General features: G+C 41.8%; 5 protein-coding genes across 7 annotated transcripts in view; 2 read left to right on the plus strand and 3 right to left on the minus strand.

The window, feature by feature from the left end:
* The window catches only part of IPPK (inositol-pentakisphosphate 2-kinase), a 28,334-nt gene extending 27,032 nt beyond the window's left edge, over positions 1-1,302 (minus strand). The window contains exon 1 of the mRNA XM_048488027.1: positions 983-1,302. Coding sequence (XP_048343984.1) covers positions 983-1,063 — 81 coding nt within the window. The 5' untranslated portion in view covers positions 1,064-1,302. The remainder of the gene's footprint in view (positions 1-982) is intronic.
* A 34,928-nt stretch (positions 1,303-36,230) lies between these two features.
* Positions 36,231-37,816, minus strand: LOC125429734 (protein BTG1-like). The gene is made up of 2 exons (XM_048491111.1): positions 37,421-37,816; positions 36,231-36,879 (listed from the first exon to the last, which is right to left on the minus strand). Exons 1-2 carry the CDS (start codon positions 37,536-37,538, stop codon positions 36,524-36,526), a joined length of 474 nt encoding a protein of 157 aa, XP_048347068.1. The 5' UTR covers positions 37,539-37,816; the 3' UTR covers positions 36,231-36,523.
* Positions 37,817-44,792: 6,976 nt separating this feature from the next.
* LOC125428954 (ATR interacting protein) lies at positions 44,793-68,376 on the plus strand. 2 transcript variants are annotated; one of them, XM_048489635.1, is made up of 14 exons: positions 44,793-45,066; positions 46,015-46,573; positions 48,570-48,655; positions 52,297-52,467; positions 52,982-53,097; positions 55,130-55,287; positions 56,397-56,468; positions 59,468-59,597; positions 60,531-61,232; positions 62,158-62,306; positions 63,770-63,861; positions 64,482-64,559; positions 64,871-65,123; positions 66,164-68,376. In XM_048489635.1, the coding sequence occupies exons 2-14, from the start codon at positions 46,159-46,161 to the stop codon at positions 66,229-66,231; spliced, it is 2,490 nt and encodes an 829-aa protein (XP_048345592.1). In that variant the 5' UTR covers positions 44,793-45,066; positions 46,015-46,158; the 3' UTR covers positions 66,232-68,376. The 2 variants fall into 2 exon arrangements, with proteins under 2 accessions (XP_048345592.1, XP_048345593.1); XM_048489636.1 differs by having other exon boundaries at positions 48,573-48,655.
* A 3,304-nt stretch (positions 68,377-71,680) lies between these two features.
* Positions 71,681-81,458, plus strand: LOC125428955 (three-prime repair exonuclease 1-like). Of its 2 annotated transcripts, none has more exons than XM_048489638.1 (2): positions 71,681-72,031; positions 77,493-81,458. In XM_048489638.1, exon 2 carries the CDS (start codon positions 77,502-77,504, stop codon positions 78,492-78,494), a length of 993 nt encoding a protein of 330 aa, XP_048345595.1. In that variant the 5' UTR covers positions 71,681-72,031; positions 77,493-77,501; the 3' UTR covers positions 78,495-81,458. The 2 variants fall into 2 exon arrangements, with proteins under 2 accessions (XP_048345595.1, XP_048345596.1); XM_048489639.1 differs by lacking the exon at positions 71,681-72,031 and adding an exon at positions 72,086-72,468.
* A 3,998-nt stretch (positions 81,459-85,456) lies between these two features.
* SHISA5 (shisa family member 5) lies at positions 85,457-119,835 on the minus strand. The gene is made up of 6 exons (XM_048490197.1): positions 119,681-119,835; positions 110,235-110,403; positions 107,171-107,251; positions 93,471-93,589; positions 91,736-91,954; positions 85,457-88,814 (listed from the first exon to the last, which is right to left on the minus strand). The coding sequence occupies exons 1-6, from the start codon at positions 119,754-119,756 to the stop codon at positions 88,738-88,740; spliced, it is 741 nt and encodes a 246-aa protein (XP_048346154.1). The 5' UTR covers positions 119,757-119,835; the 3' UTR covers positions 85,457-88,737.
* Between the last annotated feature and the right edge of the window lie 7,425 nt (positions 119,836-127,260).

The raw sequence follows: 127,260 nt of genomic DNA on the forward strand, positions 1-127,260 counted from the left end.
TCTTAGCGCAAAAGCTCGACCTACCTGATGTCATGGGGCAAGTGAAATAATCATGGTGTAACATAGGAGGGGGCAGAAAGCATTCAAGCACAATTAAAGGAAAAAAACAGTATGCATATTCATCAGAATTCACATGCCCAAATAAACCTGTAATCTGATTATAAACTACTTCCCTGAGGAATAATTTGTGCTCAAAACACTGAATCACCTGCCTTGAAAACCCTATGAGGTCACCATGAATTGGTTGCAACCTGGGGGTGGGTGGTGGAAAATCACTCTTTTTACAACAGGCTCAAGTGTGACCAAGGATGCAAAAGGGTGTATTTAGGATTTCCATAAAGCGACAACAGTCACTATGAGTTCAGGGAGAAGTACCCGTGCCTGCAGAGGCTATGTATCTAATAACCCATCAGGTCACCATGCACACGTGCCAAATGGGCTCTCCAGACCTCGAAAGCCGTTCACTTTTTGTGAAGCTTCACCAGTCTCCGGTTTGTTTTCTACACATCCGGTGAATACTTTTTTCGAAACCTGAAGTCCAAAAGTTTGACATTCGCGGGAAGGCGAGAAGGGGGAGAGACTTGGCCCCCACGTTGCCCCATCGCCCGACAGACGAGAGCAAAGATGCTCCGCCAGTTTCCTCCGCCAGTTTCCATCCCGCTGCTACACGCCAGCCTCCTCACGGAGAAGGGAAGGAGGCAGCAGGGAATTTCAACTTCCCAGTCCGGATTTCTGAAGAAAAAGAGGGGGAAGCGAGAGAGGATTTCCTCTGATCCCTCCCCGCACCTTCGGCCAAACCGCCCGATCGGAACGATCAGGATATCCTCCCCCCCCCCGCACCCCCCCCCCATGGCGTGGTAGAGAGCGCAGGTGGGGGGGGGGGGATGGAGGCAGCCGTTGGTGCCCAACACGGGACCGGTGCAAGAGCATCAGCGGACTAGCGCGCAACACCCGCTCGCTCGCTCGTGCCGCCCGCCTTTACCTTCCTGTGTGAGACGACGAGGCTCTTGTTGCCTTCGCCGTGGTAGCGCCATTCATTCTCGTCCATCTTCTCCGCTTCCATCCCTGCCGACCGGCCGGTTGGCCCACAGCAAGTCCCTCTGGCGTCTCTCGCTTTCCGGCTGGGCTGTTCCTGCTCCTCTCTTTGGCTTCTCCGCCTCCGCTCTACGGCAGCCACTGGCCGACGTGCGTCCCCCCGCCCACAAGAGCCGTCAGCTCACGACGAGTCAACCATCTGATAGTTTCCCGGCACACACCGTCCCTATGCGCCCGGGTCGGAGCAGGAAGTGCCACCTTCCGCCATGAGGCAACCCGGAGAAAGGACTGCTATATGGCAGAGGAAATGGGGAGGGACTTCCTCAACTACCCATCTTTAGTGTGGGCACTATCTTGGGAGGAGATAATCAGACCGCCATCTTTACTCCTGGCATAAAGGGACGCTCGCTATAATAGGGACGACGACTGTCTTTTTCGGACATGCGTGCGAAAATCGAAAGCCCAGAGTGTTTAGATGGAATATAAAGAAGGGCGACTGTTTACCGAGTTTGTTAACGTGGATCGCTTAGGTTGGAATAGGTTATGCTTGGTTTCCTCAATTGCAAATAAGAGTTACATGATATTATTCTTATGTTAGGTCTGTGCTAATTTATTTCTGAATAAGATCAGAGGCAGAATCAACCCCTCTTGTAGCTAACGCGTTACCATTAGTGTGTTTTTGTATTGGCTATTAATTATTGGAAGACGTCTTTGGGATCACGGTTTTCGGGTTGAAAATACAGTTCATAAATATTGCAATCTACGATTTAGTCCATTCATAAAAGTTTAGGGCAAGTAGTTAGGGATGCCAGGCGGGAATTTGGTATCCCCAACAGCTTTTGGGGTGGAATAAGGAACATAACGTTCCTTGGGCTGCCTCAGGGTTGTCATGAGGTTGCTAGGGTGGAGATCTCCCATACTCAACGAGTCTTGTATTTTATGAATGAACATCACTCTTTTCTATGCCTTGCCAGGCACTATGGTAAAGCTGTAGAGTTTTCAACAATTCCTGGGGAGCATTGACATCACTTCTGGGGGAAGTTTTACAGTAGATTTTTCAGAGATTCCTATAGTGGTGTGATGCCATTGCTTGTGATGCCATTCAGTTTCCTGGTTGCTTGACAGGCTTTAGCAACAGTTGGCTCCCTACCAGTCTCGCGTTCAGACAAAAACCTGAACATGACCAGCACATTAAATGATGCTCTAAAGACTCTGTGGGGATTCCATATGGCAATATGGAATTCTCTGATATCACATCCAGGTTTTTGTCTGAGTATGATGTTCCACCCCACACTGTTTCTCCCTCCTCACCCAGGATGCTGCCTGCTGAAAATTGGTACATGTCATGCTTAGTAATAACGAATTCAAAATGAAACTAATTGGAAGTCAGGTGAGCCAATTGAAGTCCTCCAAATGCTGAAATTCTAACCCTTTTTAGGAAAACCTTTTTGGGACCCCATTCATATATGATCTTACAGGGCACAACTGTCCTTTACATCAGATTTATCTAGCCCAGGGTTCCCATCAGGACCAATGGAGCCTACCAAGACTTCCCTTAATCCTGCCAAACTATTCAGAAACCATTGTAAGGAAGGGTTTGTTAGTTATTCAAGGAAGGATTTTCTATAGTAGCAAAAACAGTTGCAAAAGCAGCAACTGGGGCATTAGGAGGACTGGTAAATACTCAAGTTTGTGGTTCCTTTCCCCTTTTCTCCCTCCCACCCAGGCTTTTCTTTGTTTCTTTTGACCTTCCCCACCCTTATGCAATTGCTTTGCAAAATGAGGAGAGAGTTATTGTGCGTTAGAGAATCAGGCTTCTGGTGACAGCATGTTTGGGGGAAAATATACTTTTTAGCTATATTTTGAAAAGGTACAATCTGAATTATTGGTTCTTCCTGATAATGCACAATGTTAATTATTATCTGTTGCAGTGAGTTCAGAAAACAAAAGTCCCTGGATCTAGGCTTTCTATGCAAAGAGTATGCAGTCCTGATACAGGTTTTCTGTAATCAACAGTTAGACTCATATCTTCTTCTTTCAAAGCCTCAGTTAAAATTTAGACAAAATGTTTCATTGGCCTTCAGATCAGGTTGTTAATGTGATTTTTCAACCATTTGCTTCAGCAGCGAATTTTATCTGAGTAGCTGCGCACCAAACTGGATGAAGCAAGAATCTTGGGCTAAAATATAAGTTACTATTTTATAGAGCACAGATCAATTGCTCCACTGAAGTATGACATTACACAACTATTGCCCTCATTCTCCTTTCTCACTCACTGCTATGACTCATTTCCTGAAGTGGACAAAAACTATAATAAAGCAGTTCAGAAACAGAATAAGGCTTTATTATACTGTCAGATTTTAAATTACTCTTGGTTACATAATGGTTTAGTAAATTATTTACGAGTACAAGTACACATATGATGAGAACATATACACTGAGGATTTGTCATATGAGACTTTTATTTAAATAATACTTCGTTTAAAAGAATAGGAAGGAGAAATGTGGTACTTCTACATCTTCAAAAATGTGCCCTTTGTAGTCAGCTGAAACACAGCTCTCACATGCAACCTTTGTCCCATTTACTCTCAATGAGCCATGAGCGGTAGTAACCCTGAATGGATTGTCTCTTAGAAGATCATTTACAGAAGTTAAAAAACCCAAACTTCAATAAATAGACTGTTACTTTTTGTAATACTCTGGTCTGTATTTGTTAGGTATTCTGGTGCAGATGTCTCCATCTCATTGCTACATATAATAGCTGCCACAGTCACCTACGTACTTGCTAATAACACAATTCTTATTTGACTTAAGAATTAGCAATATTGTTTGATGCTTTACACAGTTTTACAAAGGCAGGCACACTGAGAGAGAGAGAGATCCAAAACAGAATCCTAGCTAGGTCTATTCATTGGGGTTTGCTTACTCCCCAAAATGTTTTCTTAGGATTACATTGCAATCCTTGCGATTCTATTCTAGTACAATCCTAAACAAAATTTCACTCCTTTAAACTAGGGTTGCCAAAAACAGGTTGGTGAATTCTTGGGAGTGGAGCCTGAGAAGGGTGGGTTTGGGGGAGAGGAAGGGTTTCAGTGGGGTATAATGGCAGGAGATCCATCCTCCAAAGCAGCCATTTTCTCTAGAAGATCTGATATTCATTAGTCTGGAGATCAGTTGTAATTCCTGGCACCCTATCCTAAGCCCATTTTATTTCAGTTGACTTAGAAGAGTACAAATCTGCTTAGAGCTGCACTGCTTCTGGGTGCCTTGACTAGCTTTCAAAATGCCTTGATAAAGCAACTGTTTAGAAAAAGTTACCACCAGAATCTCATAATTTAAATATCCTGGTAAGTTCTAATGTCGTAAGGTAAAAAATCAAAGGAGGCTGTTACATTACTTGTCGCACACATGGGAGAAACCAAAAATAAGGGGGGAAAAGCATATGGAATTAATTTTTGGAATGGAGATGCAATCGAAAAAAAACCTTAAGTATTTAACTGAAGTTAGTGAGCAGAATTTTCATAGCGGACCAGAGGAAAAGTAAGTGTTATCGATTACATAATAGTATCAGGGAACCGTTCCCAATTTATTCAATTATTTGAGATCGCAATATAAACTGATAGTATCCATCTTCCACTTATATTTAAGATTTGAGTTTTCAGCCCTATCCCCCCACCCTGAAAGGATACATCATTATATCCTCAAAGGAGAGGGGAATATATGCTGAGTTAAATGGACCGAGCACTTAGATGTTTGTGGAATACCAGAAGTCTGGCCACCTTGATAAATCCTTCCAGGCATTATTGACAGCAGAGTCAATTGATCTATGTTTAGTGGAGTATGATAAGATGTTAGTGGATCTACAAAGGTTTATTATTAACTATCATCATAGACATAACATAATTTGCATTCTAAGCCTTGGTTTGATAGGCAGAGTTGGAAGGCTAAAAGTATACTAAAGTTTAATTAATCTAAAGTATAGATCCTAATTGGGTGGTGGTGGGTTTTCTGGGCTGTGTGGCCGTGGTCTGGTGGATCTTGTTCCTAACATTTCGCCTGCATCTGTGGCTGGCATCTTCAGAGGTGTATCGCAGGGAAGTCTGTTACACGCTATGTCCAGTGAGAAGGGAATGTTTTAGTGGGGTATAAATTGTCATGTCCCCAGGTGGGGAACCAATCAGTAAGTGTTTGGGTGGAACTTGCTATTCAAGGTGTGGTTGATAGTATAGTATTGCAGGTGGGGTTTTTCAGTCCAGGGAGTGATTCACATTTGCATTCCCTGCAGAACATGATTCACATTTGCATTCAGTCCAGGGAGTGATTCACATTTGCATTCAGAGGAGAAAGGTTGCCACAATCTTGTTCTTTTTTAACATTGAAAGGGACAGCAGAGGTGTAGCTCCAAGGGGGCAGGGCATGCGACGCATCGGACACACACGCCTGTGGGGGTGGGCCAGGGCATTCTGGGGGCATGTCAGGGGCATTCCAGGGTGGGACAGGGGCAGAGGATGCACCGGTGCACCAGGCGCTTTTCCCCCTTGCTAGCCTCTGAGGAACAGCGACTTTGAAATATGAACACAGCAAAACCAGTCTTTTATCATTAGCTCATGTATTTGAGGAAGAGCGGCTGTCTTTTATATGTTTTTTGGAAAAAATCATATTGTAATTCTTTTGTACAAAAAAGTAGTACTTGTATTCTATAAGAAATATTGAATGCTTAATTTATAAGCGGGCTGAGGCTTTTTTTTCTCCTCCCTCCCCCTTTTTTTAACGAAAGGGGATCATCTCTTCCATTGTGGGATTTGGGAACCTTTTGACAGATTACTTTGTGAACCAATATTTTGGGATAAGCAATGGCAAATAGGGGTAATGCGGGACTTCCTCACTACACCAGCAGAAGCTGCTTCTGAAAGTCAAGTAGCATTTTGCTAATTTACGTCATTCTATTAAACGTCCATTGGTTTGGCCCCAGTAATCTCAAGCACTTAAAAGTCTTTTATCAGAACAATTTCTATACAAAAGTGGTTCCCAAACTTTTTGAGCCTGTGGACACCTTTGAAATTCTGGCACAGCATGGTGGGTGCAAGCATAGAATAGTTGTCACAAAATGGCTGATGCAGAAAGTTTAAGCAGCCAAAAAATGGCTGTTCCAATTTACCGCCAATCACTCAGTGAAGATCCTTGTGCTGTGTTGGCAACGTTTTTTAAAAATCTGCACAGCCAATCAAAAGCTTACCTGGCCACACCCACTTTCTAAATACACTAGGCAAGATGTTGGCAGGCATCATGGTGACCATAGGCACTGTATTGCAGACCCCTGCTATAGGGTCTCAAAGCTGCTTTTGTGTCATGGAAACTCCCAAAGCATACATTGATGCTACTCTGATTCTTCCAGACAACTGTATCTTAAGTTACATCAAAGAAAGCAAACAAAACATAATAACCTTCCTAGGGTCAGTATGGCAACCCAAGGTCCTTTTTTAGCCACAGAGACCATTAAGACATAATTGAGGTAATTGTAGTTAAATAAGCCTATGATAAACTGGGATTTTCAGTTCAGATAATCAGCAACTGAATAAGAAGGGCAACAATAAACATTGAGGTGACAACCGCAGTGAAGGGCAACAATAAACTAACTCAGTTTCGAAGTTTAAAATGGCTGGTCCAACTTATCTTCAGAGCAAAAGATCACAAAACACAGATACCTTTGGAATCTGAGTAAAGGCTCATAACTAATCAAGTTTATAACTAAAATGTCCTTGTAGTAAGACACAATAAAATTCTTATCAGCTGTGATAGTACAATTTTACAGATAGTACAGTCTCTTATATTCAGTGGTGGGATCCAAAAATTTTAATAACAGGTTCTGATGGTGGTGGGGTTCAAACAGTGGCATAGTGCCAGTGGGGCTGGGCAGGGCACAACGGGGGCGTGGCCAGGCATTCCGGGGGTGGGGCATTCCTGGGCGGGGCTGTGGCAAGGATGCAGGGCACGTGCGCCCAGGTGCAGTTCCCTTTTACTTGGCTATTACTGTAGCAATTTTTGTTAAGGGCAAAAGCTATCTGCTGCAGAAAAGAGACAACTTAGGGATTGTCTGCCAATTCCCACCTCTCTCTGAAATGAAGGTAAGTGTGTGGGGGTGAGGGTTGGCGCCGTGGGGTGGGGGGTGCCATGGCGGAAGGGGGGCCGCAGGGAACTATGGGGGGGGTGATTTTGCATTTCCCACTTAACGAGATTTGTTGTACCCAGGGACAGAGATTACCCCCTTGTCCCTAGTGGAGTTAATCATTAACAACCGGTTCTCCGAACTGAGATAATTTTAATAAGTGGTTCTACCGAATAGGTGCAAATAGGCTGCATCCCACCTCTGCTTATATTCCTGATGTGGAAAGCAGTAAAAAAATTATCTTTAAATAAGGGCCTTGCTTCTTTACTCCATTCTTTCATAGCAAGAATGAAACATGGTGTTTTCAGTGCATCTCTCAGACTGACATTTTCAACATGCATACTCAAGTTGATAGGTCTACCCTGGCTACCCATCTATTTCCAGGCACAATTAAAATACTGGTTCTTACCTGTAAGGCCCTAGGCTTGGGGCCAAGATACTTATCCATATCAGAGTCTAGGTACAATTTACTTCTAAAGCCCTGCTTTTTGTTGCCGGTTGCAGAGGTAAGGTGATGAGGCTTTTAAAAAGGATTCTGTGCTTCCCAAGTGAGATGTGATTCAGCTCACACTTGCTGGTTCAGTTAAGAGCCTAGGGATCATACTGTATCCAGCATTACTGCTGGAGAAGCAAGTTAAAGCAGCTCAAAATTGCCCAAAGGGTGATCTGGCCTGCTGGATCCACGCTCCTATTAAATCTATTTCTGCTTCATTGACTCCCTAGTTTAGATCTATCTATCACATTTTTTTCATACCTTTACTCACTTTGGGGCACAATCCATAATTATTTCTCCCTTCTCAACTTCTTTGTCACAACAACTTTATGAATTACATTAGGCTGAGAAAGACAGATTGCTTGGTCGCAGGGGCGTAACGAGGCAGCCCTGGGCAAACTGTAGCCCTGGGCAAAACCTGAGTTGGATGCCCCGCCCCCCATGGGCGGCCCTCCACCACAACCAAATTTTTTTTTGCACCAGGACATTGGTGCCTGCAGGGGGTGAAGTTTTTAGACATATCAGCACCAAAATTTCAACATATCATCAAGAGACTGTCCTTATGCTACTCCCCAGGTTTGGTGAGGTTTGGTTCAAGGAGTCCAAATTTATGGACTCCCAAAGGGGGTGCCCCATCCCCCATAGTTTCCAATGGGAGCTAATAGGAGATGGGGGCTACACCAAACTGCACCAAACCTGCGGGGTATCATCAGGGCAGTCTCCTGATGAGACCCTGAAAGTTTTGAGACTGTGCCTTCAGAAATGTCCCTCCCCCCAGCCTGCAACCCCCATGGACAGCAATACAGAAAACTCAATGCAAAACAAACATTCTTGGGCAAATTTCTGGGATGTTCCTGCAGGGGGCGCATTTTTGGATGTTTCGGCACCAAAATTTCAGGGTATCATTTGGAAACTGTCCTTACGGTACCCCCAAAGTTTGGTGCAGTTTGGTTCAGGGGGGCCAAAGTTATGGACCCTCAAAACTGTAGCCCCCATCTCCTATTAGCTCCCATTGGAAACAATGGGGGATAGGGGCACCCCCTTTGGGAGTCCATAACTTTGGACTCCCTGGACCAAACCTCACCAAACTTGGGAAGTAGCATAAGGAAAGTCTCCTGATGATATGCTGAAATTTTGGGGCTGCTAGCCTAAAAACTGCGCCCCCTGCAGGCCAAAAATGGAAAACCACAAAAAATACCCAAAAACGCACCCAGCATTTTGATGCCCCCCACAAGGTGATGCCCTGGGCAGCTGCCCACCTTGCCCAATGGACATTACGCCAGTGCTTGGTCAAAAGCCACCAGCATGCTTGGCATAGTGGGGATTTTGGAATGCTGGGGGTTTCCAGATGAGACCTGGGGATCCTCTGGAATTACAGCTCATTTTCAGATTACAGAGATTAATAGTTCCCCTGAAGAAAATGGCTGCTTTGGAGGGGGGCTCTGTGGCATTGTACCCCACTTCAGATTCCCTGTCCTCCCCAGTCTTCACCACCAGATCTTCAGAAATTTTCCAACCTGGATCTGGACACCCTACCCCATTCCCAGCTGGAAGCCAGGGGAAACCTGGCAACCCTCTGGGAATGTTAAGCTTGTTCTCCTGGATTGTGATCCTCTAACTACTACACTACTTTGCCTCCTAACAATAAGTCTTTGAAGTACATGCTGAGAAATAAACAACTAGCCTAGTAGGCCCCAGGGAGCATCATGACAGATTCAGTATTTGTGTCAAACTCAGACTATAACCACTCCCATATACTAACTACTTTTAATGTTGCAGACCCACTACCAAACATCCCTGTTCATATATAATGTGGGGAGTTAAGATTCAGTTTAAAGTAGCAGTTTTGAACCTATATCCTAGTTGTCTTCCATTGCAATCCCATGTGTCCTTCTCTTCCAACTAGACACACCTGGTATGAAAACCAAGTTGGGGCAGAGAAGGACATATGGATCAAGATTGCAGAGGGAAGACAGCTGGTGTGGAGGTTAGAAGCAATCATTTGGAAGTGGATTTTGCCATTCCACACAGGAAAATGCAGTTGCAAAGTGAATTGAAAATGGACATTATTCTGTGTGCATGAATGTGCCCAGGTATAGAATCTATGCAATCAGTCCAATCTACCCACATTGAAATTACAGAGTAGACTGGAGTAACTTTATATAGGATTGCACTGTGGAATATTCACTGTGAATTTAAACACCATTATTGTGGTAAGTGTTTGGTAATGGGCAGATGTTGACATATACAATGAAAAATGGTAAATTTCAATGTTCAACAGAAATCAAATGGCACCTTTAAGACTAACCAGAGTCAGAATTTGCTGCTTCCAGTACATGATATTTTCAGTTCATACTATTCCTCTGAAGGAGTGAACTCTGACTCCCAAATGTTTAAACTGGAGTAAACTTAGTTTCTGTTTTACATAGAAAACAGCAAAGATGGAAGTGTTCAAACCAGTCTGTGTGCCACATAGAGTTGCCAGGAATTGGGGCAGGCAGGGGGGACTAGGGGGCATTCATTGAAAATGCTGGGGGGAAGAATTAGGACTAATAAAAGGAAACACTTCTTCACGCAACGTGTGATTGGTGTTTGGAATATGCTGCCACAGGAGGTGGTGATGGCCACTAACATGGATAGCTTTAAAAGGGGCTTGGACAGATTTATGGAGGAGAAGTCGATTTATGGCTACCAATCTTGATCCTCTTTGATCTGAGATTGCAAATGCCTTAACAGACCAGGTGCTTGGGAGCAACAGCCGCAGAAGGCCATTGCTTTCACATCCTGCATGTGAGCTCCCAAAGGCACCTGGTGGGCCACTGCGAGTAGCAGAGAGCTGGACTAGGTGGACTTTGGTCTGATCCAGCTGGCTTGTTCTTATGTTCTTATGTTCTTATGTTCTTAGTTAGTCATTAAGTTGCCATTTGATTTCTGTTTTACATAGAAAACAGCAAAGATGGAAGTGTTCAAACCAGTCCGTGTGCCACATAGAGTTGCCAGGAATTGGGGCAGGCAGGGAGGACTAGAGGCTTTACACTTCTGTCACTGGCGACATATCAAAGTCACTTCCAGTACGTACCAAAAATGATGCCATCATGTTGCTGGTAACAGGCCTAGAACTCAGTTTTTTACTGGTAAGTGTTGGGTATATTAGTTAAAATGGCAAAGTTTGCCCAGTCATGGAAGTGTGATATTGAGTGCAGTAAAAATCAGTCCTCTCAAGAAGTAAATTCCAAAAAGGTAAAACTTACATTCATTTACATTCTTGTTACTGTTGAAGGAAAGATAGAAATCCTAATCTAAAGAATATACTTCCCTAAACAAGTGGCCAGCTATTCCAGCATCATATGAGTGCTGAGCACGAGTATGGAATATTTGCTTCTGCAGGAGAGGACCTGTAGACGCGTCTGACTCCATGCAGGTCCATGAGACAAAGAACAGTGGATACTGACAGAGGAGGAGGGGTGAGAGGGCAGCTCCCAGGTATAGGCGAAGAGAGGAACATCCCACCAAGAGATAACATATATTTAGAGAGAGATAGCAACAGCCCCGCCCCCTGCCCATGTCCAGACTTGCTGAGTTTCTCTCATTCCAACAGTAAGTTCCCCTGCCAGGTGGCTCAACAGTGCCAGAGGGAGGGGCCCTGAAGCAGGTAATCCCCTGAGAGTCTGTCATCCCTAGTACCACACTTCCCTTTTTCATGCAGACATTTTTAAACTGAATCTTCCCTATCCTCCCACACTGATGTAGTTGATCGTCCATGATAGTTTATCCTTATCCCTAAAACATCTTTTGTGAGGGTAGAGAGCACATTCTTCAATTTCAGGTAGATGGCTGGTCAGCAAAGACTGTTGCTACACCCATGAAAGAGCTGCTATGAGGCAAAATGCACAGAGAGTCTAATGGTTTGACTCAATAGTGAATACATGTACACTTGCATGTATGAGCATAGATCTGTTTTCAAGAAAGACCTAGCACACATTCACTTTACAAATGAAACTGTGAGCCGGCATGTGGATAAAGGCTGACATTTAAGTCACATGTTTGAAGTTAAAATGACAAACTGAGGATGTTGTGCTTTGATCACATAAAGAAAGGTAGTAATGCTAGGAAAGGTTGAAGGCAGCAGGAAAAAAGGAAACCACAGCCCTCAGTTTGCAAGACCTGAGCTGTTAGTGATAGGACATTTGGAGGATATTAATTCATAGGGTTGTCAGGAATCAGAAGAGACTTAACAGGACTTAACACACACACAAATCACATGTTCAGCTGCACATGCAATGAATGTAATATGAGAATTACTAAAGATGTATCAAAAGAAAAATCAAGTTTGGTAATGTGAATTGGGACTTTATGTTTAAATCATTAGAGCTATAAAAATCAAATGTACGCTGCGCAGAGATTGTATGTGTACTTATCATAACCTGTGCACAGGGCTATAATAAGACTGTTTCCTCTCTGTGCTCTATCACTCATCTTCTCATGGGTGTCTTGATTGGGTTTTATATACCATTTTATACTTAGCGGCATCCTAAGCTGTGCCATTGTTTGGTAGCAGGGTGGAAGAGCACTTGATTTATGGCTTAACCAGGGGGAAATGGAACAGAAAATGCAGTAGGGAAAATTCAGCACAGAATAAATGAAGTGATAGTAGAGGAATACCTGGCTACTTTAAATGAATTCAAATATCCAGGGCCTGATGAACTACATCCTAAGGCATTAAAAGAACTGCCAGGGATAATCTCAAAACCACTTGCAATAATCTTTGAGAATTCCTGGAAGTCCCAGCAGACTGGAGGAGGGTTAATGTCCCCATCTTCAAAAAGGGAAAAAAGAGAACCCAAACAATTACTGCCCCATCAGCCTGACATCAATACCAGGAAAGATTCTAGAGCCGGTCATTAAACGTATGGTCTGTAAGCACTTAGAAGGTTAAGTCAACATAGGTTTTTCAAAAACAAGTCATGGCAGACTAATCTTATCTCTCTTCTTTTGATAGAGTGACAAACTTGGTAGACGAAGGGAATGCTGTGGACATAGCATACTTTGACTTCACGAAAGCCTTTGACAAGGTCTCCCATGATATTCTTGCATGTAAGCTAGTAAAATGTAGGGTAGACAATGCTGCTGTTAGATGGATTTGTAATTGGTTGACTGACCAAACCCAAAGAGTGCTCACCAATGGCTCATCTTTATCCTGGAGAGAAGTGACTAGTGGGGTCTCACAGGATTCTGTCCTGAGCCCAGTGCTATTCACATTTTTTAATCAATGACTTCGATGATAGAATAGACGGCATGCTAATCAAATTTGCAGATGACACCAAATTAAGAGGGGTAGCTAATACCCCAGAAAACAGGGTCAGAATTCAAAATGACCTGGACAGATTAGAGAGCTGGGCCAAAACTAACAAAATGAATTTCAACAGAGATAAATGTAAGATACCATACTTAGGCAGAAAAAATGAAATGCACAGGTATAGGGTGGATGACACCTGGCCTGACCACAGTACATGTGAAAGGGATCTGAGGGTCTTAGTAGACCACAAACTGAACATGAGTCAGCAGTGGAATGCATCAGTGAAAAAAGCCAATGCAATTCTGGGTTGCATCAATAGAAGTATAGTGTCCAGTTTGACAGCCATAACAGTACCATTCTCTTCTGCATTGGTCAGATCTCACCTCGAATACTGCATCCACTTCTGGGCATCACAATTCAAGAAGAATATTGACAGGTCCAGAGGAGGGCAAACAAAATGGTAAAAGGTCTGGATTCTGTACCCTATGAGGATTGGCTTAAGGATCTAGACATGGTTAGTCTGGAGAATAGAAGGTTAAAAGGTGACATGATAGCCATGTTTAGATGTTTGAAGGGATGTCATATTGAAGAGGGAGCAAGCTTGTTTTCTGCTGTTCCAGATACTAGGACAAGGAATAATCAGTTCAAAGTACAGTAAAATAGATTTCACCTAAACATGAGGAAGAACTTCATGACAGTTGGACAGTGGAATAAATTGCCTTGGAGTGTGCTGGAGTCTCCTCCTTCAGAGGTTTTTCAACAGATGCTGGATGTCCATCTGTCAGGAATGCTTTGATTGTGTCTTCCTGCATGGCATGGGGTTGGCCTTGATGGCCCTTGTGGTCTCTTCCAACTCTGATTCCACGATTCTATGAAAGACCAACTATCATTAAAATTTCTAAGTTATATTGACACAGGCTCTTTGGATACAGGACTTGAAATTATACTATAATTCAGTGGTTCCCAAAATTTTCAGTAGAGTAGCCCACAAGTCCAAATTTACTTGGTGTGGTGGACCCTCTAAACAGTATCTTCCATGTATTGTCGAAGGCTTTCACGGCCGGAATCACTTGGGTGCTGTGTGGTTTCCAGGCTGTATGGCCGTGTTCTAGCAGCATTCTCTCCTGATGTTTCACCTGCGTCTGTGGCTGGCATCTTCAGAAGAAGATCCTCTGAAGATGCCAGCCACAGACGCAGGCGAAACGTCAGGAGAGAATGCTGCTAGAACACGGCCATACAGCCCGGAAACCACACAGCACCCAAGTATCTTCCATGTCACACATTAGTTGGCTCAAGTTTTGTTTAGCACCTTATGCAAACTATGATCCATCTAGTTCAGTATTCCATTTCCTACAGTGGCTAACAAGATGCTCTTGAGAAACCAACAAATATCACACAAAGGGCTCAGCTGCCCCCACTATGAACCCCAAACAAGTGGCATCTGACATACACAGCTTTTGCATATGGAGGTTGCATTCCAGTCTTTGATCACACTCTGCTTTTCCATTAATCCCTCTAATCCTCCCTAAGATTCTAAGAAATTCACTCTAGTAACCATTAGGACATGTTTAGCTTGATGAACATGTATATGCAGTGAAGAAAAAATACCAGCTAATGTATAATATGGAAGATACTATGCAGAAGATCAAACAGCAATGGAAAGGGTGGAGTGACCATTAGGAAGGGTTGGCCTGTGAGTCACTTTCAGAGACTTTGCAACTCACTTTTGGGTTCTGACCCATAGGTTGGGAAACAGTTCTGTAAGTAATTCACATGGTGTAATATGACGTTATTGACATTCAAGTTTTACTACCTCAATTCTGTTTTACTGGCTCCAGCATTCAGACAGAGAAACTAACAATGTGATGATATCATGCCATAAATCTTGCGTGTTACCAAGACAGAAGGAGAGACACAGGCTCCTGCCTTTAGTCTGTATCTTCTTCCAGCCTAATTCTAAGATAAACAATGAATTAGGGCAAGTATGTTCTATATTAACAGAGGCCTTGAGACTTTGTGTAATTAGCTAAAACAGTTACACAAGGAAAGATAGAAGTTCTAGGGCAGGGGTAGGGAACCTGCGGCTCTCCAGATGTTCAGGAACTACAATTCCCATCAGCCCCTACCAGCATGGCCAATTGGCCATGCTGACAGAGGCTGATGGGAATTGTAGTTCCTGAACATCTGGAGAGCCGCAGGTTCCCTACCCCTGTTCTAGGGTAATTCATGTAGGATACTTAAAAGTTAATAGCTTAAATAGTGGCAAATGCTAATTTCCAAAAATACGGCATTTGCACTTAGGTTTCATTAAATCATCTGCAAATACCTAAGTTTAACTTGTCCCTAACGTAATATTACCTCATCTTCTTATTAATAGATTCCAATGGACTTTGCCAATGGATGCTGACAGGATTCATGGTGGGGATCGTAAGAACTACCACCTCCACTCTTGATCTGTGCCCATCCTGGCTAACGATGGATTAGTCAATTAGGCTTTGGTAGAAAAGTTGATTGAGTGTGTGGTGGCAGAGAAGCTCTAGGTTTCCTTACATGATACGTCTGCCCTTCCTTCATTTCAGAGTGGCTTCAGGCCTGGTTTTAGAACTGAGATGTTCTTAGTTGTGTTGGTAAATGATCATTTACTATTGGATGTAGATATATCAACAACCTTTGATGCAGCTGACCACCAGGTTCTTACTTATGAGCTGGTGTTAGAGGAGTTATTTGGTGATTTAATCTATTCTGATCGAATAATCTAACTCTGATAGGAGTTTCTATCACTAAGTTGGGATCAACTCTGTGAGGTGCTTCGGGATTGTATTCTGTCATGCATACTCTTCAATATTCATATGAGGTCACTGAATGAGATTTTCTCCCTCCCCCCCTCTCTCCCTCTCCCTCCCCCCCCCTCTCTGGAAGCACTGACTAGAAGAACAGATGACCAAACTTTCAGAAAGGAAAGAAGTAGTAATAATGGGTAATGTCAATTATCCAGATATTTGTTGGGAGTCAATCAGGTCCAACAAATTTCTCACTTGCCTTGCAGACAATTTCATCGTCCAGAAGGAGGAAGACGCAACAAGGGGACCACAAACTAAACATGAGTCAGCAGTGTGATGCAGCAGCCAAGAAAGGCAATGCGATTCTGGGCTGTCTCAGTTGGAGTATAGTGTCTAGAAGAAGAAGAAGAGTTTGGAGTTATATCCCCCTTTCTCTCCTGTAGGAGAATCAAAGGGGCTTACAATCTCCTTTCCCTTCCCCCCTTTCCACAACTAACACCCTGTGAGGTGGGTGGGGCTGAGAGAGCTCCCTAGAGCTGTGACCAGTCCAAGGTCACCCTGCTGGCATGTGTTGGAGTGCACAGGCTAATTTAGTTCCCCAGATAAGCCTCCACAGCTCAAGTGGCAGAGTAGGGAATCAAACCTGGTTCTCCAGATTAGAATGCACCTGCTCTTAACCACTACACCACTGCTGCTCTTAGATCAAGGGATGTAATTGTACCTCTCTATTCTGCATTGGTTAGAGCTCACCTGGAATATTGTGTACAGTTCTGGGCACGGCAATTCAAGAAGGATATTGACAAGCTGGGTCCAGAGGAGGGCAACCAAAATGGTAAAAGGTCTGGAATCCATGCCCTACAAGGAGAGTCTTAGGGAGCTGGGTATGTTTAGTTTGGTGAAGAGAAGGTTAAGATGTGACATGATAGCCATGTTTAGATATTTAAAGTAATGTCATATTGATGAAGGAGCAAGCTTGTTTTCTGTGGCTCCGGAGACTAGGACCAGGAGTAATAGGTTCAAGGTGAAGGAAAACAGATTCCCCCTAAACATTAGGGAAAACTTCCTGACAGTAAGGGCTGCCACACCAGGAATCTATGGTCAGTAGAGGCAGGGGAGGCAGAACCTCATTGTCATGCTCTAATGTAAATATCAATTTTACAAAAAGTAAAAAATAATATTTGGGGATGGTCTTGCCCACTGTCCTAGACTCTGCCGTGTCTGCTCTTCCATTCTTTCCCCCCACCCCCTGCACTAGCTGCACTCAACCAAAGACCTGGGACAGGGTCGCAAGAAAAAGACAAAACACAAGGTTGGACATCATCACAGTAGAGCAGAGGAGCAGGGAGGACTGGTGGAAAACAGATAGGCGTAGAGGCAGAACAGCTGGGAGGAGGGAGGAAGAGCCAGGTGGACCAAGCAGCAGTGGAGACACAACCACAGGAGACCCACACCTGCCCCTTCCTTCCTTGGCCTAAGAGGAGAGGCAGGCCCGTGGGCAAAGAGGCCAATTAGGGAGCCAGTAGAGCGTGACTGACAGCCCATGGGTCAATGACAGCCCGTGGGTCAATGGCAACCCATGAAGGGATTTTCTGGGGCGTTTGCAGAACTCAACTGCAAATACAAGGAGAGGTGAGAGGTGTGGCAGCCACAATCTCAGCTTTACCTTCAGTGAAGTATTGGTGCTGTGGCTGAAAAGCAGGGACATGTGACTTTTATATGTATATGTGTAGGTTTGTATATGTGTAAGTTTGGCTCTGATATTATCCAGTGCCTCCCCAGTCATTGACCTCCCCACACATCACTGTGCCACACCCCCAAGCCTCCAGGAGTGGCTGGGAAACCTCCAAACCTCCCAAAACCATTCTGTCACAAACCTGAGTCCCCAGGAATGGCTGGAAAATCCCACACTGTCTAAAGCCAACCCACCACACTTCGTGGCACCCCGGAGTGGCCAGACAGCCCCCACACCAACAGGAGCCACTTCCCTACAACCCAGGGGTCCTGGGGCAGATCTGTGCCAGCTTTCTCTGGTCCTTTGTCCCAGGGGACACTCACCAAAGAGGAGAAGTTGCCAGGCACTAGTTGCCAGGCAGGCAGGGTGGGCCCCATAAAAAGTCATATTTTGGGCATGGGGTCACTGAGGGTGTGAAGGAGAGGCAGTTGTGAATTTCCTGCATTGTTCAAGAGATTGGACTAGATGACCCTGAAGTTCCCTTCCATAGAAACCATATTTCTATGATTCTAGTATACCTAGTTTATTGACAAATAATATTCTTATCTTGAAATCAATTGAATCTTTCTGAAACTGTTCAGTACATTGCAAGAAAAAAATACTTCATGCAACCCAGAGTTATACATGTTAATTTACATGTTAATCAAATTAATTTCAGTGGGACATTTGAAAGTTAAGTCAAATTTATGGGCTAGAAATGACTTGGAAGTAGAGCAAATTTCAAATAAGGCACACATGAAATTAATCTTTTTATCTTTAAAGTATGTTCAGATCTCTGTATGGGGGAGAGTTTGGACTCTGGCATAAATTTGCTATAAAACAGTGTCATCTAGTGGTTGAAATAATACTGAGTAGCTTCATAATTTTTTTCCAGTTTCCTTTTTACAAACATTGCTATCTGAATAAATATGAAGTAGAATCAGAGGTCTTAAAATATAAAGATTATGATGACATTCTAGATTATTCTCTGAAATGAAATATCAATAGTAAGGAAACTACAATTTGGGAGTCGAAGGAAGCAGTCCTAAGCATATCTACTCAGAAGTGAGTCCAATGTAATTAAATGGGGCTTACTCCCAGGAAAGTTTCTTTAGGATTGCGCCCTAAATGTATAGATTCTGATATTTTCATTGAGGTTTTGTTTTTCCTTCAGTCAAATATAACAGTACTATGAGTATTTGTACTTACAACAAATCCATTTTATACAATGCTGTGAAAGCAATGTAATAGCTATACTGATTCTGTGCCTCCTGTTCAAATGATACATAATTTATCTAATAATTCCACAGTTTGGGATGAATTTGCTTTTTTTACACTTTGAAATGTAGTGCTTTCCCAGCTGGCTCATTTAATGTGCCCACTATAATCATATTAGAAAACTGAGCACAGCTTTCCAAGTGTCTCAGAAGTCAAAGTAGAATGAGAGTCAGCCCCATCCTTCACTAGACTTAGGGAATAGGTGAGAACTTTCCCTGATCTACATTCTTGCCTACTTGAACATATGTATTCACCAGTGGTAAGATGGCAAGTGCTCTTACCCAGATACAGAGGTGTAGTAGCTATAAGGGGACTGGGGGGTTCACCGTGCACTGGGCGTGTGCTGGTGTGTCACGTGGGGGGAGGAAAATCATCTCAGACCCCTCCCCCCTCACAGGCTGCCTGCTTGGAGGGCAGGGAAGTGCAATCAGGCAGCCAGTGTGCTCGCAGGGAAGAGAAAGGAACCCCCACTGCAGCTCTAAATATGGGCACCCTGCTTCCCTTCCCTGCGAGCAAACTGACTGACTGCTCACAGGGAAGGGAAAGGGGTCGTCACTGGAGCTCCAAGCATGGGTGCCCCACTTCCCTTCACTGAGAGAAGACTAGGTAGGCACTAGGACTGGGGGCATCGTGGGGGGTGGGGGTGCCACAGGGAGAGGGTGGAAAACACACAGTGTGCACCGGACACACTTTGGCCCAGCTATGCCTCTGTCCAGATAGCACAGACTAGCCTGATCTGGTTAGAAGCTAAGCAGGCTCAACCCTGGCAAATATTTGGATGAAAGACCTCCAAGGAATACCAGTGTTGTGACATGGAGATAGGCAATGGCCAACCCCCACTGAACATCCCTTGACTTAAAAAACCTGCGGGATCACCATAAATCTGCTGTGACTTGATGGGGGAAAAGTGGGTAAGCGCATCTGTGGACCCTTCATGATTGTGTGGCTGCCAGATAGTTATATTACCTCTTTATTCTAATGCTGTTGTATGGTTTTTGACTTTGCTATTGGGTAATCCCCAAATCCCAGCTGGATTATAGCAGTAGGACTGCAATATTAGTCATAGTGTGACTAAATGAGGGCAACTACATGTTTTGTGCTCAAAAGAAGCAATTTATTGGAACCACATTTTGTTGTAGTTGTTGCCATTGCTTGCCTCCACATTTTATGAAGTCTAATTTTTAATCAAATCAAAACATATAACAATAAAGCATTATTTTTCAAGACAAAAATATATGTGACAATGTTTACACATATATTATGTTGCTGGAAACTAATTTTCCAAGCACATACTGTCCCAATTTGGATTGGGATCACAGTGAAGAGGTAGAAGGCCCTCCCCTGGGTTAAAACTGCAGGAGGTGTAGACAGTTTTTCCAGCAGTTGTGTTACACACGAGTAGATCACCCAGGAGTATGCAAAGCAGGGACAGCACAAAGATACACAGTCAACTGTTCAGAAGTTCCTTTATTGCTGCAATACTGACTAACAAAGCGCTTCACCAGCCAACAGGTGTCTCAAGGCACACTCCTCTGCTTTCTCTTTGCTACATATATACAAAACATTTACCTATCAGGTGCAGGTGTCTAAGTTTGCCCACGGCACAAATAGCTGCATATGGCCCCAATATTGCACACGGCACATGTTCAAGGTTAGACATAACTGTCATATAGATTTTGCTCATCTATTCTGACAGCACCTGACACTATTTATTACTGATTGATTAATTGTTTGATTGATTTGATAGGCCACCTTTCCCCATACAGGCTCAGAGTGGTATACACAACAATAAATACAATGGGCCAATAAAACATTTTCTCTAGGTCCTGGCATTAACAGTTTACTATCCGCTCCACATTCATAAAATTATTTAAAAAACACAGAGGGGAAAAGGTTGGATGACAAGGAAAGGAAAGGAAGAGGCCAGTTAGAATGCTTACCATTGCTGTCCTCAAGTATAAACCTTGCAGGACAGCTCCATCTTATGGGTCCTGCAAAACTGTCCCAAGTCCTACAGGCTCCAGGTTTCCCTCAACAAACCAGTCCACCAGGCTGGAACCAGAGCCAAGGCTCTGCTTCTGGTTGGGAACAGCCAGACAGCTTTCAGGCCTGGGACAATCAGTAAGTTGTTTGGGGAATGAATTAGAAGAGGCAGTTCCTCAGACATCCAGCTATCCCAATCCAATGTAGCCCAGGGATGCTATTTGCCCTGTTTAGAGCACTGCATGTTTTCTAATGGGCTACACATACAGTTCGCGCAGCAGGGTTAATAGTGCTCCCAGGCAGAGGTGGGATCCAACCAGTTCTCACCACTTCTATAGAAGTGGTTACTAATTTTTTCTGAGTGCCGAGAAGGGGTTACTAAAGCAACCTCCCTGCCCAATAGGGACTGGAGGTGCGTGTGTGCGGCAGCGCCACTATTTGAATCCCACCACCATCGGAACCTGTTATTAAAATTTTTGGATCCCACCACTGCCCCCAGGGCCATGCTAAATCAGGAAAATATGCTAGGAAGAAAAGGGCTGAAGTCCATCTCCTCCTGAACCATGCCCCTGATCCAAATTGGGGCCTTTCAGGACTGGGAAATTAGCTGAACAATTCAGAATGGCCAACTCAATATTATTCTAGGAAAAACATTTTAAAAAATTAAGGATCAGCGTAATGTCAGGACCTATAGCGTTAATTTTCCTACAGATGTGATTAAAAAACATAAACACAAAATGAAAATACCTGTTTACATTAAGGGACTTTTCTAAGAGTAAAACAGGCTTATTAGCAGAATGCAGTTTATTTTATCACAGTGACACATCACAGATGAACAAGAGAATTGCTCTTCCTGGGAAGCTATTTCAACAGCCGTTATTGTCAACTTCTTAGAAATCGAAGCTTCAGCCCTTTCATTTGTTATACATGAGTGACAAGGACCAGCTTCTTAGCACCCAGCCTGGATGTGGGTTTCATTACTTTTTGATTTACCACTTTCCTTTAAAATGCTATTGACAAAAAAAGAGTCAGCAATCAAAAATAATGACACAAAACATGCCAGTAATTGCTTTACACCAAGACCCCTTACTGAGACATAATTCTCATTTGCTGTTTATTATTGCATTTTCTTTTCTCACTCATTAAAAATGCCTTCATTTTGTTGTGCTGTGTATACTGCAATCGTCCTTTGGAAACTTGCTGTTCACTGGGTAGAAATACAAATCCATAATGAGCCTGCTGTTCTTTTTCTTCAAGAAACCCATGTTAAATTTTGTATTTTTAGTATTCCATCTCTCATTATTTCTAAGTCTGGTTCTTATGTGGCATGCTACATGAGTCTAATGTTAACATACTGTATTTTGGTGGAAGATAAAGGAGTCAGGAAGAGCTGTTGTTCCCTGAAGAATAAATGAAAAATAAATATAAGAGAATGAACATTTTTCCCCAAGTTCCCCACCTAAGCCTGCAGTTCTATGCATACTTATTAGGAAGTAACAGTGCCAGCCATCCCATTTATGTCTGTTCAGATTCCGACTCAGTTAGACTCAATGGAGCCTGCCCCCAGGAAAACCTTATGTTTGCACTGTAGTCAGAGAGACTTACTCCTGAGTAAACATGCTGAGTATTGTACTGCATGTTATTGACATTCTTTGGCGTTCAAAGTTCTTGCCACACAATCCATTTTTGTCCATTGAATGTAAATTTGATATAAACTATATATGTGTATTCCCTTAAGGTAACACTTCTGTAGTCTGAATTTTCCAAGCACTCTTCCCCCAATAGCACCTGTGAAACATAGCCATACAAGTATCAGGGGAAACTACTGCATGTCACATGATAGTATTAAGAGCCATAACCTAACCCCCCTTCCGAATTTACCGTACTTGATTTCTCTTATCCTAAGCAAAATGCATGGCAGATCTGAAAAGCCTAATTTCAGTTTTACCAACATTTGGAAGTAATAGCTCAAGGATTAAACCAACCCATGCCATGAATATTAAAGAGGATATTGAATCAAAGGAAGCAAGACTTTCAGACTTAGAGAAAGTTGTAATGATTACTTCCTAATAAGCATGCATAGAACTGCAGACTTAGGTGGGAACTTGGGGGAAAATGTTCATTCTCTTATATTTGTTTTTCATTTATTCTTCAGGGAACAACAGCTCTTGCTGACTCCTTTATTTTCCACTAAAATACTGTTCTTGTTATTCAAGAAGTTCATTAACAACTGGATTTTGTTCACAAAACATAAGATTTATTTAAGGGAAGATAAAAAACAAAATAATGAAAATAAGTCAAAGGAATAATGAAAATAAGTCAAAATGAAAATAAGTCAAAGGAAATAAGAGACACTTGGCCAGTGAGATGCCTGTTTAGACTAACTGCATTGGGCCAATTGTGGTGCACTAAATGGAAGCAGTCCTGCTCAATAGCACAATCATTTGGCACAGCAGAATGGAAAAGGGACTTGGGTTCACTTCTGTTTTCGGTAATATTTCATCAGGCCTAGGAACAGATGCAGCTGAATTAAAGACAAACACATTATAGGATAAAAGCAGAAGGCCACAAACCACAAGAGACTCTGGGTTGCAATGATATGGTTGTTTTAGAAAAGATCCATGTGGTGTGGCTGCTGAAATTTACAAATAGCAGAGTTCAGGTCAAACATAGATGCTGCAACAACAGATTATCCAGCAAATTCAAAACAAATAGTGCTTTTGTCATACCTACTGCACATATTCATCCTTAAGGTTTCCATCTGCTGTTCCGTGTAGTTTAAAAGCTCATTCTGTATTCTTGTGAGGTCTATGTTCTCACAATATTTTATTTAATGTCATATTTTAAATATTGGAAAATTTAGTGCAAATAAAACACGGATATACAATGATATGCATAAGCAACAAAAGTTTCTGCATCTTAAATACCATGCATCAGATCTGCTGGTCCATGTCTTTTTGGCATCAAACCTGATGCCAATGAAGTTTGGAAACCTGAGGAGAGGTCATCACTGCATAAACTAAAAGGATGGTGATCATGGGCAGATCTTTCACTATTTGGCTGTGAAGCCTCCAGTTGGAAAATGTTTGGAACACTACATCCTTCCCTGAATTCTAGCAAGGGTGCCAAATATTTCTCTTTCAGAATAAATTTGAATGATTCTGGTTTTTATTGAGCTGTCTTGTCTGGATGTTGTTTTATTTGTATTGGGTAGAGGTGCTCTGGGCCTCATGGAAAAGCAAAATTAAAACACAGCTCCAGTGACTCCGAACAGAGGGAGTCTTGGTCTGGATGATCATAACATCATAGTCTCCTAGCAAGGACGTAGGTAAGGGGGGGGGTTTTCCCGGGTTTAACCCCCCCCATTACATGTCCATACTTCCTCCCCTTTTGTGTTTTTTTTTGGTATTTTTAACTGTTTTTTCAGTTTTTGGCCTGCAGGGGGTGCGGTTTTTAGGCTAGCAACACCAACATTTCAGGGATTTTTTGGGAGGCTCTCCTAATGATACCACCCAGGTTTGGTGAGGTTTGGTTCAGGGGTTCAAAGTTATGGACTCCCAAAGGGAGTGCCCCAACCCCTATTGCTTCCAATGGGAACTAATAGAAGATGGGGGCTACACATTTGAGGGTCCATAACTTTGGACCCCCTAAACCAAACTTCATCAAACTTGGGTGGTATCATCAGGAGACTCCTAAAGATACCCTGAAAGTTTGGTGCTGCTAGCTTAACAATTGCACCCCTGACGGCAGGCACCCTCCAAATTTCCCCAGATTCTCCTTTTAAATCCACCCCCTTCAGCATGGATTTAAAAGGAGAATCTGAGGTCCCCAGTTTAAACATTAAAAGTGATGCTGTTTCAGGGTTTAGAAGAATCCACCCCAAAACAGCATCACTTTCAATGTTGTTTTAACTGTGGACCCCAGATTCTCTGTTTAAGGTGGATTTAAAAGGAGAATCTGGGCTCCCTAGTCTAAACACCACTGAAAGTGATGCTGTTTGGGGGTGGATTCCAACATCACAGCAGTCACCATGGGGGCGCCCGCAAAACTCAGATTTTTCACCAGGCTCCATTTTCCGTAGCCATGCCTCTGCCCAGAGGGGAGGACAAAAGGGGGCTGGGATTGGGGAGGTGTGGCCATGCCCCCAGGGGTGGGTAGGGGTGTGGCCACGCCCCCGAACCCACCCCATAAAAAATCTATACCTATGTCACTGTCTCCTAGGCTTCTCCACAATGGGAGATTTCTTTACCCTCTCGGAGTCCTTTGAATGCTCCTTATGTTTGTCCTTATGCTTCTTAGATTGTTCACAGAGTACAATTTGCTGGAAGAGGCAGGTGCCTTTGGCTCCAATAGTGTGGCCCCTGGAACAGAGGAGGTCCTCGGTTGGTCAGAAGTTGGAACAGATTGCACTGAGGATAGTCCCATGGGGATTGGTGATCCCAGTGGAAGTAAGGAAGCCAACATAGCCTTCTAACAAAAAGCCGTCTTAAGCCTGAAAGTCCTTACAGAGTGAGCCTTTGGGGTAAACTTCTTTAAAATAGCACATTTTGCTACATTGTGCATCTCAGCAAAGCAAATAAAGCAGGACTTGTGATCCTCCGACACTGTCATCTTAGTGTGGCACCCAGAGCACTTCTTGAAAGGCATTTTGGTGGCCGTCACACCCTTGCACCTCATGGAGGTAAAGCGTATGAGACAGAAGGAAATCTGTAAAGTCCTCTAGATTAATCAAGCTGTCTCAGAGGCACGAACAAGCAAGAAAGGATTGTAGAGAGGAGAAAACTCATAGATCACAATGGAGAAATAACAAACCTACTGTTAAACATGTCTGCTCACTTTGGTGGCAAAAGAAAAATTGGAGAGGGGGGGGCACCACCCTCCAGAACATGTGATGCCTTATGTAGGAGGAAACCATTGCCAGTGTTTCTAGAGGAGGGGTACCTCTCCTGTTGCTGATTGGCTGGTCTGTGCAAGGGCCGCACTGGGACCAACAATGAACACTGTGCATGTGCATTATATTTATTTCAATAAAGATATATAGTGCTACTTGTTTTTTTCTCATTAATATGCATTCTCAAATGCAATATTGTTGTTGTTGTTGTTGCTGTTGTTGTTGTTAAATGCAATTCTGCATCACCTCATAAGAAAATTTACAAAAAGCAGATAGCGTTGTAATTTCTATGAAGCAGTGGTGCTCACTCCGTGGCCCAGGAACTACATGTGGCTCTTTGACATAGGGCTGCCAATTTCAGGTTTGGAAATACCTTGAGCTTTAGGGGTGGAGTTAGGGGAAGGCAGGGTGTAATGCCAAATGCCTCCAAAGCAGCCATTTTCTCGGGCACTTTGTCAATGTCAATCTGTTAGCTGCCTTGTTATGCCTTGTGCTGACAGAGCAAGAAGGCAAAGAAAGAATTCCTTCCCTTTACTCCAGATACACAAGGACTGGGTAGAATTTGGCTGTCTCAGGGAGAGAAAACTGTGCAATCTTGGAAATAATCTGGTAATTTTAAAAATTGTTGTTAGATACTTAGTAATTATATCTTATATTATTGCAAATGTGAGTTTGTTGGAGTGGCACATAGTGCATACAGTAGCCACATGGCTCTTCTAATTGATGGTAAATGCAGATTTGGCTCTCTGTGATCCACAAAGTGAATACACTGATGTTAAGAACACTAAACCCATAAAACAATGCATCTTCCTTAAATAGGAATAGGACCAACATTAGTACTGGTTAATACCTGAAATTTTATAATACTGTTAGCATTACACAGCCTCTCTGAGACTGAAAACAAACACATATCCAACTGAGAGAACCATCCCCCCCCTACATCAAAGCAAGATTTACTTTCAAGTAGACATGCAGGAATTGTGCTCGTGGCCAAATAGACTTAGATCTGGTTCCAAAGCATATTCCTGCTTCTGTCTATTTCAATCCCCAGAAATGTGTTTGTGCTAAAAAAAAATTGGGTCTGTCACAAAGTTCATTGGAAGCTTTGTGTGTTACAAACCTTTTAATCAAGCATCCCTATAGGCTACAGGGATTTCAACCCCTTTGGGGATTTTGCAGTACATGTGCGAGCATCTGTTTATAATCACATGACGGAAATCCTTGTAATGGCTGTTGCTTCCCTGCACCAGAAGTTGCTTCACACAGCTTCTTAGACTGAGCTGCCTTAATTTTTTTCAAGTATCAACCATGATACAGAAGTGGCCTATAAAGAAAGATATGATAGTTGGTGGCCAAAAAGTATAAAAGCAGAGACTGAATTTTCTGTTGTTTCAGTCAGTATTCAAACTAACCTGTATTTTCTCCTGGCAGAAAACTCTTTTCATTCAATATAAGGGACAAAAGTCCATCTATTAGATGAAATTTAAGAAGGTTCCCCTTTACACTAGAAAAATATAATAATAATAATAATAATAATAATAATAATAATAATAATAATAATAATAATAATAATAATAATAATAGCAGCAGTGTGTTAAATTCTATGATATAAAATTATTTGAGAATGTGGATGGTTTATGATCACATTTCCCATATCTTAAACTTTCTTAAACCCACAAAATGAGTTTGATCCCAGCGGAAGTTGGTTTCAAGTAGCTGGCTCAAGGCTGACTTAGCCTTAACTTTCCAAGGTCAGTAAAATGAGTGCTGAAGTTGTTGGGGTAAAGTATAGATGGCTGAGGAAGGCAATGGCAAACCACCCTGTAAACACTGTCTGCCTACATTGTGATGTGACATCACCCCATGGGTCAGTAACAGCTCAGTGCTTGAACAGTAGACTACCTTTACCTTTTTAAACTCCTCCAAACAGCAGCTGGGTGGATAGAGAACTTCAGTAAGTTAAATGGTGCTCGTTGAAGACAGATTTAACAACCTCTGTCATCTGATGAATTTTTCTCAGCGTACAATCCCCTTGTACTGTTCTTTAGTTAGAATGGAAAACAAGTGAACCACTTAAGTTGGAGAAAGACTCCTCAGGCTGGAGAAAGGCACCAGATTTTGCTTTGTGGAATGACAAATGTTTTTTCTTATGGGAGCAAATAGCACCAGCAGAGGGCCATTTTATAGAAGGGGAGGAGTTAATGTAACCTCTGCTTGAGGGTTCTGTGGGGCAGAACTTGGAAGGAGTTTGCAACTAAATTTTAAAAAGAATGATTTACTTTTCCTTAACATATGACACTTATCAAACATTAACATTTAAAATCACACTTCAAGGTCCTGTTCAAGTTTCATTCCAAGTTCTTCTAATTACAGTCTGATAATGCCAGTTCCATTTCTTCCTGCTGATGGTTGGCTCATGGAGACTCCAGAGGCTTGGTGAACTGGATTCGAGATGATGAAGGTCCCCAAAAGAACTCTCACCAATTACATACACAAAAAGCCCTTAAACAAGGTGTTAAGAGCTTATTAAAAAATCAATCAAGGTTCCAGCCTGGTGGCCTTGCTTCCTCCAACTTCATGAATTTTTTGCAGCCTCCTGCTGCTTTCAGTCTCCACCCCTTTCTGGGTCATCCCATTCTGAACATAGGGGTTACACTAACTCTAAAGTAGATCTCCATACTATTTAGATATGTTTAAAAGGACAGGAGATCCTACAACGGATCTCCAGTATTTTGTTATGCCATGACAACACATTTGAGAGGAAGCTAAATCTGCCCCTATGTTACAGATACTAACGTCAGTAGGGGCTTATTAGGCATGCCCAAAGCGCAGAGCTACGTGTTATAAGTAGTTATGTGCACCTTTATACTAACTTAATTTTTGTCTCTATATATCCACTTTTCTTCTGATCATCTCAGATTCCATCCCCCTCATGCTATTTTCCAGACAAAAATGCCCTCTACCACCATTTTGCTAAACTGGGGAAAATGTGAAAATGGAAGATATTAGTAGCTCCTCCCTCCCACTTCACTAGTCTTTAAACAGTCTTTTCATCTGAGAGTGGTCTTATTTGTAACCTCCTCACCATTCACACAAAGAGCTCTGCTTTGGAGGCACCATTGCAGTAAGAGTAAAACCCACCTTAAATAAGGGTTCTTCCTTGTGCACATATCGTGCCTGTCAAAATGACATTTCATTGTTGATGTATAATCAGCTGTAAATGCTCTGGTCATTCCCTGGAGATATTAAAGGTGTGAGAAAATGAATGAGTTCCTTTTAAATATGTTTTGAATTATTCATTCCATGAGGTACAAAACCAACAAAGAAATCAATAGTGCTTTGATGTCTAAACTTTTTAATAAAGTTCCATAAGATGACATATATTGCACAGCAGTGCTACTGCGAATCAGTTCAAAAAGACTGATGCGTGTATGTCAGGTACAATCCAGGCATCGACTTGATCTATATCTGCTTAAATTATATCATATTTTTGTTTTCAAAGTAATGAACATAAGATTTTTTTTCTTTCATTTTATTTTCATCACCATGGGGGGCAGGTTATGTGGAGAATGGTAATTGACTCATGCTCATCCAATGAGTCTTGAAGCTGCTGTGGCGGAAACTGCCGTGATGTCACAGTTGACATGGCAACTCTGTAGGGCTTTCAAGACAATAGACATGGGGTGGTGGTTCTCCATTGCCTTTCTCTTATGGGCTGAGTTCTGAGAGAACTGTGACTGGCCCAAGGTTACCTAGCAGGCTTCCTGTGGAGGAAGAGTCAAATCAAAGAAACAAATCCCGATGAAATTAATGTATTGTCAAAGGCTTTTACAGCTGGATTCAACTGGTTGTTGTGGACTTTCTGGGCTGTGTGGCCATGGTCTGGTAGATCTTGTTCCTAACGTTTCGCCCTCATCTGTGGCTCACATCTTCAGAGGGGTATCAAAGAGAGAAGTGTGTTACACACTGTGTCCTCGATTTGACTCTGAATGTACAACCCTGCTGTGAAGTATACATTCAGTTGGTTAACAGATATGAGTGGGTGTGGAAGGTGGAAGTTTTAAATGACAGGTCAAAAGACAAAGAAATGCAAGAGGCAGCATTTTGTGTACAAGGACAATACATCTGATAAGTTGAGGTGCCAAGACTCTGTTTTGGTTTTGCTGCAAACGATCTGATTGCCACCCTAGACTTAAATTAGTCAACATTCTATTGACTCACATTCACCTAATATGTTTCTAACACTATTCTAATATTATTATTCATCCTGTTCTCTGGAACATCCACACGATACCATAAAGAGAGAAGAAGATGCCAAAAATGGAGTCCTTACCAAATCAACAGTTGGCTTCCCTCTGTGTACATGAGCTGATGCTAGCTTCAGAATCATTTTTAAAAAGTAAATTTGGGATAAAGTGGCCAAAACATGGTCACTTTATCATAAATCAATATATTCACAAAGTGCTTCACTACCACACACACATTTAATTTCTGTTTGTTGGGTCTCTTGCCATATGTGTTGCAGCACTGCAGCTGTAGCTCTGTATAGAAGGACAAAAAATCAAAAACATGGCACTGATTCTCTGTTTTTTAAAAATATTTACAGACTGAAATTGACTAGGATAGTTGAAAATCCTGCAGGCTGTTTTTGCAGAAAAATTCTTTCATGGGCCATTAGGGATCAGGTAACACTTTCCAAAGTACACTGAAACTGTAGAACAATTATGGTGTCATGATATTTGAGTGTTCTGAGAGTGTATGATCCAAAGCATTGTAATAGGGACTTATGAGGCAGATGTCTTAAAGAAACATGAGACTGCAATTGTGGTCATATCCAAAGGTGGGATTCAGCCAGTTCACACTAGCTAGTGTTTCATTTAGTTCGCTAAACCACCACTGACTGGAAAACTTCTCCCCACACTTCTTGTCTGGCTGGGCCTGCCTGGGCCTGGCCAACAGATCCTGTGGGCAGGGAGAACCCTGCCTATTTAGGTGGTTTCACTGACAGCATTGCCAGAACTTTGTTACTATAAATAGAACTCAACTTGGTGTTTATGTCTCCACAATCAGCAAACCTTTAAAGTTATGGTGTGTCTCAATTTTATTCTACACAGTTTCCCAGCATCCCCAGGGCATCTATGTAAATCACTATTCATCCCTCTTTACCCCTCCCAAAATATATTCCCTCCAAACTGTCCCCCAGTTCCCATCACTGGAAGTTTGGAACCGGTTGTTAAATTATTTGAATCCCACCTCTGGTCATATCATGCCATTTTCTACACAGCCTCCAGAAAAACATGGATAATTCACTTTCTCTCTTCCCAAGAAGTTGCTCTTGAATATTTTGCTCTTCCTTGAAAGATCAATCTTGTGTGCCTTTATTTTATATTTTGTCCACTGCTTATACCTTAAACAAGGCTTGGATGTTAGAAACACTAGTGTTTTAGAAGGAAGGAAAGTGATTGGCATTTGCCAGGTAGACATATTTGCAGGGCAGAAAAAGCAAAGACGTTTCAGAAGGTAGGCATGTTGGTTTGCAGTAATGCAGTTAGATTCTCTAATCCTGTAGTAACATAGAGATCAACTACAATATCTGATTAAACAAGCTTTGACACTCAAAGTTTATATCCCGAACTTGGGTTAGTCCCTAAGGAGTTACTAAACTGACCCATTAGAAAACATCAGGTTGAATCCAGAGTAAAATTTTCACCCATGCAAGGCAATTTTGTCAGTGAAGCAGAATGTTCCTCCCTCTCCCTTACCTCTGCAGCTCAGTGGTCCCCCTAAATACTGCTCCTGGGGGACAAGGGACCCTCAGGAACAGCATACAGGGCAAATAGGGTGGGCAGCAGGGAAGGGGACTTGCTGGAAATTACCTTTCCCACTGTGTTAGTATTAAATTTAGTCTGGATCCAGCTCACCTACACAGTAAAGTAGAATACTTTTATTAGGATAATTTGATACAGTTTCACAAATGTTTTCCTGAAGCTGAACATTAAACAAAGAGTCAGTGGCCACTCTGCTTCAGAAAAGAATTCAGATCCGTTTCTAAACAAGGACTTGTATATTTTCATGGGGGCAACTGGCTGCTAGAACACTGTTGTAATGCTTGGGATCATGTGCATTTGACACAAATTTCAGCTCAAAACAGATGAGACGCTGTAAGACTCATGATCAGATCATCCCAATGTCTTTTGAAGCAGAATTAACCTTGAACTTAATGATTTGGCTTAGAGCAGTGCTGAGATGGAAGAAGAGGTTTAACCCTTTCACCCTGTTTAAGCCATTTGGTGCAAGCCCATTGGACATCTTCCTTGTTGCTCCCTCTGCCAACCCCTGACTTTGTCTTGCTGCCACTCCAACCCTTACCCAAGAATGCCTTTGGCCTCTTTGCTTCTCCAAGTCACTCTAAAACCAGTCACACCTGGCCTTCAGGCCTTCCTGCACTCTCAGGAGAGGAACCCCCTGAGAGTTTGTATATCTAAAGAGCACTTGGAGCACATCATTTCCTCAGAGTAGTGAAGTAACACTTGCGTTTGAGGGATCTTTAAGCATAAATGTTTAAAGCAGAAGAAATCCTTCACTCACTGGCAAAGAATCCATGACCAAATCAGAAAACCTGTAGCTAGACTGACCAATGTTATCTTGTTATTTGTTGATCATAAATTGTATAAGTGCAGGCAAATAGCAGCAATAACAAAGGCAATAATGTCTGAACACCCCAAGTCTCTCTCCCAGATTATACCAGGAGTATTTTCCTATCCAGGCATCTGGACAAGAGATCACAGCATTGTCATGTCAGGATAAGTTACAGTATATAATTGTAGGAAGAAGTCTTGTGGTCTGAAGTCCTGTCTACCAGTTATACTTACTGTTAACAGATCTAATGCACAATGGGAATGAGAAAAGCTGATACATTACTCATGATACTGCTACATGGGGAATAATGCACAAAATCACCCCATGACCTTTGAGTCACTGCAAGATATTCTTTTGCTTTTGATGCAGCTGTACATTCTTTGGCTTTTGTGGCACGCACTCTTGACGTTCAGCAATTAGTGGTACCTATAGATGACTTTTACAAATGACCTGCTCTTGTTGTGAAATTCATTATACTTTCCATTGAACGTTTGGCCCTCCAACTTTCCTGCTGTTTCCTTTTGAAAGCGTCAATTTTGAACATTATTTTTCCCTGAGTAATGCTTAGTTCTCTGAACTTGTTATGAAGTCCTAAGAGCTTCTCACCTCAAGAAACAAACATAGCATAACCATCCCATTATACTGTGAAATGGCCAAATCCTTTAATATATAAATGGAAGATATTGATCATTTAATGGATAATGCTGAGAATATTGGGATTTATTGTAGCATGTCATTTTTAACTGTTGTTACTCATCATTGTATGTAAAAGTCCTTAAGCTTTTCTGCCAGCTGCTTATCAGTAATGCTGTTTTTTGTTTGCTTCCAGAAAGAAACAATGTCTTTCCTTACACACTGTCATCTGCTTTTTACATTTGGATTTCATTTTCATCTTCCAGACTCTCTGCATAAAACATTTACCTATCATTATTTGTATTAATATTTTGGTTATTAAAGTTGATTATAAATAGACTGCTAGATTTCAATACTGTGGATAAAAATTGTACCTTATTGTACCTACTTTTTCCTGCTGAATTACCTGATTGACAATCTTACTTTTAAATAAAATGTTTTAATTTATGTTTTTTTGCCTCAATTTTTTTTAGCAGATCCAATACTTTTACAACATTGTACTTAAAATAGCATTACCAGAATGTTTTGCACAAGAAATGTCCAATAGAAGGAAATGCTTTACATAATATTTTAAAATCTTAATTATTTAATTCCAGAAAACTTTTAAATCTTTTGGTCAAAAACCATTATGTTGTAAAATATTATAATTTAAGCTCCATTTCTCCTTCCTCACTAAAGTATCTTATTTGTAAGCCTGTAGACAGCTCCCAATTATTTGATTTTTGTACAGTAATCATTTTATTTAAACTTGTCAAATAAGTCTTTAAAACGTCTGACATCCCATGGCACCTTGGACAGTGAGTATTTTATTTGATTTCACAGATTATATTTTAGATATTAAAGATTTTGGATGTTCTTATGAAATCAACAGGGTATGGACTAAAGTGAAACTTCTCTGGAGTTGCATTATTAGTGTAGATAATATACCTAAAAACATATTGGCATACTACAAAATTTCAAGAAATGTTCCTATCATGTTTTTTAATATAAGCAAATCCTTTTCTAAACAAAATTCTAAATGACAGCTTGCAATGCATATTTTTAAAAATTCAAATAGATTAGAACCACTTTGGATTTTTAGCAAAAATAATAGAGAATAATATTCTTTATAATAATAGCATAAAGGGCACAAAATAACTCAGGTTTGTTTGCACACACCTTATTCTATACAAGCAAAAGTACTTCTGTATTTTGTTTTTTAAAATCCTTGCTGCATGAGTCTCCAAGTAGCTAAGATCATTTTTACATTTGACATTCAAAACAGTTTATGCTTAGTCTTCAATGAAAACTCAATACCTTCACTGCAGGGATACATAAACCCTAAAACTGAGATTCAAATTAATCTCCATATTCTCTTATGCATTATCTCATGACATGCATTTTATTGCCATATGTAAAAAAAATGTATGTACAATTTTGGTGTGTAATAATTTTGTGTGTATAATTTCATGTGACCTTGATGTCACATATATGTGTTGATGTAGCTGAAAGGCCACCAGAAATTATTTTGCAAAAGAAATTTTAATGTGCGAGTGCTATCAGTATCAAAATTCCTTTTTGCTTACTCAAGTATTCTTAATTTTCCAGAGTACAATTTTTACTATGCCATACTTACCATCAAACCAATTATACAAAATATGATGGCCCAGGCTAGCCTAATCCTGTAAGGTCTCAAAGGCTAAGCAGCCAGCCCTGGCTAGGGAGATAACCAATGAAGTCTGGGGTCACTATGCAGTGGCTAGCAATGGTAAACCACGTCTGAATGCATCTTTCCTTGAAACTACCACCTGGTCACCATAAGTCAGTTGTGTTTTGATGGCAGAGATGTCTTCATTTTTTATTTTTCTCTCCAATGTTTAGCCTATTTATAGAAAACTTTGTGTGGTTATCTTTTTTACGGATTTAATGAGCCTTATTTATAAGCAGCTACACTTTTATGTCAAAATTAGTTCCACTAAAATACAATGGCTATAACACTGTTCAAAAACAGAGCACATCTATAAAGCTTTTAAAAATCATACATGTAAAAAAAATTATACTAGATTCAGTAGAAAGAAATCTGCTTGAAACATACCCATAAGATTCTAACTACATGAATTTTAAACTAAAAATATCTGATCGGATTTCCAGGAAGTTATTTGTTCAGAGTTTGAAGTATGGTTTGACAGTTGCCCAGACATGCCTCTTCAGAGTCTACTCCATGTTTAAGCGAAATTTTGCAAGATTTGTTGGTGACATGCTAACTTATTACCATGCTCTCTTTCACAAGCCACAAGATTAAAAAGATATTAACATAGGGCATGCCATAACAATTGTTATACTTTCTAGTTTTAACGTGATAGCAAAGTATCATTCTCATGAACTTCCAATAATTACGGGCTGAATTTTTTTAAAAAAAGCTAATTATTTACACCTGCTAAAAGGTGAAATGGATGCATCTTGGCAATCTCATCTCCAGCATCTTTTGAAATTAAGAAATTCATAAACAACTTGTAACAAGGCACAAGGTCTATTTGAAAGGGAAAAGTTAAAAACAATTCTACCAGGTATGCTTAAAATAGTTCTTTGGATTCTGGCCAAAACAATTCTTGCATTTGAGGCTCTGTTTAGAATGAATTGAGATGACTTTAAAGTTCAATCCCATTTTAAAATTAGTAAAAAAAACAACCCCTAACAACTCTGGTTTCTAATGCTGGATCAAGTGTGAATTAGCATATAGTTCTATCACACCCTAATCCTAAACAGATTTAATGGCTTGTGTTCTGTGTTTTTTTAATGTTACCTCATGCAAGACTTTGAAGAGGTAGCACAGAAATATTTGAAATAAATAGCATTACATGAAAATAATTCTTATGTTATTAATGGAACCTATGTCCAAAGTGAGATGTTTTAGATCAATCTATTTAAACCATCTGATTCCAGGAAAGTTTAAATAATTATGTTCTGAAGACACCCATTATCTCATGTAGATCTGATTTCAAGGGTATTTTTATCCAATATTCATCACGGCAAAGCCATATTAAAAGATATTTTACTGACCAAGAGGGCATGTATTTCTACAACATTACTACAGCTTGACAGATGTTTGGGAATAAAAAAATCCCATCCTGGATATTTACGTTAGACAAGTCATATTTGCATCCATGACTCTGAAAACGTTTGTGTAGCCAAGTCACTGCAAAGATTTAAATATTCCAGTTGAGCAGAATATCTAGTTTCCACCTGCCTTGCCTCCCTACCCTCACTCTTCAAATTGTTGTTCTGAAAGTACAGAGATGGTGGCCAGAAGGACATTACATTAACTAAAATTCAGTTTAAAAAAAAGTTAAATTAGTTTCATTTTTATTACAAAGAGCCATGGATTTTTTTCCAAAATATAAATCTGTAAAACAATCATCTTGACTGTACAATTTCATTTACAGTATACAATCCAGAAAAAGTACACAGTTAAAGAACTGGGTTTTTTATACATTAGCCCTTGGCCACAAAACAAAAGAAATTGGCAGTACTACTACAACTTTAATGACTATCGGGTGAAAATCAACATATCAGTTACAATCTAACTTCATTATCAAAGTGGGATACATACATACATCATTGTACAGGGAATGTTAATTTTTAACTGGAAACTGTCATCATGTTGTAGTTCTTGGAAGGGCTGGCTCTGCCAATTCTCCACTCCTCTTTACAGCTGCTGCTCCTACTCTCAAGCGCTTTGGCATTCTTCACTGATGGCGCAGGGCCTTCGTAGAGGACACAGATAGACCCATCTTCCCCTATACGATAGGACACCTCAAAGGGGTCTACCCACAGAGTTAGTTCGCTGGGCAGGAGCTGGAAGAGTCTCTCGTGGCTCAGTCCGATCATGCCCGCCGCCTTTCCGATCAAGGGGTCCATCTTGTGATTGATCCTAATGCAGCGGTACCCAGAACCTTTGGAGGGCATCAAGGGGAACCAGTGGTGTTTGTAATGATCTGTGAATGGGAACAAAGGGGGGGGGGGGAAGGAGAGGGAAAGAAGAGTTACAGCTTAGATAATGGGGATTCCTCAGGCAGCTGTCTGCTCCACCCCCCTGCTCCAGCTGCCCATCTGTACAGGGACTCCGAATGCAAACCGTGGGGGAGGACGGAGCTTAGTGGAAACCCACAGGAGGCAGAAAAATAAACCCGTACAGAAGCACCATGGGTGTCAGCTTCATCTGGGTTAGGGGGAAGAAAAAACAGGAGTGCTAAAGAGACGGCAACCTGGGGCTCCTCAACGTGATGTTTGCGTAGTTAATTTCCCTGCAGTTTGGGGGGGGGGGGGGGAAGGGTTAGGGTAGATGGGGAACTTAACAGGGTCCTGGAGGAGAAAGGAGCAGTGTGAGCGCGTGAAGACTGCTGTAACGAAGGGAGGGGAAGTTCCACTCCACACTTCCTCTTTGTGGCCCGGCCCGCAAGTAGCCTGTGGGGCTGCCCCACTCATCCCGGGGGAAGAGGGCCCACAATCTTCGCCCGCCCCCTCCCGCCGCCTTACCTCTCAGCGCCTCCTGCAAGGAGTCGCTGAAGCAGAGCAGCTCCTCGTCGTCGATGCCACCGGGGGTCCGGAGGAGGCGGGTGATGAAGCCCGCAGCTGTGGAGATCTCCGTCTTCATGGCCCTCCCCAACTTGCTCTCCCCCCGTCCTCTCCTTGCTCCCACTCTCGCTCTCTGCGGTCGGGAAGGGCGAAGGCTGGCGGCTGCAGCAGCTTCGGCTAAGGGGGGGGGCGAGGGGCGATTGTGACGTTGTGAGGGGTGGTGTTTGCGGGGGGGGTGAGTGGCGGGGTCCCGATCCGCGCCGCCGGCCCAGCTGCTGTCACCCACTCAGCGCCACCGCACCCGACGCTGGGACGGAGCGCGAGAAGTAAACAGATCGACAGGCAGAAGCTACCTCCCTCCACCAGCTACTCGCAGGGGCGGAGCCAGTCGTAACCAATGGCATTGCCCTTGAGCTACAGCATCACAGATGCCGGGCGTTCCCGCGGAGGACGCCGAACCGCCCTTCCCGATTGGACAACAGACGACGACCCTCGACTCGTGATTGGCCAGAAGTAGCAAAGGAGAAAGTGGTGGCAGGGAGACCGTGGAGATTCTTGTTCCTTAGGTCTGTGGATGGATGGATGGATCCGCTTCTCCCCTCCTTCTGTTGAGGATGGGGGCGGAGCTAGGCTTGGCTGCCCAGCAATAAGAGTGCTCCAATGGGACAAGGAAGAACAAGGTGGGGGGGAGGGAGATGGAGAGACAGACAAGGCGATAAAAACCCGCAGGGTTTGTTTACCCTTGCGGAGTCTGTGGGGGCAGCTGGGCTGGGTCTGATCGGGCAGTGGATAGTTTGCAGCCGCGATAGTGAAGTCATCCTTGAGAAAGGCGGGGATGGCGTAATAGAGAGACCGCCAGACCGCTCTGGATGTGCACAGTGTGGTGTTTATCAAAAGCATGGAGAAGGTGGGGCAAGGAGCGGGAGCAAAGGCTGCGTAGAGTTATTTTAGACCCGGGCAAGATTAAGGGAGAGGTGCCGCAGACAGCTGTAAATTTATCTTCGGTGGTTATCATTCATCGATTGCTAACGCATATACTTATTTTTATTAGTCGGAAAGAGGCTAGTAACAAATGTACTTGATTGTTTTGAATGTGTTCTTGTACCAAGGGGTATGCCGTTGTTCCCCTCCCTTTTAGCCTCCAAACAGCCCTGATAATAGGTTAGGCCGAGAGATTTTTGTGGGCCAGTCGACCTATATTAAGCCTGAGGCAGAAACATCACCGCTTTAGGCGGGCCAGTTTCAGCATTTTTTAGTAATTAAGTCTTGTAACACAGACGTCTCACATGTAACGATGGGTTTTTCCCCCTCTATAAATCTCCCTTTTACAGCTGCAGGGCGAAGGTTAATGCTTTGTGAAAGGACACCTTCTATAGCCTCTTTTCAGCAGAAATATATCCCCTTTCAAAATAGCAAGTTCAATGAACTTACATCTTTGGGGCAGTGAGAACTTTCTTCAGGGTCTGCATACAAAATAGCTCTGTAACTGCCGCTTGGGATTTCTCTTCACTCTTTGTGAATTATCGAGAGCCTCGCCCAGAATCTTTATGTGACCTGGCTTTACTTCGTTCCTGGGTTGCTTTCTCTGATGCTCCTTCTCTCTTGGCACCCACAGTGTAAACTGAAGCCCCTCCGCAAACTCCTATTGTACAACCGTTTGAAAAAGTGAAGCTCCTAAATAGCCAAAAGGAGCTTCCAACTGCAGATCAGACGTTCATACCATCCCCAGCAGAAGTTCCACAGTTTCAACCATTAGTATATCTAACAGTAAACTGCCTAGATTACCCATAAACAAAGGTAATCTACCTACTCAGGAACTTCCCAGTATACAGAAAAATGGGACTCCCATATGGTAACTGAAGCCGAAAGAGAGAGAAACACTGCCTGATGAGGATTAAATATGTTTAAGAAAGGATGGAATATTAAGAGCAGCTAAAAGTCAGCGGAAAAGGGTGCATCAGCCTGCAGAAATCTCACATAACTTGAGAGTTGTTGGAGAAGGATTCCAAATAGTCCTCGAGTGTCTCCATCTTTTTAGATTATTACTGTTGTTGTTTGAACAAGGGCAATAACTCTGTGAGTTACGGAAGCAAGCTACATATACAGATTTATCTTGTGTATAAACTTCATTTGTGTTGATTTAGGACTTGAGCTGTTCCTCCGGGTTTTCCAAAGGAAGCATGATTCATCAGAGCTGTTCCTCAGGGTTTTCGAAAGGAAGCCTGATTCATCAAAGCCTGATTCATAAACACAATGTACAGAATGTGATTCAAAAACACATCTTGTCCCACTGTAAGTTAACAGTTGTAAAGTGTCAGATTCAGTTGTATAGAACCCAGCAGAAGCATATAATCTTAAATCCATTAGAAGAGAAACCTGACATAAACCTGTGGTATTTCATGATAGACACACTGGAGACCCACAAAGAATTGCTGGAAACCTCCAACCTAAATTTCTTCAGGATCCTATAAACTCTTGTGCAGGTCAGTTCTTCCATTCTCCTTTATTTCACCCCTGAAAAATAATTAACCCCACCCCCCAATGCTTAACTGCATTTAACATTCCAGTACACTTGCAGGGCAAGAAGTATGTTCAATCTGGGTTTGTTTTTTTTGGAAGGATAGGGTTGGAGGGGTCTTTTCCTGTTTGAATTAATAAAGTATTATTTTTCTATTTACCTGGGGAATCTCCATTTATGGTTTGTGGGTGGTTCAGTTCTACTGCCTTCCTGCTAAGCAGTCAACCATCAAGGTTGCTATTAGAAGGCATGATGAACACTGACTTCACGAGCAACAAGGCTCCTTATACAAGCAACTAGCTTATACATTATTCGTAAATTAAGAACAGGAAAAATATGGCTAGGCTCAGCTTCCAATCAGTATAGCCAGTATAGATTGTGTAGTTTTCTTTAGAATTTTAAAGTGCTTATATAATTATAAAAGAGCAATACTCTCAGGTGGCAAACAGTCCTTTCCATCATGCACCATCTCCTTTTTTCACTTGAATCACTGGCACCCACTTTTTATCTTCTTTTACTCCATGGTTCATGTGGAGTGGACCACTTGTACTAACTAGGCCTTTATGTCCAGCCTAACTTCATATTTGGTGCCCTGGCTGAAGACTTCTGGTGGGCTTTTTCTGGCTTTAGGAAGAGTAAGTGCTATACAGTAGTTCTGAGCAGACATTTCCTACCAGCAATGAACAATGGTACCAGTAGTGTGTACTTTCTCACTGTCACAAACTTTAAATTGGGGAGCTTGATATTATATACATTTCTGAAAATTGTTAAATTTTATTTATATCAAATGTATTTCCTCTTTACATTCAAAGCAGCTGAGAGTGACTTTAAATGTACATGTTTTTTTATTTTATTCACTTTTTATAGGCTGCCTCTCACTGAAAATAAAGGCAAAGTGCATGAGATAAAACAGTGCAATTGGATGATGTGGGACAACTAATGAACACTGCAATATGAGTAGGATTAGAGAAGGTGCCCCCCTTGATTGTTCCATTCTACTGTCAGCATGGTGTAGTAGAGGTTAAGAGCAGGTGAACTCGGGCGTACTGCCCATGGGGACTGGGGGGGGGGGTGTTAAATGACCCTGGGCACACCAGTGGGGTGGTGGTGTAAAATCGCCCCCTCCCTCGCACTGACCTGAGGGTCATTTGACCCCCCCTGTCCCCATGGGTGGTACATGGTGCCTGTCCAAGCTGCCTCCTTCCCTCCCCAAGCCCTCGGGGGTGCGGAAGCTGCTCACATGGGCACTGTAGCAGCAAGCCACTTCCTGGGCATGGCACCCTGCCCCCATCCACCTCCCTGCAAGCCGGCTTCTGCAGGAAAGGGCCTGCAGGGAGGCGGGGGGAGTGGCGGATTGGACAGATGTCATGGCAGCAGAGGTGCTCGTCTGAGCTTCCACCGCTCCTGAGCCCTGAGCACGAAAGGGGGCAAAGGCCGAGGGGTGCCCGGAGCAGGGGTTGTCCCTGGGCACCATTTCCCCCTGGATACACCTCTGGGTGCACTCTAATCTGGTTCCCCAATCCGCCACGAGCTGTGGAGGCTTATCTGGTGAACTAGATTAGCTTGTGCACTCCAACACATGCCAGCTGGGTGACCTTGGGCTAGTCACAGTTCTTTGGTGCTCTCTCAGCCCCACCTACCTCACAGAGTGTTTGTTATGAGGGGGGAAGGGAAAGGAGTTTGTAAGCCCCTTTGAGTCTCCTTACAGGAGAGAAAGGGGGGGATATAAATCCAACTCTTCTTCCTGTCTACTGTGGCACTATATTAAAAACATGTGGCTATTTACAACCACTTTCTTTACTAAGCCATTCTCCATATTCGCAAGCAGATTTCCAGTCTTGAAATTGTGGATCTTTCTTTATCTGGTTGGTACCATGGCGTCTAAAAAAAGCAACTTCCCAACAGCTGCCATACTTCAGTGGCCCAATAAGTATAGGAAGCTAACAATTGCTGTGCCCAGCGCACACCCAACCTCTACCCCCACAGATAATAGCAGCATGTAATAGGCAATATAAACTCTGGATTATGTGCATGCAGGCCAGATTCAAATTTGTGCAACATAGAGCTATATAAATTGGCCCTGTGACATGGGACTTAGCATCATGGTAGCAGTTCACACATATTCAGGCAATGGTACACCAAGCATGAGCACAACTCATCATCAGGGCAGATAGTTGAGGGAAGCAGCTTCAACTCAGCAGACGCTAGGGGATTTTGTCTACAGAGTGACCCGCAAGAGTGCAGCCCAGTTCTATCTCACAGGTATGCCGACTTAGAGGTGCCAGGGAGCCGCAGCCCAGGGGACAAGGCATGGAGCAAGTTAAGTTCAATGATCCCTCTTCCTTTGATACATCCCCTTCCTTACCACTGCTTGCTCATCCAGGGGCCACAGCTGTACCTGGGCAGACACAGCAGTCAGTCCCGGGATGGATGGTAACACAGTGCTCAACTAGTAAAGTGCTGCTGCCAACCATAGCCCCTGAAGGACAGCGCCCTGAGATCTACCCACTGCCATGGCTGGTCCCAACAGAGCCTACCCAAATAACCCCTAATCATGTAAACAACCTTTACCCACTCAAAACAATCTTTGGGCTCTCCCTCCTCACAATGGAATGGCTCACTACCTGGCTGCCAACCTTTAGATGAGCTGCACCACCCTGGAACTAGATCCACTTTGTCTAGAAGGTAAAGACCATGTGCCACTTTGGTATGGCAGGTGACTTACCCACAGCCCCACCCCACCCCATAATGAGAGAGGTTATGTTGGGAAGGGGGGGAGGGGCTCAGGGGGGATATGCATGGGACACATTGCAGTGTCACTATACTGGATGGGGAAATGGCCCTAGCCATCTGGTCCTTGAGGCCCAGCACCATGGGCTGAGACCATGGGCCACAGATGCTGGGGCACCATGAAGGACTCCTGATGCCATCTGTCTAGACCCACTCCTGCTTAGTGATGCCACAAATGTTCTCAGCTGATGTTGCTGGCTCCAGCAGGTCATCTGCAGTCAGGGAGCCTCCCCCAGGTCACACCAGCACCTTCTCCAGGATTATGATGGCCTGTGGGGTGGGAGCCTGGCCTTGCAGTACTGAGCAGAGCTCCTTGCAGAAGGCTTGTTTGTCCACTGTGTCCAAGAATAACCTCTCCAGGCAGATGCTGTCAGAAAACTGCCAAGTGCCAAGGAGCTTATGATAAGTCATGGCAGCATTGCTGTGCCATTGAAACATACAATGCATGGAGAAGGATCAGCCAGATCTCTGGAGGGAGGGAAGGCTGTCCAATGACTGTTGCCAACTCTAAGGAAATTTGGCAGTGGAGCCTGAGAAGGGCAGAATTTGGGGTGGGGTTTGACTTCAGCAGGGATGTGATGAGATTGAACCTAAATTGCTATTTTCTTCAGGGGAGCTGATATTTGTAGTTTTGGGAGAATTGAAAGTCTTTCCTTATGATTGGTAACCCTGTACTCAAACCTTCCTGAACCTTCAGGTTGGATTCAGACTAAATTTTTCACTCACACAAAGTACATTAGTCAGTGCAGCAGAAATTTCCTGTCTCCTTTACCTCAGGGTTGCCAACCTCCAGGTGGTAGCTGGAGATCTCCAGGCAACACAGATCTCCTGGAGAAAATGGCCACTTTGGATGGTGGACTCTATTCCTCTACTCAAACCCTGCCCTCCTGTCTCCATCTCCAAAATCTATATGTATTTCACAATGTGAAACTAACAACTCTTCCCATCCCTCTCAGGTAGGGTTGCCAACTCTGGGTTGGGAAATATGTGGAGATTTTGGGGGTGGAGCCTGGGAAAGGTGAGATTTGGGGAAGGGAAGGAATTCTGCAGGGTATAATGCCATAGAGTCTACCCTCCAAAGCAGCCATGTTCTCCATGTGATCAACAGCAGATCTCCAGGTGCCACTTGGAAATTGGCAGCCCTACCCTATTAACGTCTCTGAAATGCTGTTCCTGAAACAATTTCAGGGAGGGCATGATGGGGTTTGAAGTAGGAAGAGGGAATTGGTATAAATTAACCCTTCCCCTTCCGTTATTAGAACACCTAAGTCTGGATCCAAACCTTATCCCAGGGATGCAGCTGAATATTATTGTTTAGTGGTGAAAAAAGGAAGGTACTCAGTACTTCGCTGTTTATTTCCAAGAACTTAACAGTATTATCGCTCTACAGGTTCAAGGGCTGTTTTCTGTCTTATTCAACCAGAGCAGGGGTAGGGAACCTGCGGCTCTCCAGATGTTCAGGAACTACAATTCCCATCAGCCCCTACCAGCATGGCCAATTGGCCATGCTGACAGAGGCTGATGGGAACTGTAGTTCCTGAACATCTGGAGAGCCACAGGTTCCCTACCCCTGAACCAGAGCCTCAGTACCCTCTGTCATCAGTCCACAATACTGGCATAATAGTTTTCTGCTTCACCAATTGCTATTTAGGGATCATAATACAGGGCACTATTTCTCCTCAACAGCGAACGAAACGTTTGCACAGCAACTCGAGGGAAGGATTTTAAGCAGTCGTGTGCACGTGAAGACCTGCGCGTGGGAGGCGGGCGAGACAAAATACGGCCAAGTCGGTGCAACAACAAAGAGGCAGGTTTCGTCGAGAGCTCTTAGTCCAGACGCCATGTTTGCCACTCTAACCAAACACAACCAGGATGCCCGGTCTGTAAACAAAAGAGCTGTTCTCTCGATCCACTCTCACCTCAGAGAGTGCCCCGCTAATAGGCCGGAAAAAGCTCTATTAACCAATTGCTGAGAGCCTTACATCGTGTGTCAACTTTCCCCGGTGTCTTCTACGTTCTTCCTCCATAGAGATACCCGGAGGTTGCGACCCATGCAGAGAGGAGACCATCGATTGGTTGATGCAGAGTGACAAACTGCTCACTATTCCGCGCGTGAGTTTGGGGGAGAAGCAGAGTGGTCGCGTTAGCGAGACGTTGTCTGTAACTTCCTTCGCCTATTTTTCTGGCAAGTCGCCATTGGCACTGTCACAGTGTGGCTTTGCATAATTGCAAATGAAGAGTCTGCGACGTGACTCTACTTGCTTCTTTTCGTCCGCTTCCCACCCTTTCACAAGTGCAGGTATAGTTATAATTTGTTCTTGGTAGAGTTAGATCTCCTGGTCCCTGAGGTCCCATTCATTCAGTGGACACATTTGTGCAGGGACAACTTGCAAAAGATTAGTGTACCAAGCAAAAGGGCATCTAACTTATTGTGGCTGGACAGTGGAAGAAGAGTGGAATGTAGAGGAGGAAGGGCATGTAAATAAATGGAAGGGTGCAGTGGGTAGGGAAAAGACAAATTTAAAGGTCTTATGCATAGTTAGTCCATCCCCTAAAGTTATGAGGTTGGCTAAACATTCGATTTCTGTCGGTTTAGACTGGACTAACTGCTAAGGAAAAAACTGAAAAAGTGATGGTTGGGAGGAGATACACTCTAAATATCTTGTGTTGTCATACATGGCAGCTGTTTAAATAGGTTGTTTCATGTTAAAGTTAATATCACAGTTCTTCGTAGTCTGACTGCAAACCTGTATACCCACAGCTGCCTTCGGTCTTTGAGATGAATTGCACTTCTATTTAATATGCACTTTTAGAAACAGGGCTGGTCTTTGAGGATGATCCTCAATAAGAAGAATAACAACAGTATTGGTTGTGGTGGGTTTTCCAGGCTGTGTGGCCGTGGTCTGGTGGATCTTGTTCCTAACGTTTTGCCTGCATCTGTGGCTGGCATCTTCAGGTGTGTATCACAGAGGGAAGTCTGTTACACACTGTGTCAGTCACAGCCCGGAAAACCCACCACAACCAGTTGAATCCAGCCGTGAAAACCTTCAACAATACAACAACAGTATTATTTTAAATCTTATATTTTTAAAAATGCATTTTGCAAATCTGAAATATCCTATAGTGAATCTGTTAAGCAATCATTACCTGTTGTTTTTGTTGTTGTTAATATATTGCCTTGCGATTCTCTTTAGATTTTTTTCTCTAATGCCCCAGAACAGTTACTTATAATTTCTGTCTGCTCTAGGAAAGAAGAGTCCATTAAACTGAGACAATGCCATGATGCCAGGGCTAGCCTGAGATTTTGAAGAGGAATGCAATGCCTCAAGACACCTCCAGCTTTAAACTATTTTGTATTGTCTGTATTTGCCAGGGTAATTGCTAATACAGAATGTCTGTGAACCACTTATTTGGGAATAAGAAAAGAAACAGCTCCATATTATATGGCATGGATCAGGCAAAAATTACTTCTTCATCCTCATCTTCCCAGGTAGCTACAAACCAAAGTAATATTGGAAACCATGCAGATGGCTTTCCGCCAAACAAGCGTTACAAAAGACTTGTTCCCAATGAGCAGAAAGAAATGGAAGATCCTTTTGGGGACAACAATGACTTTACAGCTGATGACTTGGAAGAAATAGATATTATTGCTTCCCAGGCGTTTACACAAAATTTTTCTTTGCCAACAAATGTGAAATCAGAATGGAATTCTGACGTATCTTCCCCACTGAATAACGACAGCAAACCTTCCAATCACATGAAACAATCAAATATCGCCCTCTCTACTGGCAGAAAATTCCAATTTGGTATGTGCAGTCTCCCTGCAGTTTTGCAATATGGACTGAGTATTTGTATTTGCGTCTGTATATAAATTCATAGTTGTTAGTCTGGAAGGATTGTAAGGGAAAAAAGTTTGCAATGCAACACCAAACATGGCTAAACAAGCAGGATTTTATCCATAAATGTTGGTATGTAAACTTACTGATTTTTATAGGCTATTAAAATGAGCACAGGCAACATAGGAAAATAAGCCTAGAAGTTAGAAGTTCCAGTACATGCCTGAATATATTAATTTAACATACATATACAATCACAAGTTTTCGGTATCTGAATATCAGTGTTGAACAGTTGTAGTTCTAAGAGGTTTAGGAGGAGTTGGATATACATGACCAGATTCCTTGTTCTGCACTTTGAGATTGCCAGCTAATTATGGGAAGTAGGTGCATGGAAAAGCATTGTGCATGAATGATGCAAATGGAATGTTCTGTCCTTTGCGGGGCTCATCTACCTATATAAATCATCCAGTAATGAGCTTGCATGTATGAGTCAACTCTTACCTTAAACTTATACTCTCACTGTCTGTGTGTCCTTATACACAAATGGCATATGAAATAGAAACAGGTTTTCCAAAATTTGGTCCAGCTTCCTTCACAAGTTAAACTTATTTCCTGGTAAGCAAATGTTTGCGTTTGGCCACTGAAAACAAACACACCACATTCACAGTTCCTAGTGGCAACAGTTAGAACACCTCACTATCAATGAGTAACAGAATAATTTTCAAACTGAAATGTAGAACAATTAAGAGATATATAGAAAGTTTGCTTTCTCATATTCTCGAGCAATGTTGAAAGCTGAAGTCTGAAAGACAAAATGCCATTCTGACAAGGTGATGTGTGAAATTTTCATAGTAATACCTCTTTGCAAACTGGAGGTTAAATCATCCTATTTTTTGTAGATAGCAGTTATGCACCCATTTGCACACATTTTGCATTTTTATGGAAAGGAGAGAGACTGAAGTGCATTCCACAGTGTGGAATATTGCAAATAGGCAGGAGTGGCTTGGATCCAGCAGAGCACTTACATGGGCAAAATGATTACTGCCCAGGGAGTAAAACTGTCTCACCTCTCTGCACGCACACACTGCTGCAGCTCAAAACAAAGACTGAAGTGCTGGGGGAGGACATTTTAGACTGTAGTGGGGTTGGGGTGAGAAGGTTGCATTAGTAGTAGAAAGTGCCAGCAAGTCACAGTTGACTTACAGCAATCCTATGAGGTTTTCAAGGCAAGAGAGGAACAGAAGTGGTTTGCCATTGTAGGCCTCTGCTTAGTAACGTGGGACTTCCTTGATCTCCAATCCAAAAACTAACCAGAGCCAAATATGCTTTCTAGATATGACGAGATCAAGCTAACCTGAGCTATCAGATGAGGAAACAGTTGCAGTCCACAGGTGGAAATCTCTTTTGTCCATAGAAACAGTGTTCTGAATCCAGTTCAGTATCTTTGAGCCAGACATCTAAGCCTGCATAAAGACAGCATTAAGAGATTGCTGTTTGAAGTTCATTTAAAAAAAATTATATTCTATGTAATCATGACTGTTATATTTTTCTAATTATTGAAGTATAAAATTCTGTTCTGTTTTTAAAAGTATCTTGTCCTTTTTAGATTCTGTAAAAGAATTGACATCCACTGAGGTGGATGGATTGGCATGAAGTTCAGTAGACCCTCCATGGTGTTCATAAATAGCGTCATATTAGGCTTTAACTCAGGAGGCCCAATGTGAAAGGGAGGGTTGGATGAAAATATGGGTGATGCTCATTAGTCTCACCTTCCTGATAATGACCTGGTTTGTTGGTAATATGCATGAATGCCAATGAAAGAAGAGAACTTTCTTGAGCCTTACGTTGATTCCTGTATGTGCTAATGTCTAAGCCTATGTATGCAAAGATTGTGAGTTTGTAGCCTCTGTTCACAAAAACACACATTTTTAATGTCTGGTACTGAGATCACAATAATTTCTTTCAGCAGGTTGTAGTACAGAGGAAACATCAACAAAAGATAAATTTAGACATGAAACTCTTCAAGCGCAATATGAGGAAGCTAAGAAAAAGGTTAGATTTTCTGTTTTACAAAGAAGACTTTGACGAAAGTAACTCATGTCCTGGGCTAACCTGGATAAATGCCTTCCTAAAGGCCAGTCTATCAGTACCTCAAAATAGTGTAAATTATGTGTACTGTTTGAAATCAGTATATGTGTGTATAGGCAGATTACAATTTTGTGGGGTAAAAAAATGTTCTGTTCACCCATATTAGATTACCAAAAAAATCTCTTAATTTGCTTGTAGCTTTGCTGAGTCAAGGAACTAGGTAGAACAAAACTGAAGTTAGTGGCAGTGGCCATAGCGAAGGACTTGAAATTCTTCTCAAGCTCTTGTTCTTAAAACAAGAAACAATTGACTATTAAATCCCATGTCCTAAAAACAATATAAAATACAAATGAATAAACTAAATGTTTTCAAAGGACCCTTTCCTAAGGCTGCAATTGCTAGCACTCTTTGAAAGTAAATTTCATTGCAATCTCTGGAGCTTTCTTGGAAATACATATGGTTAAAATGGAAGTTTATATCTTGGCATACATGGAGATGCATAAGTATAGTAAAGGTACATGCCCTGAAACTCATTAACTAAGATCAACACAAACGCCCTTGCTCCCTACGATTCTCCCCTACAATTCTCTTCCCATATTTTACCATTATTTTCTGTTGTCCTTCTTTGCCCTGAGAGAACTAAACTGCATGTTCAGCAACTAATGTTGGTCTAGGAAACCCAGCTGCTGTATCTTTCCTTCAAGATAGGGTAGTGTGATTTGTAAAGGAGAAGGTGGGGGGATGCCTATGTTTAATTTGTCTGTCTGCAGATTTTCTTGACACGTACTCAGACATCAGTCTGGTATGCCCAATTGGCTTGGTCAGTATAATTCATGGTGGTAGGGGAGAGTCTGGAAAAGATTGAGTGCAGTCTCTGCCCACAACTTCTTTCTTGCCAAAGAAGAAAAGAAGCAGCCAGAATTCTTATAATTGTGTTTTCCATTTTGTTTACTTATATTTCCATCTTCTTGTGTGTATGTTTTGCCCCCCCCCCCCCTTTGGCTATTGGGTTACTTCTGTTGTGTCTGCATTCTTTCTCCCTCCTGCTTTCTACTTCTGCAGTGTGGCTGACCACTCTGCCGTAGCATGCTTCTGTACTGGAGAGTGTGCACTATTTAACTGCAGTGATACTTCTTTAGAGAAAAGTGGGAAGGGGATAGAAAGACAAAGGTTGTGGCTGCATCCTTTAGCCCTGGAAGATACCAAGCAATACGGGGTGTGTGACTTGGATCTGTACTTTGAAGTCTCAAGCCCTTCAGTCTGTCACTTGCCTAGAAGCAGCAGCTATTTGCCTGAGTCAGCATGCGCAATCTGTGTGCAAATATGATTGGTTTATGAAGAAATGGTAGCTGGGATTGAGGGGATCAGGGCTTGTTCTGTGTTATATTATCTGATTCTTTTCTTGTGGCTGGAATAAATTTCTCTTCCTAATCTATTGCCTAATTTTATCCATGCTTACTTGGAAGTAAGTACCATTATTGTTAACAGGTGTTAGCCCCTTGCAAATGTGGATAGTACTGTAACTTTTTTTTTGCAGCTTCTTTTATTCGTATTTATTGGAAGTAAGTCCCACAAAGGTCATCTGGGCTTACTCCCAAGTAATGTTTCAGTCACAGGGCTGTAGCATCAGTCTGTGAAGGCAAGCTCCCCAGATCTAATAGGCTCTTCTGTGAATGAAGCATTAGCATAGGATTGCAGATCTGTTATGATTACAGAAGGAATGGAAAAAAATGGGGAAAAAGCTGAGTTTAAATTTGAGAGATCTGACCTGGCTGGATAGCCTCCGACGGGTTCCCGTCCAGTCCTAAATACCTTTCTGAGTCTGCCTGTAAAATGACAATGACCACTTTGTATGTTACCTTCAAGCAGGATAATAATCAGAGGTTACAATCTTCCCCTTTTTGTTTTTTAAAATCTGCTTCCACTGTAACGACGACAGTAAGAACATAAGAACATAAGAACAAGCCAGCTGGATCAGACCAGAGTCCATCTAGTCCAGCTCTCTGCTACTCGCAGTGGCCCACCAGGTGCCTTTGGGAGTTCACATGTAGGATGTGAAAGCAATGGCCTTCTGTGGCTGTTGCTCCCGAGCACCTGGACTGTTAAGGCATTTGCAATCTCAGATCAAAGAGGATCAAGATTGGTAGCCATAAATCGACTTCTCCTCCATAAATCTGTCCAAGCCCCTTTTAAAGCTATCCAGGTTAGTGGCCATCACCACCTCCTGTGGCAGCATATTCCAAACACCAATCACACGTTGCGTGAAGAAGTGTTTCCTTTTATTAGTTCTAATTCTTCCCCCCAGCATTTTCAATGAATGCCCCCTGGTTCTAGTATTGTGAGAAAGAGAGAAAAATTTCTCTCTGTCAACATTTTCTACCCCATGCATAATTTTATAGACTTCAATCATATCCCCTCAGGCGTCTCCTCTCCAAACTAAAGAGTCCCAAAGCTGCAGCCTTTCCTCATAAGGAAGGTGCTGCAGTCCTCAATCATCCCTCGTCGCCCTTCTCTGCACTTTTTTCTATCTCTTCAATATCCTTTTGAGATGTGGCGACCAGAGACTGAACACAATTATACTCAAGTCTTGGTCGCACCACAGCTATATAAGGGCATGACAATCTTTGCAGTTTTATTCTCAATTCCTTTCCTAATTATCCCCAGCATAGAGTTTGCCTTTTTCACAGCTGCCATACATTGAGTTGACATTCCCATGGAACTATCAACTAAGGCGCTTAAATCCTTTCCTGGTCTGTGACTGATAGCACTGACCCTGTATGTATGTGAAGTTTTGGATTTTTTGCCCTATGTGCATCACTTTGCATTTTGCTACATTGAACTGCATTTGCCATTTCTTAGCCCACTCACCTAATTTATCAAGGTCGGCTTGGGCTCCTCGCTTAATCCTTTGTGGTTCTCACCACCCTACATAATTTGGTATCATCTGCAAACTTGGCCACCACGCTACCCACCCCTACTTCCAGGTCATTTATGAATAGGTTAAAGAGCACTGGTCCCAATACGGATCCTTGGGGGACACCACTCCCTACATCTCTCCATTGTGAGAATTTCCCATTTACACCCACTCTTTGCTTCCTGTTTCTCAACCAGTTTTTAATCCATAGGAGGACTTCCCCTCTTATTCCTTCATTGCTGAGTTTTCTCAATAGTCTCTGGTGAGGAACTTTGTCAAAAGCCTTTTGGAAATCCAAGTAGACAATGTCCACTGGTTCCCCCTTATCCACATGCCTGTTTACATCCTCAAAGAACTCTAGTAAGTTTGTAAGACAGGATTTGCCTCTGCAAAAGCCATGCTGACTCTTTCTCAGCAGGTCTTGCTTTTCTACATGTTTTATAATTTTATCTTTAATGACAGATTCTACTACTAATGACAGTGGTGCATGATGTCCTTTTAAGCAGGAGGTGTGAACCCTTAAGTGTGGGGGGGAAGTGTGTGCGGGGGAGTTGTCTGGCTGACATTTGATGCTGCTTTCTCTCAATATTTCTCATATTTCTCAGTATATATATTGTTAATTACTGGTGAATGATAATACTTATAAGTAATTGTTAATTATGCGTGATATTTGGGTGGGTGAATTTTGCAGCTGCAAGAAATGCAGGATGAAATCCTTATTAAAAATGGGGAAATTAGAATTTTACGGGACTCCATGCAACAGATGGAATCTACGGTGGAGGAGCAGAGGAAAGCGCACATATTACTGGAAGAGGAGAAAGAGCAATATCTAAGAGAAAAAGAAAAGGAATTCTCTAAAAAGGTACCGCCTGCTTCTCATCAAAAATTAATGTGAAATATTCATATTAGAAACCTGTGCAGTTATTCCTGGTTGTGGTTTTTGGTACAATGGCTACTTAATAGTTTTGCTGATATTTCACTGGCAAAGCTGTTCGTATGCCCCAAGTACATATATTCTGGTAAAAGAGTAAATAAAGGCTTAAAACTGGAAGCACTAAATATTTTCAAGCTGGAATTATTTAAATTTCAGATGTTTTTAAAAATAAATCCCACCATAATATCCTTGCTATTCTTCCTATGTTTCTGAATGCCTGTTTTTTCCACAATTACTACACAAGATCTGTGCTGTGGGTACACAGTTTGTTAGCTTATTGATTTGGCTGTAAACTGGGATGACAGCCTGAACAAAAGTGTATGTGGTGTAATGGCAAAACAATGCTTTGGTGGTTGATTTCTAGTAACACTGGATATTCTTTAGTATTCTGCTTGTGTTGGTTTCACAGAGTTTCTAATATCAAGCAATTTATTCTTTTCAGTTACAGTCACTGCAGTCTGAGCTGCAGTTCAAAGATGCTGAAATGAATGAGCTGAGAACGAAGCTTTTGAACTGTGAAAGAATTAAGTCTGTTATACCTTCCATTTCATATACCAGGTATAAAATCTGCACATAGCGCTGCTGTTCTCGTTTACCAAAAGTAGTACACACATTCTTGCTAAACCCAAAACTAGCTAACTTCTGTAAAGAATGCAGGTTTGATTTTTAAAAACTGTATGTTATGGTCGAAATGTGTTATCATTCCCTTTTTGCTTTACTTTCATGTCTTACTGTAGCAGGATCAGCTACAGCAACAGTTGCTTTGCTCTTACCTGTTTGTACACAGAACTGTTTTGAAATGTAACTGAATGCATTCTTTTACTTCAGTTCTGATGCTTACCTGGAAATGGGAAGCTTTTGACATTTGTTAGGATGGCCAAAATGTCTTTTAAAACTCTGTATCAGAACTATGTAGGGATATGATCTTTCTTCCCTTGATCTGCATGAAGCTGTTCACTTTTATCTGTCCTACTGCTGAAAAGTAACTTCACAGTGGAGATCCTGCATTTATTCAAACACAGAATGTCCCTGACCATGTGAAATAAAACTTGAATCATATGTCATGTAAACACGCAATCCTGTAAATGTATTAATTCACTGCTACCTGTGACATGGGGAATAGATGAGAGAGCATAAGAATTGGTGTGTGTGTGTGTCTGATTTCATTGTAAGCTGAAACTTGGGGAGCAGAGCGGTGAGAGACGAACAAATGAGCTGATCTAAAGGAAGTCCGTGTGCTCTACTTCAGTGATATGCTATTGAAAATAACTTCTCCAGAAATGCTTTATTTAATTTATTTATTTATTGTTGTATTTATAAACCGCCCTCCCCCGGAGGGCTCAGGGCGGTGTACAGATAAATAGGTAGAGCACATTAAAATCAATAAAACCAAATTTAGATAAACATTAAATAATGGAAAAAGAAAGAAAGGGGAGACTGCACAATTTAATGTGCCTACTGGTAATTGGAAAGCCGGCAAGATGGAATTGGACAGACGAATGGTCTGAACCCAAACACCAGTGGAACATTTCTGTCTTGCAGGCGCTGTGGAACTGGTTAAGGTCCCACAGGGCCCTGGTGTCAGCTGACAGAGAGTTCCCAGGCTGGAGCCCCGGCCGAGAAAGCCCTGGCTCTGGTTGAGACCAACCTAACGTCCTTGTGGCCAGGGACCACCAGGAGATTACTTATAGAGGACCAAAGTGTCCTCCATGGGCAATATGGAGTGATGTGGTTCTGAAGATACAAGGGCCCCAGACTGCGTTGTGATATGTGTGCTGGTTACATCTAGGCTAGATGATGGCAGTGCTTCCTTCATGTAATTACCCTTGAAGGGTGTTTGGAAAATACCACTGGAACAGGATATTTTAGTGAGAACGCTGACTGGAGTGGGTGGTAGGATCTATTTCACTCCAGTCTGGCTCTATTTGCACTGTCTTCCAATTTGTTTCCAGGCTTAATTCAAGGTGCTGATATTGACATTGAAAGCTCTGTACAGCTTGGAGCGGGCATACATTAAGGACCTATATACCACATAAACTTTCTGACCATTACAATCGTTTTCAGGTGCTGTTTCAGGTGGCCCTGTCCTCTGAGGCTAGATGAGTGGCAACTTGAGAAAGAGCACTAAGATTTCCCTCCCCAAGAAGTTTCCTCTGTTCCCCCTCTGTCATTGTCTTCTGTCAGCAGATGAAGAGGGTTTTTTTCCGTCATGTGGCATTCCTAGATTGACTTTTCTTGTTTGTTTTAATTGTTGCTTTAACTTTTGTACAGTTTTAAAAGTTGATTTTGATGTCTTTTAAACTATTTACTGCCTCGATAGCTCTAGTTGGGTGGAAAGGAGAGGTCCAAATATTTTAAATAAATAAAACAAATCATGTATCATATGGTGTTTTCTTCTTATTGTGTTATTGTGTCAAGATTCTTCTTATTGTGTTATTGTGTTAAAATTCTCTAGGGATATGATTCAAGCACATTCATTTTGGAGTTATACTTCACTCAGAGCATTAACACTACATTTTGGGGTGGGGGAGTGGAAAGAAAACTACAATGTTTTTGTGTGGTTAATTCAAATATTTTGTTTAATTTTTAGTCCTAAGAAGAGCCCTTCTAGCATTGTAAAAATTGAAGGATGTGCTCAAAATGAAAAGCAAAGTTATCCTACAAAAGAGTCTTTTGGATCTGAGCTATCCCCCAAACCATCCTGCTCAAAAACCCTGGTATTTTCCCAACCTCTGTGCCTTAATAAAGGTAAGTAATATATTACGTTTGTGTTTTTGTGTATTTTTTTATGTTGGGCAAACATAAATATTGCTAGTATTCAAATTATTTCATGGGGTGCAGCAGAAATGGTTTATACTTGGAGTCCACTTAAAAATAAACTCTGATAAAGGTAATAGGATTTACATAAAAGAAGTTGTTTGCACTGAATGAAAACTTTGTTGCATTCCTTGTCTATTCAGTGTTTTCAGTGTGTTTTTTTCTCCTCTGTAAAGATTTTTATCACTGTTGCCTTACTTCCTTTCATACTCCACAACTTCCAGATAGCATAAATGATTTGTGGTTGACTACAGAAAGCCTTTGACCATTGATAGAGATCTAGAAAGGCTGTAGTAAATAGTTACAAGCTGTCTCAGAATGGTGTAGAAGGTCTTGCAGAAGACGTGTTTATATCCTGATATGGAGCTGAAATTGTGTCAGATGGCTGTCCCAGTAATTATAGTTCTTGGGATTGGTGATGGGAGAAGAAACAGCTCACCTTCCTGACACATATATTCCAGCCAAAGAATGAAATACATTAGGCATTAAATGTTTTGACAGTGCTTGCTCTTTGTTTATGGATTGCATGTGTGTGCTGCAGATCCATTAAGCGGTCTGCTCCAAACTGGAATTATAGCTCTCTGTTCTACAGTTTCACTAGGTCTTGACGAAACATGACCCTATCTGTTATCAGAGCTCAAGTTATATATTGTAATATATTGTTCACAGAATCATTTGAACCACTAGTGAGCATGCACTATGGTTTTATGCAGAATGTTAGCAAATATTGTTTCCTGGCCTTTTCATTTGGAACTGTGCGTTCAAATGTTTGCTGGTGGAGAAACTTTAAAATGAGTAGATGTATTCATGATTAATTGCACAAAATATAAACGTTCCTATTGGCTTACTAGTGCAGCAAGATGCGTTTAAATCCACTAAAATGTTAATGTATTTGTGGGGTGTTGTTAAGTCCTAAGCATGTTGAAGAGAGATATCAGCAGCAGTGTTTGTTGTTGTGGGATACAAGGCAATTTAGATAGAATTAAAAACCTGAAAGAGTTTTGCTATAAACTTAAATTACAATAATGGTTTCTTTCCAGACAGCAAAAAGCCCAGCCTTGACACTAAGCTTGTGAAGCAAGAAATGAGTTACATCTGTGCTCAGAGACAAGGTAATGCCTGTTCTCCAATTAAACAATCCTTTAGTTATTATTATTTATTAAATTTATATTCCAAAGTTCCCAACCACAGTCGGGCACAGGGTGACATATGTTGGAACATGTGCTTAGATGGGACATGATCTATTTGACAGTTGGACACTCCCTCCTGCTAGTGCCGTGTGTAAATCAGTGCAGTGTGCATAACCAAGTAACGTGTGCAAAGACTGATATGGCATGGGCATCGGATTGGCACCTGGTTTGTATATTAGTAGACACAGTCCACTCAGTGGAAGGAGCTTGGAAACAGCTGTGTCTGGCGGAGCACTTTGGTGGTGGTTAGCAAATAAACGGATCTGAACGGTGACTGTGTGTCTTGCAGTTCTTGTTTGCCTTGCACCCCTCAAGGTGTCCTACTCTCGTGTAAGCCGCTGCTTCGACAGGTTATGGGCCCAGATTCTGCCCTTACTCGAGAGTAACTGTTTTTGTTGCTGTGTGCGAAACAGTTCCGGCTGCACCATGGCTGCTTCTTTTGCCGGTTTGCCTTTCGAGCGGCTGACAGAGCACAACTATGTGACCTGGTGTTTGAAGATGAAAGCCTATCTTCTGCGTGAGGATTTGTGGACTTTTGTGTCAGCTCCCTTACCCGCGCAGCCCTCCGCGTTGGAGATAAGAGCTGAGGAGCGGGCAAGAGCATCCACCCTCTTCGCAGTAGAAAGCTCCCACCTGCTCTATATCAAAGAGCGCGCTTCTGCATCCGAGGAATGCTGGAACTTACTCAGAGGCGTCTACCAGCGTGAGTCTGTTGGAGTGAAAGTCTTACTAACAAGACAGTTGCATCACCTCAGGCTACGGAAGGGTGACTCCGTCTCTGAGCACCTACAGAAAATCGCGAAGCGTTATTTTCTGAGCTGGCTGATCGTGGTCTGCTTTATGAGGACTCACATAAAGCCTACCTGCTGATTTAAATTAAACGCTGGACGATTCGTGGGGAGTCGTTGGTCAGCAGCCTCCAGACAGTTCGCGGATGCCACCTTGACTCTGGACTACGTCACCTCGAAGTTGCTGGACTGCGCATGCGACAGAGGGAATTCCAGAAGAGCGTTGCCGAGCCTCAGAGGGAAACAACTCCTGAGAGTTCGTCCGTCGTGCCTGCTGTTTGTCGCGACCAGGCGTTGCTACCGGTGTGGAGCTCCTGGCCACTTGGCAAGAGCATGCGTGAAAGTGCTGGACCGACGGAAGCCCAAACAGAGACAGAAGAAGGGTCCTGGGAGAGGGACTCTGCCTCTTCTTCGTCTGCTTTTTTGGTTACGTTGTGCACTGACAAGGACAGAGATGGAACTTGGCTCATTGACTCTGCCTGTTCTATGCACATCGTGAACCGTGAGCATTTGCTTACAGAGGATCAACGTACCCCAGACATCAAACACGTGTGTTTGGCAAACGGGACTCCAGTCTCTGTGGAGAAGCAAGGAACAGCTTACGTGCCTGCTTTGCATGGACACATTAAAAATGTCCTTTATGCGCCCCTGTTTGATTTCTGTTTGCTCAGCGTCGCTAAAATGGCGACAGATGGGTATGTTGTTACTTTTGCTGATCAAACATGTACAATATCTAAAAATGAAGTTGTGTGTGCGCAAGGGAAATTGTTAAATGGCTTGTATTATTTAGAACACAGTGATAATGGTACTGTCTGTATGTCTGAGAAGGTAGCAAATGTGTCAACGTCTAATGTTCCTCCTCATGACCAATGCATTCATTATTACCATCGTGTGTTTGGACACATGAACTTCAGAGCACTAGCCAACCTAGTAAAGGTGTGCGGTCTGAAGGTAAAACCCTGCAAAAAGTTTTTGGAGTGCTCTGTGTGTGGCAGAACGAAAGTGAAGGCGTATCCTTCAACTGCCAGAAGCACCAGAGAGTCTGTCCGTCCACTCCAACTGGTCCATATGGATCTTGCAGGACCGTTCCAACTCAGTCAGGGAAAAGCGAAGTACCTAATGGTTCTGTGTGACGATTTTAGTAGGTACACGTACTCCTTTTTCCTAAATTCAGTCCACTCAGTGGAAGGAGCTTGGAAACAGCTGTGTCTGGCGGAGCACTTTGGTGGTGGTTAGCAAATAAACGGATCTGAACGGTGACTGTGTGTCTTGCAGTTCTTGTTTGCCTTGCACCCCTCAAGGTGTCCTACTCTCGTGTAAGCCGCTGCTTCGACAACATACACACATTTCAAACAATATACAACAATAAAATCATAACATTCATTAAAACGAACCTTGCCATCTTAATCTAAAAAGATCTGGGGGATGGCATAACAATCAAATAATATTACAAATGGCAAACCACATATCTAACACCCTATAAAACATCAACCCCAGCTCTGCACAGTCCCTTTACTGGGGACTGTCTGAGTATGGGGAGAAGATTAAGAGGAGGGAATAAAGTGAGATGTAATATGGGCTTTGATGGTAAGTGGCTGTGTTGTTTGATTGGGACTGGGATTGCATGACAGTACAATACTCCAGTTGATTTCAGTGAGCTTAGACTGAAGTTACCTCTACACGGGATTGCACTGGGAATCTACTCCAGGTAGCAGCATAACATGTTATTCTCTACGTTTGGTAGAAACCCAGAGTATTTGTAACTTCTCTGACTTGCAAGAGAAAGATGTCCAATTGCATGGTTGATTCATCCTACACTGGATCAAGAGACAGTTCGTATCTTTAGCTTCCTAACTTCTGCCTCTCCGATTTTTGTTTTTCTTCTAGTTTAGCTTCAGTTGTTTCATCATTCTGAGGACAAAGCTCAGACATATCCTTTGTGGGTGTGGAGATGTAGACATGTGTGTATTTAAGTGTTACTCTTCTCCTCCCTTACTGAATTTGTCTTTGCCCATGAAAACTGGGCCAACATTTTAATGTTTTCCACTCCACTCCTAAATGCAACTACTTCAAGAAAGTTCCTCACTTCTGTGGTAATAAATGATGTCTCTTGAATGTTGGTTCTGTCTGCAGGTTCTATCTTGGTAACAGCACTGATGAAGCAGCCGATTGTTGAGGGGTCATCTTTTGGACTCTGTCATCTTCTTAGCAGTAATATTGAAGCTCCACCTGGGCCTATCCTGCAGCCTAATTCACTTAGCACGTACGTCTAAACTAATCATGATCTTAATAACAACTGTACCAACATAACACAAACTGCAAACAATTCACAAGATCAGAGGAAAATATAGTTATACATTTACATAGCCTGGCTTCAGCCCAAAGATGTGAAATTAGGTAGCTAAACAGTTATTTTGTAGCCGATTTAACAATGCTAGCTTTCCTCTCTATTAGAAAATGGCATTTAGAGATGTGAAAATGTATGGATGGGGAAAAAAACAGTATACTTAACAGTGTATTCATAAATGGAGCTGGTACCCTTCTAAGCCCATTGACTTTGCATAGGAAGTCACTGTAGGTTTGAAGTAAGGCATTTTAACCTTCATTTGTTTCTGTGGGAAAGTTGAGAAGCTACTTAAAATAAGGACCTAGGCAAAGAAAGAAAGGAAGGAAGGAAGGAAGGAAGGAAGGAAGGAAGGAAGGAAGGAAGGAAGGAAGGAAGGAAGGAAGGAAGGAAGGAAGGAAGGAAGGAAGGAAGGAAGGAAGGAAGGAAGGAAGGAAGGAAGGAAGGAAGGAAGGAAGGAAGGAAGGAAGGAAGGAAGGAAGGAAGGAAAAAAAGAAACTCGGAGTAATTCTTAATTCAGGTCTATTTATGAAGAGGTTTCCAGGAGTAACTTGGAGGAAGGTTTTTTTGGTATTTTTAGTGTAGTTCTTTATTGACATGTCCCTTGACTGCTGTACAGTATTTTATGTATGTGTGTATTACAATGAGTTAAAGGATACACAAATAAGAATAACTCATAACTTGCACCTATGTTTAATACCGTTGCTCATTCTATATAAAACAGAAAAGTTGCAAAAGCAAATAATGTTCAATTAATCAAATCCTAGTAGAGTACAAATAAAAAGTGGTTTAGGTGAGAGGGTGACATATGTCATGTAGTGTTTAAATTTCTGGGGATTTTTTTCCACCTAGAGGATGTACAGGAATCTACAGTGATAGGAGTTCCTGCTCTGAAGAACAGGAAAGGCAAGAGGAGGAATCATTGAAACTTGCTAAAAAACTTGCTGTAACTGGGCTGAGTTTGATTGCTATGGATGACGGCTCATTGGACAAAAGCGCCGAGGAGAACAAGAGACGAATATCCCATCTTAAATGCTATAAAGTCCCCGGGGCAGTTCACCTGCTTCCTCTTCTGGAACATCACATTGGTGCATACTGTCAAGCCCTTCAGTTAACGTTGAAGACTGGAAGCACTTCTTCTGGAAACCAGTCGGCTTCTTCCAGAATTTCTTCAAATACAAGATCAAGTGTAGATGATTTTCAAGCTAACCTGGAAGAGTTTGCACTTGCATCTCTGGGCATTCTTTATTACTTGGTATTTTACAGTTGGGATGTTGTTTGTACACTGCTTTCCTGTAATAGGACACCAGACCGTGATTTGGGAGGTATGGAAATTGTGGAAAAGGACAGAACTGTTTCTTGTCTTCAAGAGCCCAACCCAGAACTAGATGATACTAACAATGACAGATACCAACATCCTTTGTTTAAAAGCCTGTTGTACCTCTTGACTTCATGTACTTCAGCAGTAGGATGTCAAAGGCATTGCATCCTAAATCAGTGCCTCAAAATTCTGTTGAAATTAGCTGAAAAGTCAACGGTGGACTTACTAATGAGGTAAAATCAGCTTCAAAGCAATGCCACTGTTTTTATTTCTAAACTGTTTCTTGTTGCCTGCCTAAGAAAGGATGAGATTCTTGTCACTATATTAGTGCCTCAGGATGATGCCAGTTTCTCTCTGTATCTTGAATGTTAAGAGTTCTCTGGTGGGGAAAAGTAAAACTACAGACCTGTGACTGTTATTTGATAGAATAGTAGGTTCCATTTTAGCTTAGTTGGAAGTAGCTCTAACAGCCCAATACAAAGGAGTGGGGCAAATGGAGTTTTGGCAGCAGTGCAGCCTTGTGCTGACATGTGTGCCCACCCTACTGATATAAGGGGCAAACAGGCCAGCAGAGAAGACAAACATGCAGGTGGGTGGGCGCTGCACAGCTCTGCGGTGCCCGAATCTGAAAGAGCCTGCTGCCCTGCAGCTCCGCTGATGTGCAAGGCCACACCAACACAGGAGGGTGTGGGCTTGGGCCATTCCCAGGGGTGGAGCTGACTTTAGTGGGCTTCCCCCAAGCTCTTAACCCATTGTTGCCCCCCACCCTGGCCGCAAACATATGTCATCAGAAAGTGTGGCGTAAGTCAATTTGTGAACACGAGAACAAGCTGTGTTTGCTGTCCTTCCAGTTGCGTATGTGAAGGCAGCCACTTCACCCACTTGTTGCTAGAGAATCTTATTCTGTACAGTAAATATATTTCAAGGCTGATGCATTAAACATGCAACATATCCTCCACCTGGATGTGTATTAAGTATATAGGGAGGATTTAGGCACATAAACAGTTCAGGTGCTGCTGCAGATACCATCTGTTCAGATTCCTAACAATACTGTGTCTTGCTATGGAAATGGTTTTGGATACCTTAGAAGAGATAATTTCTTGAAGCCATAAGCTTTATTATGGTTTCTAATTTATTTGGGCTTTTTTCCTTTCAAAGCTTCTCGCCTTTGCTGAATATTCAAGCACAGGCCCTTCTCCGGTGCATATCTTCTGAAGCTCCCGTGTTTGCTGTCCATTTGATAGTTAGGCTGTCAAGTTTGCTTGTTGAACACCAGGAGTTAGCTGCTCAACTCTGTACTGCTTCAGGTGAGAGAGAATCTTCACAGTGTTACTGCTTTTTTAGAAAACCGATCTTGGAAGTGTGCAGTGAATATGTAGGCTGTAGGTTATTGTACAAATTTTGTTTTTATATTTTCCACCCTAAGCAACATTAGCTGCTACAAGACTTCAGTAATATTGAACATTGTTTTAAATTTCTGCATCTAAAATTCCTCCAAAGAGATCAGAGTAGATATGATTCTCCATTTTATAATTCCAGCTTTCTACCTCTGGAGTAAGTTAGGCTCTGACAGATTCCCTCTGGGCTGCATGTCAGAATGGAACTGTGAATCCAGCTCTCCTTCATAGTCCACCACCATACACACAAACATGGGCTCCCTTAAATGTTATGCCATTTATCAGTATTCAGAGCCTCAATTTAAATAGCCATGCATATACATCCAAAAATAATCTCAGTCCAGAAGAAATGTTACTGGTCTGTACTGTGGTATCCATGTACCACAAAGTATTTTGACAAGTATTTCTGACAAGCCGTAATGTTGGAAGGAATTGTTACTTATCCAAGACAAGTAAATGAGTGGGCAAACGCCTGTTTGCACCAACACATTGTATGTGAACAATGTATTCTTTGTACTACCTTTATCATTTGTGGAGAGCAAGGATTTTGCAGGATGAGGTAGACATATGACTTTGGCAGCTGGCATAGCAGTACCTGGTCCTATCTATCAATGGTTGGAACACTCTGCTTTGTTATGCAGATGGAAACCCCAGTGGCATACTGTGTGACAGCTGCTTCTTTCTTCTTGCACCTGGGCAGAGAGATGGACTAAGGAAGAAAGAAGTGCCAAATCTCTTATTTGTCCGTCTGTCACCACTGTAAAAACTCCTCAGAGCCAGTGTAGTTTATGTTCTGAAGTGATGGATTAGGACCTGGGAGACCTGTGTTCAAATCCATGTATTGTCATGAAGCTTGTCAAATGATGTCTGTGACGGTAAATTGGGAGAAGAAGAGCCACATATACTGTTCTGAGCTGTTTGGAGGATAGGATAGAAGGTACCTGTCTGTCTGCACTAGGCACTGCCTTGGCACAGTGCTTGCTGCTCTCAGAGGCAGTGGCCCCGCCTGATTTCTTTTCCAATGGAAGTTTCATAAAGTGAGCAGGGAGTTTGGTTGGTGGGTGGACAAAGGCAGGGGCAGGAACTCCACTTGAAGTCCATTACCAAGATTGTTTTAGGGAATGGTCTTATCGATTCTTCCTGTTTGCGCCTTTCCCCCTTTCCCTCTTTTTTAATAAGGCACTTTTAAGGTAGATTCCGAGTGTGATTTATAGTATCTAATTTTTTATACTGAGTGCTCAAGTAGCCAGTGAAGGGCACTGTGCTAAAAGCAACTCAGTAGTAGTTTTAATGTTTAAGGTATTGCAATAACATTACTAATTAATAGTACTGAAATGCTTTACATCATTTTTACTATATATATATGTATACAGAAAACTGCCTCCTCTTGGCCCTGTACATGTACATCACTTCACGACCTGATAAATCGACATCTGAGATGCTTTGGCTTCAGTTGGAACAAGAGGTAAAGGATTTTTTAAAAGTAAGAGTCTGGATTGCTGCTTGTAATTCAACAGGAAATGCCAAAGGAGCTACTTCTTGGCAACAGTAAATTATCCAGCACTGATTCAAACTCAGGGAATAAAACTTTGGCACAAATCCAGATGCCACTCAAGTAACATTAGTATAGAACCTAATAGTATCAGTCATAAACCTCAGAGGTTCATTCACTTATTCCATTGTGGAATAAAGACCATTACTTGCCAAAAGCATTGTTCTGTCTATACAGGACAAATCGGTCAATCCACATGTAAAAGAATCTGGACACAAATGTAGCATAAAAATAAGTGTTCAGAAACCTGTTAGAAAGCATTTAATTTTCGTGGAAACCCTGTGGCTTACCAGAAAGTCACCAGGATCCAACAAAAGAACTCCAAAGAGATAACTTCAGGTTCAGATTAGAGAACAAGGTTGCATAATGAACAGGAATTTGAACCTGGGTCTTGCCAGGCTCAGTCCAGTTCTTTAATGACCATGTCACATGGACTGTATGTGTTCTTGTAAGAACAGATTAAAGCTTATGTTAATTTTGGTGTTTTGCTTTTGTGTTGTTTTGATTCAAGAGCTTGTTTTTTTTACTCTTAGACTGTTCGCTTCCTAACCAAATGTATGCAGTGCTGTAGTATTTCTCTAGTTGGAAGAGACTGTCAATGCAATCGTGAGGTAAGCTACTAACACGTTGACCCCAACATTCAGTAAAGGTTCTATGGACATGAAAGTTCATAAGAGTACATGTTATGACTTACAGGCAAATGCTGCTTATTTTAAAGCTGACAAGTTTAATCAATCCATAATGTACTAATGTTAGTCATGGAAGTTTTACCTCAGTAGCCCTTGTTTTTTTTCCTAATAAGCATGTTGCTTTTGTGTTGAAACACCATCACTTACAACTGTGAGTGGCCAAATTGGCAGCCGTGAAAATCTTACATCTAAAACATGTGAATGCGAGAACTGTGTTGTGTTTTCCCTTGCAGGTAGTGAAGGTCCTTATTGTAATGTTACATAGACAGTGGCTGACTGTCAGAAGGGTGGAAGGAAACTTGTGTGATGCACGTGGAAGGCAAGTTGTTCAGTTTTTACGGGACGCTGTTTTGCTCTTGCACAGTCTGTCTCAAAAGGATAAACTGTTCCATGATCATTGCCTGGAAGTCCTTCATCAGTATGATCATGTCATGCCTGGAGTCAGAACCATCCTTAAAAAAGTTCCCAATTTGAAAGCCTGTGAAGGTAAGCCTGCTCATGTTATAAGAATGTACAAAGGACAGTCAATTAAAGCAATTTAATGTGTTGTCGAAAGCTTTCACGGCCGGAATCACTGGGGTGTTGTGTGGTTTCTGGGCTGTTTGGCCGTGTTCTAGTAGCATTTTCTTCTGACGTTTCACCTGCATCTGTGGCTAGTATCTTCAGAGGATCTGATGGTTGTAAAGCAAGTGGAGTATCTATACCTGTGGAATGTCCAGGGTGGGAGAAAGAACCATTTGCCTTTACACTTGTTAACCATGCTTAATGAGAGGCTGGGTAAGCTCAGACTCTTTGTTGCTAACCTTTACAGTCCCTGCAGGAAATCTGCAGGAGTACAAAATAAAAGTTTAACTATTTTATTATAAAAGGTAAAAATAATAAACTTACAAAAGCACACAATCAAAGCAGCAGAGAATTCACACAGATAGATAGATAGTGTTGAGTGGACAGGTCTGGAATAGATTGGAATTTTGTGGGGGAAGACTATAAGTACCTTATCCTGAAGAGGGGGTCCAGAAAAGCAGAGTCCAGTGTCCAAGGGAAATCAGATGGGATGCAGCACAACTGAACCAAATGCTGGCTCAGAAGTACTGGGCACTGAGTGTCGGGTAGATGCCTGTTTTATAGGAAATATTGGGCCCTCTAGCCAAAACAGAGCTTAATCTTTCTGGACAAAGGAGGGCTTTTGTCTTCCTGGGGAAGACAAAGAGGAACATTACACTTAAGTATTTGGATAGTTAAATTAATGGATGTGGTCCTTGGCTTAATGGGCTAAGCTTGGAGTGCCTGAAGGTGGGGAAGGAACTGACATAATCACAGCTATAAGACATAAGAACATAAGACGGTGGCAATGCAAGTAAGGTGGTCTTTGGAGAGTAGTTAGTTGAAATTAGAAAAATGAGATTAGTTTCCTGGGAGGATGGCTGGCAGGAAGTTGTGTTAGTCCATGCCCAAAATAATTTTGAATATGTGAGGTCAACTTTTAAGGTCTTGCACTTATAAAATATATATGAACTCTCTTCCAGAGCTTGCACTGGATGAACTGTATCCGTTGGAAACAGAAACTGATGATCAAGAAATGGATTGCAGCTAATCTTATATCAGTAACTTCCCAGAAAAGTATAATTTTTGAAATTTAACTAGAATGCAACTTTTTTTCTTTTAGTAAGAACTGAAAAATAAATGAAAAGCCAGCCAATTTACTATAAACTGCCAATGTAAGCATTATGTTGAGGCTTTATTGGATGGATTTCCAGTCAAATTCAGAATAATGCAACACTGATAACTGAAAAATGTGTTATTAACATAATGAATCTGAAAAGCTTTGTATTTTTTTAAAGAGTAACTGTGTGTGGCATTTGGAATGCTGTTTTCTCTAGATCTCAAATGGCCCAATTCAGTTGGGGGGTGAGAGAGCTAAATCCACTTGACCAGGCAGTGTAGGCCTTTGCTGACACATTTGCCCCATCCACCAGCGCTAGGGACACCCATGCCAGCAGAGATGGCAAAGGCGCTCATGACCTCAGCTTCACAGCAGTGAAATCTGGAAGTCTGTGCTGCACTGTCGTCCTGATCAGATGTCAGCATGGGAGGGGCAGGCTGGGGTGTTTCCAGGCCTGGAGTTGATGCTGGTTGGCTTCCACCCCAGGTATGTGGCTAGCTGCACCATGGTCTGAGTCCTGGACTTATGCCAAACCTTTTGGTGGTATAAGTCCTTTAAATCCTATGGAGGGCTTTCCAGCGGTGTGTGTGTGCCTTTTTCTTTCTCCCTGTGCTGCCAGAAAGCCCTCTGGAGACGACAGGACGGTGCCACAGTGGCACTATCCCTGGCCACTGGGGGCTCTGGCTTGGACTGAAAGGCTGTAGTCCTGTGCACTTTTACCTAGGAGTAAGCCCAATTGAATAAAATTAGGCTTAAGTCAATGCACGTAGGATTGCTTTGCAAATATTTAGGAACTTTCTCTTCAATATAATGTATATTGTTTACAATGCATGTATGATTAAACAGAAAGCAGTTTTTAAAAACAAATCTTTTAAACACATATTTCACATACTTATTTTCAGAGTGCTCAGATTTTTAAAAAACGGGTTTTCCATCAAACAGTTTGATATATATAATTGTAATATGCACATTAAAGTGGTTTTCAAACTTTGGAACAACATGTACATAACATGGAAGATGCACCAGTCCTAACAATGTCATGCTAAAGCGCGATAGGCAGTCCCTGGCAGATGTGCCAACAGCAACACGCCAGACCCAGGGCCAGAGCTCTGCCCAAGTGACTGAGGCACTGACAGAACTGCTGAGGGCCCTCAGTGCCGAAGGAGACAAAACGCTTATGCTCATCATTATCTCCCAGACTTGCCCAGGCATTTTCAAATCCCAGGTGAATTCCTGAAATACTGTTGCCGCTATTAGAGCTCAGCTGCAGCTAGTGTCTCTGACAAGGTGCACCTCTAATTTTGCCCTCCTAATTTGGCTTGCTGGCACACCAGCATTATTACAGATTGACATTGCATTTTTCAGCACTTCAAGCCAAAAAAATTTCTTACCCCTATGCAAAAGGAAAATGGGAGGGAACACTATTTGTTGTTCCCTCTGTTGTTCAGGTGATGAGTTTCAAGCACATTCACTTGCCCTGTGTCATCGCTCCTTTCTCATCTTATTCATTTTTCTGGGTGTCAAATTTTCGGGGTTATCGTTTGCAAAATGACGTAATAGTTCCAGAAAGTTGAATGCTGAAAACTTTTTGATATAATCTTCTCTGTGATCTTTGAATGTGTAAAGAAATGAAACATAAAGAAAATATGAAGGGGCAGCATATCAGGACAGCATACAGTGACATAAAAGCAAACCATTGGCATTGGTAGAGGAATAATCCCAATGATGGGGAGATAGGAGGGTCTTCTCAGTAGTAACTGTTCAGCTAATTAACACAAACCTGGTAACCTGCTATCCCAAAACTCAGGTTCATTTTCTACCTCCTTCTGTATTTACTCCAGAATGTTGGAATCTCCCTTGTGTGTACTCCTTCATGGAGGTCCTTATGGGCCTGCAGAAGCATCTGTTTTCCTTCAGCCTCTGAAGAAGAACAAATTTGGAAAAACTTTTGTAAAAAAAATTCTATTTACTAAAATTAATGTATGTCATTTATCAGTGGTACTGCTGTATCTCTTTATGCAAGAATGCCGTAGCTGTATTTTTGAAGAAAAAATATATACAATGTCTTAGATGCTTGCTGTGCAGTTACTATGTTTTTTTTTGTCATTTCTGGTTTGAGCAGTAATCACTCTCAAACCTCAGGATAACACAGAAGTGTTTTCAACATGAGGACAAGTTTGGGTAGTTTGCTTACTGCTTATTACTGTTACTGAATTCAAAATCCAGCTGTTCTACTACAGACCAACAGAGCTCTTTACTGCCTGGAAATGTCCAGCCACAGACCTCTAGGCTTTCTGTTCTTCCCGACATTTCAAAGCAAACCAAGTTTCGGAAGGACTGGAGAAAACAAGCTGGGAAAAACTGGGGCAGTGCACGAATGCACTGTGACACTATAGGGAAGCAAGGGGGAAATGCCAGTCACAGATGCAGGTGAGGCGTCAGGAGAAAATGCTACTAGAACACGGCCATACAGCCCAGAAACCACAAAAAACCCTACTTCAGCACGATCTGGGGAAATTACATGTGGCAACAGCGAGAGCTACTGTCCAGATGCACTTAAGAACTTACCCTGTTGGTTTAACTTACAGATCTTTTTGCACATGTTTACCTCTACTAGTGATACCAGTGCAACAACAGTATTTAACTATGAGCCAACAAGGAAAAAGCTGCCTTTGAAAGGGGGAGGGTAGCCTATGGTCACTATTTAGAGGGGGCAGAGTTACAGAGTTCTCACAATGGAGAGATGTCGGGAGTGGTGTCCCCCAAGGATCCGTTTTGGGACCAGTGCTCTTTAACCTATTCATAAATGACCTGGAAGTAGGGGTGGGTAGCGTGGTGGCCAAGTTTGCAGATGATACCAAATTATGTAGGGTGGTGAGAACCACAAAGGATTGTGAAGAGCTCCAAGCGGACCTTGATAAATTAGGTGAGTGGGCTCAGAAATGGCAAATCCAGTTCAATGTAGCAAAATGTAAAGTGATGCACACAGGGGCAAAAAAAGTCAGAAACTTCACATACACGCTACAGGGGTCAGTGCTATCAGTCACAGACCAGGAAGAGGGATTTAAGCGTCTTAGATTGATAGTTCATGGGAATGTCAACTCAATGCATGGCAGCTGTAAAAAAGGCAAATTCCTATGCTGGGGATCATTAGGAAAGGAATTGAGAATAAAACTGCAAAGATTGTCATGCCCTTATATAAAGCCGTGGTGCGACCGCACTTGGAGTACTGTGTCCAGTTCTGGTCGCCGCATCTCAAAAAGGATATTGAAGAGATAGAAAAAGTGCAGAGAAGGGCAACAAAAAAGGATGATTGAAGGGACTGGAGCATCTTCCCTATGAGGGGAGGCTGCAGCGTTTGGGACTCTTTAGTTTGGAGAGGAAGTGACTGAGGGGGGATATGATTGAAATGCACAAAATTATGCATGGGGTAGAAAACGTTGACAGAAATTTTTCTCTCTTTCTCACAATACTAGAACCAGGGGGCATACATTGAAAATGCTGGGGGGAAGAATTAGGACTAATAAAAGGAAACACTTCTTCACGCAACGTGTGATTGGTGTTTGGAGATAATGCTGCCATGCAGGAGGTGGTGATGGCCACTAACCTGGATAGCGAAAGCTTTAAAAGGGGCAACTTGACAGATTTATGGAGGGAAAAAAGTCGATTTATGGCTACCAATCTTGATCCTCCTTGATCTGAGATTGCAAATGCCTCAACAGACCAGGTGATCGGGAGCAACAGCCGCAGAAGGCCATTGCATTCACATCCTACATGTGAGCTCCCCAAGGCACCTGGTGGGCCACTGCGAGTAGCAGAGAGCTGGACTAGATGGACTTTGGTCTGATCCAGCTGGCTTGTTCTTATGTTCTTACATTTTGTACCTTCCTTCTTTAGCCCTTCTATGGGTTTTATTTCACGCCTGAAATGTGTTGTAGGTTTAGGTTGTGGCTGAGCCTGGAAGAGCGTGCGTGTGCTGTGAAACAGGGGGCCTGATACACTTGTGCACTGATGTAACAAGGAAAGAAAGTGTAGACATACATCATTAGCAGTCTGTGTGTGTTTGTGTGTGGATGCTGTTTCTGCTTGCTTCCACAAGACTTACTGCTGTCTCCAAATCAGAGGAACCTTTTCTTGCGTCCATGTGGGAGCAGACTGTAACAGAAAGATGTGTCAGAAAAGGTGATAAACATTTAGTTCTGGTGGGTTTTCCAGTCTGTGTGGCCATGGTCTGGTGGATTTAGCAGACCACGGCCACACAGCCCGGAAAACCCACCAGAACCAGTTGAATCCGTCCGTGAAAGCCTTCAACAATACATTGATAAACATTTGTTTCACGGAGGTAAACAGGTAAAATTAATTTTAGCTAACCTTCAGTAAACTGGGCAGCTATTTCCCCCAGTTTTGTGTTAATCATGTGTCGTTGCCATATTCAAATAATAAAATAACTAGATTCAAGGTCAGCAGTACTTTACAGGATTTCTGGGGTGTAAGCTTTTGAGAACCAAAGCTTTCATCAGCTATCAGGGAACTTTGACTCTCAAAAACTTATACCTCCAAGGGCCTGTAAAATGGAGCTGTTCCGCCAGGCCTTTCCATCGAGCCAGCCAGGTGTTTCCTGATGATGATATCTCCCCTGAGCCTCCTGTGGGAAAAACCATATTTCTCACCCTTGGGGTTTTTTAGTTGGATTGTTTTGAATGGTTTTACGATTTGTTTTTATTGATTGTTATTTTTAGGTTTTTAATGAATTTTATGTATGATGTTAGGCCTTATGCCATTGTAAGCTGCCCTGAGCCCTTTGGGGGGTTGGGTGGGGTATAAAAATAATAAATAAATAAAATTTTAATCTCAGGTGATGCTGCTGCATTTGATTCTAGCTATTCTTCTGCACACTAACATGACTACCCTTGGAAACTATTAAAATAATAGTTAAAGTATGGTACAATTAAAATTGGTGTGAGTAGGTGGAGCCATCAATACCACAGCAGTTGAATTTAGTGCTCTTTTGGTCTTTCAAGTCCAATGTATGGATTTTATCAATGCATAGGCAAAGACTTTCACTGCTAGAATCAACAGGCTGCAGTGGGCTTTCTGAGCTTCGTGGCCGTGGTCTGGTAGTTTTTGCTTCTAATGTTTCACCTGAATTTATGGCTGGCACCTTCAGAGGCATGTCAAAGTAAAGAACACTGTGTGCAATGATTTTCCCGGGGGGGGGGGGGGGAATGCATATTACAATCCAACTATAAATGAACTTCACCCAGAGACATGCAAATGTGCCTCACCCCTCTGTAAAGTGGACAAAAGATATACCCCGCCACACATTTCCAGGGTGTGTAATGGAAGTGTAAAACAACACAGTTTAAACACACACACGGATCTTAAGAGTTGCATTTAACATTAGAAAATAATTGTCTCTACAGGATGACTCACCCTGAAATCCTAAAAGAATACCCATTTTAAAGTAAATACATTTTAAAGGTGCAAACAAGATTTATTTTCTACTGCAGTGAACTAAGGACAGTCTACCCCTATGCAAAGGCGAAAGTGCCACGCAATCCTGCTATTTCAGTCCCTGTGTCAAAAGTAGAATTGGGTTTAAGTTTCGTTTTTAACCGGAAGTGGGGCAAGTTCCAAGAGTCAAATCAAACAAGACCGAAAACGGTAGCAAAGCTTTCCCAATTCTCCCTTTTGCCTACGGCCACTGCCTCCAAGCTGCACTTTGCTCCAGGTTGGTATTTGCAAATGTCTGTCACAATTCAGTTACAAAAGGGTTAACTGTATGTAAATAAGTTGCTGAGGTCACTGTTTATGATCTGGTTTCTGGTCTATTGATTAGCTATTGGTCAGTAAATCGCCATTGCTTACATGTTAGTAAGCTCCTACATCAGAGGTTATAAAGTTAACTAGTTTTCTTTGTTTCAACAGTTCAGTTCACGAGGAGATCACCACGTGGTCAGAGAGAAGTAGGGAAGAGGTAGTCTTGAGTGTATAGTTAGTACTGTAACCATGTAACAGAGCAAGCAGTACAGCATTTATTTATTTTATTTCATGTAAACTTCATTTTATAAAAAGCAACTCAAAGTATCCCTGGCTCTCTTCTAACCGCTGGAAGCTGCTTTGCATCTCTGCTAATAAATCTCTTTTTTATCAAATACCTACACTCCGGTAAGTGGTTAAAAAAAACACCCAGAAGTGGAGGATTGGTTTTTTGTTTTTTTTTTTAAGGGGGGTGAGAAGAGATGCACCAATTTCCTGTTATTGAGGCAAGAACTGAGTTTGGGCAAAATGCAAGGGATCAATGCCAGCGCGTTAGACTCTGGGCTCGAGGAAGGGCGAATGGAAGAGCACAGTTTGAATGCCAGATTGGGAGCACTGTTCTCAGTAAAGGAGCTCGCCTTTTTCTCTCTTGGCGTTAGGAAAGTATGCATTACCCTTACTTTGCACGCGTTTCCTCCTCTTCCCTGGCTCACAGCCGACGCCTCACTCCCCCGTAACAATTTGAGCAAAAGAGGTGGACATGCCGGGGCATGTGCCTGAGCTCTGGAGTTGAGGAGGAGACTGTGGCGCCACGCAGCTTGGCGGGGCAGAGCTGTGAGCCAGTCTTGGATTGGCGCTCTAGCTGGCGGACGTTGATTTAAAAAACAAAACAAAAACTTCCCATGATTCCTTCGTGAGTTCAGATAGAAAGCGTAAGCAAAGTTTAGACAGAAGTGAGTCGCTTGTTTTGACGAGAGAGTGAGGAGCGGCTGTGGCTCAAAGAAGACTCATCTGATTTGTGTGCAGGGTTAACCCGGAGCATCTCCAGTAAGGATTTGCAGCAGGGCAGGGATGGGGGAAAGACCTCTTCCTTCCTAACATTCTGCAGAGACATTGCCAACCTGACTGGCCAGCACTTACTTTGATGAAACAGTGATCTCAGGCAGTATGAGGCAGCTTGGTATAAATGGTCGCTTAATAAGTGAGGCCCTTTCTTTTCCATTACCCTACATAGATAACAATTTATGGATTTTCAGTTACATTTTATCTTGCTCTTTCTCCAAGAACTTGAGAGTGGCATACATTGGAGTCATCTCTGTCCCATTGTGTCATCCAACAACCCTGAGAAGTAGGCCATTTTGAGGCCGTCCAGTCAACTTCCTGGCAGTGTGAATTTTAATTCAGTCTTCCTAACCCTTTGTGTGGCCACTGTTTCGTTAGACCGTGTATGTGTCTTAATAACAATGCAATGCAGTGAGAAATACAACAGAAGAATGTCAATAATAAAAGCAAGCCATAACAACTTTTCCTGGAGCATAAAAACAAAAAACTTCTGCATCCCCATGTTAAAACCCTCCTTTCCACAAGGGAGAAAGATAGAAGCACCCTTAAGACATTCAGGCAGGCATTTATGATAGTTTTTCCTCAAATTGCAGGTAGCTGGAGGCTGCCTTATGGGACCATCAAGCAGCTCTTTCCCACAAAGTTGGCATTAGCCTGTAGGGCATAGGTGTCAAACTCACGGCCCTCCAGATGATATGGACTACAGTTCCCATCACCCCCTGCCAGCATGATGGCAGGGGGTGATGGGAACTATAGTCCATAACATCTGGAGGGCCGCGAGTTTGACACCTGTGCTGTAGGGTTTTCCGCACATCCTTAAAGTGCAAGTTCTGTAGGAAGGACCCAGGCAATTTCATACCCACAAGACTGTTATTTAGAGTGTGTGATGTGTAATTATCTCACAGAAAAGTAGTTCCCACACGTCTGCAGATACCCTACTGTTTATCAGAGATAAATCCCTCTACATTGTTTGGGCCTCTGTAGTCACAAAAGTGCAGTTCCACTTCCCAATAGCTGCATACTATGTAGAAAGTTTGTCCTTGTGTCCTAGATATACAATCTGTGAGAGTTTAATGCGCTTTAATTCTGCTGCATCTTGCACTATGGGACATAGGTGATATTTTCTTCAAATGTGGAAGGGAATACAAGGGGTAGAATTTGCTTGTAATTTCTTATACAGAAAATATAAGGCAGTGGTGGCGAACCTATGGCACTGGTGCCAGAGGTGGCACTCAGAGCCCGCTCTGTGGGCATGTGCAAACATAGTCCCCCCCCCCCCCACATCTAGGCTAGCCTGGGCTGCTGGGCTCGATTATTAGCATTAAACCTGAGACCTAGTTTTGGGGAAGCAGTGTAGTTAAACCTATTAAGTGCTGTTAAACCGCACTGATTTTCATGGGAAGAACTAAAGCACGATCCTTTACCTGGGAGTAAGCTCGGTTGCTGGCATTGGGGCTTGCTTCTGAGTAAATCCTCCTAGGGTCGTGATTCACCCATTGGAAGAGCTGCACGGTTGCTTCAAAGCAAAGCCAGCGACTACCACCAAGCTTACTCCTGACCAACGCATGCCTCGGAGCCAACCGTTTTTTCTAAACTAAAACCTCAGTATTCCAGTTAAATTGCCATGTTGGCACTTTGCGATAAATAAGTGGGTTTTGGGTTGCAATTTGGGCACTCGGTCTTGAAAAGGTTCACCATCACTGATATAAAGGGTGGAATTTCTATGTAATTTCTTATACAGAAAATATAAACTTGTAGTACAAAATAGCTGGTACAAATATTTAACATGAAAAATGATTTGTAAATATACATGCTTGATTAGCAAAGACCAATTCTGACGTTACTTGTTCATTTAGTACTCCAGATTTTTCCTCTGAGAGAAGCTTTATATTTTTAACAGTGATAATATTTCCTATTATTGTGTCCTTGTGGTGGGAAAGAATACAGTTTTTGAATTTTTTTTGCCCTGCAACTGTAAAGAGCCTCTGTGAGGAAAAAATTGACAGTCCTAGTTTCAACATTTTACAAATTATCTGAAAAGTGCCAAAATATATGTTTTTAAAATCTGCATGTTGTGATTGACTCTGGCAAGCACTCTCAAAGCTAGTCCACAGCTGTGTTATCAGAGCTGGCTCATAGCTTGTCCAGAAGCTGGGAACAAAGCTCAAATGACTCGTCCTTCTTGATTCCCACCTTCTGTTAAACGGAAGAGTTTGAATTTATGCTTGTGTGTGAAATGGAATTCCCATGCTGTGAGCTCTCAGATGAGAGATGCAGAAGTTTGACCACAACCTCAACATTGTTCAGTTTTTGTATAAATGACATGTCTTCTAATTTTTCTGAGTATACCTGCCCCCCTAAATTAGGCACATTCAGTGTCTCTATTCTTCTCTATTCAAATGATGTGGTTCTTCTTTCTCAAAATAAAGTGGAACTCCTAGGATTGTTAAGATTTTGTTCAAAGGAGGGTTTGTATAGTAATTATAAGAAGACTAAAATTATGGTCTTTCCTAAGAAAAGGGAAATTCCATCTTTTAACTGGTCCATGAATGGTCTTGTGCTTGAACAAGTCAAGAAGTTTAGATATCTCTGTGTCTTGTTTACATCTAATTTATCCTGGAAGATTCACCATGAATTGGCATCCAATAAAGTCAGGTTAAGTGCAGCAGCATTTTAAAATTTATTTTATTCTAAAAGTGAAAAAATACTGGTGCCATTTTGGCCTTTAACCAAAAAGTTATTTCTCTTATTTTATTTGGTGCCTATTTGTTTTCCTGTTTCTGTAATTTGGAACTAACACACAAGTTACATTGAACTTTGTGTGATATGTTACAAGTGGTGTATTTAGTCAGTCTCTGAACATGTGGCTTCAAGAACATTAACAGCACAATCCTGAGAGAGGAGTTGAACGTGCTCAGGGTTCAGTCAACTGACCTTTACGACAGCATATCTCTTGAGATATGTTGCTGTAAGGGCTAGTTACGCTCAGGGACATCACATAGGTATAGTTTTTTTAGGGGTGGGTTTGAGGGCGGAGCCATGCCCCCACCCGCCCCTGGGGGTGTGGTTGTGCCTCCCCAAGCCCTGCCCCCAGCCTCAGTGTTTTTAAAAGCAGCTCTCCGAGGCCAGGGACGGCAGACTCCCCTGCCCTGGCAGTCCCTTCTGCCCTCCTCTCTGGGCAGAGACATAGCTAGGGAAAATGGAGCCCAGTGCAAAATCTGAGTTTTCCGCCCCCCTCCCCAATGGGTGGCCGATGTTTGCTGGAATCCACCCCCAAACAGCATCACTTTAAATGGTGTTTAAACTAAGGAGCCCAGATTCTCCTTTTAAATCTACCTTAAAGGGAGAATCTGGGGTCCCCAGGTAAAACAACATTGAAAGTGATGCTGTTTTTGGGGTGGATTATCACTTTCAATGAAATGATAGAGCCCCTAGAGGATGGGGCGGTATAAAAGTTTAATAAATAAATAAATAAATAAATAAATAAATAAATAAATAAATAAATAAATAAATAAATAAATATCCCCCCTGGGTTGGGGTCTAAAATGGCAGCAGCTAAACACCCCTAAAAATGTAAAATCAGTCACAAGCGAGTGTCAATTGAATGGCCCTCAGTAGCTGGGTTTTTGATGCAGCCCAAGCTTGCGCTGACAGGGATGCCCACCCCACTGGCATAAGGGGCACTCCTGTTACTGGTAAGGGCATCCACGCCTCCAGGGAGTGCTGCAGAGCTCTGGGGCACTTGCATCAGGAAGTGTAGGTGCCCTTGGTGCTCACATGGCACAGAATTGTGTGCTAACAGGAGGGGGCATTCCAGGGTGGGCCCAGGGGTGGAGCCAACTCCAGGCATTTTTCACTGGGCTTTCAGCTCCTAGATGCCACCATGGCTGGCCCCAAACTTTTCATGGCATAAGTTTCTGTCCCCTATGGGATTTCCTGGGGGCAGGAGGATTTCACTATTTTTCTCCTGCCCATTCCACCAGAGAACCCGATAGGAGGAAGAACCCGATATGGCCCTCACCCGCATCTGAATTAGGCTGTTAATTTTCCTTTTGCTGTTGTTTTCTTTAGTATGTGTTTCTATGGTTTTATTCTGTTGTGTTAGTTGAAAATAATTTCATATCTGCCTGTGTGGGCAGGCAGAAGCATTTAAAAAAAATATATTCTTGTATTTTAATACCTTTTGTAAGCATATTTAAAATGAACATGATAAAATTATATGCAGTTTATTTTAAAGTATTTTTGCCATTTTGAGAGTTGATTTGTCTATAAATGGAAAAAGAGAAGATACAAAGTATAATGAATAAAAATTACAGATTGACAATGAACAATCTTATATTTCCCTAATTTTTACTTGTTTCTTGTCCTAGGTATCCACCATGTGCACAACTTGGGACCCTCCTCCCAAACCTATTGAGACATTTGTTTTTATGGATCTAGAAGCAACAGGTTTGCCACCCTCACAACCTAAAATTGCAGAAATGTGCCTATTTGCTGTGAATAGGCATGCCTTTGAGAATCCTCAATACAGCAATTTTTCTCTTAGATCAGTTCCACTATTCCCTCGTTTAGTAGATAAACTCTGTATCTGTATTAATCCAGACAAGGCCTTTACTCCAGAAGCAAGATTAATTACAGGACTGAATAATGAAGCTTTTTCTGAGAACAAAAAGCAAAGCTTTAACATACACATTATTCACATGATTACTGCTTTTTTCAATCGGCAGCACTCGCCAGTCTGTTTGGTAGCGCACAGTGGCTGTTCTTACGATTTTCCTCTATTGAAAGCTGAATTATCGGCAATAGGTATCTCAGCTCTTGATGAAATCTATTGTGCAGATACCTTTAAAGCCTTGAAAGCTTTGGACAAAGAAAATAACCGACTTCACCAGTTTACATACCAAAAATTCGGCAGCAAGAAAAGTTACAAGCTTGATGATTTATACTTTAAGTTCTACAAAGAATACCCTTTGAATAGTCACAGTGCAGAAGGAGATGTCATTACACTAATAAGAGTCTTTCAACAACATGCCAGAGACCTTATGCACTGGATGGATTCAAACGCAAGGCAGTTCAATACTATTAGAACAATGTACAAGGGAAGTGAGCGGCGTGCTTCCATTTCCAGAGCACCTTGGAGTCTCCAGCATCCAAGTTTTTTACAGGTGGGGCCATGTCAGCCGAGGCTAGCCACAATGTATTCTTTTCCAGCGGGTGATGACAGAGCATCCTTAAAACAGAACACTGCTGAGCAAGGGTATGACCAATTCAGACCACTCAATAATACTGACATTCCTGATGAAATTAAGAATATGTTGCTGTTTCTTCTTGGATTAGCAATAATTACATGGATTGTACTCAATCCTGTGTAAACTCAAAATGAACTTTGGTTTTTCGATACAGTTAAGTCACAAAAGTTGCAAAATAATACTTTCTAGTTGCCATTATTATCACACTTCCTTTAAAATTCTAGGCTTTAATTTTTCTTTATAGTTATAATCAATGTAATTAGGCTTATAATGTGATTTTTGTTATTTGTATTAGTCACATTGGGTACAATGAAGAACATTAGATTATAAATTTTGTGGGGAAGGCCAATACTTTATAAGACAAAGGAAACGTGAGTGGTGAAAAACAGCCCCTGCTTTCAATAATTCAGATTCTAGGAGAAAATGTTATCTAGAATGAAATAGTTTTGTAAACCAAAGACATAATTTCTTGTGGAATGCAAAAGGTTCAGAAAGCAATATGTAACTTGTAAATGGATGGATGGGTAGCCCAATCCAGAGGCTACTGCAGCTGGGAACATATCGTCTCCAGAGAGCTTTCAGTGCGGGGGTGCAGCCAAAAAGAAAAAAAAACCTGGCAGCCTGAAAGCCCTCCACAGGGTTGAATGGAGGGTGGTGTAACTCCAAGGCTCAGACTGGCATCCCCAGCTTCATCCCCAAGAACACCTCTGGCCCTCCCCTCCTGCGCTGATGGGGCTGGCTGCAGTGCTGACACGGCACCCAGTGCCACAAGCAGGTGTCCCAGAAGGCTATGGCATCTGCCTACTGGTGTTTTTGCCCCTTGTGCCACATCCAGGAGCTGATTCACACACCCCACCCTGGGTTGACCTTTAAGAAATGTAAATGTTAAAGAGAAAACAAAAGTATATTGGCTCAAGTGTTACTTTAGACCAGTAATGGCGAATCTATGGCACTCCAGATGTTCATGAACTACAATTCCCATCAGCCCCTGCAGCATGGCCAATAGGTTCGCCACCACGGCTTTAGACTTATAGCTTTTTAAATTCATTACTTTGGTTTGTTTTGAAGTATGGCAGTTCAAGCTTCTAGTTATCACCTACAAGGTCCTTAATGGCCTTGGATTCTAATATTTACAGAACTCCTATTATACTCTGCTGCAACAGCTTTGGTTATTCGAGCAAAGCCTTATAAAAATGCCATCCTGCAAATGGGCAATATTGGCAATATAATTCACAAATCCCCAACCTTGTTGAACTTATGGATGTCACCTAGTTGATTGAGATGCATTCCTAGCTCAATGTAGTTGTTAGAAAAAATATTGCCGGTGATTGTATCTAGTTAATTGAAATGCATTCCTACCTCAATGTAATCGCTACAAGATATATGTAACCAGCCTGCTATATGTTACCACTGCTGTAGATGTTCTTTTCTTGATCTCTTCTGTATGGCTTCACTTTATGGCTTCTACTCCCATGGGAAACAGGATGTTTCCATTGTCCGGGGGTGGGGGGCATTGTCCCAACCTTGGGCAGGGTGCCTTGGCTCCAGAATAACTCTTTCTCACATTCTTTGGGAAAACAGGAGGGGGGATTATTTTTGAATAAAGGGAGTAGCAAAAGTCAGGTTCACCAGAACTGGCTTAGACAAGCTGGGTGTTTCGTTGCCTTCCAATAATCGCTGCTGATCAACAATGCAGCGTCTGTTTATTGATCCAAGATTCGAGTCCTAACATTAGGCACTTTTAGAATTTTGGCAAAGGGTTGTGGGCACCACTACAAAATAGCTGTCAGCAGCTATCAAAGATGATGTCTCTTGGACTCTTCTACAGCACCCCCTGCAACCCAAGCAGAGAGAAAGCTAGGACTGACCCTTTACTTCTGAGAAGTGATGCTTTCGGTTTCAGTTTCCCTCCAAAAAGAGTGGAGTATCTTGTAGAGTTTCAATGGAAAGTTCCCAAGCCCAGAAACACAGGCAGTTCTCTCTGCTGTGAAAACAAGGTCTTGCTGCTCTGGTGGATTGACAAGGACAAGGACAACATTTTGCTGGTCAACCAGGTGGCAGTTAATCGTGCAAAAGTATTACTTTATGTTCAGTTTTGACCCGTTCAGGCTGCAAGTATGTGCCACGAAACACAATGGTGAACACTATGCTTCCCTGGACATCACTGGTGTACTGAATAGGTAAACAGGAAAAAGTGGCCAGAAATGGAAGTAGGAATGCAGAATCTGGTTTGTGAAGAATCTTCATCATGGAACAGCAAGAAAAGCCTGTTTAGACAACAGTTACCAGAAGATTCTCCCACTATGCAGTTCTACTTTGTCACCCCATTTATAACAGTTACTTGTGCAATATGCATATTGCTTTTTCATCTGTGATGGTAGTATTTAGTATATAAGGAATTTTACAACAAATAACCTTAGAGGAAGTCAGAGCTAAATAAAGTCTGTTGTGAGGAGAGGAGCTTTTCAAGACCATATATTTTCTTTTTTTCAACATGTTCCTTTTTACAGCGTGCTTTTAGCTTGAAGACATTTTCTGAGGATTCCCTGAGGACAGATCTATGGGACTGTGGCATTGAGTGCCAGCTACACAGCTCCTGGAATTTCTAGATTTGCTGTTTGATAATTAAAGTCCAAGGACTCACTGTCACTGAAAAACTTATCAGTTGTATGAAGTTTTACCATTATTTTCCAGAAAACTTCAAGAGCTAAAGAGCTATTGTCCATTAAATAGAAAATATCATTTAGTAGCATGAAATAGTTTTAGTGTAGCTTATTTTTTTTCCCACAGAGAATATTATTTTAAGGTCATTCTCACACACACACACACACACACACACTATATTCATACATCCATCTTGATGCCTGGTATGTCATCTGTTTCAATTCTGGCATTTTTGGTCCCCTTCCGGGAGGGGGCGGGGAATAGGACCAGACGCTATCTTTTAAATTGTTGGGTGCCTTTATTGTTGCTAATGATTTTATTGCATTTTATTGAATTTTAACTGAATTATTCGATTTGTCTTTTTTGTACTTTGTTATTTATTGTGTGTTTTGTGTGATGTAAACTGCTCTGAGTCCTCTGGGGGTAGAGCGGTCTATCAAGTTGAATAAATAATAATAAAAATAATACTTAACTCATGACTGTTTGCTTTGCAGTTTGCTTTTAACACCCCCCCCCCCGTTTGCTGTTCACACAGGGATTCTTCTGCAAAGTATCCATAGCCAAGCCACCATTTTGTCCACCCACTACTTCCTTTTCTTTCTGTGAAACCTCCATTTGGAGAAGCTGCCGTCTTTTCTTGTGTGTGTGTGCAGGCCATCTTTGGTCTAGCGTGAGGAGAAGTAGTTTGTATTTATACTCTGCTTTTCTCAATGGTAAGGTGTCTCAAAGTGGCATACAAACTCCTCTCCTCACAACAGACTCCTTGGCTGAGAGAGTTCGGAGACAGAGAGTTCTGGACTAGCCCAAGGTCACTCAGCAGGCTTCATGTGTAGGAGCATGGAAACAAATCCATTCACCAGATCAGAGTCCACAGCTCATGTGAAGGAGTAGGGAATCAAACCCAGTTTCCCAGATTAAAGTCTACTGCTCTTAATCATTACATTACACTTACACTACCCTAGACCATGTCAATTTCACAAGTTCTGTTGCTCCAGCAATAGACCTTCATCATTAAAATAAGAAAGCCCTTCTGCTCATTTTGAAATTGTGGCCCAAAGTGTGCAGGAACTGCTATAGTTTGGGAGGGGAAAAGTGGGGAGGAAGGAGAAAGCCCAGAGAAAGTCTAAGTGGGGAGGAAGGAGAAAGCCCAGAGAAAGTCTAACGTACAGTGGAACCTCAGTTTTCATTGATTCTTTTGGCAAAAATCTTACCTCGTTTTTCGTCATCTGCTTCACTTTTTGTTGATTTTCGCCAGCGCGCGTGCGCTGAAATTGCTGCGAAAACCAGTGATCCCCTGCTGCTCCACTGCTTGCCAATGGGAGTCTTGGTTTCTGTTCTCGCTGAGGGTCCCCAGACGAATTGATGACGAAAACTGAGGTTCCATTGTATATGGATGTCCTTCGCTTTCCCTGTGAAGGGAGAAAAAATGTTGTATTTGGAGAGCTTTCAGAACCCATGGGGATTTTCTGATTTAAGAACATGGTGAGTTCTGAAGAGGGGGAAAAGTGTGCGTAACCAAGAACCAAACTTGTAGGGAATGTGTACCCAATGTGAAGGAGATCACAAGTGCATAAATTGAAACAATTATATGAGACCTTAAGTGAGTTTCTACAATACAAAAAGGAGTGTGGGGAAAGGGGTAGTTCAGGCAGAGTGCATAGCCGCTACCATGATTGTAACTAAAAAACATCCCTTTTCCTCAATCAGTTTATAGCATAAGGGACATTTGAACCAAGATCCTCATTTGCAATATGGAGACTAACTTTTAATGCTTTTAAAAGAATTGTTGCAAGACTGTGTGATAAATGTCTGAGCACTAAAAAGTGCTATATAAATGCTAGTATCAAGTATCACCTTTGTATTTTGTATGAACAAAGCTCCAGGTTCAGTCCTTGACATCTCTGGTAAAGCCTTTTAGGGAGCAAGGCAAGGCGTTCTTGATACTTTTAAGAGGGAAGAATATCTGCTAATCGGATTTCATACCACCAACTGTAGAATAGAAAAGTTTTCAAATACTGTACATATTCGTGTAGAAGTCAACTTTTTCAGCACATTCTTTATGCTGAAAAAGCTCCCCTCGTCTTATATTCGGGTCTTATATTTATATACGACTGTATGTATTATAGCTGAAGCTCTGTTTGTGTAACCCAGGGTCCATTAGGGGGAGCTAAAGAGCTCAGATTTTCCATATAAGGCAGAAATGGCTCCATTTCCTCAGAATTGTTAAGAGGCCAGAGTTCAGTTGTTCTGAACTGTTTTTGCATAGTTCAGACTATCCTTGAAGGCTTGACAATAAGGACAGAGGGCTCAGCAAAGAACAGGAGAGCTGCAAGTCCATCAACAGTGCCACAGGACACAGCTAGAGAGAAATGTAAAGGACTGAGACCCTGCTAGTTTGTTTTGCTTAGCAGGCCAGAACTATTATATGTTGATTATTGTTTCTGTATTGGTTTGCCATATTTCATTGTTATACTTCACACAATTGTTTATGAAACAGAAAAGATTTAAAGTTTCTTTTGTTGTAAGTCTGGTGAATGTTAAGGGTCACAAGGTGGGATCACGCTGTCAAAGACTGGAACTCCTTTTCCATTTCTGATAATATCCCTCTTAAAATCTAAGTTGGGTAACATTTGGACGTACAGATGAGGAGGAGGAATCCAGTTTTGAAGGATTTTAACTGTTGTGTTTTAGCTTGGTTGCTGATTGAGCGAAGGTTTTTGTACTTTTAAAGTTATTGTTGATTCCATATTGTTTTTGTTGACCCTCTTTTCCACTTACAGAGCTAGTTTACTGTTTTTCTTTGAAATAAATATTCAAAAACATTTAACCTACTGATGCCTCAATTAATGTAATTTTATTGGTATCTATTTTTATTTTTGAAATTTACCAATAGCTGCTGCAATTCCCACCCTAGAGTTATACTCGAGTCAATTAGGTTCAGGTGGGACGCCATCTTGGATATAATAACTTCTATTCGGGTCAACTTATACACGAGTATATACGGTAGTTCCAAACCAATGTTTACAATATAGTGGACACATTTTGGAGTCTTCTAAGCAGCCTTTGTAGAAGAAAGAATATAAACAAAAAGTGTCCTAGGCCATATCTATCTGTATATAAAAAGCAAACGGTGGGTTTGTTCCTGATGGTCTAGCACAGGAACTGCTGGGCCAATTCCTCTGAAAATTCCCAGCCACTGTAGTCAGCCAGGCGAGAGTGTTTTTAGATGTTCACATACCTTAAATTTCACATCTGGCCCAGGTAAAACACCCTTTTCCTGGCACACCCTTTTCCTGGCACTCCATGGTGAAGGACATACAGCTGCCTGTGTTTAACTGTCAGTTTTAGAATGTTCGTGCAGCTTAGAATGTTCTCTCAGATGGCCAGATATGAGCAGTGAAAACAGTACATAGGTAATGACTCGCGTGGAAGTGAAACACATACACACATTGCCGTGCGAGACATCAGGTGGGGTTCTCCACCCCCTCACAAGCAGGTACCTTTCACTCTCTGTGCCTCACCCACTACTACCACACAACACCCATACTCTCATACACGTTCAGCTCATCCTCACACTCCTCACTCTGCCCTCCCTCACATCCAACCACCACTTAACTACTTCTTTACCCATATTCCACACCCATATTGAACAAGCTTGAATGTAAAAGTCAGCTGGAGGGAGGGAGAGGGAAGGGATGGAGGGGGAGGCATGTAAGGCAAGAGAAGTGAGGGAGGGGAGAGAGTGAGGGATGGCATGCAAGGGAGGGGAGGGGGCCCAGCATCTGGATATAACCCACCCACCCTAGCAGAGGGAGAGGGAAGGGAGGAAGGGGGAGGCATGCAAGGGAAGGGGAGAGAGTGAGGGGTGGCATGCAAGAGATGGGAGGGAGGGGCCGGCCAGCCTAGATTCCCTGAATACTGCAGTTACAGTTAAGAAAACCAGGCACGTGTTACTCAGGAGTAAGCTTGGTAAAGCAACCGTGACATACTTTGAATGGCTGCATTGCGCCCCTCAGAGGGTTTACTCAGAAGCGACACCCATTGCCACCAACCAAACTTACTCCCAGGTAAAGGGTTGCGACCAGCCAGCCTAGATGTGTGGGAGGGGTGCCTTTGCATTCCCCCCCAAGGAATCCAGTCACACACATCAATGACATCACACAGTATCAGGCTGCATGTTCCCATGAGCATGTACTGCTGGCCTCTGCAATTGATTTGCGGCTACTGTTCCTTTCCCATTTTACCACAATAAGGCACAGCAACGCGTGGCCGGGTACTGCTAGTTTATACTAAAAAAACCCCACATAATTTTCCAAGGTCTTCAAACTCTGTTCGAGACAATGACCACGAATGCAGGAAAACTCATATTTAAGTCTCATTGAAGTTTGTGGGACTAAGTAACCATAATGATTTCAAAGAGATTTTACTTGCAACTAGTTTTATTTGTATTTGGGTGACTGCCTTACATGGATAGGATTGCATGCCATATTTCTAAATTGTATAATAACAGATAATCTAAAACAAGTGTATTTTAACTATCTACATGTATTACAAAGAGTTGTGAATGTTATTTAAAACCACTGAATAGATGTTCTTTGCTATGGGAAACAAACCAAGTACACAGCAGAAGTATAAAAATCAAGAATGTCTACAAAAATGTAAGGTTCATTGATATAGTACGTTGACTAACTTGCTAGAAAATTCTGAAAAGGCACTTTTCAAACAACAATAGAAGTAAAAACATAACATGTACAATTTAAAGCTCAATTTCCATTTCCCTTCTGGTTTAGTTTTTTAAAATGTAATGAAATTGACACATTTATTATACTAAATAAAAAGTCCCTCATTGGCCACAGTCATTTCTGCTTACATGCAATTGCTGCTGGTATGTAACTGTAAGATTACCAACGCAGAAATATGAGCAGTACATAAGCAAATACTGTCCTTAGTTATGCATATTTCTAAACAAACCACATGACAGTGCACTGGATTGCATGGTGCACAATAGTGGCAAAATTCTCAAGGTGTATGAAAGTCAATGCAATAGTTAAAAGAATCTCTCCACCTAGCACAGAGAGTGAAAGAGAAAGCAGGTGGGCATCCTTATTACAGGTTCCCCTATGGTTTCACATCATTCAAATGTTTCCTGGGAACAGGAACGGCTGTTTGCGAAGCAATGGTTGATCAGCAACAAAGTTACAATCAGACAGTATGCTAGCTGCCTTGTACTAAGATAGCTCCCATCACTTAGATGTCTTCGGGGGTGCTGAGGAAACATTTTTTCAGCTGTAATGTATACACTGTTACTTATATGTTAAGACAGAAATAAAAATAAAGCTTAAAAAGACTTCTCTTTATAACCTGTGGAAATCTATAAACATATCTCTGTTACCAAAGGTATTGCAATTATCAAGTCCCTCCTTTCATTTCACACTATATTTACTGTTGATGGAAATGTATCTAATGTTATTTATAATGAGATATCTTTCTTATTCTCTATTACCATCATGTGGACAAAATACATAGACAAAGGGCTGCATTCTATGAGTACACATAGGGCTGTCCTTACATAAAAAATAGTCATTTCACATGTGGATTGTATCACAGCAAAATAACAGGAAGAATGATGACCATTAAAGTAGTACAAAGGTTACAGTGACTTTCTTCAAGTAGTTTTCTGCTCAGAGAAGTGTATTACAGCTTCGTAACTCCAGAATCAATCTGTAATAAACAATAACAGCTCCTAAAAATAGGAATGTAAAAACTTGTTTCTGTCTCCTTACTTACTCCCCCCTCCAAGGCAATCAAACAGATCTACTAGCTGTTTTTTGTTTCCTTGGCGTTTGCTAGAATTCTGTACTTGGATACCTTCATATGGAACTATGGAATGAAAACTATGTGTGCCATCGATTGTGCAGGGCAATTATTTCAATATTTCTTTCATTCTCACTGATTTCAGAAGTACGTAAAAAATAAACCCTAAATTTTAAGGGACTGTATATATCAGTACAACAAATAAAAAGCAAAGGGGAAGAAAGACTGTTGCTTTGTGCCTTAAATTGTATCTTGAAGATAAAACATGACAGCACCAGTTTTTGTCATAGACCAGTGGTGGCCAGCCTTTGGCACCACGGTCATAGACTGATATATAAAAGAGGACAACAGCACAGTCAGTGCAATACTGATTGAGAGTGAGAGCAGAAAACAATGTTATTCCCAGTTTTTTTAAAAAAAAGCTGTTTAGAATAATGAAAATATTAGTCAATTAAAATAATTTGGATACTTAACCAACCATGTAAAATCAGAAGACATACTTCAAGAGCATTCTATCTGTTAAATACCCCGATATTTTTTATAACACACACAGTCATTTCCAAATTTTAGAGATCTTTCCAAGTTCCCATTTAACTTCAGAAATCACAGCCTCTCCGACATACTTTCAGTTTGCAGTGCTGAAAGTATTTCAGTAACTTACTACATAATTTGGTCTCAAGTTTCAACATATAAACAAGAAATGCCTTTTTACTAATGCATATTGTCATCAAGTCTCTAATTCCACGAAGCCAGTTTCTCTCCATTCAGCCAAGTTTGAAACGAGTCAGCTGTGGCTATCAAGACAAGAAAATAACTACTCTGTTGTGTAAAACAGATTTTAAGTTTAAAAAATATGATTTCTCAGATTTGTTCCTCTTCACAACATAGCATTTAATTCAAAGGTTATCTTCCATCTGAAGCATCTCTGTTAGCATACATGTTACAGAACACAAAGCACGTGCAAAGTAACTGTTGTTTTAATAGTTCAGGCCAGACTTTCTAATTTTTCATGGTTACTTGCTCCAGAATCCAAAGCAACAAGCAAGATTAAGCAAAGACTAAGAAATTAATTTTCAGATGACAAACAGATTCTTCTAAAATGTGGGGGGAAATTATTTTATGTATAACACAGTTATATTCTGAAGTAACAATAGAATGTTCTCATTTGACAGTTCTTATTCAGCATCAGATGAAACATTATGCTTTTGGTATACTTTTAGCAGAAAGATAAAAATTTCTCACAAGGATAAAAACTGAAATGCTAATCTTTTAAAGTGAAACAACAAAAACAATGCAAAAACAAAGAAAATTCACATGGTTGACATTAAAATTCAGAAAAGCTTACAGTGAAGTGAATAACATAACATACAGAAAAATTGCACAACACAGTTGCAGTATTCCTTGCTAAAGACTAAACTTTCTAACAAACAATATTTCCATCTGAAGTTACTTTATGATAGTAGTCCAAAACAAACAAAGAAAACTCACACACCCCACAATTATCAAGCTTTACACAGATTTTGCAAAGGCATAGCTCTCGTTTTCTCTGATTGACAGAATCATGAACATTCCCTTTTACTGGACCTCAAAGTATTGCAGGATATATCTGTGATTTTTATTTTAAATTGTTCTTGCTTTCATCTCTTTCTAACTCTTGAATATCATTTTACTGGTATGAGGTATAGGAAAGTAAACCCAAGTGGAGGATCTTTTCCCCCCCTTTGTTTTTTTAAAGACTACTATTTCTTTTTTAAAGACATTTTTAAAGACTACTATTTCTTGGTGACTGTTTTTCTTCTTCCTGTAACAGAATAGTATTTCAAGCCAGCGTGCCTCACAATGGATTCAGTTTGAAGAAATCTGTGCAGACACACAGCAGGTGGTCCATTTAATAAGAAGGCTTTGGAGGGTCCATATATGCAGGGTTATAGGGGGGCTGTGCTGTTGGATAGGGAGCTCCAGCACCTGTTGCAAAACAAGATAACATATCAAAAATTAAATTTGAGATATACACATTTTCCTTTGGCCTTACTTTATCGTACAATTTCCTGAAATTTTCCTTCATAACTCATACTTTCATGCTCAAAATGAGTAAGACATTGGGGAATCCATGACAGGCCATCCAATATTCTTTCTAAGCACAGTTGTAGCTGTCCAAGGACCTGACTTATACTGGGGCTGGAAATTAAAGCAGAGGGCACTTAATTTTCGCAGCTCTGTACAATTTTACTCATTGGATCTGACATCTCCAATACTATTACAGAATACCTTTAAAGAAAAGGGATGGGAAAAAGACTGGTACCCATCTTTTTTCTTTAAAAGTCTAACATCAAGAGGTTACAATTCATGAAACTGAACAGGGTTGGGCAGGTTAAAACTACTTCATTTCACATGACCCATATCCTAATTTGGACCTTATATAACTAAATGCTAAAAGAAAAAAGCTGGGTAATGCATGATCTTCCTTGAATCTAGTCTGTGACCCCTCCACAGAGAATAAACTTATTTAATAACTCAAGAGGCATTTCCATTTTGATCTGCAAGGTTTTCTAAGCAAACTGTATCCCTTATAAAGGAGAAGGCATTTTATTAAAATGTAACAAATAGTCATACTGAATGGACTCTAACTTGCAAATAACTGCCAAAATACTTTCAGAAATTATGTTACTTCCAATTCTATAGTATTCAACAGTGAAAATAGCACAAGTTACAGCAAATCACCTGAAAATAATAAAATAAAGATCTAATGGGGGAAGGGAAATTTGAGCTCATAACTTTGTCTTTTTGCCTGATGAATATTTTTAAAGTTCTAGTTTCTAGAGCTAAGCCCTTTAAAAATTCCCTCAAGTCAAGGCAATCCTGTTTCCCAGCAATCATATCCCTGTAGAGTCCTGTATTCAGTACAAATGGAAAGAGAATGTATGAGAATAGAAGATGAAGTCCTTTCTGGGGCCTGGGGTAGGGGGCAGTAGGTGTGAAAAACCTGTAAGGCAGATATTTCAAAATGGGAGAATGAAGGAAGCTGTCTGAGGAAAACGGAGGTCAGTGGACCAAAGGGGCAAGCTCCTTTCCTATTTGAAGAAGTAAAGGGTGAAGCTTAGACCATGACATTGCCATTGTAAAGTGATCAGGGGCAAGGAAAAAAGGTGGCCCACTGGTAGCACCTATCAGAACAGAACCAGGACATGCTGCAGAAACACCTGGACATGTTAAGAGAAGATGCCTGCGATCAAGTGCTCATGCCAGCTGTTTGCTGTACCTTTTAAAAGAGTTCAGAAGATGATGTGTTGGAGAGAGGCAGTCAGTGGGAGGAAGGTGAACAGAGACTTATCTCTTAAAGTACACAGTGGAATGGGGAATAAGTATTTTTCAGTTCCTCTGATGCACAATAGTGAAATTTTGAGATGATTTAATGCATCAATTTAGAGAAAACAGGATAAAAAAGAAGAAAAAATATTAAGAAGTGCATCAGAGAGTTGGAAGAGACTACAAGGGCTATCCAACTCCCTGCCATGCAGGAAGACATAATCAAAGCAGTCCTGACAGATGGTCATCCAGCCTGTTTAAAAACCTCCGAAGAAGAAGACTCTACCATTCTCTGAGGCAGCATATTCTAGTGTCAAACTGTCCTTATTGTCAGGAAGTTCTTTCTAACTCCTGGAGATCCTGATCACTCCCACCTAAGGATCCTATCACTTTCACCCCACTCTTGTTGGGTAGGAGCAGATCTAAAACAGCTGATTCCCTGGTTGCCTTTTCCACCTTCTGGACCATGAAACTATTTGCAAGGCAAATGAAGCATTTATTGAACCTTATAGTCTTGGCAGAGTTTGACTCCCATTACTACTACTTCTTTTCTTTCTGAAAGTTTGGTTGTCCATTCCAGGAAGGCATAATCCAATTCTTCAGTTTCACTTGGGGGTCTGTAATAGACTCCCATAGTGAGATTACCATTGTTTCACTTAATTTTCACTCAGATGCTTTCAACCTGGCTTCCAGGAGACTCACAGGTGTACCGTAATCATCCCTGATGTATAATTCTACTCCTCCTCCTTTCCAAGTTGGTCTATTTTTCTGTAATAGGTTATACCCTCAAATATTACATTCTAATAATGAGACTCCTCCCACCAGGTTTCAGTTATGCCTACTACATCATATTTGCTTTGCTGTGTTAAGAGTTCAAGTTCATCTTGTTTATTTCCCATGCTCTGTGAATTAGTGAAGAGATATCTAAGGCCATGGTTCATTCCCCCTGGCTGCTTTTTAAAGTTTTTTTCCCTCCCACTGTTGGGTTTTATTCACTCAGTTCTCTCTGTAACTTTCAGGTGATTATCTCCAGCAATAGAAAACTCCTGCCCACTTGAATACTGTCTCCCTCCCCTACATAACTCAGTTTAAATCCCTCCTGATCAGGTTTGTCAGCCTCCTAGCAAAAGTGTCCTACCTACAGCCATGAGTTGCAACCCATATTCATGAAAGAGCAGTAAGACTCTTCTCAGTTAACACTTGCTGATTTGGGGATGGAGCACTGTGGGATTTTAATATGAATAAGTACATTAAAGCTCACCTTGGAACCACAGTTCTAATTCCTCAAAAGTGCAAAAGAACCCAATAATTGAAGCAAATTTAGATAATCTTGTAGAAGCGGAATCGTATGAATGGTTAAATTGCTTTTTAATTAAAAGAGTAAATGTGACTAATCTTTATAAAGTTTTTGCACTGAATATATGTTTTAAACAGAGGAAGTCCACTAGGTGTGGCAGGAGACTTTGCATAAGTAAACCACAAAAGTAAAAAACAATGCAGTCCTTTTCATCACTAGGCCATTTCAGGAAGGAAAACCAATGGTTTCAGAGGCTTTACTTGACCAGTTTTGGTCCTCTTACCTGCCATTGTTTCGTGGTAGGCTGGTGGTCCTGCAGGCTGCATGGGGTAAGGTGGAGGGTACTGTGTCGGGTAGGGTGCTACTGGTGCTCCAGGCTGTGGCTGCACTGGCACAGGATGATATCCTGCATGGTAACCTCCAGGGTAACCTGGTGATGTCCCAGGCTGTTGGGGATATGGCACTTGCACCACAGTTGTGGCTGTAGTAGTTGTTACAATAGCTGCAAAAACAGAGAGAGCCAGGAAGGTCAGCAATTTGTGATGGAACAACACCTGCTCTCTTTTTCACAAAATCCCCCCCCCCCTTTACCTTTTAGCAGCTCAGCAGCAGAATTTTTTAAATTATCCCTAATACATGCCCATGGTGGAGAAGTAGAATAGAAGGTGAAGAAAAGAGGCTTATTGTGCAATCCCAGGCAGAGTTACTTCAGACTACACTCAATGAAATCAGTGAGAGCAGAAGGGAGTAACTACCCTCTGCGGAGTTAACCTCCCAGCATACGAAGCCCTTGCTATGTGTCCTTCCAAGATGGTCCTTATTTTTAAACCTAGCTGCTGACTCTCCCAGATACTTGGAACTTTCTATCTGAAACATTTTACTCTAACATCAGGTACATCTTTTTCCTAATCTTCTTCCAAATCTAAACGCATTCCTGCCATTTCCTTTCAAATATGTTAATTACGGGTTGGAAACCACCTTCAAATTACAGATTCAAATGTCTCTTTTCTAAATCTAGGATCATTTATGTATAAACTGTCAAACAAATATTTACCTACCGTTTTAAAAACAGATTACCAAAAATGTAAGTTTTCCCATCTTCATTTGCTCCATTAACTAGCTATTCTTGACTGTTCCTGAAACATTGCCAACTTCAATAATTCTATTCAGCGTTCCTCCAGCAAAGGTTTACAGTACAATCCTATGCAGGGTTACTCCAATCTAAGCAGACTGAAATGAATCAATTAACTCTCTTTAGGATTGCACTGTTAGTCTACTCATGCAGCAGAATGAACAGATATGGCCTTAGACACGATTATATTATTAAGCACTGGAAATTTTAAGGGATATTTAAGATTTGCCAGACAATGCAGCAGGAGATGGCAATCAGGTGACAGAGTGCTGAGGTGGTAGACAAGGCCTAATTATCATCGGTGAGGAACAGAAATAGGTACCTAGGCTGGCCTGCAAACCCATTACTACATGGTTTATGTATGTCATTTGAGAAAGGGAACATGACTCGGGGGAATGGATGTATAGGATGGGTGAAGATGGCCATGTTACAAAATTATGCTGAACCCTGAAATGATGTTTGGTCCCAGGTGGCAAAAAGAACTTTACCACTTTGGAATGTAGGTAAGAGAATATATGTTCCTCAGTTCTCTTACATTAATAATTCCCTGTAATTGAAAATTAGAACAGAATGCAAAGGATTAGGACAAAAACTCTTTCTCTGAGGGGCTAAATGTTAATTTTTGGAAAGTTGTTACATGACACAGCATTCAAATGATGACTCTTCACACCTGCAGTCTGAAAAATTATAGCATTTTCTATCATCTTGTTGTACAGTGTGAGCAGACCAGACTTGCATAAGACTGAACCAATTGCCTTCTGCATCTTGATCCCAGAACTACTAAGAAGTTTCCTTGCCATGCAGATTTTCTTTCTCTTCTGGTTTGACAATGGCTCTCTTCTTTTTATTAGGCAAAACAAAAGGGGAAGTGACAGACAATACTTACGCTGTGGTGTCCTTCGGCATGCTTTATACAAGCAGCAACAGGAGCAGGTGAAACAGAGAATAACAGTCACAATAAACAGCACAAAGAGTGTAACTCCAATTGCTACAAAGGTCCCAAAGCTGAAGTACAAAAAAGACATTTGAGAATTAAGTCTTTCATTCTATGGATTTTTATAAAATATATATCATGCATAACTGGAAAAACTTTTTTTTCTGTTCAACACAATGAAGAATTAGGAGTATTCTTCAGTTAAACCAATAAACAGTGAAATAATATGTTACATAATGAAAAGGCATGAATGATAACTTTCAGCGACAGTACAGAGTTTCCCTTATTAGGCTGGTTTTTTAGTACATTTTAAGAAAATGATCAAGACCTCATATGGAAAAATTTTAAGTCTGGAGCAAAAAAAATGACTGCGTGCAAAAAATGATTTACACTGTGCAAAAAAAGAACATACCCAACTCGAAGGAAACAGATATGAACATACACTTGTATCAAAAAGAAGGAAGTGGAAGTGAAACCTGATATGCCCTGCTAAGGTATGGAATCACACTATTATGGTTTTAAGGTTATCCCCCCCCCCCCCCCCCACCCCAAAACAGAGCTCACCTTTGGCTCTCTGTTTGGCTTCCTTCTGCTCCCTTTCACTGCCTCTCAGAGACTGCTCAAAAGAGCTGAATGGCAGTTAAATAGAGCTGGTGATTCACCAAAAGCCTTACCTCTCAGAAGCCTGAAGCAAACAAACAGTGAAAACAAAACCCCTCTTAAGCCCTCACAAAAAAACGAAACCCCCAGACCCTCAAAAACACACACAGTCAAAGATTTGGTTTTAAAGTTACCCCTCTTGTTTATTTAGCACCAGCAGTGACTGGGGCATTGTTCAGAAGTACCATGGCTCTTGTCCCCAGATATTCTAATCCATAATAAAGAGGCAGAGAGAATGGATGTTTGATGTCAGCCCTGTTTGTTGGGATTTCTAGTTTGAACTATTTCTACAAGCGCTCAAAATAACTTAAAGAATTTAAGGGGTTCATCGTCTTTTGTCAAGCAGCTGTATTTGGCTCCTGCAATCTGAGCAAAAAAAGAAGTCTATGCTGTATTAAAGATCAAGTCAGTCACTGCCCTTTCGCTAGTACACATTGGAACCAAACAAAATATTGTGTTGTAAGGCAATTCAGAGCCCTTTGGTTCTTTGAACTCTAAACAAAAGTTACTCATAAAAAGCAAGGGGATCAGCTGCACAAAACTGCACTGAGCCATTTGGCAGCATCAATATTGCTTCACTAATTCCTGAAGCTCATAGAAAAGTTGGAAAAAGCACATCCACAAACATCTTGAACTCATCTACTGTTCTTTCCTATTCGTGTAAACAAATGCTTTATTCTGTTAGTAAGGGAAATTAGGCTCAAGACCCATAGGAGCAGCCAACTGACAGATTTATGGAGGAGAAGTTGATCTATGGCTACCAATCTTGATCCTCTTGATCTCAGATTGCAAATGCCTTAGCAGACCAGGTGCTCAGGAGCAGCAGCAGCAGAAGGCCATTGCTTTCACATCCTGCACGTGAGCTCCCAAAGGCACCTGGTGGGCCACTGCGAGTAGCAGAGTGCTGGACTAGATGGACTCTGGTCTGATCCAGCAGGCTAGTTCTTATGTTCTATGGCTATTCAACCTTTCCTATGATTTTAACAAGAAATTCTTAGTACAGTTGGGGGGATAAACATTACAGCTTATGAAGGACAAGGACTGTTGCTGTTACTCAACATCACTGTGATATAAGACACACCTGCTCATACTGTTCCCAACACTTTCTTGATTGCTGAGGCCAATACATCGATCTTATTATTCAGAAGCCACACCTTCAAGGATGGTCTGTAGCTCAGTAGCAGTGTTGCCAAACATTGGTACACAAGACATCACCAATTAGGAAGGCTAGGGAAAGCCTCCATCTGAGAGCCTGGAAGTTTCTACATGGAAATTTTAATCTGTCTTAATTCCTTACAGCAGATGTGTTCTTGGGAGTATCTCCATAACATCGTTCGCCATTAATCCTGCCTTCCCTGCTTTGCCGAGATATTTCCCAAGCCTAGTATGGACAACATGAAGTTAAGAAGGTATATATTGTTTCAGGTTCTGATGCAATATGGGGGGGGGGGGTGGTGGTGGTGGTGGACATTCTGATGCTAAGTTAATGCAAGTATATTTCCTGGAAGAGGTAATCAGATCCCCACCGACATAGTGAGAGCAGTTTTAGTGTCATGGATTACATAGGAAAGCTCAGTGCAGTGGAGCATCATCATGTTGGAGGGCATGGCCACCAAGCCACCAGTCCATAATTGGTAATATTGTTGGTAATAGAAAACAAGTCCTTCAGTTGCCATTGATCCAGAAAAGGGAGGTTACTCTCTGCAGCAATCCCCAAAATAGGGGTGCTCAGACACTTTGTCCATGTCATCTTTTGGTTTGTCCAGTCATGGAAACTTGGAAGAGCAAAGACAAACCTGCCCTCAGATTACAAAGAGGGGGGATATCCTCCCTGTGAAAATTAACTTTAGCTAGTTTTGTCTTTCCATTTGTTTTCCTTTAGCCAATCCTACTATATACTTGCCTTTCCTGTAAATTGTTTTCCTAACAATCTGTGTTTCCTGTTTATATAAATTACTTAAAGAACTTTAGCAAATGGTACATTAGTCCTTAAGCCACTGACTAGGCTATTCAAAGGCACTGACAGCAGAGGAGGAACCAGGAGGGGAGGAACCAGAAGGGGTAAGCTTCACATCTTTCTCTCTCAGAATCACTTCACAGAGGTAAATGAGACCTTCTGTTCCAGTACAATGCAGGGGTCCTATTTCAGTGATCCTATTTGCACTGAAGTAATACAAACTATTTTTCCATGTGAACCCCAATCTTCTTAGTGCCGAACTAACACCAATCACAACCAGCACAGTGCCTAAGGGGATAGGAACATAACCCTCCACCATCAGTGGGATTTTCCTCATTTAGTCACCATAGCCACTATTTTCCCCATGTCACTGGAGGACTTTTTTTTTAAGGAACCAGTGATTATCATTATGGTGCTACAGAAATATTGCTGCAACATTCACAGCTTTCATTATCATTATGACGCTATAGGGGGAAAAAAGGATCTAGGCATGTTGCAAATTTATAAAGAAAAAGGAACAGGATATTTTCCCTTGTGACTCTTTAAATTTACTTTTTCCAAATTCAAGTTGGGAACCAACACACTGTTATAATACCACAGCAATCTAGACAATACTGACTTTTTTTAACCCTCAAACAAAAGCCTTCCGGTTGTACAAAACAAATGGCATTTGTAGAGGGATGAGACAAGGAAAGCATGGGGGGAAACTTGTGTGGATACTTTGCTGCACTACTGCCTCTTGTGCACAGCAGCTATACTGTGTTCCACAGAAAGATGATAGTTCAGTCCGTTGAGGTGCAGCGGTTGAGAAAGTTGCATGAATCCAGATTAGAATATAGTCCCAACCAAATATGAGAATTATCATTACTTTTTATGCACTGCCTTTATCAAAACCATTATTTTGTGCATCACTGAACATGGTACTTTGACACAAAAGAATTTATGCCAAATGTATGCCAAATTTTACTTTCAAATGGATGAGGGGAACAGGGCTAGGTAGGCACTAGGACCCAGGTGGAGCATACTACAACAAAGAAGGTCTGGAATGCTTTGTTCTGTGGTGGAGGATCTTATATCATCTTTATGTGAAACAGAGTATACAAGAGCTACACAGAGGAAGGAACCTTGGCAGTGTCAGAGTGGGGGAACAACTAAATGATGCACCATCCCCAGGGACAACTTAGGGAAGTCTCACTTTACTGCCAGAATTGTCTTGCTTTAAAAATGGAATAGGAGGTTGGGTCCTGCTCAGGTGCAGGAAGAGTTTTTCTCCCCTTCACACTGTGGTCTTGAGCTCAACATTTCTGAAGCAAGACAATTTCAGTGGTCGAACAATGGCAACTTCTCCCAGGAACCCTGTCATCTAGCTGTGCCCCCAAAAGCACTGCTTGTCAGTCCTGCAGGTAGACAGTGACTAAGAAAAAGGCAACACCTTACCTCATTATGCAATCAAATTTGCAGCACAACCAGTTTAAACTATACAGCCATAAATTAATGGCACATAAATTAATGCTTTGACTTGCTACACTAATTTTCTGCTTTTTATTGGTTGTGCACCACATTTTCCCTTACAGTTGTCCATAAGTCACACTTTCCCAGAAGACTAAACAGCAATATTTTATTGCAAGTGAATGACTCTTTCATGTTTATTTTTCCCCTATGTATCACATTTAATTGCATGGATATTGGTGTGAAGTTAGTATGGCATAACCCCTACTTGTGTAATGTAGGATTTGCGCAAGTTCCTCCAACTGCCTTACATTGTGACTTTTCCTTTTTAAACTACTTGGAGGCTATGAACTTTTGTGTTTTATGGCATCAGCATGAGAAAACTAAGACTTAGTATGAGATTGTTTATATGCATTGTCAAAAACCTGAATCAACTACCGTATAAACTCGTCTGTAAGCCGAGGACCTAATTTTACTACCAAAACCTGAGGAAACATATTGGCTGGCGTATAAGCCGAAGGTGGGAAGCTGGGAGGCAGAGGGAGCTCCTTATTTGGGCAGTGACTCCCCCTGATGTCATTGCCCAAATAAGGAGCTCCCTCCACCTCCCAGCTGGGTTTGAGGAAGCCCAAGCAACCAGGAGGTGGAGGGAGCTCCTTATTTGGGTAATGATATCAGGGGGAGTCACTGCCCAAATAAGGAGCTCCCTCCACCTCCTGGCAGGCTGGGCTTCCTCAAACCCAGCAGGGAGGTGGAGGGAGCTCCTTATTTGGGCAATGACGTCAGGGGGAGTCACTGCCCAAATAAGGAGCTCCCTCTGCCTCCTGGGGTTTGAGGAAGCCCAGCCAGCCAGGGTTCCCCTTCACCCTCCGAGGAGGGCAGCAACAAGTGGCGTGTGCACCTGTAGGGAGGTCGTCCCGGCCACGCCCCCAGCCTCAGCAGAGGCCTGAAGAGCCAGGACTGGTGCATAAGCTGAGGGGGGCATTTTTCAGCCTTAAAACAGGGCTGAAAAACTCGGTTTATACGCGAGTATATACGGTATCTATTGTAGGTTTCCCGGGCAGTATGATTGTGATCTGGAAATTTTAGCTCCTAACGTTTTGCCTGCATCTATGGCTGGCATCTTCAGAGGCATGTCACAGTAAAATGTGTTTCTCTCTGGGGCACAGGGGGGAACACTGCGTGCTGGTCCACACTGTGCCATGGAGAGAAATATATCTTACCATGATATACATCTGAAGATGCCAGCCATAGATGCAGGTAAAACGTTAGAAGCAAAAACTATCAGACCACAAGCATCAAGCCCAGAAAACCTACAACCACCTGCATCTACATACTTTAATCCCCTCCCCCTTTTGGTGCTTAGTTCAAAATAAATACTGAAAAATTGTTCATGGAGTCACTCTCCTCTCCTCTACTTACAGTTACTCCTTGATGTTCTATTTCCCAGGTGGGGGTTTGATTCCAACTGGACAAGAAATAATTGGGGAGAGATTGAAGCTGCAGAGCAGAAGACGATGTGTAAAGGAAGAGCTACATAACACCCCTGCTTTAGACATGTTTGGGTAAGTTTGAAGATACAATGTGGAGTCTGGACCTCAAATGAGCCAAATGGAAGCAAAAGGTAACCCTGAAGGTAACCCTGAGTTCAGAAACAGACTAGGGTTTAAATGTATCCCACACCCAACGACTTATACCTTTGGTGATGAGTAGAAAATCAATCTATAGATAAGTGAAATAAATACCCTCCCCAGTGAGCTTGTCTCTCATCTGCTGTGGCTATTTCCAGTTTACTCCATTTCTTCTCTGCACAATTACTACAGCATGCAAACTTTATTCAAGCCTATAGAAAATGAGAGAAGAGCCACGAACCTTAAATTCTTGACTACCCCCCTCAAGGTGCTAGAATCTCCCTGCAAACAGGTGTTCAATTTAAGTAAACACAAGAACTATACCTTGAAGTACATGTGACAGCAGCAGATCTACCTGTTTAAATGTGCATCTGTCACAACCACACAGAAAACAAAGTGTGTGTACATCTAAATTTTTGAACAAAAGTGATGCATGAGTGAGGAGCACCAAACCTCTGTGACCCAGCCCCAGATATCATTTTCCCACTAGTCAGGTTCAGAAATATTTGTGAGTGGAAATGCTTGGAGACTGGACTGGAGGAAATAAGGAACAGACTATTTTTAAAGTGGTCAATAATTGTTACATTCTCTTACGTAAAAAAGGCTCAACAGGATTTTCAGTAGTTAAAGGTCTTACAATGCTCTATCCTACAATGTTCTACCCTGCTCTCCCATCCTACAAGAAGACTTGGAAATATAACACATAAGACATAACACACCTTTTATTTATCCATCTTTTATTTACACAGATTTATTTTGGAATCCCATGTCCTAGTCTCATTTACAGAAGCATATGTTTATCTCTAAAGGGCCTGTTATTGCTCTGAAAACAAAGTCAGTCATAGTTATTCTACTCAGTTTTTATGTCAAAAATGTGTGAAACCGCCTTACATTGAATTAGACCACAGGTCTTCTAGCTCAATAAGTGTGGTTAGGGCTATGCAGCAGGATGAGGTTAGGATTGTTCAGGTTTTTCTAATTCAGTCATTAACTCCCAGTTTAGACTAGCGACGAGATAGATGCTTATCTCCGAGTCTCAGCCACACCCACATTACCTGTTTTATAGGATTGTGTAAGAGTTATTGAGATATTGTATTAAAAGCACGATACAAGCATCAAATTATTACAGCAAGTTCCATAATTAGGGGCATTCACCAGGGCACTGCTGGAACATAAGAACAAGCCAGCTGGATCAGACCAAAGTCCATCGAGTCCAGCTCTCTGCTACTCGCAGTGGCCCACCAGGGGCACAGGGCTTGTACAGTATTCTGTGGTACACTTATGTGATGACATTTCTGGATCCCTCAATCCATGTGCCTCTTAATTTACCAGAGATTGCCACATACTCTGGGCTTGCAGGCAAAACCCAGAAGCTACCACATGGCTGACCAACTTGACCAATTCCCAGTTCTTTCCAGCACTTAATATCTGGAAGATATCTGGGGAAAGTTGTAGGCTCCCATTCCTCTCAGTTTCTCAATGCACTTCACGGGCTCTGAGGGCACCGGATTTGCTTCTGCGACGCACATCACTCTATCACTGTTATATCCAATATGCTATATTATAGCAAACAGGGGTATGCTATATGCATGAATTAGCCCCTGGAGGCTGAATGTGGTAGCTGATGACACCATGTGCTAACACCATCTCCCCATTCAAGGGCTGACTGATCCACACAGGAACTTCCATTTGCCACCTTTTATGTACATGGTTACAGGGCTTGAATTGTGCACACAGTTCTTTGCAGATGATCAATACTCTAAATCAAGAATATTTGTTAACTATACACTGCATCACACTGTGCCAACCATATGTTGCATAGACTACTGTTACCCTGAGTGCTGGGGATCTGCTCCTTTTAGAATGGGGATTAGTGGGGTCAGACCTTGCTTAGTGAGAGGCAGGGTAAGCTCAAGTTCGTTTCCATCGATGTTTATGGGAATAGGTTTCCTTGAGAAATCCTCAGGACAACAGAATAAAAATCTGACAGTTTTATTGAAAGGAAAATAATAAAATACACAAGTGTAAGTTTCAAAGCAGCAGAAAATTCACACAGTCCTAGGATGTATATAGAGTTGACAGGATAGGTTTGGAGATGGGCTTAGTGATTGCGGGGAATTAGAGGTGATATTTACCATTTCTGAAGAGGCTTGGATCTGAGCAGCAGGGTTTAGCAACCTGCGCTAAACTTCAGGAGGAGAAAAGGCAGTACTGGGGACAGTATCACCAGACAGAAAGGTGCCCATTCTAGCTGTTGCTATGTGAGAAAACTCTGCCTGTTATCTTAATTTTATATGTTGTTAATCTCTGCCAGTTGATTTAACTGTGTTTAGTCTCTGCTTATATTTTGTCTGTAAAGTTACACTACCAGAGTGTTTTAAAGTTATATTGTTTTAAATTTTTTGCCTTATGCATCTTTTTGTTTATTGAGCAGGTGCAGACCTCAATAAACCCCCCCCCCTTTTTTGCTTCTTCCCGCCTGTAACTGCTGATACTATACAATGCTACCTCATTCCAGCTAGAGTCTATTTTGACAATGAGACTTGCTTGCTTTTTATTATAACTACTAAGCCATTATGGATAAGTTTTATATTTTGATTTTAGTTGGTTCAATAGTTTTGTCTTTATTGGCTCTTATTCAACTGATTGTATGCATGGTATGCCAGTTAACTATAGTTTGTTGAATGGCACTGAATTCAATAAACTTCAGAAATATGTTTTAAAAGCAGTGTGTGTTCGTTCAAAATCCTAACCCACGTTTAAGGAGAGTAGTCAACTTTTCCTCTACAGCCCTCTTCTATGTATCAGTACTCATATAAGTAATATCCCTTCTTATAGAAAGGCATGCTGAAGTCTGCTCTGGTTGATGAACAAGTACATTTGGAAACAACTTTTTCACTAAGGTCCCTTCCGCACATGCAGAATAATGCACTTTCAATCCACTTTCACAGTTGTTTGCAAGTGGATTTTGCTATTCTGCACAGTAAAATCCAGCTGCAAAGTGCACTGAAAGTGGATTGAAAGTGCATTATTCTGCATGTGTGGAAGGGGCCCTGGCCACGTTTTTTTTAAAAGGTAAAAACAGCAAAGTTATGGGATTTAACAGACATACATTCATTGGAGATCACTGCATGTGTGGAAGGAGACAGAGTAAGCCACATGGCTTCTGTGGCTGGCCCTGTCATCACATGACCATATCTCTTGTCTTCTGTCAACTCAGTGTTTATAGTCATACTGAGCCTCTCTTTAGGCATGCCATGGATTTAAACCCTCCCCCCATAACTTACCTGGCAACAATGGTTTTGGCTAGGCCCTCCTTGCTATACAGCAGGAGGCCTGTGTGAGCAACCAAGGTTTCCCATGGGCTGGTGAGTCCAGTGTTAGACAAAAGTATAGCAAGTACAATAGAAGATATATTAGTCCAATGACTGCTAACTGCAAAGAGTAGCTTTTGAGGGGGGAGAGAAGTGGATGCTTATCCCTTTCCTCACCACATGCTTCCCCTCCTTCTACCACCCTCAAGTTGCTTTTCTTCCCACAGTGCTTTACATTCATACTTGTAAAATAAACGCACCAGGTCCTACAGAGAAAGGCAAAGCTGGGGAAAAGTTAAGTCTTTCCCCAGACTTGACTGAGTACTCATTATCCTCTCCCTGCCTATGAGAAACAGCTGCTATAATTTCAGTATACAGACAGGTGAGTAACATATAGTTTTACCCTTCAGGTACTACAATCAGGTACTACAATTCAGGTTACTACAATCTATTCCTGGGCTCTTTCCGCACATGCAAAATAATGCAGTTTCAATCCACTTTCACAATTGTTTGCAAGTGGATTTTGCTATTCTGCACAGTAAAAGCCAGCTTCAAAGTACATTGAAAGTGAATTGAAAGTGCATTATTCTGCATGTGTGGAAGGGGCCCTGGCCACGTTTTTTTTAAAAGGTAAAAACAGCAAAGTTATGGGATTTAACAGACATACATTCATTGGAGATCACTGCATTTCCTGATTTTTTGGTTGTATTAAGAATGAGTTGCCATATTTTATTCCCTTTCAATTCAGTTGGATAAAAATATACTTATGACAAAAGAAAAACATAATCCCACATTTGATGTACTATTTGGCTATGTAGAAACCACTGCTGTGAAAGAAGAAATGATTTATCACTCAAAACTTTTTAGTTTAATGTAAACCAAGTTCAAAACCCAGTTCAAATATTGTAATTGCTGAATAAAGATGAAAGTCATTTAAATAACATTTCCAACTTGAAGAATTGTCTTTCAGCTTTAGAAACTGTTGCATTTCAGAAACTATGTCATGTCAGTTTCATATGGAATCTGTAAAAATACAGGGTTGCCAAGAAGTGAGTAATTAATTGTGTTAATATTACATGTTCAATGGATAAAAGACATAAATATTTTAATTGAAAATTTTGACTAGCTACTGTGAGGGTCTAACTGATCAGAAAAATTACTGCATTTTATAAAGGTGGTTTTGTATTTGACAAAGGCAGGTTCAGTAAACTCAGTTGTTTCCTACAGTAATTGCAAAATTAAAACTGATTAGGAAATTCCCAAGGTTCACAATTTTAAGCATGAAAAATGCCAGCATACAGAACAGTTAAAGCTTACCCCATTCTGGTTTCCAGCAAAAGTCTTTAAAAATACTCTTTTCAGTGCCTTAGGCCTCTTTCATTCTTCCCTCTAGAAAATGAAACTGACTGCATTTCTGAGAAGCACTGAAGACTAGTTCTGTGTTCCGTCTGCAGTGACATCAGCAGGAAAAAAAACACATAGCAGGCTTCTCTGGACACGCCTTGCTCTATGCTCAAAAATCATACTTAAAGGTACAGAACACTGATTTTCATCCTTGAGGGCCACAGGTAAATTCAGAGTCAAAACAAACAAATGAAGTTTGCACTCCATTTTTAATAGCTTTAACTCATTCTGCCCAAACTTTCTTTATGGATAAGTAAAGAATAATTCTCTGTATAGGCTATATAATTTGACTTTGATATGCACAAACAGGTTGAGGGAACAATAAGCAAAATGCAGAACTCAGAACAATAATCTACCACATTTTAATGGTAGATTATTGTTTGGTAGATTATTTGGTAGATTATTTAATGAGAAAGAGAGAGATTCTTTTTCAATCTTTCAAGATCTAGTTAATGAATCTGAGCAATCCTCCTTTATTGCCACCTACAATAGCTGACATCACATCAATATGGAAGCTAGTTCCATGTGGTAGTACAATACTATGCAAAATTACTCCCAGGATTGCATTGTTAAATTATCCTTTGTCCTTTGGCAGAATTTTTTGGAGAGGATTTTCTAGTTCTCTTAACTACATGTGTTAAGACTGCTCTGTCTCATTTATGTGGCATTTTATTATTAAAAATGTTCTGCAGTTGGAATTTTGTTTGCTTCACAACAGCTACATTGTAATAATTTTACATTAGAAATTGATACGAGTTGCAAATAAGTATAAACAAATCTTCAAGGATATGTTTAAAAGGACAATGATGAACACTATAAAATAAAAATATATTAGCAAGATATTTGCATATTTGTATTTTGAACAGAACTAACAGATGACTAAAATACATGATAGCAAGAAGGGATTACAAGTTTATGTGGGACAGAAATCAATAACCATATTCTAGCTGCTGCCACATATAGTTTTTAAAATGTTTGAAAGTCTTCACAGTTGGCTTTCCCTAATGTGTAAACTCTTAACAGAAACAAGGTGACTTAAAGAGCATTCTAAAGACTGTAGAGCAGCATGAGAAGACTACAGCACAAGCTCTTCCCAGACATTTTAAATTAGCATACATCTGTAAAGCGCCCCTTTTTATTAATGGTATACTGCTTGCAGTCCAGTTTAGATGGAATTAAGGCATGGATCATTGTAACTAAATCATTGAACTAGGAATGGGTGCAGCTGATGCCCCAGCCAAAGAACAGGAGAAAAGATGATATCAATCCCACTGGTCAATGGCCAGGGGTTTTAGAAGCCCTGGAGATGAGAAGAAATAATCTGCTCCAGTGCCTTGCCCAAGAATGCAAGACTAGAGACTAGTGAGATATTAATCAAGACAGAAGGGCTCAGAAAGGGCTTTTATTTATTTTTTATGGGGTTTGCTATCTCGCCCTTTCCCAGCTGGAGCCAGGCTCAGGCCAGTTCACATACATTGTAAAATACAATACAAATTCCATAAAACATAGCAAGCAACTAAAATAATAAAAATTCAGTCCCCTACACTTACACTTTTTAAAGATGCTCACACCAGGAACCAATTTTTTTCCTGTACTAGCCTAAAGTTTTTTCATCCCACCTTCCATAAACAATAAACAGATCGAGGGAGGAGAAGGAGGAGTAGATCAGGAGGCAAGCAAGATGGAACAAGAGTCATAGCTGCCTCAACCAAAGGCTCGGTGGAACATCTGTGTTTTTCAGGCCCTGCGGAACTAACTAAAGTCCCACAGGGCGCTGGTGTCAGCTGATAGAGAGTTCCATCAGGCCAAAGCCAGGGCCGAAAATACCCTGGCTCTGATTAAGACTAGCTAGATATCTTTGGGGCCAAGGATTAGGAGATTGGCACCAGAAGTGCCCGGCAACAGTATAGGGTGATGTGGTCCTGCAGATATTAAGGTGTCACACCGCTCATGGCCTTAAAGATTAACAGTAAACCTTGAACGTGATCTGGAGTTTGACTGGTAACCAGTGCAACTGGTGGAACACAGAATGAATATGTGTCCTCACCTGAGTCCCAGTGAGAATCCTTGCTGTTGCATTCTGGACCAGTTGCAGTTTCCAGAGCAGTCTCAAGGGTAGACCCACGTACAGTAAGTTACAGAAATCCACTCTGGAGGTGACTGCTACATGGATCATGGTGGCAAGCAGAGGCGTAGCAAGGGGGGAAAGCGCCCAGTGCACTGGTGCGTCCTCCGCCCCAGCCCCGGAACGTCCCTGCCACGCAACCACAGGGGTGTGCACCTGGTGCACTGCACACACCCCGGCCTCCTTGGAGCTACACCTCTGGTGGCAAGGTTCCAGCAGGACTGGTAAGGAGCCAACTGCCTTGCCTGGCATAGATGGAAAAAGTCTATTCTAGCTGTACGTGTGACCTAGGTCTCTATCGAAATGGAGGGCTTCAGGATCGCACCCAGGCTTTTAACAGAGGAAGAAAATGTTAAAGTAACTCTATCTAACTTAGGCAGTTGCAGCTCCCCCTCCAATCCCCTTTTTCCCAGCCACAGGACCTCATCTTTGATGGATTAAGTCTCAATCTCCTCTTTTTTAACCATCCCGCCATGGCAGCTCTAAATCACTGCTTCCATGAGTTACCCTGGGATAACTCCTGCTCTCAAGGAAACATTTACTACTCACTCAGCCAGCTCCTTTCTGGCAACTTGTATCTGCAAGGAAGGGTTAAGGCTTGAGACCAGAGAGGATCTTACAGCCTTGAGCTACACAAGCTAAAATGCACCCATGTAAATTAGACAAGCAAATGTCAAATGTATACCATCAGAATACGACTGTCCCACCAAAGAGGCTCATCTAGAGGGCACATGAAATACAGTCTTTTCAATGGCAGTTGGACAATTATAGAACCTCCCCAGGGAGGTGAATAGTCAGCAAAAATTTAAAACTTTGGTGAAAAAAAACAAAAACACTTAAGATTCCTAATTTGAACCCATGTTTCACAAATTCATGACCACCAACTTCAAAGAAGTTATTAATACACTCTTATTTAATTTCCAGAGACTATTCCATAATAGCTGCAACTATAGATAATAAACTTGACAATTATAACAAAGCACCCCAGAACACTGTTTTCCATATATATCACAGAATGCAGTTTTCCAATGCAGAATGTAAGCTCAACTCCTTGAGCTCCCAACGCGCACTTCTGATCAAACCCTCTAGTTCTATGTTGTTTATAGTAGTACCTTTTATTTGCCTCTGCTTCCCAATCATCAAAATCTGATCTGAACTTCATTGCTTCTCCCATCACAGGCTCTTCCGACATGCTGTAGCACAAAAAAGATTAAGTGAAATTTAATTTTTTAAAAAACTTGTTAAGCCATCATTTCATGTCCGACAGCTGTCCTTTATTTCTAACAATTAAAACGAAATGTTTAACTCCATTGCAAATTAACTGCTTAGATTTAATATTGTCTTCACTGTTAGCCTGCAAGGGGAAAAATGCAATCACTTACTAAGATAAAGCTATACAAACTAGTTAATGACAGAAATGTCTCAAATCTGGTATTATCTGAGGAAAGAGCTCACAAGATTATGGAGGAGTGAGCTAGTTATCAGTACAACTGGGCAGCTCATCCCCTGCACAGAGATTTAACCACAGCAGTTGTGTAGATAAAGAGGCAAAGGTCTCTACTTCAGAGTTCCCTAACCTCTCCACCAATCAGCTGCACAGTGCAAAAGGATTAATACATTCATCGATGGTGCAAGATGCTAAATACTGTTAGAAAAGGCCTTCCGAAGAGTAAAGAAAGTTAACATTTGCTGTAAGATGTGATAGATTGGACTGAATCTAAAGTACTGCAAATGAAACAAAATTCATGGAATGGGATTTTCCCACCTTCTTTATCCCGTTGCACCCCACTGAGCCCCCCAGACTCTCATGACCAGCAGGAGAGCTAAACGTGGGTCTACAAGTTGAAGGGGAATTAGCAAATCACTCCCACCTTCATCAACAGAAGTTCCTTTCCGTTAGTATAAATGCCATTATACTGCTGGAGCAGCATCTTTGGTTCTAAGTCAGTGTGTTTAAGATGAAATACTATATACAAGGACATCAAGTATATGTCCATAAGTGTCAAAATATGTTGCAGTGTTAAATCTGCTTCTTCTCCTTTCCATTAAATCATGGCTCTATTTATAGATGTTTGCCACAAGGATGAGTTGAAATCTGCAGGTGCATGCTTTGTCCTTTTCCAGCTCCCCCTGAATACGGATTCAAGAGTGAAGACTTTCTGGTTTAGGAGATCTTCAATCGAAATTTATGATTTGTTGATGCTTCAAAGTTTGGATATTTTAATACACTGGAATTTCAACAATTGGAAGTTTATTGATAGGTGGAAATTTGAAAGGATTATGGCAGCAATCCTAAGCAAGTCTACTCAGAGGTAAGTCCCATTTTATTCAGTGAGGCTTACCCCCAGGAACGTGTTCTTGTGATTATTGCACAAGTCTATTTATAGATGTATGTGTGTGTGTGTGTGTGTGTGTGTGTGTGTGTGTGTGTGTGTGTGTGTGTGTGTATGTGTATTTATTGGAATTAGCTTAAGACCAAAACCAATACAAAATACAGTACCACAGATTGTGCAAGAGGTTCTATTCACCAGCCTGAAAGCCCCCTTTCAGTTAATGAACTGTTACTCTCTATGCTTAATTTTAAAAATCCTAAGAAAAAGATTCATGTAAATAATGTAATACCCACCAAGGAAAAATCTGTTTAGTCTGAATCTGTTGGAACTATGTCAAAACAAATTGAAGATTATGTGGCAACCACAGCCCAAATACTCAATAGTGGAATATGGTAATAATTGTATTTACAAATTAACTTTACAAATTTACGAATCACATCTGTGGACTAACACAAATCTTACTGTGTACATTTCCTGCATTATCTAAAACAGGGGTAGGGAACCTGCGGCTCTCCAGATGTTCAGGAACTACAATTCCCATCAGCCCCTACCAGCATGGCCAATTGGCCATGCTGACAGAGGCTGATGGGAATTGTAGTTCCTGAACATCTGGAGAGCCGCAGGTTCCCTACCCCTGATCTAAAACAAACAACACCATTCTCATTTATTGATAGTTGAAAGAATAGTATATGCAAGTTCCTAGAAGCTGCCCAGTATACAAGAGAAGAAGTATACTGGAAATATTACATCTATAACTCAAATATATTTGATTTGTACTAAGAAATCACAAATCAATAAAACAGGAAAAGATTGGATTGTGTTTTCTCAAGCATGGGTAAAGGGACTGAATTCCACATTTGTACAGACTTGATGTAAGTCATGCATATCTTAATATCTGTTTCTAAACATGGCCTTCATGTGTGGATCCCAAAAGCCAAACAATGTAACCATATACAGAGAGTGGTGATTTGCTACTAGTCTGGCAGGAACTACCAAATTTACAGAAAAGTCTGAAAAGTTAATTCAAAAACAAACAAGCAAAAAGAAAAGCAGTCTGTATATTTGTAGACAATGAAATTCATGCAAACAAAAATACTGGCCAAGATCTTACAAGATCACGGTCAGTATTATAACCAGGCATTTTAAAGAACAAACGTAGATGAGGAGCCAGTGAAGAAGGCAGCAGAAGGTAAAGGACATATTTGGGGAGCGTGGAAGGGAGCTGGTGACAGCAAGGAAGGGCAAAGAGGCAGCAGCAGTAAAGGCAGCATTGCGCATGCGTGCAGCGACCATTTTCCTTTCCTTGGATTCCATGTATACTATTATGGCTGCCCTGCTGGTTTGGAGAGCAGTGGCTGCTGGGGCCATTCCAGCCAGTTTAATGGTTGAGGACAACTGTACAAATTGAAATTGTCCACAATATTTTGTTTTGGGTCACTATCTTGGACATGAGCCATCAATTTGAACTGTGCTTTAATCCTAATTTAGACCTTGGTTTGTGTCCAAGAAATAATCACCAATTCAGATATCAAACAAATTGTAATTAAGTCAAACTTTCTAAATCAGGATCTGTACATAAGGAAAGGAGGAAGTGAGCATGTGAGCTCATGAATTCCAGGTTCATTCATGTTACAAACTATGATTTGTTTGTGGCATCTGAATGCAACTCATGTCTGGGTAAGGTCAGTACTTGTAAGCATTCCAAGATCTCATATGTTCCCCCATAATACATTCATTTACTCCCAATTCAGAGTCATATGTTATTACAGTTTGTTATATTAAGAGATGAAGCAATGCACACCTAATATATTTCAAAGAAATAAATATAACGTAGCATATTCACCTTTCTGACATCTCATTACACAGAAGTTGAACATCTTCATCTAATTTCTGTAAGAAATCTGAGCAACAATATCGGCTTGTACAAGTTCCACAGCAAAACTCCAGGCAAGATTTTTCTGTATTTAAGTGGCCATCAGAATCTTTGTATGCTGTACAGTTTTCACAGAAACCTGTAAAAACAAAAGATACAAGCCATTTAGCCAGACAAGTATTAGACATTATGAAGTCTTCAGCTTGGATGCTGCTTGTAAATAAAGGCCTGAGATAAGACACAATAAGCCCACAGACAAAAAAGGAGTATGGATGGTCAAGCCGCTTATAAAACCTTTAATAACAATTAAAGAAATTCATTCTTATTCACTCAGGTGAGGAATAAGAATGTTTGCATGCAGATTTTCAAAATCAGTGGTGTCCAACACACAAAGGAAATTATCCTATCTACTCATCCGTCGAAGGCATACAGCTCTTCTCACAATATGAATCTGACATTTATAATCTATCGCATACCCTCAGAGGTAGGATCATAGTAGAAGTGGGTTGCGTATCACAAACTGATTTGAACAAAGCAGGTATCAGAGGACGGGAACTGAAATAAATGCTGGGTTGCATCTTCTCCGCAGACTTCTCATTGCCTAACTGCATATTATGCTTTCTCTGGGAACATGCCTGGATTTGGTGGGGATGCTTGTTCTGGAGTTCCTTGCTTCCCAGGCCAGAGAGGGCTTCATTCAGATAGGAACTGTGGCACACAGAAAAAGGGAGCTTAGACTGTGCACCCCCTTAATTTTTTCCTCCATGAAAACTGCTCATGGGCATGCTATTTGTTCCATTGGGGGCTGCAGTATACATTGTTTCTAAAAAGAGATAAATAACCTCTCCAGGTTGGGAAAATGGTACATCAGGAGAGAAGTTCCCACTATGTACCACTCTACCAATCTGAACCTGGACTGCTGTACACACAAGCATACACATTTGAACAATGGATGAACCACCTTTTTCTATAAATGAGGTCAATTTTGTGCAAGGGATATCAACTGACCAATAATTCCATTATTTTGAGATTATGGTCATATAGATGGGTGGGGGTCAGTGGAGAAGTCCCACTCTTTGACATCCTTGATGTCCTAGAGCTTTGCACACAAACCGGAATTGCTGGGGAAGAAACCCCACATGATCCACAGGAAACAAGTTATCAGCCTGGACCATTTTTAAAAGAACAACTGCAAAGCCCCCTCCTCACCTACCCAATTTCTCATTGGTTAAAGATTAACCCCTCTTTCCCATGTAACCTCTGAAATACAGGCAAGCAAGGTGTCCCTTGGCCAGTACCTGGCCACCACTGTCAATTCTGCCAGATTTCATCTATGTTTCTTCAAATGCCTGACATGTAGTAATAGAAACTGTAGATTATTTTGTTTCTATGTCCAGTGTTTTCCCTTTGCTCAATCTCCCCATTTGCTTATCTGGGTACATCTAGAATAAACCTTATAAAATTGGAACTTCCGTGGTATTTCTTTAGGAACAGTGCCCCCACAAGTTTACCCCCTTGTTCACCTACTAAGGCCATTTTTACATGGTCAAAATATCCCGGGGTGAGCACAGAAAATATCCCTGTGCAGCCAGAAATTCCACACTGCTCCCAAAGCTGCACAGGGTCTGCCCCAGTGTCCCTCCATGATATTTACCTTAGCCCGGGATTTTCAAAAATCACCAGTCTGGAGGTTCTTTTAAAAAATCCTGGAGTGATGCTGCTTGTGCCTGTGCCATGCAAAAACCAATCAGGAGCAGGACCTGTTTATTTTTCCCACCCAGCCAGCTGATCTCCCCACCTGATGTTCATTCAAGCTGCCGCTCAAAAATAGCAGCCAATCAGAATGCGGGATACTGGACAAGCTCATAGGTGCTTACAGCTGCCACTCAAAAGCAGAAGCCAATCAGAACAATCACTTGGTCTATTTTTCTCAGTACACGCTTTATTATAAATCAATTAGAAGACCTATTCATTAGCTATCTCCCCCTTGACAGCAAAATCTTATTTTCAACCAATAAAAACACAGATCAATTTCTTCCATTTCCACAGCACATTCACAAAAACACCAATCAGAGAAGACCAAGTGTATTGTTCCCAGCTGAGTTCCCTGCTTGATGTCCATTCAAACTGCCACTCAAAAGCAACAGCCAATCAGAATGTGGGACACTGGACATGCTCAGAAATGCTTCCAAAGCAAATACATAAATCCAGGTCATGCGGCTCAAACTGGAGCATTACTAACTCTGCTCCTGGGCAGAGGTGGGGAATCATATGTACCCAGGAACCGGGATAAAATAGCCCAGGTATATATGATCCTAGCTCAACCCTGGTGTAATTGTGCTGTGCAAAAATGGCCTAACAGTACCCCATTGCCTTATGGAGGTATACAGCATACAGCTGAAGTCAGCCATATTTACCAGGGCTGCCAGTTAGCTTTCTATCTCAATTTGCCACAACTTTAACCATTTACTGCCATTCATAGATTGCATATTTGATAGACAAGGCCAAACAAGAGTTATTTTATTTCAGTCTAAGTCTGTTGATCTGAATGTAGGATTACAGGAGTGTAAGAACATTTCTGTAAAATGACCTTTAGACTTGATATGAGTCATACGCCTATTACAATAATCTTGAAGAGACATGATCAGTTTCTTTCTCCAGAATTAGAGCTATGGATGGATGGGAACAGAGGACCTTACTCTAAGTCTCCTGAAGATTTTTTACAATTATCTTACAAAATTTATACCCTACCTTTTTGCCTTTATAAGGGCCATCATGGTGGCTAGCAAATTAAAAAATAAATAAGATAACACCTTAGAAATCAGAGCTAAAATACATACAAAAACCACCATTAAAAACATTGAGCAGAAAGAATCACTGAGGGAACACCAAATGAAGAAGTCTTCACCCACTGGTGGAATATGGGCAGATGAGTCAACTGCCCAATCCTATGGGGATCCAATGGACCAACAGTTGCCTGCCTGGGTCAAAACGTCCATGCTGGCAAAGATGGCAAAGGGTCTACAGTCAGGCACCCCTCAGCTCTGTTGCAATGAAACCCAGAAGTGGGTGCCGCTGCAGGGGAATGATGGTATCCAATTGGACACTGGTGGGGGAGCTGGCTGGGGTGTTCCTGGGGCTGGAGCTAACTTTAGTCAGCTTCCACCCGGCCTTTAGGGGTGGAAATGCTGTGGCTGGAACTTCCAGGAAGCCATTTTTAAAATCTAATTACTTCCCTGAGTCACCTGGAAGCCCTCTGAAAGTGGCGGGTGGTGCGGCAGTGGCGCTGTCCCTGGCTGCCTTGGGCTTCAGATTGGGTTGAACATCTGCAAAGTGCTGAGAAAACTGGTCACAGCAGGCTACTGGGAAGTATACCAGTATACCAGATCCCAACAGGCCTAAGACCACCCAGAGTGGACCATTGGATAGTCATCATGAGTGGTCCTTCTCCTATTGGGACAAGAGGACATAGTTGGGTGATTTTCACCCCTTCCTATAGGGAGGCAGGAAATGAAATTTCTTTCACTTTTCCTTCCTGTCTTCTCATGTGAGAATCACCAATCCTCAGTTGGATCTTTCCAGAAGCAGTGATAAACATTTCAACCCATAACTATAATTACTGAATCCTGAAAACTGATAATTTCTAATCAGCGCTCATACACTTGAGAGAGAACGGAAATCAAAAGGCAAAGTAGAAACATAACTTTAACTGAACTTTTACCTTCAGAATACAGGATGGAGAAATTATTAGAATGATTAGGGAGGACCAAGATGTCCTGTCCCCATAAGAGGAGGACATTCATAGTGAATATTCAATGGTCCATTCTTCTGATGGGGCAGGAGGACATCTTCTTTGAGATCTCCCCAAGCAGTGTCCCCTCAACGGGCTGGTCATCAATCATGTATCCAACACATATTGCAGCACCTTTCTGCCAAAGGCTGCATATGCAGAACTGAACATATGCAGCTTATAGCATCTGATGAAGGTGGACACACTCAACAAGTAGCTGCCTTGCAGATCTCTTCCACGGTAGCATGGCTGGATAAAGTGGCATTAGTAGCCAAGGGTCTAACGCAGTGTGCTGTAATGCCTAAAGGTATCATCAGTTGCTGATGCAAGCTTTCAAGGAAGAACTGAATGCACCTGCTGACATCTGTTTGCCTGAGTTAGGAGGGCTGATAGAGACAAATAAGGAATCTGACTTCCTAATAGGTTTGGTTGTTATGATGACTGCCCTCCTGACATCTAAACCATGCCACAGTCTTTCCTTGGAATGTGATGGATTTGAGCAGAATGACAGAAAGTTGATCTCCTGGCTGGTATGGTGGTCACTCAGGGTATCAGTAGCAGAACTGAATATAATAAAGGAAACCCCCTAGAACATCAGAAAACCTTTTGGATCCATTCAGTTTCATCCGGCTTCAGGGACAGAGCATTTTAATAGACCCTCAATGCTGAAGAGTCTTGGTATCCCTGTAAGTAGTCCTTTTTTGTCATCAAGTCACAGATAACTTATGATAACTCCATAGGTTTTCAAGGTAAGAGACATTGGGAGTTGGTTTGGCACTGCCTGCCTGAGCCTAAACCCAAGCAAACAATCTGTCCATGACAAAGGGATCATTACCAACTTCTCCACCTTCAGATTATATTCTTACTGCCCAGGTCAGCATGAAGTACTGAATCAAGAGTGTGAGCTGCACAAATGTGTAGGACCAGTTATTGCCCAATACAAGCCCTTAGTTATCACAGAGACTAGGAAATCATGAGTTGCTCCTGACAAGACAGCCTCTGCATGAATTAAGTCTCCTAAGACAATCAATCAAGAGGTTTTCAATACCACCCTCAAGATATCCTCTGATGGGATTTCCCCAACAATATCATGCTGTCCTTAACATTTACAGGTTTTTAAATTAACAGGGAACTCAGACAGTGCTATCATAGTTTGTGGGTAGATATTAAAGCAACCAGTGGTTATCTGATACCTTTTAGGTTTGAAAACTGGATTTATCAGGCATTGAGATTTCTAGTGTTTTTGTATGTTCAGTGCAAGATGCCTTGAATGATCACAGGGTTGCTGTTCTCTTCTCTATTCCACCCTCATGATGTAAGCCACTTTGGTTCCCAGATAGGGAGAAAAATGGGGTACACAAATGAAATGTGATGCAGAATAAAAATGATAAAATGAATGCCAAAATATGGATATACATCAGCAAAGCTGGATTGACATTTAAGCACTTCTAACTTCCTAGTGATTTCACCAAAGGTTTGCATACTTTGAGGACTGAAGTTCCACCTCTATTCAAAGATCTAGGCTTGGATCCCAGCTGACTGAAGGGTTTTCTTCACAGTAGGATTTCTTGATTCCTCTCAGCTGCAGCCCAAAATGCCTCCACATGTTGCCCTTGTGGGACAAAAACCCCCAAGGAACAGTATGAAGTAGAACTTGTTTGTTTATTAGTTCAACTGAATTATTTTATAATTTTTAAATATTTTATAATTTTAAACGCTCAAATGTTTAAATTTTTTTATGTTTTCCGGCTTGTGGATCCAGCTTGTGTGGAAGGGTGACATTAAAATGTTTTAAAATAAATACACATTAGTAAAAACTGCCTTCCTTTCTATCAGAGAAAATTTTTCACTGGATCCAAGCGATTTCTTGAAAAGAAAGAGAAGCCAATATTCTTTCTTATGTAAGTTCTTTAAATCAAACCATTTCTGGGTTCCAAGTCATCAGCTTGTTCTAGCCTTAGATAAACATTTAATCACACACAGCAAGGAGCTGTGGGTACAGACAAATATTAGACTAACTACAACCCATAAGGCAATGCTTCTGAAAATGAACAGTATTTTAAAGACTAAATTAACCAATGGCTTGGTGGAATCTGTAAACCTGAAACACCCCACACAAACACAAAAGAAAACAGAATACTTCAAATCAAGCTGAAAATCTCTCAGCCTCAGTGTTGCCTAATTTCTCCCCAAACATGACATTCAAGGAAGGCCTTTTCATAACTTCTCCAAATCAGACCTTGCCTGTGCTGAAACAAGAAAGTGTTGTTTTCTTACTTCCCCATCTTCATCTTAACCCTCAACATTTCCTGCAGATGGAGAAGAAAGGCATTAAAAGGGAGATGTAAAAACAATTCATCAGCTTTATATCCTCTGCATCTGAAAATTAAATGCATCTTGAAGCTGTGTGAAGCACTTGCAATTAAATATAAAAATAAATATAATTATACTTAATTAACATGGAAATTGAATACATGGAAAATCAAAGTAAATCAGAAAGCAAACATTTAAACACTGTCCACTGAAGAGGATGAGGAGCCAACTGAAATTTTTAAACCAACCCCCATTTGTGGAGAAGAGTTTCCTGTTACATTTCTTCCCACTCTACCATTAATTTTGTTTAATTTATGCAGCAATTTTTAATCAGAGTATTACCTTGAAGATTAGTTTAAAAGCTGGTGGTGTATATGTGTGTGTGAAAAGGTTATCAGGGTGCCTTACCAGTAACGTATCGAAACCAGGGAAATCCAGATACTCTCAAACAGCTGAGATTTTAAAATTTATTAAAAAGAAAAATAAATGATAAAATCAGCTCTCAGCTCTAGACAGTTCCAAGAATAAAAACAATACAATACAAGGCCTAAGTCAATACAATACAAACCTGTCAAAAGAATAATGAGAAAATATTAAGAAGAATCCTCTAAGAATGAATCTATTTATAATGAATCCCCCTAACATGGTGTCAGGGGTCTTATGGAACTGGCTCATCTAAATCATTCTTGGCAATAAGGACCTATCTGTTCGGTTTAGTATGTGGCCTTGTAAAAGCCAATTCTGTTAACACTACTTAAACTAAACACATCATCATCATCATTAACTGAAACAGATCAAAATAACAGGACCAGATAGTTCATTAGATGCCCCCTCTGGACCATTCTCAATTGTGACATCCAATTCCCTGTGGATCTGAGCAAATTTGCCCTCAAAGGGTCTAGCAAAGCTGTCAAAGCCAGGGGAGTAGGGGAAGAAAATGGCATCTGGGCACTGCCCCCCATGGCCCATCCCCCTTACCAGCAGTTCCGCTGATGGCCCGGTCCGGCCACTGTCACTAAGCCCGAATGGGGGGGGCAGGGTGTGGTGGGTCACAAGTGTGAGGGGCGATTTTCCACTCCATGTGAGTCATTGGGTGCACCCGGGGCATTTGTCCCCAGATGTTCCCATTGTAGCTACGCCACTGGTTGCAGCAAACCCTATTGGCCACTGCTCTCGGATCCTAGGCCTTGATCTTACAAGGCCATTCACTATACAGAAAAGTTCTGCTGGACAATTTCTCGAGGACACAATGGTGGCAGAGAAAAAAACACACCTTTTCGTTGTCACCACCACCACCTGATAGGCATGATAATGCACTCTAACTCAGGTTCAGTCAGTATTGCAGCAGGATCTATGCCATCTGTGGTCTAGTCATTGACCTTCCTGCTTCACAGAATACCAAGGAGCTTTATGGGATCTACAGGTAAGGCGAAGGCACTTGAGAGTGATTGTGTTGGTGGCCCAGTTCATCTCACTATTCCAGAGACAGACCAAAACCTTGACAAGAGCACCATCCATGCCAGTCAGAAAATCCCCCAGAGTATTCAGGAACCACGTGGGTTCCACAAGTCTCCACAGGCAGACTGTTTTCTGAGGTGTGGATTGTCACTGCAAGTCCAAACCTTGCCAGGAAATTACTGGTCCATGATAACATTCTTATCCTCAGCTGTTCAACGTTACAGATCAACAAAGTTACCAAGAATACAATTATTTGCAGGTTTTAAATCACAATCTGAACACCCTTCTCTCAGGGATATTGTAGCTTTGGGTTTCTTATACTGAGAAGTGAGTTGCCTTAGATGGCCTATATGGCAACTTCCACCAGGGAACAAGTAGGCTGTTCTACCTAGGAACTGATCACTGAATGCTCCTCTCAACAAGAGAAGACTTCCTCTCAAGGTGAAATGACACATCATTAACAGAGCATTTATGTCCAGAATTAGTTAGAGGCAAGCTATCATTCATTGTGGCCTACATTTACATAGTCTATGAAATATCACATGCCAATAATCTTGTTTACACAATCAGACAGAATTGCCACAAAAGTCAGATTGTTGGTGTGAAAACACAGTCTGTGTTCAAAGAAAATGAACAGAAAAATTGAAAACATTTTCAACATGCAATAAGATCAATTGCTAGTGGGGTTTGGAAGGGTAAAACCTCCAGGTTTTATAGTCTAAATGATAAACGTTTCACAGTAATATGTTGATGGAGCAGTAATATTTGCTCATGAACAGAATATGCTAAAACTTTTCATTTCTGCTGTAAGAGAAACCGCTCCCATGACAAAAACAGAGCACAAAATAGTCCCCCACATCTTCCCGAAAAGACAGCTCAAAGAGCTGTGTGCCCCCCCCCCCCAAATCACCTAGAGTAGGAGATGGGAACTACTCTTTTTTCTTATTTGTTTAATCTCTTGCACAAAAATTAAGATGAGGCCAAGCTCCAGGGGTCTTCCATTACTCTGAGAAATTTTCCTGGGTGAAAATGGTCAAATTTTGAGAGTCAGGACCACACCAAATTGGAATAAAAAATCCCTCTAATTTGGCCTAACATCAATAATACCTAGGTGCATAGGCAGTGAAGCATCTGATTTTTTTAAAGATGAGAACAGAGGCTCAGACAAGGAAAAGGCCTTCAAGTGAGCCAGTAAAAGGATGCCAAAGTGGTTACAATGAGTCACAAACGGATGATAGGAGTGGTTTCAGTACACATTATATGTCTCTGTCTCCAACAGAAAGAAGGGGGTTGTGGTATGGCAAAAAAGAAAGCAACAGCAGGCCCAGAAGGCGAGGGGTGAGGGAAGCTGGTCTTGCACTAAGACAAAGGGAACTTAATTAAAACATTAGGAAGGAGTGGGTGCCAGCACATCGCGTTCCTCCCAGTTCAAATGGAAAGTTCCTGAGCCATGTTTAGAGGAACCCTCTAGTGACTCCATACTCCTCCTCCCTTCCTTAAGCACTCCAAGAATAGGGTAATTACCTGTGACAACTACTAATACCACCCAGAGGTTGCTATATACTGTACATCCTTCATTTTCCAAAGTTCCCATTCTTCCACTGGTGCTTCTCAGAACACCACAGGAAACCCCCCCCCCTTATTTTAAAAACGAAGGTTTGACCGGCCAGGGCTTCCCTTCTCGCGGCTCAGCCGCTCCTGGGAGGGACCTCTCCAAGGCCAGCCAGCGCCTCCCACTCGTTTCGAGGGTTTCAAGCAAGCACCCTGCTCTCTCCCGCCTGGGCTTCCTCCAGGGAGTGCCGCTCAGAGGCTCTTCTCTCCAGCCCCCGTTCAACTTTGTGGCCCTTGTACTCACCGCCGGGCAGCAGCACCACCAAGAGCAGCGACCGAAGGACGCCCAGGGCCAGACGGCTGCCTCGGCCACACGCCATCGTCTTCCCCACGCAGCAAAACAGCAGCCGGAGACTCACGCTAGCACACCAAGGCGACCCTGCGGCCGAGAAATGGGCGGCACCCGGGGCTCTTCAGCCCAAGTCCCGCCCCGCCATACCCCCCTTCCCAGGTCCTCCTCCGGTCGCCTGGTTGCACGCGGGGGAGCTCCTGTCTTCCCTGAGGGCTGGCTCCAAAGCACATCCTCCCGAGCGAGGCGACGAGGAAGAATCAGCCTGCTTAGGTCCCAGAAAACCATCGTTAACAACTTTTTTTTTTAAAAAAAAAATGCCCCTGAGCATATGCTGAGTGTTCATCGCCATTGAGAAAGAGCACCTCCTACATATCCGTAGAGAGAGAAAAATATTGCTTGTAGGCAACTCCATTTGTCAACCTTTGCTCTAAGTGCATTAAAATTATATTACTCAGCATGTAAGAATAATGTTCATTATCTTAGTTCTGCATTGGGAGAACATACAGAATGCTAAAGTTATGCTAGTCCAGTGGTTTAGACTTGGGTCACCACAGCATCACTAGTTTATACAGTGTTTTGGGGCATGTAGAAATTATGATATGACAAACTGCTGAAAAAAAATCACACAAAAACCAAGACCTGTTGCTTCAATGTCTTGTCAAAAGCTTTCACAGCAGGAATCAACTGGTTTTCAGGGTTGTGTGGCCATGGTCTGATAGTTTTTGGTATTAATGTTTCACCCACATCTTTGGCGCCTTACCCCCCCCCCCCCCCCCCCGCCACACACACACCTGTGAGGTGGACAAAACATATACTCCACCACACAATCACTTCATATTGTGCCACAGAGAAAAACACATCTTACTGTAAAATGCCCCTTAAGATGCCAGCCTTAAATGTGGGTAAAACATTAGAAGCAAAAACTACCAAACCATGGCTGCACAGCCTGGGCAACCAACAACGGCCTCTTGCTTCATCTCAAACAATTAGAAATGCAATGTTGACTGAAGCTGTTTGTCTTTTGAGATAATGACCTTTGTGCCCCACAACTAGAGTCTTACTGGAAACATGACTGCCACCTGTAGTGGTGCCAGTTTCCAGTGGTCATCTAAAAGATTGATTTTGGGTCAAGTAGGTCTAATGTCTTCCTGGCAAATTAGTTAACCTTCCTCACCAATTTGGTGCTGGATAACAGTTGTAGTTTTGTATAAACACCTTATGTTTCTTCTTGAAGTGCAGCACCGTATTTATTTAATTATTTTATTGCATTTATACCTGGTCCATCCCCAGCCATAGTCAGGTTCAGGGCAGCAACATCACATACAAAATATCATAGCTTTACAATAAAACTAAAACTTAAGGGACATGGGCATGAACATCAACCAATTGAAAGAAGTTGTGGCAAACAGGGAAGCATGGAGGGGACTGGTTTACAGAGTAGCCAAGAGTCAGACACGAGTAAATGGATAAAGAAGAGAGAATACTAAAACCTAGATTTTATCAGTAGATGGCAGGCAGTACAATAACAGCCTATAAACTACTTCTCCCGGTCTTAAGATAATCCTTTTTCAAGGTGTCATTGTGGAGATGGGAAGGACCTGAAGGGCTTAACAAAAGGAAAAAACAAGCAAATTGGGGAGGGGGCAAGGAAACCCTCAGTTAAATGAGCATGGCGAAAGACAGGGAAGTGCATCTAGACAAACTAGTAGCTCAGGGACAAAACCTGAGAGTTTGAAACCTCCCCACACCCCGGCGTATGGGCGGCCAACCTCCCCCACCATGACCAAACAATGATTTTTTGTACCAGCTCACAAAACACCTCCCACTCCCAGCAAAACATACATGGCTCTCTCCCCACCAACTCTTTTCCTAATTTCCTAATCACAACAACCCTATGAGGTAGGTTGTTAGCCTGAGAAACAACTCCAAGCCAGTGCAAGTGGGTATTAAGCATGTAAATCTCTCACAAATCACCCCCAGCAAAACATTTACCAAACAAATGTCAGCATCACCTCTCACAAAACACCTCCAGTGGAATCCACCCCTAAACAGCATCACTTTCAATGGTGTTTAAACTAGGGAGATCAGAATCTTCTTTTAAATCCACCTTAAAGGGAGAATCTGGGATCCCCGGTTAAAACAAAATTGAAAGTGATGCTGTTTGGGGGTGGATTCTCCCCCACCCTGAAACAGCATCACTTTTTAGGGTTGGAGATTCAGATGAAACAAATACCAGATTCAGCTGGAATCTGGGCAAATTTGGGCACATTTGGACAAAAATTGTCCGATTATGTCCTGCCCAAATATGAACAAATGCGAATGCAAGGTATTTGGGCTTGGGGGGGGGGTATTTTTGGTGTTTTTTTGGCCTGTAGGGAGCGCATTTTTAAAGCTAGCGGCACCATGATTTCAGGGCATCATCCAGAGACTGCCCTGATGATACCACCCAAATTTGGTGATGTTTGGTTCAGGGGCAGAAAAGTTATGGATGCCCAAATGGAATGCCCCCATCCCCATTGTTTTCAATGGAAGCTAACATGAGATGGGGGCTACCCATTCGAGGGACCATAACTTTGGTCCCCCTGGACATAACTTCACCAAACTTGAGTGGTATCATAAGAATAGTTACCAGATGATACCCTGACATTTTGGTGTCACTAGCTTTAAAAATACATCCCTTCCAAGCACCCCAAGGAATTTGCCCGAGATTCTTTGTTTTGCAGTGACTTTGCTCCATTGTAGCCAATGAGGAATTTCTGAGGCAGGCTGCACATTTTTGTAGGTAGAGGCCTCCTGGTAATAGCATCCAGGTTTGGAGACCTTTGCTTCTGGGGGTTCAATTTTATGGGCCCCCAAAAGGCTTATTTTGTTTCCCCGCTTTTGCACATGAAGCCTGCTGGCTGAATTCTTTCAGAACTTCTCACCCCCCCCCTCCACCCCCAAAAAGCAAAGCTCACCAATCTTGGATACTATTAGTCAAGGCCTCTTGGAGCCACCTTGAAAGTCTGGTGCCTCTATCTTCAAAAATGTGTGGTCGCAGCTTACACACTCAGAAATTCCCCAGAGTCTGCCAGGCTTTTCAGTAAGTTCTGTGGTGGGAAAAATAAAAATAGACTTCAGTGGGGCTTTCTGTTATGCCCAGCTGGCTCTGTGGTAGAGGTTTCAACAGGAGGCACTGTGGTAGTGGTCTTGCTCTGGGTGGGGGCACTTAATTCCTGCAGGGCTGCTGGTGTGAGTATCCTGAAAGGAACCAGACAACTTTGCTAAAGTTTGCCTGGAATGGCCGAATGCTGTGGGCATCAGGTTCATCTTCAACTCGGTGCCCACAGCATTTTCCTCTTCCACACACATTTTAGCAAATTTGGCTGGTTCCTTTCAGGAGACTCACACCAGCAGCCCTACAGGAAATGCCCCCACCCAGAGCAAGACCCCTACCACAGTGCCTCCTGTTGAAACCTCTACCACAGAGCCATCTGGGCATAACAGAAAGCCCCATTGAAGTCTATGGTGGGAAAAGTAATTTTTCCCACCACAGAACTTGCTGAAAAGCCTGGCAGATTCTGGGGAATGTCTGAGTGTGTAAGCGCTGGCTCCACATTTTTGAAGATAGAGGCGCCAGACTTTCAAGGTGGCTCTAAGAGGCCTTGAGTAATACTAGCACCCAAGCTTGGTGAGCTTTGCTTCTGGAGATGGGGGGGGGGTGAGTTGAGAGAGTTCTGAGAGAACTCAGCCTGCAAGCTTTCATGTGCAGGAGCGTGGAAACAACATAAGCCTTTTGGGGGCCTATAAAATTGAACCCCCAGAAGCAAAGGTCTCCAAACCTGGATGCTCCCTCCTGGAGTCACCCTGAAAGTCTGGTGCCTCTATCTTCAAAAATGTGCAGCCTGCCTACACACTCAGAAATGTTCCATTGGCTACAATGGAGCAAAGTCACTGCAAAACAAAGAATCTCGGGCAAATTCCTTGGGAATGCTGAGAGAAGAATGTATTTTTAAAGCTGGTGACGCGCAAAATGTCAGGGTGTCATCTGTAAACTATTCTTATGATCCCACCCAAGTTTGGTGAAGTTATGTCCCAGGGGACCAAAGTTATGGTCCCTCGAATGGGTAACCCCATCTCATGACCAACTTCCATTGAAAGCAATGGAGATGAGAAGCATTCCGGCGGGCGTCCATAACTTTTCTGCCCCTGAACCAAACATCACCAAATTTGGGTGGTATCATCAGGACGATCTCTGAATCGAAACACCTGAAATTTTGAATGCCATAGCTTTAGAAATGCGCCCCCTGCAGGCCGAAATGTGAAATAACACTAAAAAATTAAAAACACACGAACAACCCTGATATGTTGGTGCCCCCCACGTGACCAAATGGGGGGCGCCTGGGGACATAGGGTACCCCCTGTCTCTAGGCAGGTACACCACTGCATGGCAGTAGTTGGTGATTGATAGTTGGGAGGCTGGCAAGATGGTATGAGGACCAGTGGCGGAGCTACAAGGATGTGGGGTGTGTGTGTTGCACCGGACGCCAACCTGGAGGCATGAAAATCACCCCCCCCAGCCCCATTCCCCCCTCACCTCGCCTCGCCTCGCCTCGCCTCGCCAGGCCCCGCCCCACCAGCCTGGCCTGTTTTTGGGCAGAAAGCTGTTTTCTGCCAGCTGGAAAGGTAAGTGAGCGGGGCTGCGGGGGGGGGGGGGGCAGAAAACATGGAGTGCGCCCTGGGCACACTCCTGCCCAGCTACGGCACTGATGAGGACAACAGGTGGCCTCAACCAAAGTCCCAGTAGAACATCTCTGTCTTACAGGCACGGTGGAACTGACCACAAAAATATTTTAACACTGGACTTGTTGAGTAAATTTTCCTTCTGGGTGTGAACACTTAGTTCTCAGTTACTGAAAATACTGAATCAATTAGTTCAAATACAATTCAGCTACAGAGGTTCTATCACAACGGTTTTAGAATATCTTGATTCAACCTTCATCTCAAGGTGCACTACAGACAGTGGAGCTAGCTTATAGTGTATAAGTTTGGCCATTGTTTGTCTGCACTGTGTCTGCATTGTGTTAAACAAAGTCTCCTCCTGCCTGAGACCAGTGAGATGTTTGTGTTTCGCAGTCTTGTCTATTATTTACACTCTGTTCATAAACTTTTCTCAGCATTATCTTATTCAGTGCTGCCTTATTATATTCAATGGACCCATAGCCACATATTACCTGTATAATCACCTGACCTGCCTTCCCAGGCTTGTTTGCAGGTTTGATTGCCAACTTTGAAACAAACCTGGAGAATTGGCAAACCGATATTCTTTAAGCATTTGATAGAACTTGACAAACATGATGTAGGCTTTTGCAAGAAGTTCCTCATTATTGTTAGAGACAAAAGGGCAGGAAATGACAGTTGAAACACATTAGCTATTTAGCTTACTGTTTGCAACCACCTGCTTCCAGTTATATTTAAGTTTCTGTATAAGAAAGGTCATGAACATTACCACTTGCTTCACAAAAATACTTACCACTTCTACATTTGAAATAATTATGATAGAAATCATTTGTAGAATGCTTGTTTAGCATTGACCAAACAGTAAAAAAAAAATTCACAGGAGGCCCTGCTTTCAGGTTTACTGCCTAATGCAACATATAAATTGGCTGGGTTGAGCATGTGAGCGTTTCTTCATTGGTCTGACACTTCAGTCTCTGCTGAAATTATTTTCCCAGATTCACTTCTATTATACTGTACTGATATACCTATATTGTCATACATTAATACAACTAGCTGCAGCTAGTTATTTAAAGCATATTTTAAAGCACACTGCTGCTCTTCCTCAGAAATTAGTCATCCAAGTATACGAATGAGAAATTAAAATAAAAAAAATCATTGGTGGCTTGTTACTTTGTATTCTGAAAGCTTCTGTTTATCAGCCTGGCAGTAAAACAAAAACATAATCTTTCTTTTAGGCAAAATGTTCTCTTATATAGAATTGTGTGTGAAATTAATTTTAATGCATCAACTATATTAATTTTACTGGATTTTTGTAACTTTCTTAGCCAGTTTAGTGAACAAAACCTAGTGGATTAGTCAAATGGAATTTAAAAATGCACTGAAAATAATTAGCAGGTTCCTCCTGTTTTGGAAATGAAGAACTTTAATAAGCAGGGAATAAATTGCTCCATTTTACAAGGCCAGAAGTCAAATCCAACTCTTTAATTATAGCATAGTCCTGTATTCTCCTGTGATTATATTAGTAAGCTGTACTCTTAGGTAAGAAACAGCAGATATTAGGTATGGCAAAAGCAGAGCCTTAACAATACAATAATGAAGAGGCAACATACGGTCTTTTCAGCCCCATATTGAAAGATCTGCACTGGCTGCCTTATCTTTTTCTAGCCTCTATCTGGAGTGCTGGCTTTTACCTTTAAGGCCATGAGTGGCTTCGAGGCAAGTTTCTTGAAGGACCAACTTCTCTCATACCATACAGCCTGTTGGCTAAAATCTTCCCCACGAGTTGTCCTTTCTGTGCCCCCACCTTCAAAGATACAGCAGGAGAGCAACCAGAGATAGTGCCTTTCCAGTGGTGGCCCCTCGCTGGTAAAGGATTTCTCCAGAATCTTGCCTGGAGCCTAACCTACTCCCATTCAGGCATTAAACCATAATGTGTTGTATTATCAAATCTTTTAATTAAATGGGTTGATTTTTTATAGTCTTCTAGTTTTGTAGTCTTCTAGTAGCTTAAAATGTTGAACGAGACTTTTTAAGATGTTTTGTGATTTTATGTACTGATTTTATGTAATGACCAGGGTTAATAATTGTTTAACCGTTTTCATAGTGCAAGCTTGTATGATGTTTTGTAAGCTGTCTCAAGCAGGTCCTCAGCAGAAGTACTAGATAGGTTCTAAACGAACAGCTACAGCCCTTTAATTTTAGATAGTTTAGTTAAAGAAACACTTAACTATTTCCTTCTACACTGTTTGGCTTCTCCAAGGATCTCCAAGGCCTGATCTCACTCTTCACCTACTTGGGAAATCATACAGATTTATGGTATATTATCTCAATAAGGCAAATAGCTTCAGGAATAAATTTGAAAGTTGCAAAATGACACACAAGAAATACAGTATTTATTCCAATGCAAGACAGGATTTCCCCCAGGTGTGCTAAGAGAAGGGATAATTTTAAGTTCATATACATGATACAGCTATATTCAATAATGTGTGTGTGTATAATTTCAGGAGAGGGGGGAATTGTTTCACATTCAGATTGTATTACATTCAAATTGAGAACCCTTTCAGCCCTAACCATTCTACTAGAATTGCTAAACACCTCTTTGTACTGACTGTAATATGAAAAATGTTAAAAGTCTATAACAGAAAGATACTTTCCACCATACGCTAAAAAGTTTGGCTGGGAACAGTTCATAGGCAGGAAACATATTTTTAAAGTGTCTTATCAACAGGATATGAAACTAAAACTTTATAACCAACAGTGTTCCCAGACAGTATCTCTAGTTTAAAGAATCAGGTAGGAAGTGTCAAAGAACC

Source organism: Sphaerodactylus townsendi, linkage group LG03 (assembly GCF_021028975.2).
Source record: "Sphaerodactylus townsendi isolate TG3544 linkage group LG03, MPM_Stown_v2.3, whole genome shotgun sequence".
In the NCBI taxonomy this organism is placed as follows: Eukaryota; Metazoa; Chordata; class Lepidosauria; order Squamata; family Sphaerodactylidae; genus Sphaerodactylus; species Sphaerodactylus townsendi.

Coding starts and splice junctions, on each gene's coding strand:
- LOC125429734 (XM_048491111.1), bottom strand. CDS start 37,538: ATGAAGACGGAGATCTCCACAGCTGCGGGCTTCATCACCCGCCTCCTC. Junction 36,880..37,420: donor CTTGCAGGAGGCGCTGAGAG/GTAAGGCGGCGG, acceptor TCCCATTCACAG/ATCATTACAAACACCACTGG.
- LOC125428954 (XM_048489635.1), top strand. CDS start 46,159: ATGTCTGTGAACCACTTATTTGGGAATAAGAAAAGAAACAGCTCCATA. Junction 63,862..64,481: donor GGCTTCAGTTGGAACAAGAG/GTAAAGGATTTT, acceptor TTTTACTCTTAG/ACTGTTCGCTTCCTAACCAA. Junction 64,560..64,870: donor ACTGTCAATGCAATCGTGAG/GTAAGCTACTAA, acceptor TTTCCCTTGCAG/GTAGTGAAGGTCCTTATTGT.
- LOC125428955 (XM_048489638.1), top strand. CDS start 77,502: ATGTGCACAACTTGGGACCCTCCTCCCAAACCTATTGAGACATTTGTT.
- SHISA5 (XM_048490197.1), bottom strand. CDS start 119,756: ATGGCGTGTGGCCGAGGCAGCCGTCTGGCCCTGGGCGTCCTTCGGTCG. Junction 110,404..119,680: donor GGTGGTGCTGCTGCCCGGCG/GTGAGTACAAGG, acceptor TTGTTTTTACAG/GTTTCTGTGAAAACTGTACA. Junction 88,815..91,735: donor CTACCACGAAACAATGGCAG/GTAAGAGGACCA, acceptor GTTTTGCAACAG/GTGCTGGAGCTCCCTATCCA.